A 144,179-nucleotide genomic window follows, 5' to 3' on the forward strand; every position below is an offset into this window, starting at 1 on the left:
CAGTACTTAGGAGGAGAGGCTGGGGGATCACCATGAGTTCATGATCAACCTGATCTACAAAGCAAATTCCAGGCCAGTCAGGGCAATTTAGTGAGATCCTATCTCAAAAAACAAACAAACAAAAACCAAAATAAATAATTGTTAAATGAAATAAGTTATCATTAAGCAGATTTTGGCTTGGGATTAGGACAAAAATTCCAAGTACTTCCAAAATGAGTTAAATGTACATCTGCCATTTAGTGCTTGTTTATGCAAGGTGGCACTCTCTACATTAAAACCATAACATCGAGAAAAATTATAGTCAAAATATCAAGAGATTTGGAGGGGCTGGAGAGATGACTCAGTGGTTAAGAGCATATACTTATTATTATTATATTTGAAGAGAGAAAGGGTTTCTCTATATATCTCTGGCTATCCTAGAACTTACTCTGTAGGCCAGGCTGACCTTGAACTCAGAGATCTGCCTGCCTCAGCCTCCGGGTTCTGGGATTAAAGGTGTGCATTACTACCAGTTTAAATTTTTTCAAAATAAATTTTGGAAAACACTAAAGATTTATGTCCTATGTTATTATTCTACAGAAAAGTGCAGATGCCAGGTCGTGGTGGCACATGCCTTTAACCCCAGCACGTGGGAGGCAGAGGCAGGCAGAAACTCTGTGAGCTCAAAGCCAGTTTGGTCTACAGAGTGAGTTTCCAGGAGAAGCCAGGGCTACTCAGAGACACTCTGTCTCAAAAAAAAAAAAAAACAAAAAACAAAAATCAATCAATCAAATCAATCAGTCTGGGGAGCTGTGAAGATTGCTCAGTGTGTAAAGATACCTATCACACCTACCACCAAACCTGAGTTCAGTCCCTGTGACCTAGATAGAGGAGCCTGTCCTGGAACCAGCTCTTGTGTGCTGAGACTAAAGGCATGCGCCACCACCACCCAGCTCAAGAGACCAGTTCTTACAAACTGCCTCTGACCTCTGTACAGGTACCATGGTATATGCCCTCCTCATAAACAAATACTCAGACAAGTAAATAAAGAGAGAGAGAGAGAGAGAGAGAGAGAGAGAGAGAGAGAGCGAGCACAGGACAGAAGAAGTTGGTGTCACTGGCAGAAATTGAAAAACAGATCAACCATTCCAGTAACTTTCTTTGTAAACTTTAAGTAAAACAATAGATTTGTTTATCACACTAAAGTTGGCCTGTTGGAAAAAAGCTTTTAATCCAAGTTCCCAGGAGGAAGAGACAGGAAGATCACAGCAAATTCAAGGCCAACCTGATCTCCACAGAGTTTCAGGGCAATGAGGACTACACGGTGATATCTGTGTCAGAAAGAAAGAAAGAAAGAAAGAAAGAAAGAAAGAAAGAAAAGAAAAGAAAGAGCCGGGCAGTGGAGGTGCATGCCTTTAATCCCAGCTCTCAGGAGGCAGAGGCAGGCAGATCTCTGTGAGTTCAAGACCAGCCTGGTCTACAAGAGCTAGTTCCAGGACAGGCTCCAAAACCACAGAGAAACCCTGTCTCGAAAAACAAAAAAATAAAAAAAAAGAAAGAAAGAGAAGGAAGGAAAGAGAGAAAGAAGGAAAGAAAAGCAGTATATAGATCTATGAGTCCTGAAATTAGAGACTGTACATCTGCTTTGAAGCCAGTCAGCCTGATTCTGGAATTTTCTACATAAAAGTCCCCCAAGGTGGGCAGTGATTCCCTCTAGAACAACCTTCTTGTTGAAGACTGCTTTCCTTCTGAGGCTGGGGAGACGGCACAGAGCACAGTGGCGGAGGACTGCCGCGCATGCAGGATGTGCCAAGTCCACACCTGCATGCACACCTTCGGCACTAGAGCACTCGGGAGGTGGAGGCAGAAGGACTAGACATTCAGGGTCGTCTTTGGCTACGTAGTTGAGTTGGAGGTTAGCCCTGAATACCTGAGGCTGTCTCAAAAACGAAGAAACAACAGAAATCCACTTGCGGAAAATATTTCTTTGCAATTAGGCATGGTGGTGCACACCTTTAATCCCGGCACTTGGGAGGCAGAGGCAGGTGGGTCTCTGTGAGCTGGAGGCCAGCCTGGTCTACACAATGAGTTCCAGGATAATCAGAGTTACATAGTGAGACTGGAGGGTGGGGCGGTATTCCCCATCATGATATGAACTCTTATGCCAGCATGGACTCTAACTCTCTCATGCTGTAAGCCCAATTTGTTTTTAAAAAGCTTTCTAGGGGCTGGAGAGATGGCTCAGTGGTTAAGAGCACTGGCTGCTCTCCCAGAGGTCCTGAGTTCAACTCCCAGCAACCACATGGTGGCTCACAACCATCTGTAATGAGATCTGGCGCCCTCTTTTGGCATGCGGGTATACGTGGAGGCAGAATGTTGTATACATAATAAATAAATCTTTTTTAAAAAGCTTTCTAAAAAGAAAAGACAGACAGAAAGAAAATGGTCCTTTTCTTTGCCATCTCATAGCCCAGGCTAGCCTGGAACTCCATGTACACCCCGTATACAGCTTGAAACTGCATAGCCTAGGCTGGCCTGGTGTTTGTGTTTCCCTGACTTCAGATTCCAACATGCCAGGATTACAGGTTTGCCCCACCACTCCTTCACTGTTAGAACAGGGAGCCTGCAAGAGATCTGAGAGCGTCAGAGCTTCTGAAACTCAAGCTTTCATGATTCGATCAGGTCTGGTGGTCTCAATTCACAAGCATTTTCTTTTAAAAAAAATAATTTATTTCAACCTTATTTTATGTGCATTGGTGCGAAGGTATCAGATCCTCAGGAGCTGGAGGTGCTGGGAGTTGAACCCAGGTCCTCTGGAAGAGCAGCTAGTGCTCTTAACTGCTGAGCCATCTTTCCAGCACCCTAGTGATTTTAAACGTATACTCCAGAGTTCCCTTCAGTGCCGGGGATCCCCAGAAGTCCGTGAGGGAGAGATGAGAGGTGTGAGGAGGTTATTGGGGAAGCCCATGGGCCACAGCCCCACTCAGTGCTGGGCCTCAGACAATCCGAAAGGTGATCATGGGATTCGGGATTCGGGAGGGTGTTTCTGATCGTCTCAGACAGCAACTAGTGAGCTGACTTTTACCAGTATTACTTACAGGTTTCCGTACTAAGAAAGGACTGTGGAGTTGTACTTCCTCTTTTATGAGAAATATTACCAAGATACTGCCAAACTTGGAAAACACAACAAAAACCCCAGCAGTAATGTCAGGTAGTTATAGTGTAGGTCAGCACAATACCTTCAGTTCCCCATCTTCTGCTTTTCAGTGGTTCCAAGATCAGAAGCTTCTCGTGTGCTTGCTATGAAACTGGACAAGCACTTAGGCGTGAGCTGAGTCTGCCAGTCACCGCTAGTCTGTCACAGCAAAGGAGAAAACACAGACTGGGCCTTCAAGGGAACATTAGATCTGTGGACTTGAGACCCACTGATCTAGAGGAAGAATGTTTTGAGCCAGCCTTGTAAGTGGCATATACCTGTAAATCCTCACATTCAGGAAGCTGAGGCAGGAGGATTGTGAGTTTGGGGACAGCCTGTACTACATAGTGAGACCCGGTTTAACAAAGGTAACAGAGAAACAAACAAAACAAAATGGGTTGTTGGGTTTGTTTGTTTGGTTTTTTTTTTGCTTCTATTTGCTGTTTTTTGAGACAAGAGCCCCTCGATACCTGCCTTGAACTTGATCCAGGTTATCTTTAAGTTCTTTTCTTTTGATCGCCACCTGCTGAGTGCCACTGTGACCTGTTTAGATGTTTCTGGGAATGGAACTCAAGGACTCCACCAATGGTAGACAAGCAATTTACCAATCTATATCCCGGGGTAACCTCCTTTTACACAGAACCATAAATATTTTCATAAGCAGCCCATGCTTAATTGGAACATGGGCTCACTCAGGAAGGCTACGTAGAAGATGAAATCAACTTTACCCTTCCTGGTTGTATCTATTTAAACCCTCTGTGTTGAATGGCTCCTGTTTGCCCAGGACAAATCCCTGGGCACGATCCACAATCTTTGCTGCCATTTCAGAGTGCGGGAGAATAAAATTGGCCAGGTGAGCAATCTATATTCTGAATGCTCATCATCTTCCATTCTACCCGCTCTTGAGTCCAGAAATTCTGCGTCAGGCTGTTTTGTTTTGTTTTTCGAGACAGGGTTTCTTTGTGTAGACCTGGCTGTCGTGTAACTCACTTTGTAGACCAGGCTGGTCTTGAACTCAGAGATCTGCCTGCTTCTGCCTCTTGCGTGCCGGAATCAAAGACCTGTACCACCTATTTCAGGCGTGTAAGGCTTGCTAAGGGAAAGAGATTTTTAGCTATTTTTCACCCCAACCCCACTCCTAATTTCAAGGGCATATTGCCTCCTAATGTTTCACTGGAGAGGAAGGTGCAGAGAGAGAGGGAGGGAGAGAGAAAGGAAGAGAGAGAGAGAGAAAGCGAGAACAGCGAGAAGAGACACGAAGGCACACACAGTTGTAATCTGGTTCTGGTGCCTGTCGAGAATGGACAGGTTCCTAATGCTGATTCTCTTCTGGTGAGTGTTGTCTAGATACTTTCCCATGTGGAGACTCCCTAGTCCTCATGTCCCTTTGCAGCTAATTGTGTGGTTCTGCTCAGCTGGAATCCCAACATTTGGGAGGCAAGACATATACTGGCTGGTTTTGTCTATCAACTTGACACAAGGTGCATTCATGAGAGAGGAAGGAGCCTCAACTGAGGAAATGCCTCCATGAGATCCAGCTGGAGGGCATTACAAGTAGTGATCAATCACCCATGGTGGGTGGTGTCATCCCTGGACTGGTGGTCCTGGGTTCTGTAAGAAAGCAGGCTGAGCAAGCCAGGGGAAGCAAGCCATAAGCAGCACTCCTCCATGGCCTCTGCATCAGCTCCTGCCTCCAGGATCATCCTACTTGGGTCCCTGTCCTGACTTCCTCCCCTGATGAACAGCAATGTGGATGTGTAAGCCAAATAAACCCTTTCCTTCCCAACTTACTTTTGGTCATGGTGTTTCATTGCAGCAATAGAAACCCTAAGACAAAGCAGAAATTGTTCAAGGACAAGTTAACACTCCCCACAAGGTCCTTTCTCCAAACGCCAAAACTCAGCAAGAGAGACACTCTTGCAATAGCTTTGAGAACAGCGTGCCTTCTCTTTCACTGGTCCCTGGTCCTCAGGAGTTCCAGTGTCTCACTCTATGCTGGAGTCACTACACCCTACTAGTGGTCATCTTGAGGTTAAAATAGAAACTCATTAAAAAAATTATTAATTAAAAGGAGAAATACAGCATTCATTCTCTAAATCAACTTTTTGGTGTAGGCCGAGCTCAAACCAAGTCAGTAGATCCTTGAGAATTCCAGCACTAGATTAGGTAGGTGCCTTGTATTAGAAGATCAGAAACAAATGTGGAGCTCTCTGAGTTGTTCTGCTCATGCCCTTCGCATTGGTTTGAGGATGACTCAGTGCTAATCCTTCTTAAGAAGTGATTGCCAAGGATCCGTGGGTAGAGGGGAGACAACTATTTTAATAGTTACTTTTCTATTGCTGTGATAAAAGTCTCATAACCAGAAGCAACTGAAGGAAGAAAGTTTATTTGTTGCTTATGGCTCTGAAGGGAGAGTCTGTAAGAGCTGGGAAGATATTGCAGCAGCAGGCCGGACCTGGACTCTGAGATCAGATCTCAACCCAGCTTAGGAGGCAGAGAGAAGAATTGGAAGTGGGACAAAGCCATAGACACTCAAAGCCTCATCCCAGCAACCTGCTTCCTCCAGCAAGGCTCCACACCTCGAAGGTTCCATGACACCACCCCCTCAGCAGCATCACCAACAGGAGAGCAAGGATTTGGAGATGTCAGCCTTTGGGAGACATTTCTCATTCAGGCCGTCATCAGAATACTATTGTGGATGTTTAATAGTTATCTCTCTTTTCCCCCAGAATCAGACTTTTGTTTTCATAAATATTGATGGCGATGTAAACATCTTTAGCTCCCTGTTGAATTCTCATCATTTAGGTCTGGCTGCTAGGTCAGAGTAGGGCATCAGTCCATTTAATGGGTAGATGAATGATGATACCTTCACTAAATAAGCTGTGTGGATATTAAGTTTAAGCAAAAAACAGCACAGAGAGTCTGAGTAGGATTCTAGGAAAACCCTGGTCCTCCCATTTTGACGTCCCATTCTTGCTTCTCTCTCAATCTTTAATCCACCAACTTCTTTTGCCATCAAAGCGATTGTCCTTTTCACAGATTCCTTTTCCACCTCCAGTTCAGCTGCATTTGTCCTGGGCAGCAGAGAAGGGTGTGGGGTGCAGGGAGATTTCCAGGGCTTTGGCTCAGATCCCCTCCGCTCTGCTAAGGTAAAAGACCTTGTGTCCTGAAAGACGGGAAAGCTGCGGAGGAGAGATTGTTTCTTTTTCAATTTACTTTCCACAAAAGGCATCCTGCTCTGAGGGGAAACTTCTTCACACCCAGAATAAGTGATTGGCTTTCTCCTTTCAGGTAGCCGTGCAGCTGATACCAAAAGGGAGAGAAACGCCAGCGATGTTGCACACACTTCTGTCGTCTCGGGTGACCAGACCCTTTACCAAAAGCTCAAGGTCTTCTTGGATTCCTCTGGAGGTCACAGATGGAGGAAAACATTGCACGGTGTCAGTCACCTTCACACGGAAGCTCTGTGTTCACAGGCACTCCCCGGAACGAGGGTGACAGGAACTCGGCACAAACAGCAAAGCCCTGAGCAGATTCTATTTGCTTGGATCACTGCGAAGTCCAGAGGTCACTGCTTCCGGAGGGACTCCATCCAGTTGCTCAAAAGATGTTAAGGCTCTGATTATGTCTGAGAATTGCACAAGAGCAGAAAGAAAATTCCAGGGTTTTGAGGGTTTTTTTGCTACTGGAATTTCCAGATTTTTTTTTCCTATTTTAGTGACCCTGGTAGCAAGAGAATGGCTCCTCAGTGTGCTATATGGCAAAGCAATAGAGAAGGTTTTGATTGGTGTAGCCTAAGCATGCACCTTCAAACCAACAGGGTGCTGTGGAGATGTCCTCTTTTGGTGAGGTGTTCTAATGCCCCTTTCTACACCTGGATCATGGTGGGTACGGGGGAAATGGTCAGTCAGATGCAGTAAGCCTCACTTACAACTCTCAAAATGAGTTCCTCAAGACACAAGCATGCTAGGGCCTCGAGAGATGGCTCAGTCGTTAAGAGAACCTTCTTTCGGGCCTTCCAGAGGACCTGGGGTCTATTCCTAGCACCCAGTCAGACAGCTCACAACTGCCTGTATCTCCAGCACATCTATCCATGTGTACACACACACACACACACACACACACACACACACGTATATGCTCACAGTGGAAAAATAAAAATAAATTTTTTAAAAAGCATTCTAAAGCCAGGCAGGTGGCACACACATAATCATAATACTCAAGAGGCAGAGGCTCCCTGCACATTACCTGAGGGTACAGATTAGTGGTAGAGAGCTCGCTTAACATATGTGAAAACCTGTGTTTGAAACCATTGCATAGGGAACAGGAGAAGAGAAGGAAGGAAGAGAGAGAAAAGAAGATGAGGATGGAATGAGAAAGAGAGAGAGAAGAGGAGGAAGAGAGAGAAAGAAGAGAAGAGGAGGATGGGGAGAGAGAGAGAAGAGGAGGAAGGGAGAGAGAGAGTTCGTATTTTTATTTCTATCAGAATCTCTAATGCACTTCCTTTAGCTGGAATCTCGATAGGGTTGTAGAGGCACCAGGCCTTCTACCTGCTCTGTGACACAGATATTAGACTTTGCTTTAATAATGCTCTGGCTTGGAAAGAGAAAACAAGAGAGAAAAGGGAATAAAAACAAGAAAGGAAAAACCACAAATGATTAGATATGAAATCGCTGTACAAATGAAGTGTGGTTCTGAGACACCCTCAGTTACCCCTGGGGTGACCGTTGACTTCCACGGTAACTTGGTGTCCTGTTGGAGGCAGTGCCTAACTCCTGCCTGAAACAAGCAACCAGAGCGTGAAAATCCACAGATGATGCCAGCATTTCAGTCCCCTCGTATTTCCTACTCCTTTCTCGAGCCTTTAATCAACATCGTTGATAAGTAAGAACATTATTCTGTTTGAATTCAGTTCGTGTTCTCTCAATGTCAATTTTGAAACGGAATTGCTAATAGAACTCGACATGTCTGGAAGCATTGGCGAACAAAGCCAGTAAAAGCCAAGAAGTTTGAGTCTTCATCAAATGGATCATTGCTGAAAGGAAAAAAAAAATCAATAGAGTATAAACCTACAAGAGGAAGGCCAAGTGACTTCATGAGAAGCTTTGACTAAAGTGAAATCTAATCTATACATCATATATTATATCTGACATGATTAGGTAGTACTGTTACACACAGAGCACATATAAGGACATTTGTCACAGTATTAGTTTGGGTTTTTTTTTTAACATTCTATTTTGTGTGTTTGAGAGAAAGAGTAGCAGTGTCTAGGATGTATGAACCAGGTATGTGGATCAGAGGACAACTTGTGGGCTTGGTTCTCTCCTTCCACTGTTTGGGTCCTGAGGTTGAACTCAGGTCTTCAGGCTTGGTGGCAAGCACCTTTACCCACTCTGCCATTTCACTGGCCCCTAATTAGCATTAATAAGAGAATCCAGAAGACGGTCTTGAAGTTAATAGATAGCATCACGTATTTAAGTAAAACCAAAGCACAATTGAACTACTGAACAGGTGACTGTTGTATGTAATGCCTGAAAATGCAATCATAATTGCCAATTTAAAATTTAAAAAAAAAATAGGCAGTGGGGCATGGGTAGATGACCTAAAATACTTGTCAAGACCTGAGTTTGAATCCCCAGAACCCGTGGGAATTGGTAGCATATGCAACTGCAATCCCAGCTGGGACTCAAGGACAGGGACAACCTCAGACGCTCAGGACCAGTTAGCCTGGAGTACAGAGGAAAATTACCAAGGAGACCCTGCCTCAAGCAAGGTGAAAAGTGAGGACCGATGTCATCTGACCTCCACACATGCTCATGCCTGCTAACCACACCCAGAAATGTACGTGCGTACAGAAACACACACACACACACACACACACACACACACACACACACACACACACAGGCTTATTAGACTGTCATCTCAATTTTATAAGGCATTAGCATTTAGCAAAGGATTTTCTTTATGCTTATGCTATTGATATTTTTAGCCAGGTCATTTCGCTTCTCAGATGAAAAAAAGTTTATTGTGTCCTGGCAAGAGGCTAACAGCACTTGTCGGCAAACCCACTGACCCAGTACCCACATGGTAGGAGGAGAGAACCAGTTCCTAAAAGCTGTCCTTTGCCCTTCACCATGTGCTGGGGCACGGGTGCTCATCCCAAGACTGTGTGCTCTCTGTAGTGTGGTGGTTCCATGCTTGCTTAGCACACTGCATAAATGGGTGCAGGTGGTGATTTCTTGGTAAGATTAATACAAACGAGCTTGCTATGGAGCAGAGGGCGATCTGGAGATTCTGATCTTCCTGCTCCACCTGCCAAGTTCTGGGTCTTTACAGCTCTGGGACCAACCTCAGCGCTTCTCACAGACTAGGCAAGCATTCCCTGGCTAAGCTACACCCCTGGGCCCTGACAAGTCTCTTGATCTCCTTAAAGCCATTTCTCAACTTCCAGACTCAACTTTTTTCAACTTACTCTCCTACCTATATCCAGAATACTTTAATGAAATATTAGAGTGTGATCATGGCTCTTTCCTATTTAATCTACGGAAATATCTTACCCTCCCTATGTAAATGAACTGAAGGTTCTTTCCCTCAGACGGGAACAGATCTGAGCTGCTTAAGGTCAGAGTCTCGCCCATCTGTTCTTCTTTCCCTTTCTGGATCCCCATCCACGGAGAAGCTTTCTCAGTGACTGTTTCCCTTCAGGTCTTTGTTCTTTCTTTGGAGACAGGGTCTGTGTAGTCCTGGCTGTCCTGGAACTTGCTCTGTAGAGCAGGCTGACCTCGAACTCAAAGATCCGCCTGCCTCTGCCTCCCGAGTGCTGGGATTAAAGGCGTGCGCCACCGATGCCTGGCTTCTCTTCATTTCTTGCTTCATCAACCTCTCCCTGGGCGTCTCTTCTGAAATGGGTGGTTTCTGGGACATGAATCACTTAGGGGTGACTCAACGGCATAACTTTCGTGGGCCAGTGATTGACATCAAAACAGAGGAAGATGCCAGCAGTTTCCAAAATCAATAGGTGACTGGAACCCCCTAAACTGTGAGAGCTGGACAGTGGTAAAAAGCTTTAGGAGGCTCCTAAACTGGCAGAGCTTTACTGGCACTGGGGTTTACTGTGGGACTTCAGTGGAATCTTGGTTCTCGTCCCTTTGAATCTGTATGCAAGTCAAACTCACTGCATATGCAAAACTGGACTCCTGATTTCCATATTCCACCTAACCTGTTTCAGACTCCTATCTCAGGGAATGCCACCAGCTTCCACTCAGTGACTTAAATTAGAAACCAGTTGTTAGATACTTTTTTTTTTTTTTTTTGGATTTTTGAGACAGGGTTTCTCTGTGGCTTTGGAGCCTGTCCTGGAACTATCTCTTGTAGACCAGGCTGGCCTCGAACTCACAGAGATCTGCCTGTTTCTGCCTCCCAAGTGCTGGGATTAAAGGCATGCACCACCACCGTCTGGCTGGGATTTTTTTTTTTAAATGTGTTTTAGCCGGGCGGTGGTGGCGCACGTCTTTAATCCCAGCACTCGGGAGGCAGAAACAGGCGGATCTCTGTGAGTTCGAGACCAACCTGGTCTACAAGAGCTAGTTCCAGGACAGGCTCCAAAACCACAGAGAAACCCTGTCTCGAAAAACAAAAAAAAAAAATGTGTTTTATCTTCATGAACATTTAAAGACAACATTCAGGGAATTCTACATACTATTTTTTGTGTTGGGGGTGTGTGGGGCTGGTAATCAAGGGCCTTGCAAATCTCCAGCAAGCATTCTAGCATTGATCCTCCCTCCTTTTTTTGGAGCATAATGGGTTCTTTCACTATGTAGTCCAGGCTGTCCCTGAACTCACAGAGCTCTGCCTGACTCCCATTTGTCGGGATTACAGAAGTGAGTAAATCCGCCTGGACTTTTTGCTTTAAATTTTATTTATTGATATTATGTTTGCATGTACATAGTGTGTGTATGTCTTGTGTGTCTTGTGTGTCTCTGTCTGTGTGTGCATGTGTGTACAGGTGACGTGCACAGGCGTGGGGGACAGAGGATAACTTGAGGACTCAGTGCTCTCTTTTCACCTTCACGTGTGTTCCGGGGCTCAAACTCAGGAGGGCAGGCTGGCATGACAAGTGCCTGTACCTGATAGTCTCTATAGTCCTCGCTTTTCTTTGATTTGCTTGTTTGCTTTAATACGGTGTCTCTCACTATGTAGTCCTGACAGTCAGGAATTCGTTGTATTGACCAGGCTAGCCTTCAGCTCAGAGATTACCTGCCTCTGACACCAGAAAGGTGGGATTAATGGCTGGATCACCTCACCCAGTTCTCCCCATTTCATTTTTTTTGATACCGATTTAAGCTCTCCAGGCTTGCCCTGAATTTGATTTGTAGCTGAGAATGACCTTGAACTCCTGATCCCTTCTGCGTACGCCCCCCCCAAGTGCGCCCATACCCAGCTCCTATATACTCCTTTTAATTAAGTCCATATCACTCCACCTTCCCTTGCTTTTTATTCTTTCATTAACTCAATTCCTCATGAGACCCAGAGTCCAGTCAATGAGGCAAATATCAAGTAAATATGTTTATACATAGATGTTAAAGCTATGATCAGTGTTATAAGAGAGGACAAGAGGAAGGGAGAGTCTTCAGAACCCCTACTCTCAGGACTGACTTGGAGTTTGTAAGCTGGCGGTAGAAAATGGGAGAGCACTGTGTTCCAAGGAGAAGAAATGGTTTGGAACTAATGAGATGGCTCAGTGTGGGACGGTGCTTCAGAAGCCTGGTCACCTGAGTTCCACGTCTAGGACATACATAAAGGAGGAAGACACAACCACGCAAAGTTGTCTACTGACATTCACGCTTGTGCTGTGGTTCACGCACACCTGTATAACACACGCGCACACACACACTTTTAAAAGGCAAAGGCCATATTAACCCAGCCCACATACACACAGACATCATGCCAAGCACTCACACTACAGAAATAAACTGATTAATTAGGAAAAAAAAAAAAGAAACAGTATGTATGGTGACATTCTTCAAGGAGAATTATGGTCTTTAGGAGGAATGGAGATATGGTCCCAGCTTTGGGTTGTTTTTCACCTTGTTTACTGGAAATCTCTTACATTCTTTCTCTTCCTTATCTCTTTTCAGCTGAACACAAGAAAGCCCTCCCTAAAGCAGGAATCCAAAGCCCAAGGCTAAGCAGCTAATCTCTCTGGCTTTGTCAGGACGTGGTCTCTGTCCTCCAGTCTTGGTTCTGGGAGGCCAGAAGCCTCGGTGCGGGCAATCACCGCTCTTTCCACCCGTGCAAAGCCTTTGCTCAAACTTGTTTTTATCTTTGAATCCTTCATTGTGCAACAGCCTCTATTGGGGAGGCCCTTCCTCCCGGAATTCTTTTCAAACTGCCAGCCTCAACTTTAAAGGGTTCCTCTTATAAAAACATGACAGCCTTTACCACAGTATTTTTGCAAAGCCTTCAAAGTCTTTGGCTTAGAAAATGTGGTGTTAATTGAATGGCCACTCCATGTGGGTACAGGAAGATATGGTAGTGACAAAGTAGACATTATGTCAATTCACTTCTTGGGCTCTGGTCATTTGGAAGGTGGACCTACATCTCCATCATTTCTGTACCCTTGACAACTAGCCCAGCAACAGCATCTAAATCTGAACAGATGTTAGCTAAAACTCAAGCTCAGCTTCGAATGCGTCGAAAGCCATGCTCTTTCTACAACTGTGTGCATCCAAAGCAAGCTGAGTCCACTAAAGTAAAAACTGCTAACACCCTAGTTGGGTGAAGGGGCACACACTCATAATTCATCATTAAGAACCCGGAGCAGGATTCAGGGTTCTAGGCCAGCCTCAAACACATAGTGAAGCCTTGTCCAAAACAACAAAGGGAACCCAATAGCTTGGCATGGTGGCCAACAACAGTGTTCCAGAGGTGGAGGGAGGACCAGGCGCTCAAGGCTATATTCTGCTATGCAGGCAGTTGGAGCCCAGCCTGAGATCTAAGACATACAGTCTCCCAACAAACAAACAGGCTAGCTGTGTGGCTCACAGCTGTAATCCCTGCACCAGGGAGGCAGAGAAAGGAGGCCATGAGTTGGAGGCTAACCTTGGCACATTTTTGTTTTTTTTTTTGTTTTTTTTATGATTTATTTATCTTTATTTTATGTGCATTGGTGTGAAGGTGTCAGATCCCCTGGAACTGGATTTTCAGACAGTTGTGAGCTGCCATGTGGGTGCTGGGAATTGAACCCGGGTCCTCTAGAAGAGCAGTCAGTGCTCTCAACCGCTGAGCCATTTCCCCAGCCCCCACATTTTTGTTTTTGTTTCTGGTTTTTTTTTTTTTTGAGACAGGGTTTCTCTGTAGCTTTGGAGCCTGTCCTGGAACTAGCTCTTGTAGACCAGGTTGGCCTTGAACTCACAGAGATCCGCCTGTGTCTGCTTCCCAAGTGCTGGGATTAGAGGCATATGCCACCACTGCCCGACTTGGCTACATATTGATTTCTAGCTCTGTCTGGGCTACAGAGTGGGAATCTATTTTAAAAAAATCAAATCAAAACAAAACAGGAAGACTGACAGGGAGGAAGAGACTATTACAAAAATGACAAGCCAGGTGGTGGTGTTGCACACGCGTGTGCACACACATGCCCTCCTAAAATTTGTATATGATCACAAGGATTGACTAACAAGAGTAAAAAGAACAAAGCTTACTAAGCCAATGGTACACAGTTCGAGGCCAGCCAAGGCTGTATAGAGAGACTTGGGATCAAACAAAACAAAACAAAACAAAAAGTACTGTTCTGAATGTATTAAAATAGCTTACTTCAAAGACAAATCAATAATAATAAGAAAATGTAATACCAGACTTCAAAACAAAACTACAGAACAAAACATAGGCTGGGGCAGTTTAAATTTGTGGTTGAGTATAGGTCTAACATCTGCAAGAGTCTAGGTTTAATCTCCAGCACTAAACACACACACACAGAGGTACATGCACACATACATACACACATGTACATGCATACATACATACACATTACACACATACACAAAGACAGCAAAAGGAAAGCTATAAAACTGAAATAGTGGGGCTTGGGTGATGGCACTGGGGAAACAGGAGAACAGGTGCTTGTCAGTTCAAACTGAGTTTAATGTCGGGGATCCACAAAGTAAAAGGAGAAAACTGACTCCGTAGGTTTTCCTCTGACTTCCATAGGCCATATGTGTGCCACTCAATAAGTAAACATAACAAAAATTAATACCAGAAATAGCATGGCATTGGCATAAAAAAAACATGCAGAAACGGAGGGAACAGAATAGAAAATCCCAAAATAAATCCAATTATTTATAACCAATTGTGATAGCAGCAAAACACTTTGGAGAAGAAAGACTTCTCTAATAAATGGTGTGGGGGTGGTTGGTATGTGTGGCAGATGACTCAGCTGGCAAAGGGCTTGCTGCATCAACATGAGGATCTGAGTCCCCAACACCCACACAACAAAACAGAGGCGAGGGTGGTGGCCTTTGCCTGCAGTCTGGGTACTGGGAAGTGAGGATGGGAGGGGCTTTGGGGCTCACTCACTGCACAGCTGGCAAGCTCCAGCTTCAGTGGGAGATTCCAACTCAAAAACCAACACGGAGGATGACGGAGGAAGACACGGGACGACAGTCTCTGGCTTCCTCATGCATGTACACCTGTACAACATGTGCATACGTGTGCACATGCACACAAGTGTACAGATACATACACAAGATAAGTAAAAATGGTAAATCGTGCGGAGGAGACTGGATACGAATATATAGAAGAAGCCAGATCTATCTCATCATGTTGGAGGAGGCCGCTTGTTGGTTCCCCGCTACTCAGCCCCAAAATAATCACACAGAAACTATATTATTTAAATCACTGCCTGGCCCATTAGCTTTAGCTTCTTATTGGCTAACTCTTACATATTAATTAACCCATCTCCATTAATCTGTGTATCATCATATGGCTGTGGCTTACCGGCTAAAGTTCCGGTGTCTATCTCCAGCGGGGCTACATGGCTTCTCTCTGACTCTGCCTTCTTCCTCCCAGGATTTAGTTTTCCCCACCTAGCTCTGTTCTATCCTATCAGGCCAAGGCAATTTTCTTTATTCATTAACGGTAATCACAGCATATAGAGGGAAACCCCACATCATTATCATATTAAAAAATTAACTCAACATGTATGAAAGGTGTAAATAGAATGCTAGAAACCATGAAATTATAAAAAGAAACAAAGAGAATGCTCTGGACATTAGTCTAGACAAAGGTTTGTCAGAGAAGAGTAGAAAGCACAAGTAATAAAAACAAACTCCAACAAATGGAATTATATCAATTAAAAAGTACCTGAGCACTGGGATGCATCAGCTCGTTGTCACAGTAACAAAATTCCTCACAGAACAACTAAAGGGAGGAGAGGTTTGTTGGGTTCAGGGTTTCAGAGGTGCCAGTTCATCACTGCGGGGAGAACAGGGTCGAGCAGAGCAGTTCACATCCTGGCAACTAAAAAGCAGTTTAAAAGGGGGGCTGGAGAGATGGCTCGGTGGTTAAGAACATTGACTGCTCTTCCATAGGACCCTGGTTTGATTCCCAGCACCCACATGGCACCTTACCACTGTCTGTGACTCCAGTTCCAGCGGATCTGATGCCCTCTTCTGGATTCTGCAGGCACTGCATGTACATGCTGTACAGACGCACATGCAGGCAAGACACTCATGCACCTAAAATTAATTAAAATAAGATTGATCAGTTAATTTTTTAAAAAGGAAGTAGAAAGAGGGGAATATTGAAAAGTTCCAGGCACACTTCCGTGACTTACTTCCTCCAACCTGCCTCCAGTTCCTGCCTCCAGGTCCAGTCTCCTGGTCCTGTCTCCTGCCTTGTACCATCTCCCAAGAATGGTATCACATCATGAATCCCTTGGGTAGTTCATAGGCTCCTGATCTAATGATCATCTCTGGAGATGCCTTTATAGTCACCCCAGAATTTTTTAGACTAATCTCCCAGGTGTTTTTTCATCTAATAAATGATGCTGACAATTAAGGTAAATAATAAACAGGGCAAAGGCACAACACTAGAGTGTGAGAAACATGTCATGTGGAAAAGAATTCATATCCAGGATACACAAGGCACACACACACACACACACACACACACACACACACCACAGGTGGGTATAGTGCACATACCTGTATTCTTTGCACTGAGGAGGCAGAGGCAGTAGAATCATTGTGAGTTCCAGGTCAGTCAGGGATACACAGTGAGAAATTTATCTTGAAAATGAAGGAAGGAAAGATGGAAGGAAGGCAGGCAGGCAGACCACGAGGAGACATCATCTCACTCTGGTTAAGTATCTATGACTAAACATGAGAAAACTAGGGGCTCAAGAGCTGACCCTAGTCATCTTAACCTAGGGTTAAGAACACTTTCGGCTTTTGCAGAGGATGGGAGTTCTTGCGTTCTGTTCTTAGAACCCACATAGGGCAACTCACAACTGCCTGTAATTCTAGCCTCGCTTGGCACTTGTATACACATTATGCACACACACACACACACACACACACACACACGAATGAATGAATGAATGAATAAGTTTTTGTCCGTGGGCTTTTTTTTTTTTTTTTCAGAGTCTCATTCTTGCTGCCCTGGAACTCACTAGACCAAACTGACCTTGAACCCACACAGCTCCTCCTGGCTCTGTCTCCCAAATGCTGGAATTAAAGTCGCATACCACCATATCCACCTTAATAACTCTATGAAGAAAAAGAAAGATTGATGAGAACTGGCTCATCAGTTAAGAGCACTGGCTGCTCTTCCAAAGGACTCAGTTCAATTCCCTGTACCACGTGGTGGTTCATAACCATCGGTATAATCCCAGTTCCCAGAGAACTGACATCCTGTGGTACCACACACACTTATGGTATACAGACTTACATACAGGCAAAACACTCATGCACATAAAAAATGCGGGGGGCTTAGCTCAGCAGTTAAGAGCACTGGCTGCTCTTTCAGAGGACCGGGTTTCAATTCCCAGTACCCACATGGCAGCTCATAACTGCCTGTAACTTGTTTTAGAGGATCCGGCACCTTCAGATGGACATATGTGCTAGGCGAAACGCAAATACACATGAAATGAAATAAAAATAATTTTAAAGAGACAGGTGTGTATGGTGGCTCATGCCTGTAATCCTAACCCTAGCAGTTCGGAAGCTAAAGCAGGAGCTTTAGGACTCCAAGGCTAGCCCGGGTTACACAGTGTGCCTGTCTCAAAAGAGAAATTTGTCCAGAATGCCAGCGGAGTGCAGGGCCACACTCTAGATTCTGCTGCGTCCATTTCCACAGTCAGAACTGAAAACGCAGCACTCGAAGTCGGACATTGAGTAACAGCCCGCAGGGATGAAGGGAAGAAAAACAGGAAGCAGGAAGGCCCCAGGCCCTTTGATTAGATCTCGGAGTGGTTGGGAAACCAGGCCTATTCTGCGGGAACTGAATGTGAAGTCATCTCCAAGGGGAAAAGATCCGCAGGGCATCTCGAGCTGTTTCCGAGAGTCTCTGTCCGAGGGGCACAAAGAAGAGGATGTTTTCACGGGCACGGGAGACTGTAGGATTCTGGACAATTCCCTGGAATCAGGGGAACCCCAGGAGGGAGCCCTTGTTTTGTTCTTACGGAGGCTCTGCGCAAGATCCTAGGTGCGCACCCAAGGACAGAGACTTCCCAGGTCCTCTGTCATGGTCTTGTGTACCAGACCCAGGGCTGTGGAAGCCTCATTCTCTTCGGGGAGTGGCAAAGGGCCCTGCCACTTAGGATCATCGTGGAGGATCCTCTCTCCACAGGCTACTCGACACCTGTGTCATGCTGTCTTCACTGAAGGGCCACCGACTTGTTTAATGTTGTAACTGGTGCGCCCCCCCCTCCGCCCCGCGCTATTTGAGAGCAAAATGTGAAATGAAATGAATGGCCCTGGAGAGAGGTGGGAGAGAAGAATAGGATTAGGGTTGTAGCTCAGCAATAGAGCATGACTAATTCAAACACACGAGGCCCTGGGTTCAATCCTCAGCATCAGCACCAAAAAGAAGTAAATAAATAAATTCTGCTGAAGGGAACTCTGATATTTTTTTGGTAGATTTACTGATTTGTGTGTGTGTGTATGTGTGTGTGTATGTGTGTATGTGTGTGTGTGTTTAGAGATGGTTTGCCAGCATCCATGTATATGCACTACATGTATCCCTGGAGGTCAGGACAATGTCAGATTACCCGGAACTGGAGTTATGGATGGCTGCGTGGTTGTGAGCCAATGCGTGGGTGCTGGGAACCAAACCCACATCCTCTGCAATAAGAGAGAACAATAAGTGCTTTCTCAACCGCTAAGCCAACTCCACAGCCTCTCTCGTACTCTTCTGATAATAATGCAAATTAGTACCATTATTCTGGAAAACTGTACGAAACTGAAGGAGACAAGTGGAGTCATCCGCCTAGCGCCCCAATGCTTGGGAGGTACAAAGAGGAGGATCAGGAGCACAAGGTCCTCCATCATTCTTCAGTTCAAGGCTAGGCTGGACTCCTGGAAACCTTGTCTGAAAAGCAAACCACACCAACACACAACAAAGACCTAGAAACAGAACGGCCCTCTGTCTAGTAATTCTACTTCAGGCTATACCTCCAGCCACAATGCAATCAAGCATGCTGAAGAAACACCAGCATATATGTTTACTGAAGTGTGATTCACAATGGCCAAGAAACTGAAGCCGCCTAAATGTCAATCAACCGATGAATGAATAAAGAAAACACATCACCTATACAATGAAATACAACTCAGCCAAGAGGAATGCTGTCCTGTTATTTGCTGCAGCATGGTTGGAGACCGTCAGTGAAATCAGTCCGGCATAGGAAAGACAAAGGACATCTCTCCCTCACGGGAGCTTTCGAGTTGATCTCACAGAAGTAGAAGGGCGCTCGTCAGCATTGATCAGTAGGTCCTAAGCTACAGTTTCAGGGGAATGAGAAGTTCTGGTGAGGAAGTTCACAGTGCAGTGGGTGTACGGAGCTATGTAGTGTATTTTACAAAAGGTGGAGAAAGGGTTCTAATGGTCTCAACATAAGGATATGACAGCAGCTGCTGAGATGGCTCACACTGGGAAGGCGCTTGTTGCAAAGTCTGGCAGTCTTAGCTTGTTCTCTAGAACACACATACAGGTGGTTACCCTCTGACCTTCCCACGAGCACCTTGGCTCTCTCCCCTTCATAAAAGTATGAAGTTTAAAAGAAAGAAAAAAAGGAAACAATAAAAATCTAAGGAGATATTGGCTTTCCTTGAGTAGTATAATGTATGTATTGTATGTATTGAAATGCCACTGTACAATTGCCATATGCCACTTAAAATATAAATTTTATATTTATATATAAAATATTTAAATTAATAACACAGGTGCGCATGTGCGCAGACACACACACACACACACACACACACACTGTTGGAGAAATGGCTCAGAGGTTAAGAGCACTGGCTGCTCTTCCAGAGGGTCCAAGTTCTGTAGGAGTACCCAGGTCAGGCAGTTCACAACTGCCTAGAATTCCAGCTTTAGGAAATCTTCAGGGACCCTCTCCCAGAATCTATAGAAACCTGCACAAAGTGACATACACACAAACACATGCACTTAAATTAAAATAGAAACAAACACTATAAATGTGGAAAAGACAAATTGCAGACTATTTATTGTACATACTATATCCCAATCTTGCTAAAATATACATGTATGTGGACAACATGTACCGGCTTGAGATAAAAAAAAAATCGAGAAGGGTCACAATAAACTTACAAATATTTAATTCTGAAATATACACATTACTTTCCTACACGTATTTTTGCTGTTGTTGTTTTGAGCAGAGTCTTATGTAACCTGGGCTGTCCTGGAACTCTCACTGCTCTGCATCCAAAGAGCTGGGATTATAGACATCCCTACAACACTCGACATGTTCTTAGGAACCTTTAACAAAAGCCAGTTGGTGAGCCGTGAGATGGCTCAGTGTGTAAAGGAGCTTGCCACCATCAAGCCACCGTACCTTAGTTCAGTCTCCAGGACTCACATGGGGGAAAAGAGCACACGTTGTGGCACACCACACACACACACACACACACAGATATATGCACACACAATGTAATTTTTTTAATTGGAAAAAAAAAAGCCAGTTAGTGTGACCTACGCTCACTAATGCGGAATTGACCCACAACTGTGCTAATTCTGAAACACAGAGATTGAATACTGGGCACCAAATGAGAGGTTTTAGCTTCACCGCTCTAGTTTCCTGTGATCAACTTGATTATGTCTTTTACCTTGTCAATTTCCCTACATGCTCATTAGGCAATTAGTCTTTTTTTTTGTTTGTTTGTTTGTTTTTTTGTTTTTCGAGACAGGGTTTCTCTGTGGTTTTGGAGCCTGTCCTGGAACTAGCTCTTGTAGACCAGGCTGGTCTCGAACTCACAGAGATCCGCCTGCCTCTGCCTCCCGAGTGCTGGGATTAAAGGTGTGCACCATCACCGCCCGGCTAGGCAATTAGTCTTGATCGTATAAAGAATATTAATTCATTTGAAGGGAATAATTGTGAGGGTTTCCACGTAATTGCACTGGGAGTCATTAATTCAACAAAGTTTTCAGAGCATTCTTTAGGTGATTTTAGGTCCTGTCAAGTTGACAATCTTTTATTTAAATCATTTTTAGATGGGATCTCATTCAAGACCAACCTTGAATCCTCTTGCCTCCTCTTCCCAAGAGCTAGGATTATAGGCCTGTGCCCACTTCTATGTGGTGCTGAGGACTGAATCCACCTTCCTGACTGAGTCACATCCCTAGCCCTAACTATGGGTGGTAACCAACACAGCTGAATTATTCTCAGCTGAGAGGAGCTAGGTGATGGTTGCTGAGGTAGGGAGATCCATTCTTTTCTGGGGGAGTGACCACTAGTGGTTGGCCCATACCACAGGGGATGACCCCACACCCATGCTCATGTGGGTCCCACTAATCTGATTCAGTGGATTAGTAAAAGAAAAAAAGAGGACATGGAATTGGGGGGACGTCTTGGGTGGCCTGGTAGGCATTGGAAGGAGGGATTTTGAAGCAGATATGCTAAAGGTACATCGTGTATATGTGTGAAATTTTCAAGTAATACATTTAAAAAATATTTTAAAAGGGAAAGTATAACAATTATTTAACCAAATTTCATATGATAGGAGCTTTCAGAAATGAAAATCCAAAGACCTAGGGAAGTGGTGTTTTTTTCCTTATTTTTTATGTGTTTCACCTGTGGAGGCGGGAAGACCTCCCGGGAGTTACAGAGCTGTGAGCTGCCATGTGGTTTCTGGGAAGTGAGCCTGAGTCCTCTAGTTCAGTCTTAGCCACTGAGCCATCTCTTTAGCCTCCTCACAATGAGAGCAAAAACAATAAAACTCCAAACCTCAACATTTTATTCCTGAAATCGTTCTCTTTAAAAAAATCTTATCTTGGGGGCTGGAGAGATGGCTCAGTGGTTAAGAGCATTGCCTGCTCATCCAAAGGTCCTGAGTTCAATTCCCAGCAACCACATGGTGGCTCACAACCATCTGTAATGAGGTCTGGTGCCCTTTTCTGGGCTGCCGGCATACACACAGACAGAACATTGTATACATAATAAATAAATAAATATTAAAAAAAAAAAGAAAAAAAATCTTATCTTGAGAAACCCTGTCTTGAAAAACCAAAAAAAAAAAAAAATCTTAATTTGGGTTTGGAATTCACATTAGTACCAAAGTATTTGCCTAGTATAATCAATGCCCAGAACTACTAAATAAATAATAAATATTAATAATTATTAACCTTTCACTGGTTATAGAGTATTGCCTATAAGACCAGCCCTGGGCTAGGTGCAGGGGACACTGTAGTGGACAAAGCAAGGGTTCTTCTCTTGTGAGGTCCTCTGAGGAGGATTCATTAATCAACAACGCATATCTGTGAAACTTGCCCGGAAGGAAGAGGGTGTGACCACACTAAGGAGAAACTGTGTTTCTGATTTTTCTCCAAGTAAAGCATTGGAACTTCCATTTGAATCCGTGGAAAGGCAGAACCCCAACTGGTGAAAAGTTTGGGAGATTTCTTGTACCTTGGCAATGACCTCAGAGACTGGTCTGCTAATGATAGAACAGGAGCTGTGTGGGTACCATTGCTCCTGTCACCTGACTAGTAAGATCACACTAAGGATGCGCCAAGCCTCGATAAATAATAAAACTCAACTTATTACCTAGATTTGGTCATGCTTACAACGCTGGCCTTCAGAGGACAGCAGCAGGAAGCGTGAGTTTGGGGCCAGCCTGGGTTGCCTAGTTAGATCTCAACAACTTTATTTTCTATGGAATTCTACTATGGGTTGAACCCTGGCAAGGCGGGGGAAAGGGGGGGAAGAGAACAATGTCACCGGAAGTTGGACATGATGAAGCATGCTTATGATAATCACAACACTTGGGAGGCAGAGGCAGGGTCAAAGATAGCCACAGCTGCATAGCAAGATCTTATCTCCACAAACAAAACAGGGGTGGGGGGTGGGGACAAGAGATGGAAAAAAAAGTAAAAGAATGAAAGAACAGTGTCCCAGAGACTCGTCTATCAGGAAAAGTTACAAAAGAGGACAGATAAAACAAGCCTAGCTTCAGGACAGTCCAGCTTTATCTTACAGCTGCTGGTGGCTTCAGCTGGGTCTTTGAAGATAGTAAAAATTTGAGACTGAGAGCAGGCAAAGAAAGGAAACAATTCTTGGGTAGCAAAAGGAAACAATTCTTTCAAGGATAAAAGAAATCCTGAATACGGATAGGACCAGGTTAACACAAAGGCTAAAGGTGGGCGTGATAGTTTTTGCTGTTACCAATGCTGGGCAGGAAGAAGGAACTTTTTATTCCAGCTTGCAATTCCATTACTGAAGGGAGCAGGCAAAGCACAGCAGCTCGTCGTAGTGGCCGAGAAACAAAACAGAGGAGACAGGAAAGGGCGAGGGCAAAATGCAGCCTACAGGGACGCGTCCCCACTATCCTACCTTTCACCACCTCCCAAGAACCTATTCATGAAACCATCAATGGTTAATCCATTCAGTAGGTCAGAGCCCTCTTGATCTCCCTAATTGCCCTTACAGACACCCTCGGAGGTGTGCTTCATTAATCTTGTAGGCGGTCTTCAGTTCAATCAAGTTGGCAATTAAAGTTAATCTTCACAGTGGGAAGCCACGCATTCAGCAAACATTGCTGGGGAATTTGCAGCACGGTTGAAGCTGTACGGGTTGCTGTGGAGAACACTGAGCGCTAATACAGTTTTTAGGGTCTTTGAGTCCACGTGATAAAGACAGGTAAAACTTAGCAATTAGGAACCCGAGAGATGACTCTGAGGTTAAGATCACTTACTGCTCTAGGACCGAGTTCCCAGGGCCCATTTTTTTTAACCTTTGTCTACATGTGGGGGTAGACAGGACTTTATGATAGAACACAGAAGAGATTTCAAGGATTTTTAAAAGGTTTCCCATATAAATATTTATTTCAAACACATATTTTATTCCTTTTAGTTGTACACTTTGGGACATTTTTATTACTTTAATTATTTATTGTGGTATGTGTGCATGAAGGAGAGAATTTCTGTTAGTTAGAAGACAACTTGTAGAAGGGGTTCTTTTCTTCTACAGCATGGGTTTTAGGGATTGAACTCAGCTTGACTGCCAAAGCCTTTATCTGCTAAGCCATTTCACCAGCATGGCAATTAAGTTTTAAGCATGAATTATAAAATAGTATATCCAAATATATACTATTTCAAAAATTCAGATATATACACAACAATGTATAGAGCAAAAAGTCCTGCTGTGATTACTATTCAAACTATTCTTTACTATTTGTGTGGGGTTGGGGATCATACTGACATGGTGACTACAAAGGCCCACAAGAAAATTCGCTTTTCATAGTCAAGAAGAAAGGTTCTGGGCTCGACATGGTGGCACACAAGTCTAATTCCAGCACTCTGGAGGCAGAGGGAGGAGTGTGTCTGTGAGTTCAAGGCCAGCCTGGTCTACAGAGCAAGTTCCAGGACAGCCAGGGCTACACAGAGAAACTCTGTCTCAAATAAAATAAAATAAACCCCAAGCAACAATAAAGAAAGGGTCTGGTAAAGACTCTCCAGTCTTGCTGGAGACCTTGCATTTTAAATTACCCAGAACATGCTAATCCAGCTAGGCAATCACTGAGCCAAGGTCCCACTCTCCTCAGGAAAGTGAGACAATCACTAGAATGAGCTCCATTTAAACCATGCTAAAGACATAGGTGGAATAATTATCCCTTTAATAGATAATTCCTTTTTGTTGTTTTTCGAGACACGGTTTCTCTGTAGCTTTGGCTGTCTTGGAACTCGCTCTGTAGACGAGGCTGGGTTTCAGAGATCCACCTGCCTCTGCTTTTGGAGTGCTGGGATTTAGATAATGCCTTTTTACATCCCAGAATCTTTACCCATGAGAACTCTTCCAATGAGCCATGCTTTTTCTGGTTGAGTTTTCTTCTTCCTTCTTCTTCTCCTCCTCCCTCTCCCCCCACAAGACAGGGTTTCTTTGTGTAACAGTCCTGGATGTACCTTTTTTTTTTTTTTCGAGACAGGGTTTCGCTTTAGTTTTAGAGCCTGTCCTGGAACTAGCTCTTGTAGACCAGGCTGGCCTTGAACTCACAGAGATCCCCCTGCCTCTGCTTCCCAAGTCTAGGATTAAAGGCGTGCTCCATCACTGCTCGGCTGGAACTAGCTCTTGTAGACCAAGATGGCCTCGAACTCACAGAGATCTGTCTGCCTTTGCCTTCCAAGTGCTGGGATTAAAGGTGTGTGCTACCATTGTCCAGAGAGCTTTCTTATTCTCTCTTTTTTTGCTTTTGGTTTTTCGAGACAGGGTTTCTCTGTAGTTTTGGAGCCTGTCCTGGAACTAGCTCTTGTAGACCAGGCTGGTCTTGAACTCCCAGAGATCCACTTGCCTCTGCCTCCCAAGTGCTGAGATTAAGGCATGCGACACCACCACCTGTCTATTTTACTTTATTTTTTAAAACCAGTTCTTAGTGGGTGGACATTTCAGTTTCTCAGTTTTCACTCTTACCTGTAAGTTGGGGGTAAACAGCTCAAACAGGATTGTAGATTTGACCTAATACAGTCTTGGGCTATATTAGTTGATGTAGGCAGCTAATACCTATAAAGTTACTAAAAGAACTAATTAAATTTTCTTGTACACAAAAGAAAAAAATTCTTGTAGAGAGCTTGTTTACAGAAGCGCAAGTTCTCTTCCCTCAGATGGTATAATGTTATGCTTATTTATAAACTAACCTATTATGTGATGTGCCTTGCGAAGACATCATTAAAGGTAGCAGAAAACAATGGGAGGTCTGGTGTAAGAGGGCCTTGTATTTAACTGTTTTTCCTTCTTTCTGTGATTAGACAAGTAACATGTGCTCTTAGCAGGTATAAAGAACAATTTAAAGAGCCTCTCTCAGTCTGACATCTAGAAAAGTACTTGGTTTTCCCTTAAACATTTGCAATTCTCTCAACATTTTGAAACAAAGTCTTATGGCCTTGAACTCCCGATTTTCCAGCTTTCAACACGCAGTGCTGGGACTGCTGGTGTGCAACACACACACACACACGGTGCTGGGACTGCTGGCGTGCACCATGAAACCTGGCACTTGAAAACTTGGCTCCTTTGGTTCTGTCATTGCTGCAGGGGCAAGCTGACCAAGACAGTCTGTACTGCAGCAGCCTGAGTGGCTGTTTGCAGGGACCCGTCAGGTAATGCTGGAACCTCGGCTTCTCTCCAGGGTTTCAGGACACGCCAATGGGTAGCACAGTTAATGCATACTTAGGGTTTTTATTTTATTTTTTTTAAGCATAGATTTGCTCAGAGGGGTGGGTAAAAAGTGGGGCCCAGTAAAAGAAAACCAAGCAGCAGCAAGGACATGGCCTTTTCAAAATTGGTCACAGTTCATGGTCTTTACAGGATCTCTGTGTAAGATGTTGGCATGTTCTGAGGTTAACCTTAAAGACTTGTTAAGGAATTTAAATAAGATCACAGTGTTTCTTTTTTTTTTTTTTTTTTTTTTTGGTTTTTTGAGATGGGGTTTCTCTGTGGTTTTGGAGCCTGTCCTGGAACTAGCTCTTGTAGACCAGGCTGGTCTTGAACTCACAGAGGCCTGCCTCTGCCTCCCAAGTACTGGGATTAAAGGCGTGCGCCACCACCGCCCGGCGATCACAGTGTTTCTTGAGGTGCACCCGGCAGTTAGCAGATGAAAAGTTAAACACCGAATCACCAGGGTTGTAAGGGACTTTAGGGTGCTGTCACTGTAAACAAAACAAAGCAAGCTTTGTTTCAGATTTCCAGAAATCAGGGAAAAGAGTAAGACCATGCAGTTACATGCGCTGAGTCCTTATGCAGACAGAGTTCATTGCTATTTTAACTGTCTTCTTTTAAACCTGGGGCAGGGTCTCATTTGTAGCCCTGGAATTTCACTGTGTTGACTGGGCCGGTTTGGAACTCACAGCAATCTGCTTACAAAGTGCTGGGGGGACAGGTGTGACCCACAACTCCACAATATTTTTCTTTTTTTGTTTTTTTCGAGACACAGTTTCTCTGTATAGCCCTGGCTGTCCTGGAACCCTCTGTAGACCAGATCGGCCTCTGCCTCCTGAGTGCGGGGATTACAGGCGTGTGCCACCACCACCTGGCTGCTGGCCGGGGTATTTTAACTTTCTTGGATTAACTTCCTATAAAAAGTAAATTTCAAGGCAAGTGTTGTTCGTTGCACTGAATTCTTGACTTAGAGTTAGTGAGAGGGCTCCTTTTTCTTCTCATGTACCCATAATTTCCACCTCTTTCTATTCTGCCCAGTTTGACACCAATTCTCAGAACCAGGAACATAAAACCGGGAGCTGTGACTTTGAAGGGATAATGAGAACTCCAGGCCAGCCTGGGCTTCCTAGCTGAGATTCTAGCTCAAATATCAAGAGCTAGGTGTGATGGGGCGGTCACCCCAACATTTGGGAAGCAAAGGCAGGAGGATCAGTCGTTATCCTTAGCTACCTAACTCCTCCGAGGTGAGGCAGAGCAAGAATCCTTGCCTCTCCGCACCCCGCCCTGCTCCCTATACAAATCCACCTAAAACAAACTGAAGTTTAAACCTGGTAATCAGGTTGAGCCAAAGTCCAGAGAGGAACTTGGAATAGTTTTTAATATAAAACCAGTTTCCTTATGTGAAAAAGGAAAAAAAAAACCCACACCTTAGAGACTGGTACAGGATTAAAACAGATAGCATTCAGTAAATTTTAAATCCTCTCTTCCACCCACGCCGGGTGGTGGCTGTGCACGCCTTTAATCCCAGCACTTGGAGGGCAGAGGCAGGCGGATTTCTGTGAGTTCGAGGCCAGTCTGGTCTACGATAGGACAGGCCCCAAAACCTACAGAGAAACCCCATCAAGAAAATCCAAAAAAAAAAACAACAAAAAAACCAACCCCCCAAAAAACCAAACAAAAACAAAAACCAAAAACAACACCCCCCCCCCCAAAAAAAACCAAACTTTCCCTTTGTATGCAGGGGGTCATTTATTAATTACCCAAGGTGACAATCTCCACGATGAATAAAAGTTGAGGTGTAAATTACGGTGAGTTTACATTGCAGCAGTTGGCGAACTTTTAGGAACACTGCACTAAAACTACAAACCCCACAATGCCTATAAAGGCTTAGTTTCTGCGATATGACGTTCCCGTGGCTCTGGGGAATGTAGAGGCAAATATTGATTTTTCTTCGTTATACGCCCGTTTATACTCTCGTTTCTTCCAAACACAACCTTTCTTCTCTAGGAATGCCAACTTTACCGTTTTTCAAAGTGATCCTTCAGTTACCACGTTTATGGAATCCGAACACTTATTTTTGTTTTTAAACAACAATGGTTTGCGCTATGCGGATTCCCAGGACAACTCTGCTGCAACAATCTACCCGCTGAACATTTGTTAGAAAACATGAATTACTAGCTGGATGCCATCCTGCAGCCGGTGCACGCCTGTGAAAGCCGGGCTCCCGCCAAGCCTCGCAGTCCCTAGCCCGGGTTCCGCGTGTTAACGTCCCGCACGCTCCGCGCGGCACGCGACCGCGCCGCCCAATCACTCGGGCACTAGCAGGGCCAGCTCCGCCCACGTGCCTCGGAGTGCCAGGGCCGAGCCAGCGGCCCGCGAGTCACCGCTGCGGCTTCTGGCCGAGCGAGCGAGCGAGCGAGCGATGCGGCCGTCCCGGGCTCCGCCGTCCGGCAGACGCAGGAGTGCCGCCCACCCAGCGAGATCGCGCCCACCCGCCCGCTCGCTCGCCCTCGCTCGTGCCCGCCCCACTCCACCGTCCCGAGCTCGGGAAGGGCCGGCCCGCGGCTGGAAAGGGGCGCTCCTCCGGGAACGGCCGGGAATCCCCCCCCTTCCACCGAACGTTCCGGATTGTTCACCGTCCTCACGTCAGCAGCAGGGGGTAATCCCCGGCTCCAGCTGCTCCTGACGTCATCGCGCCGAGCCTCCGCCCCCTCCACCCCCCCACCCCCGCCGCGCGGACCAGCCTCCGGGTCTTCCTCAGAGCCCCGCCCCCTGGCTAGCCACGCCCCTCCCCTCCCCCAGGCGCCCGACGTAGAGGGAGGAGCTTTGCGGACCCGGGCGTGAGCGGTTACTTAGGCCCGAAGGTTCTGTCGTGGAGGCTGTCCTCCTGCCGCCCCGCCCCGCGGGTTCGTTTGCACGGCTTCTTCCACACCCTTTCTTCCTCCTCTTCGCCCGCCTCGCCCCGCCTTCCTCCGCTCACTTCTCAACCTCGCCAGTTCCTTCCCCGCCTCGCCACCTTCCACGATCTCGCGAGACTTGGCCCAGAACATTGCGGATCGGGTCGGCGCCATTTTGGGACTGAGACTGGTTGTGGGGGAGGGAAAAGCGGCAAAAGGGGATTATTCAAAGTACCGAAAACCTCCTCCCGGGATCGAGCGCAGCGGCACCCCCAGGCCAGGGGCACCTCTGGTGGGGCAGAAGGTAACACCGTCCCCCGGGCCCCGGACGGGATTCCCGGGGGCGAGCGGGGCGGGGAGGGGGGGTTGCCCGTGTCGGCGTTGGGGCTGGAGGGGGTCGGGAGCGGCGTTGGTGGCGCGAGGCGTGAGGTTGCGGGCGGCCCGGGGGACAGCGTGGGGCGCGGGGCGGCCGCCCTCGGCGTTGACTCAGCCCGGCGGAGCGCAGGCGGAGGCGGCGGCAGTGGGGAAGAGGTGGGCGGCGGGCCTCGGGGGCCGTGGGGGGGTGCCCGGCGGAGGCCGGGAGCGGCGCCGGCGTCCGCGGCGTCGGGCTGCTTCAGGGCCCGGCACGCGCCTGCCCGGGCACCGGCCCGGGGAACCGGGGGAAGTGGCTGCCGAGCTGGGGCCTGGCCGCGCTCCGCTCGCCGGCGCTTCGCCCTCCCCGCCGCGCCCGGCGCCGTGGCAGTTGCCGCGTTTGTCGCTCGCCGAGGCGAGCGCTGCCTGCGCTCCGAAGTCGTGTGGGCTCCGGGTCGGACGGGACCTGGGTTTTTGTTTTTTTCGGGGAGAACACCGTCCCTAACGCGGTGTACGAGTGGAGCCCCGTGTCCTGTACACCTCGAGTTTTGAACGAACCTGTTTGCTTGATTCAAGAAAATAGGGATTGGCACCTTGATCCCACGGCTGCTCCCCGAGGCTGGGAAGTCGCCCCTCAGGCTAATCTTAGGGACCTCCTTGCCACGCTCCCCTCCCACCTTCCCAGCCTGCCTTAGTGGGGAGATCCAGCTGCTTCGATCTCCGAGACGTTGCTTTTTGGAAGGAGCGTCCTTCTCTTTTCGCCTCTCGTCCTCGGAGTTAGGTTCACTAACGCTCCATGGCAGCACCACCTGTCCATTTGTTTTCCTTTGGCACATGGGGTAGAATTAGGGAAGATCCATCGTGAGATGGTGTGTCCGTTTCATAGTTTTAATATTTGCTCAGAAAGTTTTGAAGTTTTGCACATAACATCCTCCGGTGTTCCTCCTGCACACAGTTCCAAGTTTATATCGGAACTTGCTCTGTGATTCCGTCACCCACTGTTTTCTGCCCCTCGACTTTGAAGTCCTTTTCATTCAGTAGGCTTTTACTGAGGGTTAGGCTCTTTTCCCACCTCTCTTTTTAGGAATGTACAGATAGGAGTTCTCGCCATGGGTTGATCCTCCCCACCGCCCCAAAGTGGTTAGTTTTTATCTGAAAAATAAAAACTGTGATTTAAGTTTTTTTTTATTACTTTTACAGGTGATTGAATTATGCAGATATGAAGATCATCATCTAGGTTTTGTTTAGGCCCCGGATATTTCAAGTGGCCATTTTGGAATTACAGTTCTGTTTTTGTTTTGGGTAATTTTGCCCCAGAAGTTTATTAGAATTGACAAGAATCATCTCTGAAGTGAATTGATATTGGTAAACAAATTCATCGTGCTACTAAAAGACCCAGTCATTTCTTCAGTATTTTGGTTCAAACGGATTATATAAGTCGTTAAAGTATTTCGTCTGGTGTTATTTTTGTCTCTTCCCCTCTCCTGTTGGTGTTCTTCAGCCAGAACTGTAAGATATGTTTGATTTGTATACTGAGTAGTTTCAAATTACTGTTTAAATATTGCTGAAGTTTCGTGGCAGTTCTTTTTACCCTTATTGAAAGTTTTAGTAATTTTTGACTTCAGCTGTTTTCATATTACAATGGGACAGCTTTTCTAAATGAAGCCATTGAAAGAATACAGAGTTTTTTTCTTTTTATCTTTTATTTCCTTGGGAATGTAAGATGTTCCACTTTGACACCAGCATGGTAGTATTGAGATAGCTATTTGTCTCTGTAGATGCTGATGTTTAGAAGTCATCTTCAGATGTGGAGTTTTCTTTTTGTTTCTGCTTTTTGCACATAAATTGGATTTTTCATCTGGAGTGGATAAGTACAGCAGTGATAAATACATGGAATAGTAAAGAAGACCTTGATCTTGAATCCGAGGAACCTGGCTAATTCTGGATATAGCCATATGAAAACTTCAGAACAAATATGGGTAGCTGACTTCAAATAACTCTATGTCAAATAGTCATAGGTTAAGTATCTTCAAAGAACTTGGATATTTCAGAGGATACAAAATAAAAAAACAAACTGGAAAACATAAAGCTTATAGAGAAAAAACCAGCACCCTCCTGTGCAGTCCTCTTGGGATTTGTAAGTACTCTCACGGTGAGCAAATTCACTTGTAATCATAATGTGAGTCATTGATCCTGTGTTACTCTGCAAGCCTTTCAGTGTCTTGAAAAAAATTTTGCTTTTGGTTCAGTTTCTGGATAGTTTGAAAGTAGTTATTAGCTGTATAGTACATTGGAATGGAGAAGATTTTAAGGCTTACAAATGTTTCAAACTTATTACAGTCTTAAGTTCAAAGTTTTTTTTTTCTTTTCCTTTTTCTTTTCTCTGGAGAGTGTTTCTCTGTGTAACAGTCCTGGCCTTCCTGGAACTCACTTTGTAGATCAGGCTGGCCTGGAACTCACTGAGATTCTTCTGCCTCCCAAATACTGGGATTAAAGGTGTGCACCACCACAACCTGGCTAGTTTTTGTATTTTTAAAGTTAAAAACAAACATATCTGGTCAGTATTCACTTTAGACTATGAATAGCAGAATAATAGAAACCTAGAAAAAAAAACTTAAACATTTCACATATCTGGTTGACTTTATGTTTTAAATGCTTTACATAAATGCTTTACGATTCCTAGTTTACTTTGTAAATGTGAGTTTAGACTGCATTACTACTATACATACAGTCTAGTGATCTAGTTTAGAGTAAGGTAGTTGTAAAACAAAATAATGCAAGTTTAGTTTCAAATCTGGTATCTTAGGAATAAGCTTGTTTAAGGTTTAGCTATTTCTAATATTTTAACCCATTACAGATATTAAGTTTTATTGAAGCTGTTTTGTGTTTCACACTCTTCATTTTTCTAAGCATTACTGAGAGAAGCAGAGGAACTGAACAAGTTGACTTAAAAACCTTTAAACTAGCATAGTAATTACATATTCCCCCTACCCTCAGGAACGTTGTGCTGGCTTAAGTTCATAGATAGTTTTATTTAAGTTGTGATATTCATTAATCTAGCAGAAATTCTTTTAATAAATGTAAGAATTTTTAGTGATAACTGAATTTTTTAGAGTTGAGTGGTTTTTATTTGCTATCACATTTAATTTTTCAGTGTGTTAGGGGATTCCAGAGGGTTCTTTTTTTAAAAAATATTTATTTATTATGTATACAATATTCTGTCTGCATGCCTGAAGACCAGAAGAGGGCGCCATACCTCTTTACAGATGATTGTGAGCCACCATGTGGTTGCTGGGAATTGAACTCAGGACCTTTGGAAGAGCAGGCAATGCTCTTAACCACTGAGCCATCTCTCCAGCTCCTAGAGGGTTCTTTTAAAATGTATTTATGTATTTGTTTTATGTACATTGGCATTTTGCCATGGGTGTCAGATCCACTGGAACTGGAGTTACAGATAGTTGTGAGCTGCCATGTGGGTGCTGGGAATTGAACTGGGTCCTCCTTAAACTGCTGAGGCATCTTTCCAGTCCCTGTGGTGTGATCTTTTTAAAAATTCACTTAAGTAGCCGGGCGGTGGTGGTGCACACGCCTTTAATCCCAGCACTTGGGAGGCAGAGGCAGGCAGATCTCTGAGTTCGAGACCAGCCTGGTCTACAAGAGCTAGTTCCAGGACAGGCTCCAAAACCACAGAGAAACCCTGTCTTGAAACTCCCCCCCCCCCCTAAAAAAAAGTGTATTTTCAGACAATTAGTAAATAGATTAATATGGCTATGTTTAATTTATTTCATCTAATACCTGTTCTGAGGTAGAAGATTATAACTTTTCAACACTCTCCCAAAGATTTGCTAACTTTAGTAGTTCATTTTTTCTAAGCAGTTTTCTCCCCTTGCTAACCTGTTGAGTTCTGTTAGTTCCTTTAAAGCAAAAGAAGCAGTAGTCTAGCTGGGTGTTGGTGACACACACCCTTAATCCCAGCACTTGGAGGCCAAGGAACTTGGATCTTGAGTTTGAGGCTAGCCTGGTCTACAGAACTAGTTCTAGGACAGCCAAGGCTACACAAAGAAACTGTGTCCCGAAAAAAAAGGAATAAGCAGTAGTCTAAATGAATGTTGGTATTTGGATATTCTGAAGTTGGGATTAGAGTTCAATTCCCTGTGTTTTACAGACTGGATTATATGTGCTTTTTGTATGAGAAGGTCTTTAGTAGTTCTTAAACATTTAAAAAAATTTGAAACAGTTAATTCATTGTGGGTGGCTGATCCTCTTGACTCTATAGAGTGCTGAAAGTTACCTGTGTGCTGTCACACCAGGCCTTTTGTGCAATATTTTAATACATTGATGAGAACATTTGTTTATCACTAGGGATCCAAGAGTCTGTATTCCCTGCATTCATTCAAAATTGACTTTTGAAATTTATTGTATAAAAGTATGTATCTTTAATGTGAAATAGAAATTGAACTTGGTTTGGCGTGGTGGTGTGAGCCTTTTTATCTCAGCATTCAAGAGACTGGTCTTCAGCATGAGTTTCAGACCAGACAAACTAAAAGTATTGGATGGTGGGGACAAACAAACAAACTCTGGAGAGAAATTGAATTGGTATCACCTTACCTTTATTCATAGAAAATATCCATATTTGTTTTCTTGTGATCTTGAAATTTCTAGTATTTCCAAGCAACAATATTAGGGTAAATTAACTTCAGAAACCAGCTTTGTATACTTGACTCCTTGGTAGTCTGTTGTGAACTTTGTCTTTAGAGTTGGTCAACAATTGATGTGTTGGGGCTGGGCTTGGTGCACTGCCTTATTCCTAGCTGAGGCTGTAATCTCTTTTGAGTTCAAGGCCAGCCTGGTCTACAGAGTTGAGTTCCAGGACAACCATGATTACAGAGAAATCTAGTCTTGAAAAACAAAAAAAAAAACAAAAATGAAACAGCCAGGATTACAGAGAAATCTAGTCTTGAAATTTGTCAAAAACAAAAATGAAACAAAATAAACCCCTCAGCAAATAAAGAAACCAGATGTACATACTTGAAAAAAATTTCTGTAAAGTGTCATAGCCTCAACAGCGAGGTGTTGGAACCTCCTGGAATTGAAGTTACAGGCAGTTGTTAGCCGCTCTAATATGGGTGCCAGAAACCAAATTGAGGTCCTCTAGAAGTGTAGCCAGTGCACTTAATCCCTGAGCCATTTCTCCAGCACCTGAATTTTTCTTTTCTCTAAGGTCGTCTCAAGTAGTCCAGGGTCAAAGTCAAACGTGACCTTAGGCTTCTGATTGCTTGCCTCTGCCTCTTCAGGGTTGGAATTAAAGGCATGCCCCTCTACTCACAGGTTTGAACCTATGGCTTTGTGCAAGCTAAAGCAAACATTTTGCTAACTGAGGTACATCTCCACCCCTTCTGATTATTTTGACAGTTTTCCAATATTTTACTTTCTGAAAATTAAACTGTATAGTATTACTAATTACTAATTACTAATTAGCGCGCTACTAGGACCAATTCTTCCCCACCCCATGTTCTCTTACTCATGTTCTAAATGAGGTGTTTTAATAATTACAGTTACAGATTATGGTGTCACGTGTTTTGCTGCTTACTTATACATGATAATCCACTCCCCCCACCCCAGGGTTCTCTACATAGCCTTGGCTGTCCTGGAACACACTGTAGTCCAGGTTGGCCTCTGCCTCCTCAGTGCTGGGAATGATATCCATTCTTAATACTATGAGGAAAGTAGTATAATTATAGTGGTGTAAATGAGAAAATTTAGGAAAGTTGAGGCTGGAACAGAGTTGCTTGCTTAGAAATAGAATCCAAGTGCTAATGTCTCTGCTCCTCATACTCTTAAAACCTCCCCCACCCCCCATGTATTGAGGATGGACCTCTTTCATGTTAGACAAGCTCTAGCCCTGAGTAGTAATCTCAGCCAAGCCTGTACTCTTAATCAGTATGCTTTAAACTCATCCAAGCTGGACAAACTGTACACCCAGCACAGTCTATACTCTCCATTGCTGTGTTTTACTTACACTGTCTTCTTGTGGATACCACTTTTAATTCATTCTGTTTGAACATTTCTCCCACTTCCTTTTGGTTAACCCTCATTGTACTAATAGAGAGGTTGGGGAAGCTAAGAGAAGCTACTATTCAGTTTTGCTATTTGTTAATAGCTATTTGGATAATGACTTTCCTTGGTAGTCTCTTACAAATGTGGATCTAAATATTTGTTGTGCCTTACTTTCTCACTGATTTTGCCCTGAGATTACTATATAGTTTTTGTTTTTAAAGCTGTTGGTGAGTTGGATGCACGGCAAAAGGAAAACAACAACAAACAAACAAAAACAAAAAACCAAACATTGAAAGATGGGACATTTTAGTTTCAAAGTAAAATAAATGAGAGATATGTGAACCCATGTCAGATGATTTTGTGTTTTGACCATATTGTCTTGATTGTGTGTGTGTATGTATGTTGGTGTATGTGTGTGTATGAGTGAAACAGCATCTCACTATTTCCTGGAATTTGCTGTGCAGTTCAGACTGGTCTTAAACTTGAGATGATCCTCCTGCTTCTGGCTCCTCAGACGAATTATGGGTCTGTGCCATCATATTTGGCCTTGTCTGTCTCACTTATATTGAAAACCTTAAAGACTGTGCGTGTGTACATGTGTTGTGTATTCATGTGGAAGTCAGGACAGCTTTCAGAAATTGGGTTTTCTCAACCATCCAGCTAAGGCTTCGCAGCAAGTGACTATATCTGGGAAGCTATTTCACTGACCCCAATGAGACTTTGAGATAATAGTTTATTTAGATGCAGGTATGATGTAAGAAAAGGATAATTTTGAGAATATCAAATACGTAGAAAAAGGAATTGTGATATTGTGTATTTACCCCAATTTTTTTTTTGGTGGAAATGATAATTGCCAAGTTGATATTTAATTATGTATAATACTTAAAGAATTTACTTAATTAAGTTTATATGTAAAACCAGTGTTTATAGTGTCTTGAGCTATTTTTTCTTTTTTCTTTTTTTTTATTTATTAAAGATTTCTGCCTCCTCCCCGCCACCACCTCCCATTTTCCTCCCCCTCCCCCAAAATAGTCCCCCTTCCTTGTCAGCCCGAAGAGCAATCAGGGTTCCTTGAGCTATTTTATCTCTTGTTTTTGCTAATGGCGTTACCCTAATCCCATGATGCCAACCTGAAATTGTATCTTTGACTTCTTAGGGCTACGTAGCTTTGCTTCCCCATTTCAAATTTTCATTTGCTAGCTTACTCTTAGGTTGTTTTTCCACTTAAGAAAGCAGCTCATTTATTTCTTTGCTTTTCACTTTACTCTCTTAAAAGTCTCAGAAACCTCCCTAAAATATATCAGGAGTAGCTTAGCTGATGTTCTAGTTCGCTTTAGGTCTTTCATGAAATCTCTGTCGATGCCAACTAGAGCCCGTAATCTGAGATGAAGGAAATGTGTAATACCTTTTACCAAGGTTCAGCCACTTTCTGCCTCTTTAAATGCATGTCTAAAAAGGTTTATGAAGTTAAGACAAAATAAAAGGAAATCCCACCCATACTTTTAATCAAAAGATTTATAGACCTTTTTGTAAAGTACATATGGGTGGAAGGCTTTCACATAAATAATCAAAATCTTTGTTCCACAAGAGTAGAGTGGGGTGTTAAATAGTTTTGGGGAGAGTATATTCTGAATTTATACGCACTCAGTAGACTTAATAACTTTCCAGGTGCTGTATGACTTGTCGTTGGTGTGAAGGTGTCAGATCTCATGGAACTACATTTTTTTTTCAGACAGTTGTGAGCTGCCATGTGGGTGCTGGGAATCGAACCCGGGTCCTCTGGAAGAGCAGTCAGCGCTCTCAACCGCTGAGCCATCTCTCCAGCCCTCTTTTTTTTTTTTTAGGGGCCATATTAAGGGATGAATCTAGAGATTCATGTTCTAGACAAGTAATTTATTGCCGAGCTATACTGCCAGTCTTGTTTATTGCTTATGCTTCCCCCACATACTGGCCTTTCAATTAGCATAGTAAATGAATTAAAAGGAAAGGTTTTATTTATTTTTTTATATGTATGAGTTTTGCTTGTATATTTTTGTGTGTACCGTGTTTATGCCTGATGAGAAGAGGGTATTGGATCCCCTGAAACTAGAGTTAAAGACACCTGTGAACAGTCATGTGGGTGCTGGGAACTTTTGAGAGCACAGGTCTTCTAGAAGAGTGTCCAGTGCTCTTAATCACATAATCTCTGTCCCCCCTTAAATTTTATTATATATATATAAATATATATTAAATATATATATTTGTGGTTTAATGGTTTGTTGCTAGAGGCCAGAGGTACCAGATCCCATGGAGCTTGAGTTAGAGGCTGCAGCTGTGAGGTGCCTCTTGCAAGTGGTTGATAACCTGTCCTTTGCAGCAGCAAGGACGCTTAACCACCAGCTAGCTGTCTCTCTAGCCCTTAGTTGTCCTATTTGTAAACATTAGTTTTGATATACTTTCTCTAGTGACTAATAGAATATTTTCTTATGCTAACTGGGCCCATTTGTATATCTTCAGAGAAATATTTAAATACTTAATGAAGATAACCACTGTTATTCCCCCCCCCTTCTTGCTTTGTAGCCTAGTCTGAATTTGAATTTATAATCGTCCAGCCTCAGCCTCCATAGTGCTGAGATTACAGGTATATTTCACCACACCTGATATATTTGCCCATTAAAACCTTGTTGTAGATAGTCATATATTTTAGATAGTAACCTTAACCATAATGAGCGAATCATTTGAGACAGGATCTTAGCACATATCTTAGGCTGTCTTGACTTCTTGTCTCAGATGGGTGAATGCTGAGATTACAGTGTGTTCTAGCACCATTTTCAGCTAATGAATCCTAATAACTAGTCAGTACTGAAGTGGTGTTCATAATGTCTTAGGCTATTCTAAACCTTTTAAGTTTTAGTTCTATAGACACCTGTGTGGGAAGGTTCGCTTACTCTCACTTTACAGTTAGAAAACGTAGGCACAGGGATTTCAGACATATTTCTTCTGAACATACGTATTTCTGTATCAAGATTTACAGTTAATTTTTCAAGTGCTAATGAGAAAAGCAAGATACTATTCTGTTTTTAGAATATATTTTTGTCTTGGGCAGCAACTAAATTTTATTTTCCCAAGTGAATATGATAATAGTTGGCAGGTTGATAATAATCATTCAGGAACGTATGTGTGAGTTCTGGGAATCAAACCCAAGTTCTCTGTAACATAATACTAAGTGCTCTTAACCTCTGGGTCATCTCAGCTATCCAACCATAGCTAATTCTTAGGGTCCTTGTGAACGTTAACCAAAATGAGGTATCTAAAATCAGTCATACATCGAAATTCAGTCCAAGATTAAGTAATTTACCTAAGGGGTTAGGTGACAAAAGCAGAATTTGAATTTTTTTTTTTTTATTTTTGAGGTGGTGCTGGGGATTTTTTATTACCAAGTATAAATTATGATCTAGTAGAAACAGTGTCCTAGTAGTGACTCTTAGCCCTTAGGTTTTCAGTTCACTAGAACTTGTGATGTGGTGGAAACCTGTTTGGAGAATGGGGGAGGGGCTTTCTCTCCCTCCTTCTCTCCTCTTTTTTTCCTCTTTGCATTTCTCTTTCTTTTTCCCTCTCCTTTTTGCCCCCTCCCCTCCCTTCTGTCCCTCTCCCCCACCCACCCCCTTCCTGTCTTTTCCCCTCCTTTCCTCTGAGACAAGTTTCCATTTTATAGCCCAGGCTAGCCCAGAACTTATGCATCAGCTTCCCAAAGTTCTAGGTGTACAAGCAAGTGTTACATGCCTGGGTGTACATCATGTATTTTGGGAACTGGAGATAGAGCCTGGGGCAAGACGAAATGGAGCACCTAGGGAAGTGTATACCACTTACCTATACCTTAGCTCTTAAGTCTTTTTAAAAATCATCTGTTATATGTTTGCTTTGATTAAAACCCTCAAACCATGTCAAATAAGGAAAGATTTTTTTAGGATTCATTCCATCATGGTGCAAGAGCAGAGCAGAATGACTCAAATTGCAGGAAGCAGAGAATATTTGCATGGTCTAACCAAGTTCATTGGCCCTTCTGTTGTTGTTCTTTTATTCCATGCTGGCACCACCTGTATTCAGGATAGAGCCTTCTGTTAAAATCTCTGGAAGTGCACACTAGACATACACAAGTCTTATATTAATCTCCTAGGCTCTTTTTAATCCACCTTAGTTGATAGAATTAACTATCTTTGTTGAAGCAAAATACCCTCTTTCATATTAGAGCAAAATATTATATACTTGTAATGAAGGTAAATAAAAGGAATTTATAATAAAGTAACACATTTAAACATTTAATGTCATAGTATGATTAGTCTAGAATATAAAGCACCCTTTACTCATTTTTTTGTGTGTCTACGCATATATGTGTTGCCATGCATCCCTGGCTGGCCTGTAACTCACTACATAGGACAGGCTGATCTTGAACTTGGAGGTGATCCTTTTTTGCTTCTTGGTTCTGTTTTGCCAGTGCTGAGATTGAAGGCATGTGTCTCTAGTCAGCTTATCTTGTCTTTTAAAAACTAATGTTTTTGATTAGTTTGCATGTTTTTCCTTTTAACAAATATTTTATTTTTTTTAAATGTTCTACAGCTAGATCTTTTTTTTTAAAAATATTTATTTATTTATTATGTTTACAATATTCTGTCTGTGTGTATGCCTGTAAGCCAGAAGAGGTCACCAGACCCCGTTACAGATGGTTGTGAGCCATCATGTGGTTGCTGGGAATTGAACTCAGGACCTTTGGAAGAGCAGGCAATGCTCTTAACCTCTGAGCCATCTCTCCAGCCCCATTAACAAATATTTTAAAAGTTTTTTTATTGTTGTTATTTTATGTGTATGAGTTTTTTGCCTGCATGTCTATGTATGTGTGAGCATGGGCATGTTGATGTTGATGGAGGCCACAAGAGGAGTATCAGATCCTTTGGAGCTAACTGGAGTTGGATACAGACAGTTGTGATCTGCCATGAAGTCCTGAGATTTGAACCTGGGTCCTCTAGAACAGCTGGGTGCTTTTAACTTCTGAGACATCTCTAGCCGTCCCATTTTTTTCCCATTCTCTTTTTTTCTATGATAGTGTCTCATTGTAGCTCAGGATGGCCAGGACCTTGACATCTTTATATTTTATCTGTGTAGTACTGGGGTTATAGATAAGTGGTCTGGGCCACCATACCAGTTTCTAATTGTTGAAACAATTTTTTTTTGAAACAATTAGTTTCTTACATATTATACATTATATTGAAGATATGGCCTTGTGCATGCTAAGCAAGTAAGTATTCTACCATTGGATTACATCCTTCTAGAGTAAATTTATACATTTTTTTTAAGTTGAAAATATTTTATTTGTACAATATATTCTGATCATGGGTTCTCTTCCCTCATCTCCTCAGGTCTTTTCCACTTTAATATCTTTCAACTACACCTTCTCTCTTTAAAAAAGAGTGAAGATCTTTTCCACCTTACCACCTTTCAACTACGCCTTCTTTCTTTAAAAAAGAGTGAAATTAAAACAACAACAAAAAAAGCAGAAGAAACACATGCATGTAGAAGGACACCCCCCCCCAAAAAAAAACCGTAAAAAAGCTAAGCTGGAACTGTTATATATAAGCAAAAGACTAGTACAGTAAAAAATGACTAAGCAAAGCAATATGATGCAAAAAATAGTCTCAAATACAATTGAGTTCCTTTTGTGTTGGCTATCTACTGGGCATGGGGCCTACCCTCAAATGTGGTTAGGAGACCTAGTGAGACTATTGGGAAACTAATTTCCTTTGTAAGTAGTTGTCAATTGAAGATAAAATTTATACATTTAAGAAAGAACATATGAGGCTGAATAATAGTCCACTGATTAGTTTGCTTTCTTTTTCCCCTAATTTTTCTGCCAGTTTAATTGTGAATTGTAATTAGTCTGCACTGTCTTGTGCCCTAGTGAAATTTTTTAAAAGAAATGATTAAAAGTGGATATCAGTTTCCCTGTACCACTAATTGAAGATAAAAATCAACATCAGGCTTGGGTTAATGGTTCTTGTAGAGGATAAAAACTAAATTGATTTTTATCTGTCTGTCTATTTTGTTTTTCAAGATAGGGTTTCTCTGTATACCCTTGACTGTCTTGGAATTTGCTCTGTATTGAATTCTTAGAGATCCTCCTGCCTCTGCCTCCGGGTGCTGGGTTTAAAGGCGTGTGCCCCACTGCCTGGCTAAAATCTAAAACTAACTTAAGGGCAAAATATTTACTAAGAAAACTTTATATCTAACTCTTTTTTTAAGTTAAATATTTTATTAATGAGTACTCTGTCTGCATGTGTGACTTTATGCCAGAAGAGAGCATCAGATCCCACTATAGATGATTGTGAGCCATCATGTGGGTGCTGGGAATTGTACCCAGACTTCTGAAAGAGCAGTTAGTGCTTTTAACTGCTAAGCCATCTCTCCAGCCCCTCAGTTTAATGCTTTTACACTAAAAAAAAATATTTTAAAAATTGGGGCTGGAGAATTGGCTCACTGGTTAAGGGTGCTTACTGTGCAATTGAGAGGACTTCTGTTCTTGTTCCAGCACACACATAAGAAGCTGGACATCAGACAAGCTCACACCTACAAAACACATGTACTTTGTGTGTGTACACTTCCATAATCTCATACTCACATAAGTTTTAAATAAAAATAAAAAGAATGTAATGATTCCACTAAAAAATTGAACTTTTAGGCCAGGTGTGTTATTTACCTGTAATTTCAGCACTTGAGGCTAAGGTAGGAGGATGAGGAGTCTATGGATATTCTCTAAGGCTAAATAGTGAGTTTGAGGACAGTGTAGATGACACGAGACCCTGTTTATGAACTTAGGTTTCTTCATGGACCCACTTTGAAGGTAGTCTTGTTGATGTATATACAATAATATACTCTTTTTTGATAATTTTTTGAGAGAGGCGTTATGTTACCAAACCTGACTTCTTAATTCACCATGTAGTCATGAAGCATCCTGATCTGTCTTCAGCTCAGCAGTGCTGAGATTACAGACATGCCTCACCATGTCTAGCTATACTTATTTATTTTTTTTATAAAAATGAAATCTTTGAATATTTGAAATTGTAGGGTGTAAAGTGTCTTCAGCATTTTTTATGTTATCGATAAAATAATCAATGCTAAGAATGTTTGTCTATTCTAAGTATGTTGCAAAACGGCAAAAATATTTTTAAGGCCATTACAGAAATAGTTGAAAAAAATTTCTTACACTTGTAAGTCAAAGTTTACTTAACAGCTTAATTTCGTCAGCACCTTGGCATGGTGGTGCAATATTGTAGTCCTGCACTTGGGAGGAGGAGGCAGGAGGAACATTCAGCTGTATAGTGAATTGTAGTCTAGAGTGTGTTGTATGTGAAACCTTAAAAATAAAACCCAACCAAAAAGCATTAAGTAAACTTCCCAGTTTAAAACAAAACCCAAAAAACTAACATCAGCAGTTCAAACTTTACTTTCTCTCTATATATATTTAAATTTATCTGTTTACTCACTCACCCACCAGTCCATTTATCCATTTATTATGTGAGTGGGTGTGAGTGCCATAGCATGCCTGTGTAGGTCAGGACAGTTTACCTGAATTGCTCTACCTTCTAGCGTGTGTCCTGGGAAATGAAGTCTTGTTTGACACCTTTTAACTTTACTGAGCTATCTCTGACCCTCAAAGAGCTTTTGATAACAGTAAAGTTTTGAATCTGAGGTGTTTGAGGCAGCATTTATTGTTCCTTTGTGTGTAGCTTGTGTGATGAGCTATTGTGAACGAGCTATTGTGAATGTGCTTGATGCAGTGTGGATCAGTATTGTCTGAACATCAGTTTATTAAATTTTTGATTATGAATTATTTTTGGTTGTCAAGTATTGAGAATCCTTTTAATCTTTTTTTACTGATGCCAGATTTTACACCACTCCCTCATTCAGTTAGGTGATACCATTTGGGGTTGTTGAGGTCCACCAAGAATTTGGGATCCTGTGTGTGGAGGCTCAGGCCTGAAATTCAGGCATTTTGGAAGTGGAGTTGAAGGTCAGCCTACTCTACAATAGCAAGTTCAGGCCAACCGGGACTACTACATAACGAAACCTTGTCTTAACAATAACCCCTCAGAAAAAACCCAAAACAGAAACTAAGCCAACCCAGAATGGGAAATTGAGGACTATGGGATCAGCCAAAAGGGATAGGGTGAATTGGAGAATGTAGGTAAATACAAAATGAAGGGACTGAAATGAGCAATATGTGTAATGTGTATAGTGTTTTACATATTTCATATATACATGGAACATTTAAAATTGTTAAGACAATGTATTATACTTTGGATAATACTTAGGTATGATTACTTGGGTAAACTATGGTATGACATCATAGCTTTAAATGGTATATTTATAAAAAAGTTGGCTTTTTTGAGACAGCATCTGGTTGGCCTGCAAACATGATGTGTTGTTCAGATTGCCCTTGAACTTGTGGCAGTCTGTCTCTGAGTTTTGGGCTTATATGTTTGGATCATCATCCCTGGTCCTGTCTAGGTAATCTTAAATGTTCAGTCCAGATTTTCATATTATGTAAACATTTTTTCTTGAATTCTCTACATGTTAATACTGTACTCTTATTTACTCCATAAGTACAAGGGAACTTCGAGTCAGTCTTTGTCCTATCCCCCACCCGCTTTAGTACTTGAGGTTTAACCTGGGGTCAGTTGTCTCAAACATGCTAGGCAAGCACGCTACCACTGAGCTTCAGCTTCAGCCTTAGCCTTTTGAGTGAAGTGATTGAATTTAGTCTTATGCATGCAAGGCAAGTGGTCTGCCCCTACCTGTTATTTTCCCCCACTCCCCCCCCACCCCGTTTCATTTTTATTTTAGTAAATAGCTTCCTGATCTACCTTATCAAAATGAAACACTTGGAAATCATCTTTGGCTTCCATTCCCCCATGGACGCATTCTATTTGTTCCACCTCTTATCTCATATGTCCTTTTCTATCCTATTGCTTCTACACTTGTCCAGGATACATCTTGTTTTCATTTGAATGACTGCGTTAGCCTCCTTTCTTTACCATTTGTACTGTATAGCTTATTCACAGAACAAAATGATCCTTTAAAAGTACTAATAATTGGGACTGTAGAGATGGCTTAGGGGTAAGAAGCGTAAACTTTTGTAGAGGACTTAAGTTTGGTTGCAGCTATCTTGGGAACCTCTATCTTCTGGGCACTTGTGGTGAACATGGTGGTGGACACACATAATTAAAAACAAAGAAAAGTTAAATTTTTGTTCTTAGAAGCCTTCCAAGTTGTTTTCTTTGGAATTAAGCATACTATTGTATAAGTCTTTACATTGTTTATTTTTCTCTGCAACTTTGTGATCTTAGTTCCCATTGGCCCCGGCCACTTTTTTTCTTTGAAAATACCAGTTTTCCTTGTTTAAAGTCTTTATGTTGTTTCTTCAGTTTTTTTTTCACTAGCCCATCCATCCACTTCCTTCTGTTTTTTTTCTCTTCCGCATTTTCCTTTCAGGGAGAGGGCTGATTTGGAACTCTTAGGCTCCAGGGATCTTCCTGCTTTAGTCTTTCAGCAAGTTGGACTGTTTCTGTGTAGTACTGCCCCTGGCTAGTTCACTTTTAACTCAGCTGTGACAGACTTTCTCTGACTGTTCTTTGTTTGAACAACTCTTTTTATACTCTTTTCATTTCTTTTAGTCCATAATACCCTTCCTAGTTCTTCAAAGCCTGAAATGACCTCTTAATTTCGAACTATCCCCATCTTTATATCTTCTCATTTTTATTGTTTCTGCAGTATTATTATTGAAAGAATTATTCACATTATAGGTAATTTATTCTTTTTTGAGGTTTAAATTTGGTATATGTAGTTAGTATTTTTTATTATAATTTGGTGCTTAACTGCATGGTGATTAGTTAAATTTGTTTTTACAAGATTATTTATAGCCAAATCGATTTGTTATCACATCATTTAAAAGCTGTTTTATTTTCTTAGATTTACATCATTTGTTGCATGAACTTCTAAATCTGTTTACCTGATAAACACTTAATTACTATTATGCTTTTATGATTTTTTTCTCTAATTTTAAATTGAACCACAGGGATCAAATTCAGGTATTTTGCCATTTGTCTCAAATTTAAAACACCAGAATCCACTATTTCTAAGTCTTTGAAATAGAATGATAAGCACAATTTCTGACTCAGAATTTTTGAGACTCAGGGAGGCTGACATTTATTTTTTTGTGTGTACATAATATGTGTGTATAGAGGTAAGAGGACAAGAATGCTCTCTCCACATTTTTGTGGCTTCTGGAAAATGAACTTGAGTTTGAACAGCAAGCATTTTTTTTTTTTTTTACCTGTTTTGTCGCCTGGCTGACCCAGCTATGACTATTTACACCAAATAATGTCTATTATGTATTGTATTATTTAAGAGGAGGGAATGGAAGAAGGTAATGCAGATTTGTGGCTTCAGGCTCTTATGTGGGACCCCCCCCCCCCCAAACATGGTGTCTCTGTAGCCTGGCTGTTCTGGAACTATAGACCAGGCTGGCCTTGAACTCTTGAGATTTCCTTGCTCTGCCTCCCGACTGCTGGGATTAAAGGCCTGTGCTACCATGCTTGACAGTGACTGAAATTTTAATCATTTGCTAGTTTGAAGTTTCTTAGTGTGATCTTTGGTTCTGTGTAAGAAAGAGTATTATAGAACTTTAATTAAAATTTATTATAGGGCTTTACTTACTAGGCAGCTCTGGAAAACTGCTAAGGTGAGGCTCTAACCATATTAGGAGGCAAGTGCTGAAAGATTTTGGAACCTAAATTAGGTTGAAAACTACTTGAATGGTAAGATGCTTCAAAGACTTTTCCTGTGTAAACTAGATGTCTCATCCTCCTCAAAGTGTGTGGGGTGATAAAGTGACTGCAAATGTTTTGATCTTAGTTCTATGAAGGTAGAACCTTCCAAATACCAGTTTGCTAAAAAGACAGACAGTAGTCTATTTGAAGCCTAAGAGGCCTGAGTTGACAGGGAACAAATTTTGACTATATTACTGATTTTCCCTATAAAGTTTATTAAGACCTGTATTATGGTTTGATATATAACTAGACCTCTGAGTCGGAAGATTTTGTGATTCTAGAAAGTTGAATGTACTGTTGTGGGACCTGTTACTTTGTTGTAAATAGTTAGGAAAATTACTTTTAAAACATTTATTTAGGGCTGGTGAGATGGTTCAGTGCAGAAATAGTTCAAATTTGGCAGCTTGAGTTTGATCCCTAGAACATGTATAGAGTGTGAAGGAGAGAACCAAAGTCCTAATTTCCATACATTTGCTGTTGCAAACTTGTCTCCTGCCCCTCCCATCATATATGTGTTTTTCAGACAGGAAGGAATAGTGAAAAATTTCATTATCTTTCTGCGTTAGACTTTGAAGAAAGTTTTATTTTCTTCTTAGTTAAAAGTATCTTGAGGTCTTTGTGTCTTGGACTATGAAAGTTTGAAAACATTAAATTAACGGTAGCTTCTACTCTTTTATTTTAAAGGATAGTTTAAACCCTGTTCTAAAAAGTGAAATTCTACATGATAAGGTAATTTCAAGCTTTCCAAGAACGTTGTTTTTGGTTATACTATTGCCATAAAGACATTTAATTTTGTTCATGTTACATAGAACTAAATCATCTGTAGGATTTACATAGCCTAGTACTGTTATGTGTAAAAAACACAAATTAAGGATAAACAAAGCACCTAAGAGGTTCTACAGTTACATTTGGGTAAACACTTAAGTTTTTTTAAAACCAGTATTAAAACTATGGCTATGTTTTGTAATTCAGAAATTTTGTACATCTGTGAACTGAAAGAGAACTCAAGGAGAAGTTACTTGAGGGTAGGCAATAGATTGTTTACATATTTTAGTAAATTCTTTGGGAAAGTTTGAGAGAGATTGGTGTTCTTTTTCTTTTTTAAAGGTGTGTGTTTCGGGGAGAAATTGAGAGTGTGTGTGCTTGAGATAGGCTGTTGCCAGCTTTAAGCTTGTGATCCTCCTCCCTGGTCAGTGCTAAGAGTATACATGTGCGTCACTCTCTTACCTTTAGCAGTGTGTAAAGACACGGAGTCCTATTTTCCAGATTCTGTCATTTATTGACTGGTTTTGGGATAGACTATTTATTATTGGCTTTTTGAAAACTTGCTCTATGGACTATGCTGACCGCGAACTCAGATCTGCCTGCCTCTGCCTCCTGAGTTTTGGGACTAAATGTGTGTCCACCACCACCCAACTACTTGTTATAATTTTAATTCTGCCCCTTTTGTCCTTCCTTTTATCTGATCCTGTACAATGTTGACGATTTGGTTTTTTTCTTTTTCTTTTTGATACAGGTACAGGATCTTACATAGTTATCTAAGGTTGGCCTGTAGTAATTCTCAATGTAGCAGTGATTGACCTTGAATTTGTAATTCTTTGCTTAGATTACAGATAGGGTGACACCATTCCTGACTGCTTTTTGACTTTCTCATTTTTGCTGTGTATCCCAAGTGGGCCATGAACTTGTAACTCTTGCCTTAGCATCCTGAGTACTGAAATTACAGAACATGTGGCCACTCTACCCGACTGGCACTTTTTTAAAAAATAGTAAATACTTCTGAGAAAAAAATTATACTTAAAAGTTTATTGAAAGGGGCTGGCTCAAGGGTTAAGAGTTCAATTCCCAGCAACCACATGGTGGCTCACAACCATCTATAATGAGATATATAATGGTATTCTCTTCTGGTATTTATGTATATATAAAATAGATCTTTTTTAAAAAAAAGTTTTTTTTTTAAGGATCTGTGGCTACGGCCTAGTTTTACAATTATTTATTAGCTTTTTTGAAGTCAGGGCTGACTGCTCTCTTGTGCCTTATATCTTCTACTGCTTAGCACAAACTGTTTATGTTGGTCATTCAGTAAATTAGTTGATTTGAATTAAATTTTGTTGCAGTTAATCCACACTGTTTGCAGTACAATTCTAGTTTAAAATTTACGTTTACAAACACAAAAAGTCCCGGTATACCGATTTGTGGAAGATTTAGTCTGCTTCATTTTTGTGAGAAAACTCAATAAGTATAAATGTGTACTTAATTTTTTTTGAGATTAAAATATGATTAAGTCATTGCTCTTCTTCTTTCCTCTCTCTAAACCCTCCCATGTACACACACACACACCCTTGTCCCTTCAAGTTCCTAGCCTCCTTTTCTTTGTTATGAAAGTACACATGTAAGCACGTGTGTTTATGTGTGTATATACTTGGAAGGTCAGAAGCTCACGATGCTTCAACTTTAAATTTGTGTGCATTAAATAGGACCAGGGGACGGAGCTCATTTGGTAGTTTGTTTGCCTAGTGTACATTTGATCCTGAGATGATCTCCAGCACCAAATAACCTGGCCTTGGTGGTCAGTACCTGATGAATGTAATTGCAGTACTTGGGACGAAGAGGGAATTTCTCAAGGTCATCTCGCTTAGTTTGAGGCCAGCCTGTGGTAAATGAGACCTTGCCTCAGCAGCAAAGCAGGAGTAATGCTATTTTTTTAGTACTGAATTAATTGCAAGTGAATAGTCAGTTCTTTTTTTTAAAAAATCATTATTTATGTGTATGTGTGTGCATTTTTGAATGTTCCTGGAAGCCAGAAGAAGGCTTTGGATATCTTCCAGCTGTGAATGCAGACAGTTGTCAGCTGCCCAGTGTAGGTGCTAGGTCCTCTGTAAGAGTACTAAGTGCTCTTAACCATCAAGATATCATCTCTTTAGCTTCATATCAGTTCTTTATAAGATTTTGGCTGTGTGTGTGTGTGTGTGTGTGTGTGTGTGTGTGAGAGAGAGAGAGAGAGAGAGAGAGAGAGAGAATCTCATGGCATGTATGCATAGTATAAGTACTATGCTAAGGTTAAATGTTAGCTCATCTTGAGCTGTATTCCCAGCTTAAGCTATATTTTCAGCCCTGTAAAGTTTTTTAGGTTTGTGTTTCTATTGTATATCTATTTTGCATATTGCCCATTAGTAATTGTAAAAATTGAGGATTAAAAACATTCTGTTTTCAGAATATAATGTTTTTTGGAGGGGAGAACATTTATTCAACCCTTAAATAACAATTTTATAATTTTCTTTTATGACTTTTTCATGTGAATAAAGCACAGAAAGAATCTGGTAAGAGGTAAACTGAGAAGGATAAGTCTGTCTATCTCTCCTCCCATTTTTCTTTTCCTTTTTTAAAGATTCTTCTTCCTCCCTTCCTTCACTTCTTTTCTCCTTCCCTCTCTTCTTTCATTTTTTTTTTTTTGAAGATGTATAGCCATGGCTGGCCTGCAACTCAGATCCACCTGCCTCTGCCTCCTGAGTGCTGGGATTTAAGGCTTGAATCACCCTACTCTTAAAAATCTCTTAATTATAACCACCCATAGCTTTAAAACTCTTAATAGGATCCCAGTTACTTGCCTGTTTTTTTTTTTTGAGATCAGTTTATCTTTATCCATTCTACTTACTTCCAAAACCAATCTTAGTAAACTCTTTACTAAGATTGCCCTGAGCATACATGCACATATGTTAAAAAATAAACATGCTTTAACAGCTTGATCAGTTCATAAAAACACTTTTTTTTGACTGATAACTTCTTTGAAATTTTAAATTACATTTTATTCATTTATCTTGCTTATACCACATGTGTACCATGGTGAATGTGAGGTCAGAGCTCAACTGGAGGCCTCTGTTCTCGGCTTTAATTATTGTGGGCTCTGGGGATTGGGCTCATTTCATCAGATCAGGCAGCCCACAACTTTACCTTCTGAGCTCTCTTCAGTGTTTTAACATCATATTCTTGAAAAAAAAAATGTTTTTGGAGCTATTTTGTCTTACTTTTTTTTTTTTGTGTGGTTTTTCGAGATAGGGTTTCTCTGTGGCTTTGGAGCCTGTCCTGGAACTAGCTCTGTAGACCAGGCTGGTCTCGAACTCACAGAGATCCGCCTATCTCTGCCTCCCGAGTGCTTTAAAGGCGTGCGCCACCATCGCCCGGCTTGTCTTACTCTTAAAACAATATATACCTCCCCCATATGGATTGATTTGGTTGGTTGATTGCCTTTTCATGGGTTTGGTGGGGGTGAGACTTCATGCCATGTTGATAGTCTGACAAGAGTTTGAGAGTTGACTCTTCCCTTATATGGGTTCTAGAATTTGAACTTGGGTGACAGGGTTGGCAATAAGTGCGCTTAACCATTGAGCCATCTCACCTGCCTAAGTTAGTTTTTCTTGTGTTTTCATAGAAGCTAGGGGCTTCCTTGGTGTAGATTAAGGAGAGAAGCATGGCTTTGTTTATTGTGTTCTGCCTAGTGGCACACATTGTCAAATTGTTCATTACTAGTGATGTTCACTTTGATCTGTTTATTAAGGTACTCTTTGTGAGGCTCTTTTGTTACATAACTATAATTAATTTTTAGGTTGGAGGTACTTAAGAATTACATAGGTAAACTATTCTCATACATATGTATATATTTGTATCTAGATATATGGTTTGTTGAGTGCTTATAAAATGCAGTATTTATGTCACTTCATTGAGGTAAAAATCATACTTAACATTTCTGGTGTATGGTCTTTTTTGACATTTAGTTGCACATTCATGATACACTTACATGAAATTATGCAATGTGTTTATCTTTCTAAAAGAAAAAATTGGGCGGCTGGAGAGATGACTCAGTGGTTAAGAGTTCTGATTGCTCTTCCAGAAGACCTGGATTCAATTCTCAGCACCCATAAGACAGCTCACAACTGTGTGTAACTCCAGTTTCAGAGCATCTGACACCCTCACAAAGACATAACATACGTGTAGGAGAAACACATACACATAAAATAAGAGACATAAAACATTTTGAAAAGTTCAGCCAAAAATGTTGTATGCCGTATTTTGCTTATTCTTTCGTCTTTTTATTGGACATTTGGGATGATTCTGTTTTGATGTTGGATAAGTGCTGATGCAAACATTGGTATACACATTTTTAAGTATGATTTTCAATTCTTTGAGCATACTGAATACAGATATTATGGATAATAGGGTAATTATATGTTTTAACTTTTTGAAAGATTGCCAAATTGTAGGTTTTAGTTGTTGTACAATTTTATCTTCATAACAGAAACAAGCAAGGGTTCTAATTTCTTCCTATCTTCAATACCACTTTTTTTTCTATTAAAAAAGATTATATAGCTATCCTAGTGGGTGTGAATTAGTATCTGATCATGGTGGCTTTGACTTATATTTCTCTAATGACCACCAGAAAGTGCTGCTGAGGGTATTTTTATTTGTGGCATCATTTTGTTTTGCTTTGTTTTGTTTTTGAGACAGTGGTTTCTCTGTGTATCTCTGACCATCCTGGAATTCACTCTGTAGACTAGGCTGGCCTCTAATGCACAGAGATTTCGTTCTGCCTCCGTGAATGCTAGGATTAAAGGTGTGCACCACCACTCAGCAACTATGGGTATGTTATGTGTGTATTGAGTATTTATAGATCTTAGGGGAAATATCTACTTGTATTCGCTTCTCTTTAAAAGAGTGTCTCCCCCTCCCCCACAATCTTCCTTGCTTTTTTGAGGCAAGGTCTCTGTATCCTCTGCTATCCTGGAATTACCTAGCCTCAGATTTCTTCCTGCCTCTGCCTCAAGAACTGGGATTAAAGACATATGCCCTTCTTCGCAGCTTTTTATTGAATTTTAAGAGTTTCTTACATATTCTGGATACTAGACATTATCAGACATGATATGCACTATTTTTGATTAGCAGCATACTCAGGGCTCTGATTATTTATTCAGGTGAGGGGGTGAGGGTTCTTTATGAGTCCATACCCTTGAATAATGTTTTTTACTTATAACCTTTTTCTTTCCATTGTTAATCCTGGTTTTGTTGTCATATTTTAAGAATATTGCTAAAGGTAGGGCCAGGAAGCTTTATCTCCTTGTTTTCTTTAAAGAGTTTGAAAATTTTAGCATTAAAAATTATTTGTGTGTGTGTATGTGTGTATGTATGTAGGTTAGAGGTTATCTTGGAGTGGACCCTGTCTTCCACCATGTGGGTCCTATAGAGCTGAAGTCATCAGGCCTTCTGTGCTATCCCTATTTATTTATTTATTTATTTATTTATTTATTTATTTATTTTGGTAAGACTTGACTTGTTGAGTAGTTTGTACAGTGTCTGTATATTGTATTTGCATTGTTTGTTATGTTGAATGTTTATAATCTCAACATTAGGAAAGCTGAGGCAAGAGAATCAGATGTGGGAGGCCTGCCTGTGCTACAAAAAAATCAAATAAAACACAAAACAAACATTTTTAATAATAATTAATAAAATTATTTGTCAAAACCGTATTATTTACTTTTTACTGAACTAAGCCTCCTTTTTTGCTGTGTATTAAAATAATTTTTGTACAGGGGTGTTATTTACAAGGTAGCCTAACATGACCGATATAAGTATCAAATTTGACGCTCTGGGATGAAGGAACTCTGGGTGATTTGAGGTGTAGAGAAAGGTGATTGGTGATAAAGTAGTGGCTATCTTTAGGAGCAAGTACAGAAAGTAGAGATTGTTCTTTCCACTGTAAAAAACAGTCAGCAGTCATTCAGGCACTTTTGTAGGCCAGAGTGGAAGGTTGGTGGTATTAATATTTTTTAAGCTACCTTCAAGTTGCTAAAAAACTGATTTAGCTATAAAAAGCAAGTGACCAAAAGAAAGCGGAACTAGAGGGATTAATCAGTTTTTTTTTTTGTTTTTAAGTTTCATGACTCATACAATGTTCTGTCACCTGTAGTTCTTGTGTTCCTTCCTACATGCATCCCTTGTCTGTCTGATCTATTATCCATCTATCCATCCATTTTTGAGACAGGGTTTCTTTCTACCCCTGGCTGTTCTGGAACTTGCTCTGTAGACTAGGCTGAAGAATTTAAACCCAGAGATCATCCTGCCTTCTGAGTGCTGGAATCAAAGCTGTGCACCACCACTGCCCAGCTATTCTCATTCTTGTTTTGAGTTTTCTAAAAATTGGCAGTTAATTATATTTAGAATTCTTTCTGGGGTGTGGATAAGAATATATCATGAAGCTGGAGAGATGTCTTAGTTACTACTAAGAGCACTTGCTGCACTTCCAGAGGTCCCAAGTTCTATTCCCAGCAGTAGCCTACAACCATCTTTACAGTTCCAGTCCCAACGTATCCATTTGTCCTTCCTGAGCAGCAGGTACATGTGTGGTGCACAGATGTACATGTAGTACCCTCCCCCTGCCTTATAGATAATACCACGTAATTCATAGCTTAGGTTAGAAATAATTCTTTTTTTTTGGTTAGAAATAATTCTGATCGTTATTAAAAATAAGTTTCATTGAGGTATACTTTAAGAAATTTGCCCTGATTTTTTTTTTCTGATTTTTTTTTAAGTATATGGTTTGAATCATACATAGTTTTGTAATTACCATTAATTACCTTAACTGCTCAATAAATTCTTCTTATAGCCATCTATTCCACACTGCAAACTGGTCTTTTTAATAACAATTTTATTATGTGAAAAGAGAAATTTATAAATTTAAAGATCTTACTGAGCCTTATTTGCTCTCCTAGAAATTGGGAAACCTTTTCCTGTAAAATAGAGACCATGTTCTAATGAACTGAATGTAAATGGTCTTTGTAGATATAAAGAGCTGAAGAAGAGGAGACAGGGAAACAGTAGTAGATAACCAATTGGTTAATACGAAGTTACTTCAGCTTACTTTTGGGGCAAGGATGAAAGTGGTGCAACAACATTAATAAGGTGTTCTAAAACTGGTCTGTTTAGAAAAGTTAGCTATTGCCTCTCTTCCTTGATTTTTTTTTTTAATATGGACAATAAGTAACTTTGAGATTGTTGATATGGAATTTTAGTATGGGAAACTTCATTTTTATTTTAGTTTGGTCTATTGGGGGTCTACTTCAGGAACTTAGTTCAAAACATTAGTCTCCTATAATTATTTAATAATTGCAAATGGAATCTTACAGTTTGATCACTGTAATTGAGGGTTTTTTTTCCCCTCTCTTTTGAGACAATCTTTCTGTGTAGCCACAGCTGTTCTGGAACTTGGTATGTCCATCAAGCTGAGAGGCATGTACCACCATACCTGCCCAGCAAATTTTAATTGAAAGGGGATTCAATATAAGGTTATAATTTTGGCCCGAAACTGCAAGTCTAATTTTTTCCATTTTTATGACAGGGACTTGCCATGAGGTGTTGAAGCCTTGTTTTACTGAGTTGGAGAGACTGGACCTAAATGGCGCAGCATGACTTTGCTCCAGCCTGGCTTAATTTTCCTACTCCGCCATCATCAACAAAGGTACTTTCCCTCTGCATCTCTGCCTTTCTTTCTGCCTTGATTTTTCATGTTGTACACATATTTAACCAAACATGTGAAGACTTGACTGTGGTTGGGTATGGCTCCCTGGTAGAGTGCTTCTCTAACCTGCCAAGGCCCTGGGTTTAAGCCATAGTATAAGGAAAAAAAGTGAAGACAGTTTTTGTTGTCTTTGTTCAAGGGGATTTTTGTAGTGTTGATTCAGATCAGTCAAATACTTGGAACTTATCTTTGCTTTTTACAATAATTTTTATTACTTTACTAATAATTAGTAATGATACCATAGCATACATGAGGTATTTAAAGTTTGCAGAGTACTTTGCCAAATATTTAATTTGATCATAATTTCATGAATGTTGTGTTTTAGATTTATTCCTACTCTTGTTCCATGAATTTCAATTACTGACCTCTTGTTTTTGACAGAGGGAAAGTGAAATGATTGTATTCCCGAGTAAAGGACATGGGCATTGGTTACTCTGTAAAACTGTTTGCCTCATTTGATATCACAACTCTCTGCTAGGCTCCATTTGTTGCTGGTTAGTTGCTGTGCTGTTTTCAACAATGCCCTGTGGCATAAATTGCTTCTTGTTCTGACTCAATTTAATTAGATAACTGGTGGTTTTTGAGGCCAGTCTTTGAGGTTTATTCTGACCTCCAGAAAGAAGTCTCTTAGTTGTTTTCCTAGTTCTCTCTGTGCTAGCTGCCTTATTGGTTTAGCTTATTGCTATTTGTTGAGAGTAGCTATCACCCTACTGTGTTGTGCCCCCTACAACCCACTAAAAATCTCCATTGTTTGAGGGTCCTTTAATCATAAACTTTCTCATGTTGTGTTTTGAAGAGTTCTTTGAGCACTGCTTCTTACTATTATATATATATATATATATAAAATCTTTTTATTAGGTAGCTGGATCAAGTGAAATTAGGGCCTCAATATTCTTGGTCTGGAAAACCTGAAATAGATGTTCAGTTGTGAATGGAGGTTATGCAAAGAGAAAGAACCCTGGTTTCCGGACTGTTGCTTGGAATATAACCTCTTCAGTTGGTGTTGGACAGAATGCTTGTACAGAGGGAGTAGAGAGTAGGTGGTGGTGGCTCAAGTGCTGCAGATTGTCACAACACAATTAGTGGAGAGAGTGGTTAAAAACCTTCAGAAAAACAAACACGCAGTCTCTAAAATTTGTCCTAAAGGCATATAGCAAACAAAGAGAGAGGCATTGACTCAACTTAATTCATAATAAAAACGCCTGTATCCTTCTGATTAATGGCTTTACTTTTCTGTCTGTTTTTCCAGTCACTTGGAAGACTTTTTAACTAAGCAAGATTTTGAGTTGGAACTAACATTTCAGGAATATAATTTACATAACTCAGTAACATTCACTTATTTAATAAAATGTGAGTCTTGGTTATTTGCTTGCCTGTTAATCTGAATGTTTATCATGATTAGGTTGCCATCTAGTACTTTTATGTGTACAGGTAGTTTTTATAAAAGTTTATTAAAAGTAACTCTCATGAGAATAATTTTAGTTTAGAAGTTTCTTCCCTTAAAATGCATTGAGCTATTTCCCTAGGCAATAAAAATAGAATTTGATTTGAAGATGAATCTTAGTGATCATATCTTGCACAGGTTTTTGGGAAGGTTAACTGCTTGCTTATTTTTTACGTAGTAATTAATGTGAAAGCATACATAGAATAAATCTAGACTTTATTCTATGTTCTTGGCATACAATTAATTTTGGAATGAGAGAAAATGATTAAAAATTACATTTTGTAGACTATAAGACTAATAACAAAACCTTGAAATTGTTAATTTTTGAAAATTTCAAATTTTTCCTTTTTTTCCCTTTTGAGACAGGTTTCTTTGTGTAATTTTGGCTTCTCTAGAGATAGCTTAGTAGACTGAGTTGGCCTCAAACTCAAGAGAAATCCATCCTGCTGCCTCTGCCTCTTGAGTGATGGAATGGTCTGGGCCACCACCAGTTACACCAACTTCCTCTGTTCAGCTCCTTGGAACGCCCTCTTTCTCCTTGGAAAGCTCTCTCTCTGTCTCTTTCTCTCTCTCTCTCTCTCTCTCTCTCTCTCTCACACACACACACACACACACATTTATTTTATGTTCATTGGTGTTTTGCCTGCATGTATATCTGGTATGAGGGTATCAGAAACCCGGTAACTGGAGTTAGAGGTGTGAACTGCGGGTACTGGAAATTAAACCCAGGTCCTCTAGAAGAGCAGGCAGTGCTCTTAACTGTCAAACAGTCTCTCTAGCCTCCACATTTTTTAAGTCAAATTCTCGTGTATATTTTTTTTTTCTTTTTAACCTTTCTTCCCAAGTCCTGGGCTTATGGGTGTGTTCTATCATATCCAACTTAGATTGCTTTTTTTTACTCTTTTCCTGCTTATTGCTCTATGCATAGTTATTAAAATTTGTGCCAGCTTTTCTCAAATCCCTAGTTGTGCTAACCTGTTCCGTTTATAGGCAGCCTCCCATATCCCCCAAGGCCAACTTTGCAGTCTATATGCATATGGGTTTCTTGCTTACCCTTCTATTTCCTTTTGCCATTTTGTGTTTAGTAATATACGACTTGTTTTATTCCTAAAAGACTAACATAAGCAAAAGCTATTTGGAAAGTGAAATTCCCATAACAATAGTTTGCAAGCTTATCATTATTTAAACATTAATAGCCCAGGATAAGGGTTAAGGACTGTTATAGTACAGTAAACTCTAGTGCTCTTCTAGAATGGGGAGTATCGTATGTATATAGTATATAGTCCGTCATGTTGATAGATTTTGATTCTGTTGAAGTATAGATTGCTCTTCACCCCAGACTTTAGGCCTAGCAAACACTAAGCTGTTTTTTGGCTTTTTTTTTAAATTTTTTTTTTTTTTTTTTTTAAAGATGGAAAGGGTCTTTTATAGCCCAGAGTGACCTTCAAATCTCTGTGGTGGAGTATGACCTTTGAACTTTTGAACCTCCTTCCAACTACAAGTTCTGGGACATCAGGTGTGTGGTGTTGCACTGTGCTCTTCACTTTGGGACAGAACCTCACCAAGTTGCCCAGGCTAGATTCCCTGAATTTGTGTGATCCTCCTGTTTCAGTTCTCTAGTAGCTGATCTTACAGGCTCTTGACACCTAAGCCCAGCTCCAAACATGTTACTTCTTGAGTGGTCATCAATCTGAGTGGTTATTAATCTGAATTCTTAAGATTTGAGTTTTTGTTTTGTTTTTTGTTTTTTGTCTTATGGTAATGCAGTGGTTCTCAACCTTCCTAATACAGTTCCTTGTGTTGTGGTGACCCCCAACCATGATTCTTTTTCCATTACTACCTCATAACTGTAATTGTGCTACTGTTAAGAACTGTAATGTAAATATTTTTTGAGAACCAGTACCCTAAAGAGACAACTTCAAGCTCGTGCTTTTTGGGATGTGAGATATATACATACATACATACATACAATACAATATAGTAATTTATTATAATAATAATTATTACTTTTGGAGACAGGGTCTTTATGTAGCCCTGTCTGTTTTAGAACTCATTGTGTAAACCAAGCTGACTTCGGACCTTGAACTCACAGAGATCTGCCTGCCTCTACCTGTGCCACTACTCCTGGCTCTAATGATTTCTCTCTCTTTTCTTAACTTTTTTTTTTTTTAAATATAACCTTGCAGCTTAGTTTTTCATCCTAAAAATCACCAGTCTTCTGTTTGTAATTAACTGCTTGTTCTCTACTGAGACTTTGTATCATGCATGTCTCTGCCTTGAATCTTGTCTTAAATAAATGGAACAAACATTTGTTTAGTATAAAGCCTTCTTGTGTTCAGTTTTTGTTTGGAATGATGTACAGATAGATGAATTCAGGGTGATAATGTTATAACTGCAGTTATACCTTTCTGAGACATGTAGAATTTTAGCCCCATCATGTGGTCAAAATATAAACTACATGCATTTTACTCGCCTGTACCTTAGGGCAGTTTACATAGTGTTTTTGCATATGTATAGATCTAAATAAATTTTAATTTGCCTTTGTGTACTAGTACAGGACTTCTGTAGTTCCTTTGTTCTCTCTCTCTCTTTTTTTTTTCTTTTGGGTTTTTAAGATGGGGGTTTCTTCGTGTAGCTTTGGAGCCTGTCCTGGAACCTGCCCAGCTTCTCTTCTTGTTTTAACCCATTGCTTTAATTTTTTTTCTGAATTAATCCAGTAAAATTTTTAAAACAATTTTTGTTTATGAGTATTTAGGTTTCATTTAAGTTCCTGTACCTTGTGCATGCATGATATCCAGAGGCCAGTAGAGGGGTGTCTATCCCCTAGAACTGGAGTTACTGATGATTGTGAGCTACTATGTGGCTCTTCTGGAAGAGCAGCAGGTACTCTTAACTATCAAGCGCTGTCTCCTCCCCGCCCCTGTTTGTGTGTGTGTTTCTTTTCTCAGCATTGTGCACCTGGAGGTCAGGACAATTTGTGTTTTCTCTCTCTCTAAGATTTATTTATTTATTATGTATGTAGTGTCTGTAGTGTTCTGCCTGCATGTATGCTGCAGGCTAGAAGAGGGCACCAGATCTCATTGTGAGCCACCATGTGGTTGCTGGGAATTGAACTCAGGACCTCTAGAAGAGTAGCCATCTTTTCAGCCTGGATTTGTTTTCTCTTACCATGTAGATTCCAAGGACTCACTCAGATTTTCAGTATTGACAAGCAAGCATCTTCACCCATTTGACTGAGCTGGATGTGGTTTGCAGTAAAAGTAGCATTTTGGATAAGGTGTAGTGGTACATGCTTTTAATTTCAGCATTTAAGAAGTAGAGGCAGATGTGAATCTATGAGTTTGAGGCCAGTGTGGTCTACATACCCCAAGTTGTACTCCAGTTCAGTTTGGGGATTAGTGAGACTTTGATGGGGTGGTTCTGGAGTCTGAAATCATATGCATGCTAAGAAAGTCCTCTTCAGTAATTGAGACACAGTCTTGTTTTTATGTTCTGAAAAATATTATACAAAAGGTGTAATAGGAAGGCTGTTAGTTCATTCCTGGCTGCTCAGCTTCGAAATAATCACACAGAAACAATATTATTTGCAATACTGTTTGGCCAGTGGCTTAAGCGTATTTCTGGCTAACTTGTATCTTAAATTAGCCCACCTCTATTAATCTGTGTATCACCATGAGATTGTGGCTTACTGGATAAAGTTCCGGTGTCTGTCTCCAGTGGGGATATATGGCTTCTCACTGACTCTGCCTTCTTTGTCCCAGCATTCAGTTTAGTTTTCCCCTCATAGCTAGGTTCTGCCTTACTATAGGCCAAAGCAGTTCTTTATTCATTAACCAATAAAAGCAACACAAAGACAGAAGGACCTCCTACACCAAAAATGTTTTAATGAAATTTGTAAGCTTACAGTCACTATATGGTCATGTCCTAAACATTTTGCCTTATTTTGGAAATAGAACGTTACCTATACAGCCACCATGTCCTTAATATTTACTTATTCACAGTTCATTTTCCATTTTGTGTTTTAGACATTGGGTTTATGTATCTGACCTATTGTTTATAGGCTTTTTTTTTTCCTGAGTTACTTTTCTTAGTATGGGTTGGAGAAAAGTACAGAGACATATGATCTTGTATGTTATCTTTAGTGTTTTTAAAGTTAAATTACTTTTTCATTCTTGTATGTATTTCCCTTAGTACAATTTTAAATAGTTTGTTTTTAAATTATGGCTTTAGTAATAATATATCTCATGTTAGTCTTCTGAGTATGTATTAATCCATACTTTGTTTTGGGTATTACTTTTCTCATTTATTGTGACTGGTATTGAATCCTGGGCCTATCAGAAGCGAATAAGCAGGTGTTCTATTACACTAACCTATGCTTCAGTTCATCTTGAATTTTTATAATATGTATAATCATTCTTGAATACCAACCTTGTCTCTCTTTTCAGTCTTATGTTTCTTACTTAGATATTGTACTGGCAACTTTTCAGGAGGCTTAGAAAGGTTTTTCTATCTTTCTTGCAATTAGATAAACATGCCTTCTTCTTTGGGATGTTAGGAGAAGACATAAAGACCCTTCAAGACAAATATATGACTGATTGACTGATGACTTAGCAAACAGTAAAAACGAGTGTTAGAGGCACTGGTTCATCATGCTTCCTAAGGCTTTTGGAGATTAACAGCTAGAGGGGCTTAGGTAGATGTTTCCTTTGCACTGAGTTTAGGGAATCAGCTACATTTTTAATAAACCTGTTCTTGCCAGGCAATGGTGTGCACACGTTTAGTTCTAGCACTTGGGTACAGAGGCAGTTAGAACTCTTAGAGTTTGAGGCCAGCCTGCTCTACAAAACGAGTTCCAGGACAGCCAGGGCTACACAGAGAAATCCTGTGCTGGAAAACCAAAACTAACAAAATCCCTAAAACAAAACAAAAAACCCCACCATTCTTTGTTTCAGAAGAGGTTGCTACTCCTAGTTAATGTTCATTCTCCAAATGACTCCTGTGAGAAATGGTCCATGCAAAAAGCAGTAGTGGCATTGCAATTCTGGCGCATAAAATTTTTTGTATAGGGATGCAGGGGGTGGGCATATCTTTCTCAATCACTACTCTTCAGCCCTTACATAATCTTGGCTGTACTTGAATTTTAGAATGATGTTCCACTTTTGTCAAATGCTGATTGATTGATAAATGTTGAAACCAAATTCATTTGATTTGTCTTGTACGGCATATAATTAAGGCTGCTGTCAATATTCCTAGGAGCAGCAGCAGGAGGTCAGAATTCACCCAATTCAGAAAAGTGTTGGATTGTGGAGATGTAATAGGTGATATACTCTTTCTTCTTCTGGACAGACAAGATAGGCTTAGAGTCATATATTACCAATTCAGGGATACTTAAAGTAACCAAATATTCTGTGTTGTTTTGCACATTATAGGCCTAGTACTAAGATTGAAAAGAGCCTTTGGGAAGGAAAGGGAAGTTGGAGGGAGGAGGATTGATTCCATGGAAAGCCTAGTGGTGGCGGAGCATACATTCAATCTCAGCACTCAGGAGGCAGAAGCAGGTGTATCTCTCTGTGAGTTCGAGGCCAGCCTTGATCTAGTTCTAGGACAAGCTCCAAAATAACACAGAAAAACCCTGTCTCAAAAAACCAAACCAAACCAGACCAAAAGAAACAAACACAAAAATTAAAGATTGATTCCATGATTCCCATACGCAGCTATCTTATTTAATGGACATCTCTCACTTCGGTTTTGAGGACTTTCTTTGGGTGAGGGGTTGTTAATGGTAATAGGGTAGGTGTCCAATAGGTTTTTTGTTCCATTCTTTGTGAAACTCTGTTTTTTATTCTTTAAGAAAGTTACAGCATAAACATAAGTCAGAAAGGGCTTGGTTATAAAATGATTAAAACTTTGTGCTTTGCGTGTGCTTTTCAGGGAATATGCACTCATTGGTCCCATGGTAGATTGTCCCTCACAGTAGCTGTGACTTATAAGCACATAGCTAAATGTAACTGGTGATGGTGAATATATTATTTTTTAAAGTGGTTGTCCTTAATAGATAGATCAGTACCTTTTCATCCTAGCATGCCAGGTACTTTTGTTCTGTTTACAATCACAAATAGATAAACTTCTCCTTTCCCTGAGATACATCCCTCCTTTCCACCTTATCCCCAATCAGGAATTATTTGACAGTTACAAGGCAGTGAATGTAAGGACCAGCACGGTAGACCTCAAGTTTGATCTCAACATTTCAAAGGCAGAGGCAGAGGCAGGTAAACCTCTTTGAAACCAGCCTGGTTGAGTTTCTGGACAGCCAGAGCTACAGATTGTCTCAACAGAAACAAGCAAACTAAAATGTTGAATGTAGCTGAGTCTGGTGGCTTACACCTATAATTAGAAGGATCAGGCAAGAAGATTTCCAGGAGATTCAGGACAGCTTAGGCTATAGCATGACCCTGGGCTAGAAGAGCCAAGTCTCAAATAAAAAAGCTGTTGAGTGAAAATCTTAAAAAGATATTTATTCCCACTCTGGACCTACGTGATACATTATATCACCCTTCCAGGCTCAGGGAATATCTTGCCGGAGAAGAGGACTGAAAGCATATGAGAATTAGAGAAAGAAGGGGAGCTTTTCTGAATGTTGCCTTCCAGGCATGGCATGGCTGCTGTACTCTTGAATTCATAACATTTGTGAAACACAGATTTTGCCTTACCTCAATGGTGTTAGGATACGTTGAAACTGGTGGTTGCTGGGAGTTGGACCATGGTCCTCTATTAAAGCATCTAGTGCTCTACTTGTTACTTGGAAATGCCTTCACTCTTTGGGTGTTAGTAGGTGCTGGGTAATCCATTTAGCAAAGATAATCCTTCGTTCTTGCCTTTTTACTTTAAATTTTTTTTCCCTGTTGGAAGTCTTAGAAATCTGTGTGTTCTTGTCAGTCTGTCTATATGTGTATGTGTGCACATGAGTGCAGGTACTGACAGACACCAGAAGCATTGGATCCCTTGAAGCTTACACAAGTAGACACTTAGAGTGCGGAATCAAACTCATTCATGTCTTTTGGAAAAGCAGTTTATGCTCTTAACCACTGAGCCAGCTTTCAACTTAATTTTTTAAAGTTAGCATACAAAGTGTCATTACTTTTAATTATCTTTCTGATTGTAGGCTTTGGTCACTCAAACATGAATGTGATGGTACAGATATGGTTTAGACATGTCTAAATTTAAAAGTACTCAGTGGATAGATAGAAATATTTGCTGTGCTTGAGTTTGATCTCAGGAACCATCATGAAAGTGTGAGGAGAGAATCTTCCCTTAGGAGGTTGTGTGTCTGCCTTCCCCCCAATAATGAATAAAAATGGAAAAAAAGTAAAACCAAACTCAGAAACATATATATTTTATCAGTAGAGAATGCAGATCAGGAGTGAGAGCGGAAGTGGTAAAATAATCTGAATTATTCATGTTGTTAGATGTGAGGTATAAATGAATGCATATAGAATTGCCCAACAAAAGAAGATGACATTTGACAGTTGTTTTGCTCCTTTTTATGTATAGCAGAACACCACATGTCCAGAAACAAGCACAAGGAAGACTTTTTTATTCCTGTTTGAATGATTGAGGTAGGGTCTTCTAATCCCTGGTTGACTTTGAACTCTTGGTCATCCTGCTTTCACCTCTCAAGTGTTGGTACTCACTTTAAGACAAAGTACTTTATTTTTGGTTTTTCGAGACAGGGTTTCAGTAAAGCCTGGCTGTCCTGTAATTCATTCTGTAGACCAGGCTGGCCTTGAACTTAGAGAGATCCCACCTGCCTCTCCTTGAAGGCCTACACCACCACCACCCAGCAAGACAAGCATTTTTAAAAGAAGGGGACTTTTGGCAATTTTGAATATCATAGAAAGGACAATAGATTAAGGACTAATAGAGGGACACAGTTTAGTATACAAGATCAATTTCGCTTTGACAAAGCCATTGTGAATTGATTATGGAGTAAGGACAAATATTAAACTGGAATTTGTAATCTGTTAAAAAGGGTAAAAGAGGCAGAGGCAGGCAAATTTCTTCAGTTTGAGGTCAGCCTGATCTACAGAGTGAGTTCTAAGTCAGCTAGGGATTGCTACACAAAGAAAACCTGTCTGAGAGGGGAAGAAGGAGGTAGGAGGTGGTGGAGAGGGAGAGTAAGAAAATGAGGGGAAGGGGAGCAATAAAAGGGGGGGGGACAGAAGCAACAGCAAGTCATAGAGTCTGGACGATGAAAATCATACTAAAGTGGATGACATTGGAGTTTGCTACTATGTTGGGCATAAAAGTTCCAGAGATTGGAGGGCTCCATTGATTACTGTCTCCCCCACCCCCCAAGACATGAGTTATTTTCATGATTATAGCTTTATAATAGCCAAAATCCATTAATTGCTTAATTGTGTATTTAAGATTGAGAAACAGCAAGGTTGAATTAGTATATTAATGTATATTAATGCCTCTGATTTGGTTTATCTTCTGCCTAAAGTGCAGTTACTCTAACAAAGCTTCCCTTTTGTTCAGATATGTGTGAATAATAACTGATGATAACAATTTGCTTTTAGAGTCTTAGTGAATATTGAAGTCACAAAAAGTCATGATAATGTTGGAATTTAGAAATTCCAAATGCAGAAAAAGAATTTCTCTGAAAGTAGGTAGAGGGTAATGTTATTTTAAATTCTTTCAGATTTTTAGTTCTGTAATATTTCCATATGAGTCCATGTTTTCAAATTTGGAATGATATGAATATTTATTTGTATTTTTTATACACTAATAATTAGAAATTGACCATGTTACTTTTCCTAACTAGTTTGCTATGCTAAAGCATTGTTAAATTGCATGGAACCTGTTACCAACTAATTTTGTCATGTTTGCAAGTAACTTTAGTCTGTAAAAATGTTGCTGTGAAGTAACAGAATGGATAGAATTGTATACCTGGTTCCAGATTACCACTTTTACTTTATGATAAAGCATGAACAGATTTTAGACCTTGTCTGTAACCGGTAAAATACTGGTTCTTTTGTCACTTACACCTTTGAGTATTTAACCCAGTTCTTTAATGGAAGTAGGAGTTCAGAAGTAAGAACACTAAAAGATGAGAGAGAGAGAGAGAGAGAGAGAGAGAGAGAGAGAGAGAGAGATTGTCAGAATTTTCTGGTTCCCTTCTTATTACCTGATGTCAAGAAAATTTGGTTGGTCATGCAGTTAATACCTCCTCTCTGTAAACTGTGTTTTCTTATAGGTTAGGCTCTTGTTTGCATTAATTGTAAAAATAATGTATTATTTGAATATGGCAACTGGCCAATTCGTCATAATTTTGTGGGCATATCTTATCTGTGTATACTTTTACCAGCCATATATAGAATGCCATCTTTATCACTGAATTTTGTCTTTTTTAGTTTCACTCAATGTACAAAAATACTTTTCTGTTCTTGCCTTTTTGTTGCATTTCTCTCCTTTATTTTGGTTTATAGTTTGTGAGAGACGTTCCCTCATGGCAGTAGGAGTTGGAGATAGGCTGATAATATATTCCATGGGCAGACAGAAAGCAGAGAGTGAGTGGAATTCTGCTTTGAAATCTAAAGTGGGTTTTGTCCTCTCCATTCTCTAGGCTTACCTCTTTAAGGTTCCACAACTTTCCAAACAGTGCCACCAACTGGCGACTTAAGTGACCAAACACATTAACGCTCAGCATTCCTGCACAGGCCGTAGCCATTTCATAATGCAAAATGCATTTGTTTTCACTTTGCAGAGTTCCCACAATCTTTAACAGGCCCAACACTATTCAGAAACTCACTGTCTCTTCTGAGACTCTAGGCAGTCTCCCTTTAAAATAATCAAGCTTAATATTTCAGTATGTAATAGCACAGAGAAGCATCGGAGATATTAGGCCTACCAGCCAAAAATCAGATCAAAGCCAGCTCCAAATCACAAGGACAATCCTGCAACTCTTGTGTTCAGCATCTGGGTCTTAGGGCACATCTGGACTCTAAAGGGAGTAGGTAGTTGCTCCAGCTTTCCCCCATTCCTTTTAGTTCTTTATATTTCTAAGAGTAGCTTTTTGTAACCTTTACTTACTTTTCCACATAAGAATAGCCTTATTTGTGTTGTTTCATATACCTCTTTGCTCATGGATTTTTTTCTGATGACACATAAAGTAAAAATTTTTGTGATTGATGAGAATTTTGATGATGATTATCATTCATGTATATATATATTAAATAAACATTATAAATAACCTTGCACTGTATAGTTATGATTTTTGAAATAGTTACTCTGTAAACTTTCCTTTTTTTCTTTTTGCACTTAACTACATTATGAAGGGCCTAGGAAACTTAAATGTTTCACACTTAACAATTATTAAATAGAAGAAAACAGAATTAAAATGTTAACATCAAATAGAGTGTGGTATACAGAATTTTATACCTTGTTAAAGTGAGTCACATTTTAACTTGGTTTTCTTGGTGTTTTATTGCTACTTTTGCTGTTACTATTATTGGAGAAATAGGTGTAGTTCATGAATTCTTTCAGAAGAGTATGCTTTTTCTTTTTTTAAGCAGAAGAAAAGAGACTAACAGTGGTTAATTTCATGCATATATCAAAAGCTTGGAAATAACTCCACGTATTCTTAACCATTTAAACTCCTAGAAATATGTTGGTGTGCTGCTGGTTTTAAAGTTAAATTTAGACGTAATAAGTGTATATGTATTTATTTCAGTCATCACTGAATTTTGAGAAGCATTCTGAAAATTTTTCATGGACAGAAAATCGTTACGATGTGAGTCGTCGACGACACAACTCTTCAGATGGCTTTGATTCTGGTATTGGACGTCCTAACGGAGGTAATATTTGCTAAGGAACGGGAGAATTTGTGATAGTTTTTTAAATGATCTTTTAGGATGTTTTGATTGCTATTCAGTCACTAAGTATAACTATCTTTGAATTTATATTACTTTACTGTTATCAAATAAAGGTAATTTTGGGAGGAAAGAAAAAAATGGATGGCGTACGCATGGCAGAAATGGTACAGAAAACATAAATCATCGAGGGGGATACCATGGTGGAAATTCCCGTTCTCGTAGCAGTATTTTCCATTCTGGAAAAAGCCAAGGACTACATGAAAACAACATCCCTGACAATGAAACTGGGAGGAAAGAAGACAAAAGAGAACGCAGACAGTTTGAGGCTGAGGATTTTGTAAGTTTCTCATCATTTTAATACAAACGATGTTTGTGCAAGTGCCATTTCAGCATCAGGGCACTTCTAGGTTTTTGTTGTTGTTGTTTTTATATTAGTACAGGTAATTTTCATTTGATCTTTATTTTTTATTTTATTTTATTTTTTTTTCGAGACAAGGTTTCTCTGTGGCTTTGGTTCCTGTCCTGGAACTAGCTCTTGTAGACCAGGCTGGCCTCCAACTCACAGAGATCCACCTGCCTCTGCCTCCCAAGTGCTGGGATTAAAAGCGTGTGCCACTTACAGGTAATTTTCTGTAGGATCATCCTAACAGGTGCTTTTCCAGTTGTGGGTGTTTTATATTGAGTCAGGGTTTCATGCTTCAGCCCAGGCTAAGTTGAACTACTTTATTTTAAAGTTGTCTACTCTATTTTAAAACTCGTATTTTGTACGGAATCACACCTTTTTTAAATTACCTTTTAGTTTTGTTTGTGTGCTTTTATGTGTGTTGGTGTAGGCCACAGTGTGTTGTGGAGGTTAAGATATATTGGCTTTTTGTTTTATTGAGACTGGGTCTCATTTTGTAGCCCTGGAACTTACTATGTTGACCAGGGTGCCAATTTCAGAGAATTAAAAGGGTCAAGACTCATACTGAATTTGGACATTGTGGCTTGGGGTTCAAATGGAATAAAAGGAGTTACCCCCTTTTTTTTTGTTTCCTGCTTCCATGATCTTAATTTCTCTTTTGTACAGTGACTTTCCTACTCTAGTGAGCTGGGCTTTCTGAAAACGTGCACTAAACTAAACATTTCCTCCTCTATGCTAATTTTCTAGGATATTTAGTCATGGCTACTAATATAATAAAAAAGGCAAATATAATACCTTGACTGTGGAATTAATGAAAGAACGTATACAGTGTGCTAAACATTATTCTTACTAATGTATTGAGATATGGTTTCACCATCTAACTCTTAACTGCCCTAGAACTCACAGAATAGACCAGACTGGCCTTGAACTCACTGCCTGTCTGTACCTACTTTCCACGTGCAGACATTAAAAGCATAAGTTACCTCCAGAGAATAGCTTTAGGGAGTTGGTTCTTTTTCTATAATACGTGTCCAGGTAATAGAACTCAGGTTTTTGAGTTTGAACTCAGGCACCTTTGCCTCCTGAGCCATCTCCCCTTGCCACTTTAAAGGGATATTTTTGGTGGCCAGTTTTGTCCGTAAAACAATTCTCTTCCTCCTCCGTTCCCACCCTTTTCAGAATCTTTTGGCATATTTATGTGGTTTTCATTCCTTAAGAAAATTGAATACTTTCCCTTAGAACTAGTAGCCTCGTGAGTTCAGTGGCTTATTTACAAGTGCCTCATAATCTCTCATTTTCTCATGTGTGCACACACACACACAGAGACACAGACACACAGTCTTAAAAAGGTATTTTGCTAAGATGGGGTTTTACTATGCTGCCCAGGCTTGTCTGGAACTTAGGGCTCATGTGATTCTCCTGAGTTAATGAAAACGAGATTTCATTTATTTTCTTGCTCCTTAATCTCAGTATGTGTCTTTAAACACTAAACCATTAAAGAAAAATGACCCAGTAACAGTCTTACTTTGGGTTTTGTTGTTGTGTTGTTTTGAGTTAAGGTTTGTGTAGCCAAGCTGGCCCCACACTTACTATGTAGCTGAGGATAACTTTGTCTTCATTTCCCAAGTGTGCTTGGCTCTGATTCATTCCTGACAATTGAAAATTTATTGGTTGTGTAAGTAGAGAATCAGCACTTTTCTTTTTATATATTATTACTACTATTTCTTAGTATGTATTTGAGTTGCTGTATTTAGCCTTATTGCTGTTCATGGCATGCAGAATATATAGTTTAACATAACAGGCAGAATCTGTGTTCTCATTGAGCTATTCCTAGTGGGAAGACAATATCAAATGAAAAAAATAGCTTGTATTTTGCAGAGAATTTGAATAGGAAGTGACTGAGTAGTTACTTACCTTAGGGAAGTCTAAAGAAGTTTCTTTGTAACACTGAATCTGGGACTTAATTGATCAGAAGGAACAAGCATTACCTAAAAACTGGGAGTGGGTGTAGCTCAGGGCTGGAACATGTGCTTTGTATGTTTAAGACCCTGGGTGGGATTCCCAGCACCACAAATACTAAGACAACCTGGGAGGAAGAAAGGATTAATTTAGTGTAAAACATTTTAGTTCTTAAATTATTCCAGTGGAAGACTAGTGACAATTAAGTAATGCTTTGTTTGAGTACTTTGATAAGCAAAGACAAAGTATTTGGACATTTTTGGTCACATTTCCCGTAGCTCAAGGGAAAGAATTGGATGGATTGGGTTTAGGGCAAGGGAGTGGTTAGGGAAAATGAAGAGGAAATGATTTGTTTTAGGTGTTTGTATCAAGTAACATTGACCATTGCTGCATCTTAACCATTTGAATTGTTTATTTTTTCTACTTGATGATCACCAGGTAATTTAACTTACATCATCAAACTGGGATAATAGTGTACTCTTATGGTGCATTAAACAGTGTAGTGAGGGCCTGAGAGACAGCTCAGTAGTTAAGAGCACTGACTGCTCTTCTAGAGGACTCGGGTTCAATTCCCAGAACCCACATGTCATCTCACAACTGTAACACCAAGATTTGGAATATATGCAAGCAAAATACCAGTGCACATAAAAATGATTAGAAAATGAAACTCTAGTGAATTAAACACATCACATATTATAAGCTCCTTTAAAATTTATTTCTTAATTTAGTATTATAATAAAATTATATCATTTTCCCCTTCTCATCCTCCCATGTAAACCACCTTCTCTTTTTTTAAATTCATGGCTGTTTGTTATTCATGTATGAGAGAGAGGGAGGGAGAGAGGAGGTTCCCTAGTATATAAATGCATCCTGCTCTATCCATGTATTGTTACCTGTACCATTAGTTTATCTAGTACTAAATGGCTAGCTCTGAACACACACACACACACACACACACACACACACACACACACACACACACTAAGCTCTTAATAAAACTAATGGCTGACAGGCATGGTGGCAGAAACAGACTGATTTCTGAGTTTGTGGCCAGCCAGGAATGCAGAGTGAGACAGTGTTTCACCCCTCCCTCCAAAAAAAAAAAAAAAAAAAAAACCCCACGCTACCCTAATTGCTGCTATTTTATTATCTCTCACTTCGAGTTCTAGATAGTGGTTATCAGTTATTGTAACTTTAGGTCTGGAGTATAGACATAGTTTATAGTTAATATATAAACTATACAGATTATAGTAGTATATTTAATATTAGCATGTAATTGAGAAAAGATATCTAGCCATTAAATAAGCTTATTTCTCTTTCTTTAGTTGTTTTCTGTGAAGGAATTAGGTGTACGGGTTTGCATATATATTATGGGGTTTTATAGTAATGTTAGTCCCATGCCAATAATTTATTTCTGTGCTTAATTATAAAGTATTTGTACTTGGATTCATTTTGTTCATTATAAATGTTAAGTGTCTTCCTTAAGGAAATCAGGCTGTGTTAGCAGGTAATATGAAAAATAACCTGGTATACTGTAAAGTTACTCTAAAGAAACTGTAAGTCTTAGAATTCTAGAGTAAACATCTACCAAGATTAGCTTTAGAGTATCATTAATGCTCTTAATTCTTTTGAATAATCTTTAGCACCCTTTGAAATAAATTTCATACTTTGCTTTGGTAATGTGTGTTTGCTTTGTTTCTTTTTTGACATGCAAGTTACGGAAAAAGTAGCATACAGTTGTATTTAGTTACTTCTGTTGTTTCTTTGAGACAGGCTATCATGTAGCCCAGGCTATCCTCAGTCTCATTATATATTCGGGATGACGTTGTGGATTTTCTTGCCTCATCCTCCCATTGATAAAAACACCTAATAGAATTGGTGAAGAGTATAATTTTCATCTCTTTTGTCATAATTGTATATTGCAGAAAGCATTCTATTTCTGACTGGGGCTTTTCATTTGCTGCTGTCTTGCTCGACTTTGAACTAAAGCCGTTGTTCCCTATCCTTTCTAAGAAGCAGCTACTCTAGGGGCCAGTAGATAGATCCTTGGCTCCGTGTTTTTTGTCTTTTGGTATAGATAGTGTTATTATTTAACTAGGCCTGGCATGTATTAGACCAGCACTTTACCAGTATGCTACATTTCTATCCTGTGTCTTTGTTGTTCACTTTATTTCAGATGCTCTCCTAATAGTTAGGTGAAGGTAAAGATTCTCTTTGTCTTCAACTAGCAGTGAGAATAAACAGTAGACATTTTGATGGTTAGCAGAGAAAATAGAAAGAAAGTTTATGGAGAATTAGTTACTATAACTAAAGCTGATCATATATAAGATGTGTAACCATGCGTTTTCTTTAAAGGATCACACTTAGATATGCCTTGGTACATTTTTAAATTTAATTTTCTTTCAGCCATCTTTAAATCCTGAATATGAGAGAGAACCAAATCAGAATAAATCTTTAGCTGCGGGTGTATGGGGTAAGTACCTATTTTATTTTTTTTTGAGGTACCAAATATATTGTATTTGTAGGTTACCTCTTTACAAAAAGTATAAAATAGGGTACAGTAAAACTATTTAATAATAATTACATTTAATTTGCTAAGTTGCTGAAGTAGTAATACCTTTAAAAGGAAGGAATTTGGGGTATAAGTTTGAATTGAAATATTTAATTTGCACATGCTAGTGTCATTAAGTATGCTTTTTAAGAATGATTCTAGGTTAATGTAGTTTTGAGAGCAGCCTTGATAATCTCAAATAACTCAGTATATAGTTTAAATTTTTAGTTTTTTATAATTGAAATTTAACTGGGAAAGTAAGTTTCTAGTAACACGAAGTTAATCTTTTTATGTATGAAAACGGTTTTGTGTAGACTGTTAAACTAATTGTATAGATTTTCCTTTGATTAGTCTATATTAGAAATTATTTGATACGATTTTTAAAGCTTAATGAGAGTTTCTGGTAAATAACTCCCTTTAAAACTGCTGAATTTAATTTGATAATATCTTACAGAAGAAATTGCACTCATAGTAAAAATTAGAAAGTTTTAAAAGATTTAAGTGAAGTTTAAAATAATGGAAATTTTGTAAGATTTCTGAAAAATAAACTTGAATTTGATACCAAATTAAAAGTGCTATCCATTTTAAAACTTGTACACATGTTCAGTTGTAATTTTCTAATTGAAAACCAACAGCCTACTAAACAAGGATTGTGGCTTATGATTGCATGCTAGTCCTAATGATAATGGCATTATTTTAAACTTTGCCACTTCCTGTGCTAGTCTTAATTGTATTTATGGGTTAAAACTGGAAAATTATTTTGCTTTCTTTTGATCTCCCTTTTTATTTAATGGCTTTTGAGGGTGGGGGAGGGGGTGGTCAGACATTTTTGTTAGAACCATGTGAATGGCATTGTTTTTTCTGTATTGCAAATTAGTATTTCTACCACTCTCCCCAGGCCTACACGCCCAGACACACACATACCCAACCAAAAAAATCTCCCAAGCTCCTCTCTTAGGTATGTTTCCTTATTATTCAGTTTTTCTGGGAACAACTGATTGCATAAGAATATAGAATCTCCTGAAAAGTGTTAAATAGAATTTCTAAGAAATTAGGAATAATTTGGATTTTAGTGGAATGAAAGTAAATTTTAAAAGTCAAGAATATCAGCATTTGTCATATAAACTATTAGATACTAATGTGGTACTGTCCTTGATTGACTTATTCTTAGTAATGATTTAAAGACAAAGACAGTTTTGAAAACTAGGCTAAAATGTATAAAGATTTTGGTTCTGCTGTTTCATAGTTGATTTAAGGATTTTGAATACTAGTGGAAAAGATTTAAAATGGGAGGTAAACTCTTTGATTTGTTTAGGTAAACTAAGATGTGTCTGCATTAAAACAAAACAAAAGGTTAATTGTGGAATGGTTAATTATTAAATTTCTAGTACTTCTTGTAGGAATACAATGAAACGCTTCATTGTATCACACTGCATTATTCCGTTCTCATTTTACACCCTGGGTTCCCAAGTATGCTTTTCCTCATAGCAACATTTAGAATAGCTATGTTCCTGAGGAAGATGAGAGGATTTTAGCAAAGACTTCAATAGAACTTTTCTAGTGATACTTCCAGGTAAGCAAAAATTTACTAACAAAACTTCAGTATACATAAAAAGAAAAAAAGGTTTGTTTCCCAAACTATGTATGACTTTGTCAATCATACTTGGGGCCTATTCTTAACATAATACTCCTATTTAAAAAAATGACTTGAGGGAAATTAATTAAGCCATTTAAAATAAAGTTATTACTTAAGTTTATTTTTATTTGGGATTTAGCTGGCCTTATTGGGAACACCTTCATCCAAGCTTTCTATACCCAGAACTTCCATACTTTTTTTTGTTTTAACCAGTTTACAGCTACTTGGTAGAAAAGATTAATAACTATTAAGTAATCTCTGTGTTCTTAATTACATAATGCCAAAATAGCAATTCAGGATACTTGGCAGTGTGTTACTAAGAATTTTTAAATTATTACGTTACTTTTCTATTTGGAGGTTGAGGAACAAGGAAAAAGATGAGTGTTTATGTTTGTACCAGAAATCTAGGACACTGTCGATACACTTGTGATGTTTCAGAAGTACTAATGGACTGTGCTTTGTGCATATCACCAGGACTGTTTTAACTGTCAGTCCTTAAGATACGAAGTCATACAATAATAATGTTTTATGTTATGTAGTCATCTTGTCAGCGTTCATATTTGTGTGTATTTGATAAAATGAAGACCTTCTAGGTTTTGCTCATAGCTGATATAGATAGTACTTTTTAAGTATAAGATACATTATTATTAAAATGTTTTTGTTTAGCATTCTAAACCTAAGCTTAACCCCCCCCCCCCCCGTTGTATTGTTAGCTAGTGAACTGTAACATAGCTAGCTTGAACCATACAGATTGAGAAATGAAAGTGCACTAAACAGAGTATAATGCTTTGACAACCAGTGAAGTCTTTTTTTTTTTTTTGAGAAACTGGATTAAGGGAGTATTAGCAGTAGATTTTGCTTGAATATTGAAATACATTCCTTTACTATCTGCCTTGTGAAAAAACTGACCATTTTGCCATTGTAGGAAAGGGGAAGGCAACAGTTTTAATACTGAGTGGGAGAAATTAATGCAATATGAGTAGAGAGTTTGAGGAAAATAAATCTTCAGTCAGAAACATGACTTACTTTGGTGGGTATGATGGTATAGACTTAATACTAATAGTTTGGAAGCACAAACAGAAAGAAGGGTAAAATTTAAAAAGGAAAAACATTTCAATTACTTACCATAGGAGTTGTTTATATTTGCAAAGCTTTGCCACCCATCTACCTTGAGGCAGGGTCTTAATGAGCTTGACTTCTGATCTTCCTGCCTGTGTTTGCCAAGCTCTGGAATTGCATGGCTTGTAAGATATCTTTAAGCCTGTTCTTTATATGCCTGAAGCAGGAGATATAAAGGAAAGACACTGTGACTGTTGATAGTAATGTAAGGTTAACAGTGTTAACTTGATTAAAACAACTGTAGATTAAAACAGATTTGTTAAAGAACATTCAAACAGCAAAAATCAGTGTCTTATGTTTTTTTTAAATAATGTTTAGCAGATTGTTTTTCTCTGTAAAAATAAGTGTTACAATAGGAAATTGAGTAATTGAAAACTATAGTGAAAGACGGTGAAAAAAGAGATTGAATCAGTGAATTGAATTGTTCAGGCTCTCTAGCCAGGTCATCCTCAAATATTCAGTTTTCCTGTCTCATCTACCTGAGTTCTTTTTATTAGCTTTAGCGATATTCTAATTTTTTTCCTGAAAAATTTAAGCCAATTTCATCCTACCAGTGACTTTGATTTAAGAAATTTAAAAACTGATTCTTGTGGAATGGAGAGATGGCTCACCAGTTAAGAGTACTCACTGCCAGCCTCGGCCTCTTCCAAAGGTCCTGAGTTCAGTCCCCAGTTGGTGGCTCACAATCATCTATAATGAGATCTGGTGCCCTCTTCTGGCCTGCAGGCATACATGGAGGCAGAACACTGTATATAATTCTTTTTTCGGTAGGTAGAAGAAAGGGCGTACATGATAAGACAGCAATAAAAAGTTACTTTATTGTAAGATGAGTTATTTAGGATACTAGAAGGAAATAATAATATGAATTTTAAAACACATTACCTTTATAGTTTTAGAATAGAATTCATTAACAGTTATTATTAACAAAGATCTGAGATAGTATTTGAATCTAAAAACTTACGTACTTACGAAGATGTAAAAATTGAGAAATAGTCTAAAGAGATAAATAATAAAATAATATTAAATGAATATGTTAAGTGTACATATTAGTTTGTCACTCCTTCCATTACTTGCAGGGGGACTATTTGACACAGGGTCTTCTTTTGTAGCCCAGGTTTGGCCCAAACATGGCCACTGAGGCCAGAAGAGAATATTGAGTTTTCTGCTTTGTCATTCTCCACATTATTTGTTTGAAATGAACACCCGAACCTGGAGCAAAGCTGACAGTCATTGGTCCTCCTATCTCTACTCCCTCAATGCTGGGATTACAGGCACACTTGGGGCCACAACAGCCTTTACATAGATAGGTGTTAGAGGTTTGAACTTTGGTCTTTATGGTTGTACAGTGAGCACTCTGACTGACCCACTGAGCCACCTCTCCAATTCCTAAGAAAACTTCCTTTAAAAATTGTATTTGTTTATTATTTTGTGGTTGCTTGCTTAGAAATGGCAGTGGCATGTGTGTAGAGGTCAGGGCAACTTGTGGAGGTCAACTTCTCTCTTTCCAACATGTTGATCCTTGGGGATCGAAGTCAGTTTTTTCAGGTGTGATAACGTGTTCTTACCTGCTGAGCCATCACGCTGGCCTCAAGAAAATTTTAATTGGGCAACTTTTGTATATTTTATCCAGAATAGCTTTATAGGATGTAGATATCTTTGCATGTTTCTCTTGTAATTTTTTTCTTCTCTTACATGTTAAGTTCTAGGAAAAGCATACCTTTTGAGTTTTGTTACAGTATTGAAAATAGCTTATGCCCTTTGTATATATTTTGTATTCTTTAAATATAAAAATTATAATAATTATAAAACAATGCTGTATCTTATAAATGAAAGGCAACTTCTATAAAGTTAAATAATAAGGTTAGAGCTACTTGGAAGTTAGTATTAGAGTTTGACAGTCATGTACAAAATCCTATTTTCTTGCATCACGATACTTCAGATACTTAAAACATAACACGATATAGGCTTCTCTTCACTCTAATTCCCTATCATCTTTCTTCTGGTACGGTTGTCATCTCTTACTATTGCTGCTTATTCTTCTGAGAGCGACATCTTAGGCTTCACCTTTCTTCTTTATAGGGCATTCCATCATTCTTTGCACTGAGGACTTCATTGAAGAAACATCCTGAATATTTCTTGCTTCAAGGAATCCAATTTTAGGAAAGGTGAAATTTGTCAGAATCAACTTGAGGATCAAAGAAACAATTATATCTATGCTTTGTCTTCTCTGTCTCTTAGTATTCTTATCCTACACCCCTTTTCCAGTTAGGGTCTTATTTAGCATGTAATACATACTGATGTGCACCTTCTCAAATCCTAGGTTTTCAGGCATGCACCACAATACATACCTTGTTTCTACTTTTAAAATTCAGTGCCTAATGCATAAAAAAATTATATTTCTTCATGTCTTCAACCCTTGTCAAACCCATTTTCTTGCAATTTAAACACATAGAATAGGTTGTGAATTACATAATTTTGCCTGGAAAAAGTCTTTTTTCCTATCATATCTTGATATTTTCATTTAATTTCATTGCTTCTGAGAGTCCACAGGGCAGATTATTCTCAGCTGTTGTATTTCTCTCTGCACATTCTAAACCAAAACTTTTGCCTTCACATCTCCATCTAGCAATGTGTATTGATCATTCCTTTGCTACTACACAGTTTATTTGGTTTCCTTGCCCATTGCACTAACTGAATATAGAAGAATCTATGAGGGAAGGAAGATGAAGTTAATTGCTTAGCCATCCATATTGAACCAGAGGTCATCAGTCATATACTGATTGAAATGTTCTTGTTTCAAAGCCTGATATCTGCAGTGATACCTTTTAAAAATAAGTTATGCCTCAGATTCCTTGGTGTTATTTAAAGGCTAAGATATTGTCTTATATTTAATTTTAGTTCCCCCCTCCAAAACACCGACTCCTAATCACTGGACTACCAAACACCCCATCCCCACCCACATTGTAAGATGAGATAATACTATGTTCCTAAAGCCATTTTGGTCCTCCTGGGCACAAGCAATCAATCTCCCATCTCCTTTTTTAAAAGTGCTGGACCTGTATGTAAGTCATGATTGTTTTCAAGAACCTTTTTATTCGGAGGAATCAAGCAGGGTCTCAGTTTTAGCACAAGCAGGCCTCATACTCATCATCTTTTTGCCAAGTGCTTATTTTTTTAAAATTATTTCTATTATATTTTTACTAAAAATCATTGAAACAGTAGAATGTCTAGTGTTCTTCATTGTTCTCTATTTGAGATCTTCATTCCCATTTTTGGTTTCTTTGACTTCATTGTGTAATAATATCAGTAAAACTACTTTGTTGTCATAACTTTTCTTGTGTGCTTGATGTTTCTTAAGCTATTAAATCTTTTTAGGTACCAAAACATGGGATATTTTCCTTAGTAATTGAACATATATTTAATTTTTAGTACAGTAACCCTCTTTTCATTTTGTTCTAAGTCTTCATTCTTTATCAGTCAGTATGGCAGTAGCAGATAAATCAGTTTTATCTTTTGGAGAGTTTGATCTCTTCAGGTTTCCTAGGAGTACTTTCAGTTTTGTTAAGAGGATTCAGTAGGAAGTTGATAGTTTGGAGCTAGTGTACCAGCACAAACATTTACCCAGCTCATTAATTCATAAAGTATGCCATCTAATTTAAATTTAGATTTTTTCAGAGATTTTGATATGAGTTTACTATTGTAAATCTAATTATGAAACTGATACTTTCAGAATTTTTTTTGTAAGGGATGAGAGACTGTTTAGTATCTCTTTGATTATATATACAAATTGATTAAATTCCAGGAAAAATGTTTCATGTTTTTAGCAAGTACATAGTCTTGAAAATATCTTCTTTTAGCAGTTATTCTCTGGACTGACTTTAGAAAACTGACCTCACATAGTACCTTAAGTTAATATTATATGGACTGTAAATATTGTAATGAATTGGTATTATGAATTATTTCTAGCTAATAGCTGATCAATTAGACATTTAGAAGTGTTGAGATTGTGGGTCCTCGCTCATTGTTTAAAAATTTGTTAGTATAATGAAGGAATTGAAGAATAGGAAAGTTTGAATTTTTAAGACTGGCTTAAGGGGAAATTAGAAATGAAAAAATTTTAAAGTTCTTTAAAAAATAATTGAAAATTTATAGATTTTTATTTTATTACATCTTTCAGCCTGCAGTATTAGTAGGCATTGCCTAAACTCTTATGTTTATTAAGATAATGTTTTAGCTTTATTTCTTAAGCTGGAATTTGACTTTACTCACTTAGATCATTTTACCTCAGACCAACTGAACTATATTTTAAAATGCAGTTAGGGTTTTGTTGGGATCATTTATTCTAAAATTTAAAATTGTATATAACACATATTTGTACTTTATTTATGCAGAATATCCCCCGAATCCTAAATCTAGAGCTCCAAGAATGCTGGTCATTAAGAAAGGTAATACAAAAGACTTACAGCTATCTGGATTCCCGGTAGCAGGAAACCTTCAATCACAGCCAGTTAAGAATGGAACTGGTCCGAGTGTTTATAAAGGCTTAGTCCCCAAACCTGCTGTTCCACCTACAAAAGTAAGTCCTTGCATTTAAAACCAATTTGTTGTACATGTTCCATTTGTGAAGTGGCACCCCACACTCAGTTACTCTCTGCACTTAGACCAGTTGCTCTTTTTTTGTGGCAGTCTCCCATCTGCTGTAAAAAGAAGCTACACACACACACACAGGTTTTTGTTTTTAGTTTCTTTGTATTTTGCTTAGTAGAGAATTAAATTTTTATAGTTTCTGTTGGATGGACTAGAGTTTATTTGCTTGGTATGTGTATAATACTGGTTTACTTGGTGCTCAGTTTTAAGTTTTTGAAAGGTTCATGAGTTTTATTATAAGACAAACCCCTCTTACAGAATTTTGAAAATAACTGATTTAGATGAAAAAATTTGTTGTTACTTTAAAAATCACATGTTTTGTGTGTAGTTGTATGTGTACCTGTTAAAGTGCACAGGTAGACTCATGTTTGGAGGCAGGTGCCTTTATTCACCGAGCCATCTTTTTTGCCATCATCATCGTTGTCATTGTTTTGTGGTTTTGAGACAGTCTATGAAACCCAGACTCAACTTAGAGTCACTGTTTAGAGGAGCCTCCAATTTACAGAGATCTACTTGTTTCTGCCTCCAGAGTGCTGGGATTAAAGGCATGTGCCAGCACACCTGGGTTCATGTGTTTAAGCATATCTGTGTGTGGTATGTGCGGGTGCCTGAAGAGGCCAGATGTTTTATCAGCAATTGTGAGCTGAGCTTGGATTGTCTACAAGAGCTGCTGAGCCATTTCTTCATCCCCAGATTTAGATGTTTTTATTACATATTAAACCTCTATTTTATTTGTAGAAAAACATACAGAGAGCCATACCTATAATCCTAACACTGAAAGGCCTGATAAGGAGAATAGTGAGTTCTAGGCCAGTTCCCGGGCTTTATAGATAAATGCTGTCTCTACAGAGCAGCAGCAGTAGCAGCAGCAACAACAAAACTAGTAATAAAACAAAAGTTATGAAAGTCAAAGTCCATGGAGAGGTGGTGAAAGTAGTGTAAAATTACTTAAGAGCTATATGCGATCATTATTTTTACTATGTTCACCTTTTCTGTTTTCATAAAGTTCTTTTTGGTAACTTGATTCTTTTGTTTTTGTTTAGCCTACACAATGGAAAAGTCAAACTAAAGAAAACAAAGTTGGGACTTCTTTTCCTCATGAATCTACGTACGGTGTTGGCAACTTTAATACCTTTAAGTCAACAGCCAAGAGTATTAGTCCATCAGCAAATTCAGTGAAAGAGGTATACCACTGAACATTTCTTGAGGAGTGTAAACCCCCTCTCTCCCCATGGTTTCACTGTGTAACCCTGGCCATTCTGGAACTCGTGGACACCTCCCTTCCTCTGCTTCCCGAGTGTTGGGATTAAAGGTGTGTGTTACCACCACCTGGCTGAGGAATGTATTGTATTTAAAAGTAAAGTATTGCTCTGTGACCCAGGTTAGTCTGGAGCTCCTGTTCATAAATGAGTATTCTTCCCAACTTCCTGATGTAGGTTGTGCTGTGATGCCACTTGCTAAATCTTGATAATTTAACAATTTATTAAATGTATAGATTCATTAAAGATGAGATGCTTTAAATTTTTCAGTGAATTTAGTTCAGACACATGTTAAAATAATTGCGGTTTATTTGGTGCTTGTGGGAGTTTCACTGTACTATTAAACCTTGGCTATGAATAGGATTTGTTCAGTCTTGTTTTGGGAGTGTGGACATTTTATTAGTAATAACAATAAATTAGAAAAGAGGAAAGAAAGTTATATGGGAGTATGTGGTAGCTCAAATAATTTCGTTTTTTTGAAACTCACAGTAGGGAGTTCTGAACTAATCTAGGATCAAAGACACCTATTCTAAAAATTGCTTTAGGTCCCATATTAGAACATCAAAACCGTATATAATTTTGCCCTCATCTGCAGAATTTTTTGAGTTAAGATATGACCAATTTTTCTAAGTGGTTTATTGTTCTTTAGTTAATTCTAGTATATACTTTATTGTCAAGCATTAAACTTGATGATATATTTCTGTGGACTAAAAATTGCTATCGTACAGTTCTAACATTCAGATTTTGTTTGTGTTTTACTGCTTAAAACATCAAGAGAAATGAAAAGTCAATATCATTTTCCTTTTCTCTTTCTCTCACACTAATCTCTGGGGAAATCCAATGCAGTGACAAATCCTATTTCCATAAATGATAATAAAGTCTTACTGGAGATGTTTCAGATCCCCAGCACTCTGTAGCATGGCCAGGAAAGTTGTTTTTTTATGTGCTGTGTAAATAAGGCCAAGTTTTGTATTTTAAGTTCTGTTGGTTATCTGACCTTCATTACCTCTGGAATAAGAAAGTTCTTGAGGTAAGCCGTTTAATGGCAAAGAAAAATATATATTGTTATAAGTTTATTATTAGTATACTTTAAAATCAATTTCACCTTATAAATAAGTGTAAGATAAAAAGCTGTGGTAATAGTGAACTTTATTTTGATATTGATTATCTAGTTACATATTGACCAGTATTTCTGAATTCCCCATTAGTGTAATCGTTCAAATTCGTCTTCGCCTGTTGACAAGCTTAATCAGCAGCCTCGCTTAACAAAACTGACACGAATGCGCAGTGATAAGAAGAGTGAATTTTTGAAAGCGCTGAAAAGGGACAGAGTAGAAGAGGAACATGAAGATGAAAGTCATGCTGGCTCAGAGAAGGTAATTGAAATCACAGTGATACTTGATTTCTAAACTACATGGGTAAATATTTAGAACCTTGATAAACTCTAAAACTTTATCTTTGGTTTCCCTCCGCTAAGCCCATGCCAGCAGGTTCTTGTCTTCTTCGGGTGAATATTTGAGGGTTTATATAACCCAGGCTGATCTTTAACTCTGCACTTGAGGTACCTTTGAACTTCTTAACTCTCTTGCTTCTACCTCATGAAAGCTGGTTATGTCACACTTGGTTTGGGCAGAAGTATTTGTGAGGGTGTAACACTGATGTTAGAGTACAGGTCAGCTCTGTACATTGTCTCTGATGTGCTTGATTTGTCATTGTTCTGTGTAATCACTGAATATTAGAAAGGAGCTCTGCTTTCTAGTTTACTTCAGTTTTGAGGAGCCCCAGCAGGAAATTGAAAAGGCAATAGTTAGATCAGAGCCTCTAATCCCATGGTTCCTTCCTGTGTGCATCTTCAACAGGCTACCTCCTTGATTCCCTTCCTATTGATGATCTCATGGTTTCTCTGTTTTTTTTCTTCAGACCTCTTGGTGGCAACAGCTTTATAGATACTTAACCAATCTGGCCTCCATCCTTTGGGTTCCTCTTAACCCACACAGTTGTAAATAAGTCCTTGATGAGCCTATTTTGAAATTGCAGTTTTAAAAAATATCATCTCTCTATAAAGAAAACTAGCCAGCTTTTTTTTCCCCCCTCAAATAATTTCTCATGTCCAGGTCGACATGGAATTTATAATCCTTTGCCTTAGACTCCCAATCAGATGCTGAAATGACAGGTGTGCATGGCTATGCCTGGACACAAATTTATACTTTTTTTTTTTAAATCTTTTGGCTGAGCACCATGGTACATGTCTATAATTCCAATACTCTGTAGACTGGAGCAGGAGGTTTGATCCAAGAATGAGTCCAGCAGGGACTATATATATAGCAAGTACCAGCTGTATAATTATATACTTTTTCTTTTCCTTCATCTTTATCTTTTTGGCCTTATATATTTTTGTAAAAAATGCCTTTGAAATTTAGTGATTAATAATTGAAATTAATGTATTTTTCATGAGAATCTAGATAGGTTCTGTTAATTGTCAGTAACTTCTTTAGAACTCACTCTTTATTTTTTAAACTCCCTAAAAATCAGGATGACGACTCATTTAATTTGCATAACAGCAATAGTACTCATCAAGAAAGAGATATAAACAGAAACTTTGATGAAAACGAAATTCCACAAGAGAACGGCAATGCTTCAGTGATTTCTCAGCAGATCATTCGTTCTTCAACTTTCCCACAAACTGATGTTCTTTCCAGTTCACTTGAGGCAGAACACAGGTTAGTAATTATTTTTACTTTTTAACTGGCATTATCCCTCTTCAAGATTTTTTTTAAATCAAGTATAAGTGATTGATAGGCTGATGCTGTGTATTGGATCTAGGTTCTTACTTGTTGTATACATGTGCTATAGTGTGAACCCTTTGTTTTCTCTCTCTCTCTCTCTCTCTCTCTCTCTCTCTCTCTCCCCCTCTCCCTCTCTCGCCCTCCCCCTCCCCTCCCCCTCTCTGATGTGATATCATATGTGAAAAAAGATTTCATACCTTTAATATTGACTTGACTTTCGTTATAATTCATAAGAACATATACCCTTATAGTGGATACATTTATCAGTAATGAACAATAGTTTCTAAAGATAATTCTTTTGATCAGCTGCAGAGTTAAGAATATTGGTTCCCTTCTCCATTTTCTTTTAGTGTTGTTGATTGAACATAGGCCATCACAAATGTTTTGTCAGTTCTTATAAATAGGAAAACTGGTCATAGCAAACACAGTCAATTCTATTAGTCTTAGTTTATAACATTTGAATTAGGTGATATTGAATGATTGAAGTAGAAATCCCATTTCTAAGGGCAGCCATCTACCTTGTAATCAAGACTGTATCAGTAAAGCCAGTGAATAGGCATCAAAGAAATAATGCCGACTCGACTTTATTGGTCTTGAGGCAACAGTTGAGTGTGTAACATCCTAATTCTGATGGCAGAATACTGAAATTCTTTTTTTTTTTTTGCTGTAGAGTAAGCAAATTGTTTTACTTAAATGACCCTAATTCTTCCTCTGTAAAATATGAATAGCATGTTAGATACTATTTAAATCTCTTGAGTACTAATATATCCTTTGAGACTTTGAAAAATTTTTCTGAAATCAATGACACAAGTTGAAAGATGTGCAAATAGAAATAACAGAAATATTTAAGGAGTACAATTTCAAAAACGTTTATTACAAAATAAGTGGCCTTAAAAAACACAGAAACTTAAAAGTTACTACTTTTTTATGTGCTTGTCCAACAATCAAAATGGTTTCTCTGTAAATCTTTTCTTAGCTCTGTTTTCTTAAAAATGGAAGTTTTTTTAATTGGAAAGAGTAAATAAACTTATTAATCATTTCTCATATAACTTTAGGTTGAGAACTCTGAAAAATCTTTTTCTGTTATTGCATTATGCCTCTTTTCAGATTGAATTGTGCACTGAGGATAGTAAATGCCATATATCCAAGACATTAGAAGAATAAATTGTAAAATTTAAGATAGGGAAGCTTCTGCAGCCTTTCCTTTCAAAGTACAGCTAATGAGCAGTTGAAACTATGTTGGATTGTGGTATTGAAGAAAAAGCAAAAGTGACATTATTACTACTCTTTTAGTACAAGGATTTGCCAGTTTTTATTTTTGACTCTTCTATTGCAAGTTTCCAGCATAGAGAACTTTGACCCTGAAGATTAAGTAATCAGGCTGTAACACAAATAATAAAATCCCAGAGACAAATAAAGGGTTAAAACTGAAGATCAGAGAAGCAGAGCAGTAAGCCACTAATGAGGGTGGGGGGGACCTTTTACTTCTACCAAATCTCAGACCAAAGGGTGATCCTCAGATCCACACTCTTCCTCTTTATGTTCCTCTCTCCTCCCTGCCATATCAGTCCTGTTCTTACCTCCTCAGTGCTGGTATTAAAGGTGTGTGACTCCCAAATACTGGGATTAGAGTTGCGTGCTACCACCTCCTGGATCTGTGTCTGATTCCATCTTGTGTAGCCCAGGGTAGTCTTGAACTCACAGAGGTCTGTCTACCTCTGTCTCTAGAGTTTTGGGATTAAAGGTGTGTGCCTCGCCTCTAGTGGCTAAACTTTGCACTCTGACCTTAAGGTAAGCTTTGTTTATTAAGATACAAATAAAATATCACCTCACAGGCAGTTTATTTTTACTTACTATCAAATATAGTCTACTTGGTTTATAACTCATTTTTAAGAAAATAAACTCAGAAGTCCTTTTATATTTTAGGGACTATGTAATCAGACTATGGATTATGTTTTCTTGAACCAAGTTTAAGTTGCATTACCCAGGTGAAGCTCTAAATTAAACTTACTTTCCTCCTTTTCAGATTATTAAAGGAGATGGGCTGGCAGGAAGACAGTGAAAATGATGAAACATGTGCTCCCTTAACTGAGGATGAAATGAGAGAATTCCAAGTTATTAGTGAACAGGTAAGGAAACCTAAACCTTTTAGATTCACTCTTAAAACAGCCCTTCCTTGAGTAGAACAGCCAAATTACAGGTAAACCCTGGTGATAGGGAAATCCTACTAGTTTTATTTGTTTAGGAGTTTACTAACCATCATACCACAGGCCAGAATTCCCCTTCAGACAAGTCTGCAGTGACTATTGTGTGTACAGTGTCTAGGTAAATAAAATGCTTATAATATTTTGTTATCTAGATCTTTAATTTGGTTCTTGATTTGACATGGGTGACAAGTTTTAATTAACTTTGCCTTTGATCCTTTCCAACAAGAATAATTAATAATCTAAACCTTCTTATTTTAGGTCTATATACATTCCTTTCTGAAAAAGTATTAGGAAAAATTTGATATAGAGCATCAAAAAGTTATTTTTCTAAATCTGTTATAGATATAAAAATATTAGTTATGGTTAAAATGAATCTAGTATTTTCCTCATTGTATTTCTAAAATTTTCTTAAAAATATCACATATAATTTACTAATTTAACCCTCTATCATACCTCCACGTTCAGCACAGTGGCTTAAATGCATTCATATTGTTTGATAGCCTTTACCACTATCTGCCTTCATTTTTTTTTTATTCTCTCTGTGTGTGTTCCCAAACATTAACTCAATAGCACTAAGTGATAATTTTCTGTTCCTTTAGTCCTGAAACTACTCTTCTGCTTTCTGTTTGTATGAACATGGTAGTTTTCCATGCCTCATGTACATATAATCATATACTATTTGTCTTATTTCTTCTGGCATTATAACCTCAAGGTTTGTATATGTAGCACTTTTTGGGATAAGACTGAGTAGTATTCCACTATTTGCATGTATTTGTATATTATTGATCTGTTAGTAGACACTTGGATTGCTTTTACCTTCTGGCTACTATGAATAATGCTGTATTATAATAAGTGTAGACGTTCTTGATTTCAATGTGTGTGTCTGTGTGTGTCTACAGTAGAATTGCTACTGAAGGAAATGTTGGGACCAGGTGACGATAGCTCAGCAGTTCAATGCATTTAACACCAAATCTGACAATCTGACTTTGATCCTGGAAATCCACATGATGCAGCACTGGAGATGACTCAGCAGTTAAGAGCACTGACTGCTTCCAGAGGACCTGGGTTCAATTCCCAGCACCCATATGGCAGCTAGAAACTGTAACTTCAGTTCCAGGGGATTTGGCACCCTTACACAGACTAACATGCAGGCAACATACCACATAAAAACAAATCTTGCACAAACTGAATAAATGTTTAAAAGAAAAAGTTTTTTATGTGGTTGAGCAAGTGTCCTTGTGGTATGACAGAGCATCTTTTGGGTGTATGCCCTCAATTCTTCCTCTGTAAAACATGAATAGCATGTTAGATACTATTCAGGGCTTGTGAGTATCTTTGAAACTTTGAAACAAAGTATGAAATTGACAGCACCTTGATATGTAATAGATACAAGTTGAAAGGTGTGGAAATAGACAAATCAGAAGTATTTATGGAGTGCAACTTAAAAAAAAGTTTATCACAAGTGGGGTTTTTTTAATAAATTAATTTATTATGTATACACATGCCAGAAGAGGACACCAGATCTAATTATAGATGGTTGTGAGCCACCATGTGCTTGCTGGGAATTGAACTCAGGACTTCTGGAAGAACAGCCTCTTACCCTCTGAGTCATCTCTCCAGTCCAAGATAAGTGTTCTTAAAAGAAACAGAAACTTTAAAGTTACTGCTTCTGGTGTAGTATACTTGCCCAACAAATGAAAATGGTTATTTCTCTGGCAGTCTTTTTTTAGCTGTCTTAAAATGAAAGTATTTTCATTAAAATAAAATTGAAGAATAAACTGTTATTAATCATTTTTCATATAGGTAGATGATTCCCCATTTTTTTGAGAAATCGCCATAATGATTTTCAAAGTGGTTGTACAAGTTTGCACTTCTACCAACAGTGGAAGAATGTTCCTCTTGTTCCCCTTGTTCCACTTCCAGGATAGCATGAGCTGTGTTTTTGATCTTCGTTATTCTGACAGGTGTAAGGTAGAGTCGATGTCTTTTTGATTTGTTTTTCTGTAGTGGGAGCTGTGGGGCCGCATTCCTGCCGCCCCAGCTCCTGGCCGCCTGCTAGCTTATGCCCCGAAATAATTACACGGACACTGTATTCTTTTAAACACTGCTTGGCCCAGTAACTCTAGCCCTTACAGGCTAATTCTCATATCCCGATCAACCCATCTCTAATAATCTGTGTAGCATCAGTCTTACCGGGAAGATTCTAGCCTACGTCCATGCTGGGTTGGAGTTCATTGCATCTGCCTCAGAGAGCAGAGCTATCGTATCTGCCCGGGAGAGGGGAGCATGGCATCTCTGCTACTGAGAGCAGAGCTGTCAAGTCTGAGCTCACTTCCTCTGCCTCCCAGCATTCTGTTCTGTTTACTCCACCCACCTATGTTCTAACCTATGAGGGCCAGCCAAGCAGTTTCTTTATTTTTTTAACCAATGACCTTCCTCCATCATATTTTCCCTGATGTCTAAGGTTGTTTAAAATTCCTTTTAAGTGTCTCTTGGCCATTTGAGATTTCTCTATTGAGAATTCCATTTAGATCTTTACCCCATTTTAAAAATTGGATTATTATTTTTTTGATATCAAATTTCTTGAGTTTTTTTTTTTTACATATTTTAGAAATTAGTCCTCTGTCAGATGTAGGGTTGGTGAAGATCTTTTCCCATTTTGTAGACTGATGTTTTGTCCTATCAATGGTGTTCTTTGCCTTGTAGAAGCTTTTCATGAGGTCCCATTTATTAATTGTTGATCTTAGTGCTGTGTTATTGGTGTTCGGTTCAGGAAGTGGTCTCCTATCCCAATATATTCAAAACTATTTCTCACTTTCTTATCAGGTTTAGTGCATCTTGGTTTATGCTGAGAAGAATCTACTTGTACTTGAGCTTTGTGCAGGGTGATAGATATGGGTCAGTTTGCATTCTTCTACATGCAGGTATAGGTATCCAGTTAGACCAGCACCTTTTGTTGAAGATGTTTTCTTTTTTCTTTAAGACCCCATTATTTCTACTGGGTTGCCTTGCCTGGCCTTAATACTGCGAATCTAAATGCCATGTTTGGTTGATATCCATGGGAACCTTGGCCTCTTCTGTAGAAGTGAAGGAGGAGTGGATGTATGGGTGGTGGGCAGGGAGGCAGTGAGCGGGAGGGACTGGGAGAAGAGGAGTGGGGGAAAGGAAGCTGTGATTAGGATATTAAAAATAATGATAAATCATTTTGAGAACAAAAAAACTGAAAACAAAGTTTCTTTTTCTTTTTTTTTTCTTTTCTGGTTTGTCAAGACAGAGTTTTAATCTGGTCTGTGGGGGTGCACGGCTTTAATCCCAGCACTTGGGAGGCAGAGGTAGACAGATCTCGATGAATTTGAGGCCAGTCTGGTCTACAGAGTGATCCAGGACAGGCTCCAAAGATATACAGAGAAATCCTGTCTTGAAAAACAAAAAAACAAAACCCCCCACAAAGTTGTAGGGGTGGTGAGATGACTCAGTGGTTAAAGCCTGACGACCTGAGTTGGATTCTCAGGCCCCCAGGGTAGAAGAGAACTGAATCTATGTATTGTCCTCTAGCGCATGTGTTTCCCCACATACTCTATGATGAATGTAGGTGGGGGCTGGAGACACAGTTCAGTGTTAAGAGCTTCTAGCAGAAGACCCACGTTCAGTTCCCAATACTCACATTGGCCATCTAGCAATTGGATCCTGTTGCTTCTTTTGGCCTTGGTACTAGGCATGCACACAGTGCATAAACATACATGAAGGTACTCACACGTGCACATATGAAAATAAGTCTTGTATATATGTAATAAAAAGAAAGTTTTAGCAAGACCCTCATGTTTTCAGGGAACGTGCCATTTTACATTTTCTACCAACTGTGTACATACAAGAAGAGCTCCAGTTTCCCTACATCACTGCTGATCCTCATTATATTTCTATGACTTATCTCTTTAAAGTATATAGTATAAGTTGATAATTCAGTGGTTTTGATTTGCATTTCTCTGATTAGTATCTTAGTTACTTTTCTATTGCTGTGATGAGACACCATGACCAAGAGCATTTATAGAAGGGAGAGTTTCAGGGGTTAGAGTCCATGGTGGTGGGGAATTGTCTGCATAAAAACTGTCCAGCTTAAATCCTAAAGTAGGAGGCCGGAAGAGGGTGGGGGAGGAGAGGAATGGAGAAAGAACTGGGAATGGTATAGGCTTTTATGAGCATATGGGTTTTATTCAGTCCACCGCAGTGAAGTTTGATCATCTTTTTATAGGCTTATTAGCTGTTTGTATAACTTCTTTGGGGGTAAATATCTGTTCAAATCCTTTGTGCTCACTCTTTTCACTTCATGCTGGAGATCATATCTATGGCCAACCCATGTTAATACACGTATTATGTCACTGAGACATCCCCCACTCCCTTTCATCTTTGTGTACACACACACACCTTCTCTAATACATTACTGCACATTACATGCCTGCTGCAGTTTCTCCTCCCTCTACTCCTTTTAGTCCCTCTTCCCTAGATCAACTCTTCGTGTGTGTGTGAGAGAGAGCGGGGGGGGGGGGGGGGGGGAGCGCGCACACAGAGGTAGGCCTCCCACTAAACATGGCCTAACAAACAATAAGACTGGGCACCTCATTACAGCTAGACGAGGCAACCCAGTTGGAGGAAAAGTGTCCCACATACAGGTAAAAGAGTCAGTATAACAACTATAATGTATATACAATCCTTTCTCTTCTGCAAGTCTCACCTGGCTCTACCAGTTTTTTTGTGGATCTCTGCATCTGACACCCCTTGGTTGTTCACAGTTGGGCTAGTATGAATATTGCAGAGTATCTAGGAATGATTTCAGTGACTTTTTTTTTTCTTCTTTTTTTTGTGCCAGTTGTGTGTGGTTCTATCCTGGGTCTCTGGGCTGTTGTACCTCTGGTTCCTGGTCATCTAGGTAGTGTCAGGCATAGGCTCCCTCTTGTGTAATGGGCTTGAAGTTGGAGGAGTCATGAGTTAACCACTCCCACCATTCTCCCAGTACTTCTTGCAGGCAGGACAGATTGTAGGTTTAAGTAAGGTCTTCATGTTCAGACCTTTCTGTCTATAATAGTGTGGAGTAAAGGTGAATATTAAATTACTTTTTTTGGGCTAATGTGATCAGTACACAATAGGAAGAAACTTAAGGATAACTTGAATTTGATCCCCAGGACCATTTGGTTGAAAGTGAGGACCAAACCAGCTCCTGCAGGTTGTCTCTGACCTATGCATGCACACCTCACACTCTTACTCTAAGTAATAAAACACTTAAAATAGACAGATAAATAACATGATAACCAGTACCCAAACTGAGTGCGTACACACACGCGCGCGCGCCCACACACACGCACCCCCCCCCACACACACACACCTTTCTAGGCTTTCTATTTCTTTTGTCTGTGTCAGTTGAAGAGTCATTTTCTTTTAAGACAGTCTTTAGCACCGGCCACTCTTCCCTCTAGCCAGGTTCCTTGGATGTGCTGCTCTACCATACCTAGTTCATTCGGTGCTGGGGATCGCTAGGCATTGCTGGCTACCATACTCTACATCCCTGCACTGTTTTCATTACTGTATTTTTGTGGTAAGTTTTGAGAGTCAGGAAGTATGGTCCCCCAACTTTGTTCTACAAGACTGTTTTGTAACCATGTATATATTAATAGGGAATTTTCTTTTGTCTTTTAAAGCCTTTTATATTAATATGTATTAGTTGTGCAAACTAATGGTTTCATTGTGAGATTTTATACATGTATGTAGTGAATTTGGTAATATTAGCATCTTAGCAGTATTAAATCTTCCAAAACATGAGCATGAAATGGATGTTTTTTCATTGGTGTGGGTTTGAAATGTTTCAGACCTTAAAACTTCTTGTGAACTTTATTCATTATGTAAATGGAATTGTTTTCTTTCTTTGAGGGTGAAGGGTTTCAAGACAGGATTTGTCTGTGTAACAGCTATGGCTGTCCTGAAACTCACTCTGTAGACCAGAGTGGCCTCAAACTACCTGCCTCTGCCTCTCTTGGAATCAAAGGCATGGACCACCACAGTCCAGCAATGGCATTGTTTTCTAAACAATTCTTTTCGAGTTGTTTATTATCAGTGTTCATTGTCTTAGAAACAGCTGGCCTTTCTTGTTTTTATATACTGTAACCTTTGTGTATATTCACAATATTTTTTGGTGACTTTAGGCAGGGGAAGCATTGGTGTTGGGATATTTGTTTTCTTCAAATAGATAATTTTACTGTCCCTTCCCAATTAACTAATTTTTTATTCAAAAGTTATTAATGAACTATTTTTTTTAACATGATTGTAAAGTTGACGATTATATATAATAGTCTTTTGAAAGACTTAAAATTTTTGTTGGGAACATGCATAGTTTATATATAGAATTTCTTTTTAAATGATTGAGTCTTTTTTTTTTTCCTAGTTGTATAAGCTGTATATGTTGGGAACAGTTCCATCTCCATCCAAATTTTTTCATTCGATCTTTATTCCCAATTCTGACCCCTAGCATCCATTTACCAGTCTGCTTTCTGTCCTTAGGAATTGGCTTTTCTATAGTACATGCTACTAGGCAAGTCCTCTACCAGTGAGCTGTCCCCAGCTTGATTTATTTTGAGTGTAAAAAACGGTATCATTCAAAATGTACTGAGCATGATTGCTATGAATAGAATTCCAAGGAAAACAATTTTATATTAGATGATTGACTTTAAAACCATGTGATGACTGAGGCATGTAGCTAAAACCTTATTGATAATAAAATACCTAACTGCCATAAAGGAATTATTTCTGTACACTGTGATTTGGAAACCAGTGACATACATAAAGCTGTAATTTCTGAACTAATGATAAAGGCATGGATATATTTATATTAAGTTGTTATAAAACATTTGATATTTAGGTACCAAAAAATCGTTAAAGATGGTATCTGAATTTTCAGGGTAAGAAACCATGAAAACTTGATTATGATTATGCTTATTATGGTATTAATTCTTGGGGCAAAATTAACTTCCTTTTTTTTTTTTTTTGACATTTTAGTTACAGAAGAATGGGCTGAGGAAAAATGGTATTTTGAAAAACGGCCTGATCTGTGACTTCAAGTTTGGACCCTGGAAAAACAGCACTTTCAAACCCACAATTGAGAACGACGACACAGAGACAAGTAGCAGTGACACATCAGATGACGACGATGTGTGAAGGATTCCTAACAGCTTTAGAAATTTAGTGTGATACATCTCTCATGCAGTTTGGGGTGAATTGTAAAAACGAAGAACTATAATTTATGTAGTGAACTACCCCATTAGAAGATGATTTTTTTGGGGGACTTCAATATGAAGAAAACCAAGAATGTTGTGTTGGGCTGTGTTGAACATTATTTCTTTGTAAATGAATGTTGTAGAAATGAGGACTTTGGTTGATCCAACATTGACTTTCTTCATCACTGCAGCATTTCTCTGACTAGCAATGTGACGATGTAACAAATGAGATTTTCTCATTTAATAATAAAAAATTGTGTAATGTTTTGCAAAGCTTCTGTCTTAAAATGTTCAGATCTTAAGGTAAAAGGCAGCTTACAGTTTTGCTTGCAAAGTCATATCTTTTTTGAACAGTGGAAATCTTCAATTCTACTTTGTGCACCTCCTCACCCCACTTTCCCCTAAAACAAAACGAAACAACAAAAAGGAAAAATGTAGCATGTTGGCTAAAACTGGAGCAAAGTGCACTAAAACATTAACTTCTTGAACTGAAGTCTTGTACTAAGTCACCTTTCAAAACAAATTGCTCTTTAGTCCTTCATAGTGCAGTGGATGTGAGAGGAGACGCGCCAGGTGTTCTTCCAAGTTTTTAGGAGGTGCTTGTCAAGAGCTTTATTTGGTGTATTGTCAGGTCAGGATTTTCAGAACTGATTGGAGGAGCTATGGGAAAACTTATTTTGATAAATTATTACACATGCAGAAAACCTGATCACACTGACTGGATCTGTCCATGACATGGAAAATAAACTGGATTTTCAGAATGTTGGTGTTCTCTGTAGTGTTCAAGGTATCGGTCTCCAAGTACAACATGCTATATTAATTTTTAAACTTTATTCTTTTCTTCATTAAAAATGCAGTTCCTTTGAGGTTAGAAAAAGAAAGCTTAAAATTTTATCAAATTTGTAGTTATTGGATGAATGTTGACTTTTCATTTGCAAGGAAAATTAGAATAATTTGTTTTGATGGTGTATTAGACTATTTTGATTTTGTATATTTGTAACCAGTTTTCAAGCCTTGTTTTACCCCAGTCGCTTTTATTGCTCCATCACATCCGTCTTCATATCAGTATATTCTATTTTAAAAAATACTTTATTCATTTTTGTGTATGTGTGTATGTCTGCATATGAGGAGGACAGGAGATGTCAGGTCTGCTGGAGCAGAAGTCCAGGCAGTTGTAAACTACCCGACATTGGGTCTGGATATTGAACTTGCGTCATCTGTAAGAGCAGTAAGTGCTCTTAATCACTAAGCCATCCCTCCAGCCCCAGTATATTCTTACTGTAAAGAGAATAGTTGCCTTAGACCAGAAGTATTAATTCTCATAACTTTTATTCATTTTTGTGTATGTGTGTATGTCTGCATATGAGGAGGACAGGAGATGTCAGGTCTGCTGGAGCAGAAGTCCAGGCAGTTGTAAACTACCCGACATTGGGTCTGGATATTGAACTTGCGTCGTCTGTAAGAGCAGTAAGTGCTCTTAATCACTAAGCCATCCCTCCAGCCCCAGTATATTCTTACTGTAAAGAGAATAGTTGCCTTAGACCAGAAGTATTAATTCTCATAAGGCTGCAATGTTTTATCTATTTCTGTATCAGTCCCCAGCTTTCGCTAGAATCTAGGTTTTAAATTCTTGTTTTGTTTCCCCTCAGGATTGGGGTAATGGAAAAATTAAACCAAAAAAACTCCCATTTTTTTACCTCCATAAAATTTTGAGGCTAAGTATTAACAAATTATTAAATATGCTTTAAATAAAGAGTTTCTTTTTTAATTTTGAAATTTGCCACAGGTCAGTCTAAACGGGAGAAGTTAAATGTGTCAGCCACAAGAATACCTAAGGGGTAGTTTGACAAAGCTGGCAGTGTAGCGTTCAGTGTCTTTGGATTGCACTATTTGCATAATAGGGTAATGAAAAATTGTTTGGGGGCATCTTTATATTCAGGCAGTTCTTTTGCCTTAATTCCAGTCTAGATAGTATTTAGCTAATGTTTATTATACTTTAATAGAATTAGTATATAGAATACGGTGAGTTACAGTAATATAGTTCTACCCATTAAGTGATGCCGTAAACACATTTGGTTATTAAGGGATGGAGACACATACATGTTTAAAGATAACCGCTTTAACTAAAGAATGGGCTCTTAATAAAAGTTTGGATCATATTACAAGAAGAGTCTACAAATGCCGATGGGTTACATTGCATATCTAGTGTGCTCATGGTTGTTGGGGGTGGGCACAGTTTGAATACTTGAAACTCAATTCATTTTCTGCATAGCAAGTATTTAAACAAGTATTTTATTGAGGTATACATTGCCACAACAGCATACAGTCACCCCAAACCAAGGGAATGAGCAATAATGTTCTGCCCCACATTTCTTTGTGAACTCTTTGACTCCTCACTCCCACACGTCTTGTTGAAGTTTAATTAGTGAGCAGTAATTTAAAGTAGCTTCTCAGATGTATGCTGTTTGAATTTAAAATGAGGATTTAGAATGAATATAATTTCCATAAGTATATTAAATTCACCCCAAACTAATTTTACTTGAAAGTAATACAGATCTTGCTTTAAGAAAGTTAATTGTCTTTTAGTTTAGTTTTCTAATTTCTGACTAAATTAAACTGCTTTTACAAAGTTTTGAAGAAATTATGGAACATCTGAAGAAATCCTTATGCTGGAAGCCCTTTTTTAAGTCATAAACAGTCATTTGGCACTAAATCTTAAGTGAATGTGTATGTAATAGTCTAACAATAATATTAGTCAAAAGAATTAAAGTTTAAAGACCACCACCTCCCAGTGGCTTAAGTTTTAACATAAAACTGGTGTCAAACCAATCTGGTCATGTTTGGTTTGGTTGAGTTTGGTATATTTATGGACACTAAAAGTATCTGCAGTTGGAAACTGGATGCTTGACTTTTTGGAAGTTACAAATTCCTGAATTCATAATGGTAGCTGGGAAAAGCGATGGACGGAGGGCTTTTCAAGCAGCAGTAAAATCCGCAGAATATCCAAGGATGCAGAGGCTTCGTTTCTGTTTCCTAGGTTTCCATAGGTGAGGCTCAATACTGGATTTAACCGTAGCAGTGGTTTCCAGGCATAGCTCTGATTGTTTTAACCTAGAATTCTTGTTCAGTACTTGGGAATGTGTAGTGTTCAGTACTTAGCCTAGTTTAGCAGTTTTTATAATTATTTTATTTATTGCATACGACATACACAAATATTGTGAAATTCAATATCTTTTATTGGACTGTATTATACATAATTGGTTTTATGACACTTTCATGAACATAAAGATTTTAGTCATATTCCTTTGCCCTCCCATTTTTCCCTCCTAGTCTTTTTAGTCTTACTTCCCAAGTAACACTCCCACATCTATCGACTTTCTTCTAGTTTTGTTTTTTTGGAATTTGTGTTGAATTTTGTGGTTTGGATGTGTTTTTTAGTGACCCAGTGAATTTGTTATTGTTCACTGAAGCATTGTTTACTGTAGCCACCTTAACAGTGGCTGCTACAAACACTGAAGAAATGTCTCTTGCTCCCCTGTTAACCCTTAATTTAGAGTATGTGTGTACCTCAGGGAAGGGTAGGGGGGCCTTATAAGCCCCCTCCCCCACCATTACTAGGTATCGATGGACCAATTCTTTGTAGCTCTTAAAGTAGGTAACCACAGTGGCTGTGATCCACTGTGGGGTTGTGTTGTGTAGAAACATGGTAGGATGGTTGATACGCTGAAGCAGTAGGTCCATTAGGACACTGCTGTATGTTCTGTACATCAGGTCCCTGGCTGCTGTGATGTGTAAGAGTAGTTTAGTAGTGGCTCTCACAATTGTCTGCATGTTGGTGGTGCACTGACTGGCTTACACTAACAGTTAATGGTTGTGTTACCTCTAAGAATATTAGATGGTTGTGGCCTAGGCTGTTGATTTTAAGCTCTTGCTAGGACTTCTAAATTATGGACACAAAAAGTGTCAGAAGTTTGCCTAGTTCAAAGCTTTGCCCTTTAAGAGTTGTGACTTTAATCCACATACCTAACTCTAGACATGGGTCTCTGTTCCCCCTGGGGTTATTGTAAGAATAAGAATCATTTCATACACTTGATTTGACTCCTAAGCCTAGTAAGCACTCAAGTTCTAGCTGTTTGGAGACAGGGTTTCTCTTGTATCTCTGGCTGTCCTGGAACTCACTCTGTAGACCAGACTGGCCTTGAACTCAGAAATCCACCTGCTTCTGCCTCCAGGGTGCTGGGATTAAAGCCAGGCACCACTAAAGCTGTTCTGCATTTAAAGTTACCCTTTGAACAGCCACTGTTGCAATGCTATGAAAGCATCTGAGTTCTCAGTTAAAATCACTGTTATTTTTACTTTGTTTGGCATGTTCAGTTATAAGTTGGCAGTTTGATTTTATTCAGCCTTTAAAAAGATTGACCCTTTGACAAATTGTGATCATTAGTGAAACCCACTGTGTGCATGTGTGTGTGAGTGTGTGTGTGTGTGTGTGTGTGTGAGTGAAATAGTTGGAAGGGTAGACTTCCATACTTGTAGATACTTGAAAGTGAAGCTTTCTGCTAGTCATACCACTTCAAACTTTGTCAAAATAAGTTTGGTTTGACCTGTCAACTCGTTTTTTGAAGGTTTATTGCTTTCTGGAATGCTAAAGGTAAAAGGATAATGGGCTGGAGAATACATTTGTATCTTATGCTTACCAGGTCCAGGCAACATGTATGTTTTGAGACAATTAAGTTGTAGGTGTCATCTCTTGAGACTTACTCTGTAATTTTTAAAAAACAAACATAGATTCTAGTGTGCTGTTTCTTAGTAGGCAGCATGTGCTGCTTGTTTTTTTAAGTGTGTGTGTGTATGTGTGAAGTATGCATGCTTATATCGTGGGTGTCTGCAGGAGACTTTCAGATCCCCTGGAGCTTTAGCTGCTGGTGGTTGTGAGCTGCCTGTGGTGGTTGCTGGGAACCCAGCTCAAGTTCTCTGCAGGGACAGCAAGAACTCTTAACTGTAGTTACTTCTTCAGTCCCCAGGATTTTTAGATTTTTAAATTTTTACTTAATTATTTTTAGCACAGTAACTCAAAACTGGCTTTGAACTCATTCTGTAGGTTCCATGGCTACCTTTCTGCTTGGTATCTAAAGTGTTGAGATTACAGGCTGTATGTCACTGTGACCAGCCCCGTAACTCCATGTTAATAGTTTCTCCAGTGTCTAAAGAGAAGGGTAAACTCACCAGTGAGTAAGTAGAGAGTTCTTTTAATGAGTTAACATGGTGAGGTAAAAGGTATTTCTTTGGATTTAGTAGATTCCTTAGGTTTGTGGATCTCTGTTGCAATGCATTCCACTGTGCCATTGTGTCACCAAAGCAACTGGAACTATCTGTCAGTTCCAGTGCAGTGTAATTGTGGGCAGTGAGCTGCCGGCCCCTCCCTGTGTGTCAGTTCCAGTGCAGTGTAATTGTGAGCAGTGAGCTGCCGGCCCCTCCCTGTGTGTCAGTTCCAGTGCAGTGTAATTGTGAGCAGTGAGCTGCCGGCCCCTCCCTGTGTGTCAGTTCCAGTGCAGTGTAATTGTGAGCAGTGAGCTGCCGGCCCCTCCCTGTGTGTCAGTTCCAGTGCAGTGTAATTGTGGGTAGGGAGCTGCCGGCCCCTCCTGTGTGTCAGTTCCAGTGCAGTGTAATTGTGGGCAGTGAGCTGCCGGCCCCTCCCTGTTGTAAATCTTACAATTTAGGACTCTAGAAACTTGAAAATGAAAGCTTGTGTGTGTTACATACCATTAGTTGTGCTTTTATAGTCTTAAGCTTTTAAGGAAGCTTTTTTTTGTTGCTTATAAAGTATCTAATGCTATATCTACCAAAGATAAAACATTCCATTCTAAATTAGTGAAATTTAGCATAACATAAATGAAGATATACTGAGAAAATGGGAAAACTGGTGGGATGTGGGAGACAGTTTTAAAGGACAGACATTTGCAAAGGGAGACATTCATCTATACAAGGGTTCTCTGTAGCTTTGAAGCTTTTCCTGTAACTTGCTCTGTAGATCAGGCTAGCCTCGAACTCACAGAGATCTTCCTTTCTTTGCTGGGATTAAGAGTGTGCCACCACCACCCAGCCTATTATTTATTTTGCTTTAAGGCAAGAGTCTAACCTTGCACCTTTGGTTAGCCTGAACTCTATGTGGCCTTGAGCTCACAGAAATCTGCCTCTCTGCTAGAGTACTGGGATTTAAGGGCATAAGGCCCCACACCCTGCTTTGATATAATTTCTTGGCTTCTCTGCAGTAGATGTTTTTATAGAAAATAAGATAATAGAGAGTATTTATGACCTGGGGAAACAAAAGCATAGGTTACATGTTCTACCCTGAAACTTGTTTGAATTTTTATAGTCAAGGAAAGTCATAGATAAATATTCTCAGTCATAGCATCATTTAGATAATGCAAAGCAGTGGGAAGTTGTTTGCTATGTTATGGCATCCTGGGGCTTAATGAATAATGTTTTATTAAGGGCATGCAAGAGTGGAAGAAATGGTAAGCAAAAGAAGTGTTTGCAAAGGCACCTTACATAGAGAATTCCTGGTGTTCAGAAAAGGTCTAAGGGAACGAGGCTGGTGAAACTAGACAGGTGTGGTGGTGTACTCTAATCCTAGCATTGGGAGGTAGAGGCCAGCCTTGGTTACATGAGAATCCATAGGAAAAGGGAAGAACAAGGCCGGTGAGCCACATACAGCAAGGAGTCATCTGATGTTAAAACTGGAACACCAGACTTAATGTACCTTCCATTTATCTTCGAGCACCTTCATTTATTTCAACGTCTGTGTTCTTGCTTAGTGAATAAGGCAGGAAAACTTGAAATTGCTTCCTTTGCATGTGACTAAAGTCATCTAGAGGAGTTAACCATGAAAAGCTTCCTGAGCACTGGGCTGGAGGAAAGTGCTCAAGGAGTTGATCTAACTGTTGTGTAAAGCCCTGGGATCGGCCATCGAACAGTGCCAGCTTTTGAGGTAAAGCAGGAGACTCAAATTCCATGGTCATCCTTGGCTATATAGTGAGTTTATGCTAACCAGTAATAAATACCCTTAGGCAGTGATGCTGATAGCAATGCCTTTGGTGTGCACACCTTCAGTCTCGGCACTTGAGAGCAGAGACACATTGAGGCCAGCCTGGTCTGCACAATGAGTTCCAGGATAGGTAGAATTACATAGTGGGACCCTGTCTTGAAAAACTAACAAAAAATTTCTTTTTGTCGGTAAGATAACAGTGCTCACTGAAAGGGTGTGAACTCTCACGAACGAACTCTTCTGTTTTTGTTTTGGTGTGTGTGTCGACTAACCGACACACACACACATATACACATACACTTGAACTGTCTTGGCTTCCATCTGCCAAGTGTCAGGGTTACATATGTGCATGCCCAGCAGAATTTGACAAAACTAATTTAGGTTGGCAGAAAGCATGGATCTCTGGTGCCCTCAAGTGGCATAATGTTGCAAAATATCCCAGAAAGACTATTGTATGGGTTATTAAAGTTTGGACTCACTGTAGACTTAGGTTGCTCTTTCTATGCATTAATCAGACTTTTCTAGACTTTTCTACACTATATGATAAACCTATATGAATTCCATCCCCACCTCTTTCATTTGGATACAAGTAAAAATGGCTCTATTCATTATGAGATAGTTTCACAATAAACTTCTTAGCAAGTGTACCGTATTTGCTCATTTCTTATTTCTCAGGAAAAGTTAGTGACTTGCACTGTAGCAGTTACTGTCCTGGCTACGAGGAGTGAGTTCTATACTTGGCAGGGTTCTTGAGCCACCTCAGGCTCTTCATCCTGCCCGTTTGCTAGTTTGCTCCTCTGACTGCCTTTCCTTGGAGAGTAGATACTTATTTAGAATGGTAAGGACATGTTTGCAGGTTTTATTTATTAGTTTACTTTTTGTTATGCCTTTTACAAAATTCATAAACTTTCACGTCGATCTGTGGATTTCAAGCTGAAAGAGGGAAGGAGACTATTTACATTCTACTCACAGGATAATGTGGGTCCTTATTCCTGTTCCTGTTTGGAATTTGACAAATTTGAGAACGTGCTACAGGTATACTGAGTTTTCAAATCACTCGGTTACCCTCATGGTCAGTATAGTCAGCCCTCTCTATCTGCATGTTTTACATGTATAGATTCAACCAACCATGAATTGAAAATATCTGGTAAAAATGTGACTATCAGAGCACAATCTTCTTACCACTATTTCAATATTAAATATGATTCACGCTGTATTGGTATAATAAGTATTTAGAGTGTATTATTTATTTGGGAGGATGTGTGTAGGTTATACAATTATATAAGGGACTTGAAGATCTGGATTTTGGCATCTTCAGGATGACTGTACGTAGAGAATTGCTTGTCCTAGGAATGGCCAGTTTAGGGCAGCGTGGCCCTGGGGTTCACCAGAGCCATTGAAAGGAAAGGGTGGAAGGAAGGACTGCAGTTCTGAGACTTTTCCATCAGGTACATCTGTGAGATGGCCACTTTTCTGTTGTATGTTTTGCTTCTTGAGAGAGCCCATATTGGCCTCCGGCTTGCTATGTAGCTGAACCAGCCTTGTTCCTGCACCCCTCAAACACTGAAATTGCAGGCATGTGCCTCCACACACAGTCTTTAGTTCTCAGTTAGTGGAAAGATGCTTATGCCCAGGAGTTGAAGACCAGCCTGTGCAATATTGTGACATATTGTCTCAAAGACAATTACAATTTTTGTTTGTTTGGTAGACATGGTTTTGATTACCCTTAATCTCAGTACTCTAGAGGGGAAGGTGGATCTCTGAGTTCAAAATCATCCAGGGCTACATATACCCGAGAAGGGAAAAATGTTTATTTAAAAGACATTATTATGGTACAGGTGTACAGTATATGCATTGTGTGTGTGTGTGTGGTGGGGGTTATGCAGCCACAGTAGGTGTGTGAAGGCCTGAGGGCAGTTTGTGGAATCAGTTCTCTTCCTCCCCTATACATGGATCCTGGTGGGCAGACTAGGCTTTCAGCTTCTGTTTTAACTGCTAAGTCATTTCACTTACCCTGTTAAACAGTTTCCCTCTCTTGCCCCCCTCTCCCTCTTCCCAGGGTCTCTTTAGGTAGCCTTGACTGTCTTAGATGCCTGGAACTTGCCATACAGATTAGGTTGGCATTGAACTTGAGATCCTTTGCCTCTTCTGTGCTGGGAAGTAAAAGTGCGCTGCCACACCTGACTTCTATCTTTTTAAAAAGGATACTTTTTATTTGTTCTTTGATGTTACACATGGATGCAATGTATCTTGATCATACCCACCCTATCTCCTCTCTCACTCTTCCCCTATCCCCTCAACACATCTCCTTCTCCCCTTCACTATTTCTGCTCCTCTGCCTCTGCCCCTCCTCTCTCTCCTCCTCCTGCCGTGTCTGATGAGTGCTGCCTGCTGACCTGTTGACCTGGCACGCTCGGTCTTGTGCAGGTAACCGTGGCTTCTCTGAGTTCCTGAGTGTCCACAAGACAACATTTCACAGCATCTTCATATTTCCCTTTTTATATACGTGGATGAGCCTTTCGCTTGCATGCATGTATGTGTACCTCATTCAGGCCTTGTAGACACAGAAGCCAGAAGAGTGTTAGATCCCTTTGAACTGGAGTTACAGGTGAGTTGTGAACTTCCATGTGGGTTCTGGGACCCAAACCCGGATCTTCTGTAAGATCATCAAACTGTTCTTAAGCACTGAACCATTTATCCCTCTTATTTTTATTTATTTTTAATTAATATTTTTGAGTGGGCCTGTTGGCTCAGGCCTGTAATCCCAGCTATTAGGGAGACTGGATGGACTATATTTCAAGACAGTGTCTCCCTACCTTCCCAAGCCCCCCAAAAGACAGTTAATTTACCTCATATTGTAATTTGTCTTTTTTATTACCATTCGTTTATAAGAGTATCTTCCAGGTTTAATTTTTTTTTTTTGGCCATTTAAAGGCCTTTTATTGATATGCATCACAGAGGCTATCTCCTGGTAACCTTTTTAAAATCCCCAGGCTGGATATGACAATCCCTTTGGGTCCCCGTGAGTGTTTTCCAGACTAGGTGGCCCAGGTAATCTGTCCTTGGCCTTGGGCACACTCACAAAAAAGTGCTCGGGGGAAGTGCTCTGTTTCTTTAGATATAGCTGTGCTGGAATGGGGAGTGGGAGGCCTCCTTGATGCCTTGCTGGCTGCTTCAACACCCTCAAGACTCAGATTGGCCATCTGCTATTGCAGGTTCCTAGTGTAGCTGCCAGGGCTCTTCAAAGTCGTCGTTGTCACAGATGTCAAGGTACACGCCAAAGGCCTCTCGGTTGCAGTCTCCACCAGGAGTGAAGATGCATTTGTGAAAGATCCCGTCTATGCAGATGGCAGTCACCGAGTTGACATTCTTGGAAGTGTTTCAACCAAAGGTGCAGATGCATCCTGACTCAGCAGCCACAGTAAAGCTGGCCAGGCTCCACTGAGAATCCACGTACAGCCCAATCAGAGACCCGACCTTGCCCGCATGAGCCAACGCAGAGCAGCGAAGATATGCACAGAGCCCTTGTCACCAGAAGCACAGAGGAAGGAGTCGTGGCTGAAGTTAATGCTGTACAAGGTGGCAGGGTCAGTGCCTCTTCGAAGCTCTGCCAGTTTTTCCTTGGACTGGGTGTCAAATAGAGGCTGAGGCCACCACAGTGCCTGTCTGGTTCAGGGACACACAGGCTACATCACTCTGCTGTGCACTAATGGCGACAGGAGCGAAAGAAGAGCCAGGCTGTGTGCTTGCCAGATCCACAAGCTGCAGACTTCCACACTTGGGTCCAGGAAACAAAAGCAGTTGCTTTTCCAGGCTTGGGCAGAGGTCACACAGCCCCTTGAGGTTGTCCCGAGTGTCAAAATCAAACAGCTTTCGAGGATTGTCCGGGAAGGAGTACACATAGATGCGGTTCCTCAGCATGAGCACAATCTTGTCATGGCGCATGCGCACAGCCAGCACTGACTTGGGAAAGGTGAACTCCAGCACCAGTTTGTCTTTGGAGTCCTTGCCTTCTCGGGAATCGTCCCAGATCAGCACTGAGATATCCGAGAACTTGGGGCTGCTACCACCACCGCCCACCAGGGGCCAGCAGGATGGATCGGTGCACATCATCTCTACAAGGCCCACGCTGCCTACTTGCTTGTGGTCCAGATGCCCCTTCTCCATCAGTGGCTCCACATTATAGATACGGATGCCTGTCTCCATGGCACAGCACAAGCAGCTTTGGTCTTGATTGAAATGTAGGCTGGTCACACCTCGAATTGGCTGCTGGGCCATGGTCCAGAACAGCCGTCCCGTGGATAGTGCTCCAACTGCACATCACTTTTGCTGACTGGATTTTCAACCCTCCCCGACCCTTGCCCTAGCTGTCGCCATGAAGTTCTGACCTCCCTAATATTTTTATATGTGTTTTTAGGTATAGGTGCTCTGTCCATATGTATGCCTGCATGCCAGAAGAGGGTATCAAATTCTATTATAGATGGTTGTGAGCCACTATGTGGTTGCTGGGCATTCAATTCAGGATCTCTGAAGAGCAGCCAGTGCTCTTAACCGCTGAGCCATCTTTCCAGCACAGAGTATCTTCTAGCTTTATAGCTTATAAATTTCTAAAATTCTTAAATTTCAGAAAAAAACTTCTACCAAATGTGTTCTACATACAAATGAGCTTCTGATTTTAGGCAATTCCATTTTTGTTTTTCTAGTCCAGTGGCTGTTGTGAGACAACCTTTGAAGTATGATGTTTGTGGTTTGGGTAACAATGGCTCCCAAAGGCTCATGCATTTGAATGCTTTGTGTCCAAGGACTAGCACCATTTGAGAAGGATTGGAAGGATTAGGAGGTGTGACTTTGTTGCAATAAGTGTGACCTTATTTGAGGACGTGTGTCACTGGGAATGGGTTTAAAGGTTTCCAGGCCATGTTTCTCTGTCTGCTTGTGGATCAGGATGTAACTCTCATCTACTGTTTCCGCCCTTGCCTGCAGGCTGCCATGTTCCCTGCCACGATGGTAATGCACCAAATCTCTGAAACTGTAAACAAATCCTAGTTTAAAAGGAAATTAAAAAACAAAATAAAGAGGTGTATGTGCATGCATGTGCATCTGAGTGTAGGAAAAGTTAAAATACCTCATTAGGAGTAATTGTTTCTGGGGAAGGGAGTTGGATGGGAAAGGAGAGAAAATTGTGTATTAAGCTTTAATTACTCAAGTAATCAATACATCCATTATGTTTGTAAATAATTAAAGTTTAGAGGCTGTGGTGGTTTGAATAGGAATGGCCACCGTAGGCTCATATTTGAAGGGGTTAGGAGGTGTAGCCTTGATGAAAGGAAGCCCCCTGTGGGTGGGCTTTGAGGTTTCAAAAACTCAAGCCAGTCCCACGTCTCTGTCTTCCTGCTGCCTGCAGATCAGGTGTAGGATTCTCAGCTACTTTGCTAGCACCATGCCTGCCTGTGTGCTGCCGTCTCCCCACCATGATAATGGACTAAAGTGTAAGAAAGTTCCAATTAGATGCTTTCTTTCATAAGAGCTTTCTTCACAACAACAGAACACCGACTAAGACAGGCAATGCTGATCTCTTTGAAATTCCTAGTCTTAGTCCTATGTCTGTCTTGTTCTCATGTAACATGCAGCCTTCATGTTTTCTATTCATTTATATGGATATGTATGTTCATTGAGAGAATTTTTCAATGTATGAAGCTACGTTATATGGATCCTCCTATGACATACTTTTCTACTCCAAAGCTTTACAATGTTAAAAACGATATTTGTCTACTTATTCATGTGTTTGTGTGTAGGTGTGGGTCTGTGTGATGTGTGCAACATTGTGAGCTTGTGGATGTCAGAGGACGACTTGCAGGAGTTAGTGCTCTCTTTTTAACACGAAGGTGGGGAGACTCCTTTACCCTCCGAACGATCTTCACAGTCTGTTCTTTATAAAAGAGTCACGGTCATAAAACATATGAATTCTGGGTAACAGCGAATACAAACTTAAAAGTGATTTTAAAAATAGATTCCATAGACATGCTTTATTTAATTTTGTGGAATCGCATTTAAAAGAGGCTGCACCAACTTACATTTCATAATCCAAAGGATGTTGGATTTTGTTTCCCTTGTGGTCTCTTACTGAACCAGAAACTCAGTGATTGGCTAGAGTAGCTGCCCAGCAAACCCTGGGATCCTCTAGCCTCCATCCCCTAGTACTGGGCTTACAAATTTGTGCTGCCATTCCTGGCTTTTTATGGGGATGGTGGGATCAGAACTGGCTGCTTGCACAGTCAGAATATTTTGGGGAAGGAGGGACTTTTCAGACAAGGTTTATCTGTGTAACAGCCCCAGCTCTCCTGGAACTCACTCTGTAGACTAGGCTGGTCTCGAACTCACAGAGATATGCTTGCCTCTGCCTCCTCAGTACTGGGATTAAAGGGCACAGCCAGAATTTTACCCACTGAGTTAGTCTCATTGTATCCAGGTTGTCTGTAAACTCATGATTGTTTTATTAGGGTGAGAGGGATGTTTGTCTGTGTAGCCCTGGCTGTGCTGGAACTCGCTCTGTAGACAAGGCTGGCCTTGAACTCAAAGATCCATTTGCCTCTGCATCCCAAGTGCTGTGCTACCACTGCCTGGCCCTCGATGTCTTTAGATTGTAAATACTTGTGAATCCCTAAAGGTTTCTGTCTGTATAGCTCCTTGAATGTCCCTGAAAAGCAAGTAAATGTCATGAGCAAATTTCTATTCAGTATTCTGTCTACAGATAAAGCATCTAGAGAAACAGATCTTGGAGCTTTGTGAAATTATTGACTGAGGAAAAAAAGAGACCTTTTGGATTCACAGAAATGGAAAGAAACAATTCCTTTTTTGACATGGCAACAAATGCCAACTATCTGAAGAGTTAATGGGATCTATCTATCTATCTATCTATCTATCATCTATCTATCTCTATGTTCTCTTAGAAATTTCAACTAATAAATTTGCTAGCTTCAAATTAGTTTCTTAGAATTGAGTATTTTTGAAAACAAAAACAAAACAAAAAATCCCAAACAGAACATATATACCAGTGACCAGCAGAGGGTGCCAAAAAGCTACTGGCACAGCACACAATGATTAAACTTTGTATCCAAAAAGTATCACAGATTGCATTTTTCTGAAGGAAGCGAGGTTGATTTATGCATATAATTATTGCACAGGTGTCTTGTTGCAGCAATCCCAAGAGTTAAGAAGGAAAAGCCAAGTGCATATAAAACTGCAAAATGCTTCAGAATACAGCATCCCTCCTCCACACTTCCACATTCTCTCCAATTTCACACCCCAGAAACAGCCTTTTTGGGAAAACACCATGTATGGACCAGTCATTTTGACCACTGACAGGAAAAATATTATGTGTTTTTTAAGTAATTTGACAACAAAGCGCACATTTGAAAAGGTACTGAATGGCCTTAGTGAGTTTTCTCTCCCTCTGGATCTTCAGCTTTTAGCTAATGTCCACCTCTGTAAAGATTTTTTTTTAAAGTCCTGCCACAGAAATTTCACGTGACAATTTTTGAAAAAATATAATAATGCTAAAAGAAAATGGTACGTACCTCTATATGCCTGAAAACCCAAAAACCTTTCCAAATAGGAATTCAGGAGTCCCATCTTTGTTCCTCAGAGGTGGTATATTAATCATTTATTGTGTTTCTCAACAGGAGGCACTGGCTCCTGGTGGCCTACAGTGAGAGTAAGTACAGGGACAGGCAGGTATATGTTTGCATTATGACTTGAGCGCTCTACCCTCACTCCCTTCTCTAACTTTCCTCTACTGATCTCTCGGCTATTCATGGGTCAGGCTTCATGTTTCTGCTCGGCTGGGAGAGCAAAGAAAGGTGAGCATCATGACCTTGGGCATGTGAGTGACGTGCACCCCCTTTCCTCGGTGCTCCTGACCTTAGCATCATCCTCTCGTTGCGGATTCCTCTTCCAAATCCAAGTATCACCCTGCGTGGTGTACCAGGCATGATGGTGTGTGCTTGTTCCAGCATTTGGGAGGCTGAGAGAGGAAAACTGGGAGTTCAAGCCAGGCTGAGCTACGCAGTAAGTTCCTGTCCCTATCAACAGTGACAAAACTTATCTCTAACTGAACATAGTTTGTGATTTATTCTAGTGATTGTAATGACAGGAAATTATTAACTTCTGGGAGATTGGAAGGGACAGAAAAGCCAAACTAGTTGAGACCTGTTAAACTTCTTTTCTAAAAGTAAAAACTGAACACCAGAGGGCAGCAAAACACTGTCGGCAAAAAAATTCATCCCAACTCCAAGACTGTTTTCCTGAAAAGAATGGTGGTTGTTAACTAGCTCCTAAGAAGGGCTGCTGTAATATCAGAAATGCATCTCTCTCCACAGCCTCACTCAGCTCTTCCTTCTTGCTTTGTGTTCCTCCACATGATTCCTCCCGGCGCCATGATTTTCCCATGAAGTACACTCACTTGCTCTAGTCAGTGTTTCTGAACACTGATCCCTGCATTCCCAGTGACCCTCCAAAGACTTTGGTCCTCTGGGGGAAGGCAGCCTCTCCACCTTCTGTGTCTCTCTGTTAATGCAGATTCTACCAAGACCCTTCCTTCCCTCAGGCGACAGAGCCTGGGAGGTCAAGTGAGCATGCTCATAGGGATGACCCTGTAATGTCCTGAAGAACGCTCTGTACAGTCAAAGAGCTAGGCTTTATTTTTTTGCATGCTTTATTCTAACCCTCTTTCCTCTGCATAAGATGGGGCCGGTAACCCAGGATGTCTTCTTACTTGGCTGTCACCTCCAATCCCCCATCCAGGTTGTGGCTGTGGGAAGGACCAAATGTAGTCATTGCTGGCAGGGAGTGGCGCTTTCTCTTTGAGACTCCCATGGCTTTGGGGTTGGGTGATGGTCTCTGGTGAGGACTTCTAATGGAGGTGCCAAGAGAGCCTGGAGTTGTACGACTATGAGTGAGTCCCATCACCTCTTTTGCCTCATTTATAAAATGAGGTCACCCTAGATATTGGCTTTTAAGCAAAATTGTGCCCCCGAATCTGATTTGAAGTAGATCTCAAACTTTGCCTTCTCCTACAGAATCACACATTTGGTAGTGTAGGTCTGTGGTGTTTATTTGTGGAGGAGGAGGAGTGTAATTTGGTTTGCTCCATAGAACATGCTTATCTGTGCTAGATCAGTGACAGCAATTGTCTGTATCTATATCTAATGGGACCCACCCATTCACCAATCAAAAATGCTGGAAGTCTTTGAATTCTGGAACAGTAGTGAATGCTCAAGGTTATCTAAACTAGGCTGGACACACACACACAGACACACACACATAGAGACACAGACACACACACAATCTCAGCTAGGATAGCAACCGGAACTTGGTTAGGTTATACTGACATCACTATTTATTTTCTAAATATCAGGGACTTGACCCTATCTGACAAAACGGACCCCACCTGCAGGATCTGAGAGCTGAGAAATGGGTGAAATTTATCCAAGTGACTGGGTGGTAGGTGTCTTGGAAAGAATAGATGTCCCGGCGCCAGCAACTGTCACCTACTGGCAGGCTGATCTTGGTAGGGAGAGTTGGCAAGGTGTTTCATTTCCTGTCTCTAGTAATTGCTACTCTTCAAAGGGACTTATAAAAACCCACGGCTTGTTGCCTGGGTTGAAGGTTAGGATTCGATGAGGTGGTAGCTGTATAAAGCACTGGGTATGTTAGGAAGAGCAATGTCGCTTGCCACAGCCTCGTTGCCACCCGACTACCAGATCAAGTGGGCGGCTCTCTTAGGCAGCCACCGGTCGAGTTAATGAGAGTCTGCGCCCCTTGAATGAGTTCTTTGGATTCTGAGGACCGCAGCTGCCCGGCACTTTTGTTCTCCACCTCACCCAAAGCTGTGGAAGCTTCTCTCATGGAGTGTTCATCTTAGTCACTAAACATTGTACCCTGTGGTCCAAAGAGCCTCATCAAAGCCTGCCCCCTTTCGGTTGTTTACTTTCCCTGCGAATGAAAGGTTTTGTGTTAAACTGGGCTTCAGAGATAAAGAATTTCCAATGTGGTTCGCTTGGGACTGGCCTTCTGGGGAGAAGAGGGGGAGGAGGGAGGGAAGGAGATGGAGAGAGAGAGATGCAGAAATGCCTACTTCACTCCGTCCTTGTCTCCAAGTCCTTTCCTCCATGCCAGGAGACTTCATAGCTCTGTCTTGGGCCTCAGATGAAACTTTAAAAGTTCTTTGTATGTCTAGATTCTTTTCCCATATTATTTTCTTTCTTTCTTGAGCAAAAACAGGGGTGGGTGTTTTATAAGGGACAGCACTAACAACTTAACAACTTACTGAGGCATTTTGAGATCAGACTGACCCAAGAAATGAGTCTTGCCCCCCCCCCCCCCCCACACTGGATGGCTCCTGAGAGGAGTCTGGCATCTTGACTCAAAGGAAACAGGTGGCATAGAGAAGCTCGTCAGGGTCACTTGTAGTGCTGACATTTTAAGGAAAGTAAAAATCTACAGTACAAAGGCTAAGAATGATGTTCTCACTCTGTTCTATCCACTTGGCCTTATGTTAACATTGGGCTGTTCCTGAAAGACAGCAGCAGCAAGGTGAGAAGCGTCTGTTCGCATTGCAAATCCTGTTCCTTCACTGGCTTCTGCATCAAGAGTTGTTTCTGAGGGTGGCTTGATTTGAGCATGACATAAGGTTTTGTGCGGGGTTGCGTTTCATCGTCAGGCTCAGCTACTCATTGTCTCTCTGTGCACCTAAGGAATAAACAAGCCACTGTAAGGAAAGAGGAGTTAACAACAGTGTCAAGATCTTCTGGGTGGGAATCCATGAGTATCTTACTTGAATGTTGCTGGGTTCCATCTGCGATTGGCTTAGGTGTAGTAAGGAGGCCGCTAGTTTGTCCTGGCCACCCAGAACTGAAATAATCACACAGAAACTATATTATTTAAACCACTGCTTGTTCCATTAGCTCTAGCTTCTCATGTGCTTACAACTTAATTTAACCCATCTTCACTATCTATGCGTTACCACGAGGTAATGGCCTACCAGCAAGTTTCAGCATGTCTGTCTCCAGTGACAGTTCCATAGCGTCTCCCTAACTCCGCCTCCTTTCTCCCAGCAATCAGCTTAGCTTTCCCTGCTTACCTAAGTTCTGCCTTGCTATAGGTCCAAAGCAGTTTCTTTATTAATCAATGGTACAGAGGGAAATCCCACATCACCTAGGAAGCTATACAAGGAATAGGAAGTCAGTCATCAGAGTGTTCCATCAGAGTCAGCCATCAGAGTTGGGTGTTCACTGCAAACGCTGAGGAATGCTTGTTTCACCATGGCCCCTGCCCCAGCCAAGGCTCTCCCTTCCTAAGTCTCTGGTTGACTCCTCCCTTTCTTGGAGTCCTGACTGAGCAATTGAAAGGTTTGATCCTGCCACAGGGCCAACTCTGGGGAGTTTTAGGTCTCATGCATATCAGAACACTCTACAGTTTCTTTCCCTTCTGTCAAAATGTTAGCACAGGGCTCAGACCTAATCCTTATTGTGAGGACAGCGGGCAAAAGGTACTGCTATTGCCTGTTCTGTCCCTCTCTAAGATGCCTTAACTGTGTTGTGTAATTGATGGGACCTAGTCCTACAAAACCCAGTTATTTAGAGTTTCTTAGAGTTACTATATGGAAATAGATGGTGCTTAATTAGTTTTTCTTTTTTCCCCCTTGAGACAGGGTTCCTCTGTCTAATAGGCCTGGCCTTCTGAGAACTCATGTTGTAGACCAGGCTGGCCTCCAGCTCACAGAGATCCACCTGCTTCTGACTGCTGAGTCCTGGCGTTAGCACCTAGCAAGTTTTTCTGTTTGAATAATGCAGTAACTATCCACTGGTGTTGAATTTGTGTTTAGACATAGGCAAAAGGGAAGGATTTAAATATTGGATCGCTTCAGCTGGACTGGTTGAAAAGTCCTTATTTGAAGTGGGTCAATGTTCCTTTTTAATGTCCTTTAGGCATGCTGTGTGTCCCAAGGTCTGTTGTGCTGTGTAGGGTCACTTGAAGACCGTCATGGAATGATCACCTTGCCTGACTGGGAAGCGAAGCCTGAGGATGGGCCTGAGTCTGGGTTACTCTTTTCCTATTTTCTGGGTGTCCAGCCAAATACGTTTGGTGTTTTCACTGTGTCCTTGATATATTTATATATTCTTTCTCTACTGCACCTTTTCATTCCTTTGTTTCATTCTGTCTCTTCTGCCTGATCGTCCAGCCCACGGTGTCTTTCTTCATTCTGACGGTCACCCAGTAGCTTGTGTTTTGATTATTCTCCAGTTCCAAATTTCACCGTTCCCTTTCCAAAGCTGTATTGTTATTAGTCTGCTTTTTCTAACTCCTGGGTGAGTTGTTCAATTTTGTTTAGATCTCTTTGAATATGGTAATTATAATCACTTCAAAGTTTTGCCTGGAAAGTCATCATCTGGACTATGCAAGTAGGTAATTTTATCATTTTTTATGCTGTTCACATTCCCCTGTCTCCTTGATGCCTGTTTGTATCCTATTATTTTGTATAATTTTCTAAAAAGCTCTTACTTAACCCAGGCTAATCTAGAATGTGTTGTGTAGACTAGGTTGACCTTGAGCTCATTATTCTCCTGCTTCTGCTTCCCAAGGGCTGGAATATAAGCAGGTGCTGCCACACTTCCTGAGGTCTGATTTTACCGCATGCCCATGTGCTGGACACCAGATTTGAAAAATTTGCAAACATAATTCGAGACTTAATCTGATATCTTTCTTTGCAGAGGATTTTATTTGGCTTTTACTAGGTGCCCAGAGGTGTTTGGGCATAGAATCCAGTACCATGTTAATTGAATTGAGAAACTGAGACTTGCAGCCAAGCTGCACGTGAGAGCAGATTGAGACGCAGTCTGGGCTCGTTTCCAGGACGCGGCCCTCAGGGAGCCAGCCCTGAGCACTGCCCCCTCCCTGGAGGCCCTGGACTCGAGACTACCTTTTCTTTCTGTTATTCTCATAACATGTCAAAAGTACAGCTCTGCTTTGTATCTGCCTCTTAGGGGCAGCAGCTCCAGATGTGGATCCGGCGTCTCCGAATTTCCAATTTTCACTACATCCCTGCCAACTAATTCCTCACTCACTTGCTAGCTATTTGATCCTTTCATGAAAATATTTTTGTTCGTTTCATCTGACTTTAAAGGTTGTCTTCAGAATTCTCTAGTCTGCCGTAAATGGAAATAGAGCTTGGGAGAAGATCTGTGGAGGTTGGCTTGCGTTTGTTTCCACAGGGAAATGTTTCTGGTTGCTTTCTCTGCTCCTAAGCCCATCAAAAGCCAGCTCTGAGTTCACCAGAAGCCCCCTAATTGCACCGAGCCTTACAGCAACACAGGAAGCCTGTCACCGAGGACCTGTGACCCTGCGGTTCTGTATTGCACAGGCAAAGTAAAAGTCAGTTGAGACCAGTGCACCTTAGCAGTTCACTATGATGGTCTCACCATGGTGTCCAAACTGTCACCCTGAGAGAGAGATGGGAGAAAGGACCTGCTGGCTAAGAGAAAGCAGTGAAACCTCACTCTTCAGAGGTGAGCTGGGCCTTACACAGCAAGCACACTCTCACACTGCCTCATGTTATAGACATGGGTGGTTAGTTTTGGATGCTTGTGAGTGTTTCTTCCACTGGCTTCCACTTTCAAGTTTCAGCATGCCGTTCGTTCAGAACGGAGCACATTACAGGGTGGACTGTCGATCCCACCTGGGCTGAATGCATCTGAGCTGGAGCCTGGAATTTGCATTTCATACAAGTTCCCAGGGTGGGGCAGCTGAGTTGAGGACCACACTTAGACAATCTTCAGTCTACTGTAGTCTCTTGAGGGCGGGAAACTGTAATACACCCACCCACCTTGGTTTTTCACATTAACCAGATGCTCAGTAGAGTGAACCACACTTATGTAATATTCATGGTTTTAATAATATAGGTTTTGTTGTTCTCCCCCCCCCCATTCCTCTAGTGTTGGGGATTGAACCCAGGGCTTCGCACACACCAGGCAAGAGCTCTGTCTCTGAGCTACATTCCTGGCCCTTTATCACTTTGTTTATAGTATTTACTTGTTTTTGACAATTTCATCTATGTATTTAGTGTGTTTTGATCCTGCTCACCCCACTGTTGCTCTCTCTTATCCCTCCCACTCTTGCTACGTTGTTGTCTTGGATATTGGCAGTTCCCAGCCTGTCCCGGGTGCTTCACGGCAGCTCTGCGGCTCCCAGTCAGAATCACAGAACCCTTGGTCTGTAGTTTCCTCTTGTCCCAGATATAAAAGAGGGGGCTTCTGGGTCCTGGAACTGCTGTTGAGACATTCTCTCTTGAGGATGATTCTTCACTTTGGCCTTGAGAAGTGAGCACAGTCTCTCTGAGCAACAAGCAGAGTGGTAGTGTCCAGCCCTTAACTGAAGACTACAAGAACGTAGAGTGGTATATTTAGTCTAATCACAGAGGTGAAACATGGTGTCTTAGTTAGGGTTACTGTTGTTGTGATGAAAACATCACGGCTAAAGGCTACTTGGGGAAGAGTTTACTTCCCTCACAGTTTCATATTGCAGTTCATTATCAAAATCAGTAAAGGAGAGAACATAAGCAGGGCAGGAACCTAGAGGCAAGAGCTGATGCAGAGCCCATGGAGGGGTGCTGCTTACTGGCTTGCTCCCCATGGCTTGCTCAGTCTGCTTTCTTATAGATCCCAGGATCTCCTGGCCAGCGGTGATTCCATCCCCCGTTGATCCTAATTAAGAAAATCAAGGTTTCTCCACAGCCTGATTTCTCAGTAGAGGCTCCCTCCTCTCTAGTAGCTCTATCTTGTGTCAAGTTGACATAAAACTAAACCAGCACACATGGAGCCAAGATGCTATACAAAATGATCAGGAAGATAAATAAAAACAAAATAAAAAATAAGAGGAGAAAGAGCCTTCAGAGTTTGAAGCAAGTGGTCACATATGACCTACCCCAGGCTCTGGTTGAGTGTGTTTGAATAAATGCCCACAGGAGATCTGCTGTTCACTGATTGCATCTGGTAGAAGGGAAAGGACTTCCACATGGGTAGGATGGGGAATAGGCAAAGCCTTTCTATGGCACTTGCTGGCTGGTCTTCTGTGTGGGACCTGCATTCATAATCCTTTATTCTCCTGGTGCAGAGAGGGGCCTTTCTGTTTGGTGAGATGCTAGATTAGAAATTAGAGTGTTTGATGTCTGCCACATGCCTGGCATCTCTAGTGAAAGTGAAGAAAGGAATGAAATACAGTTTGTGTGCTATATTCTGCTGGGAGACGCAAGGTTGTGGCAGGCGTGGGCAGAGGGCAAGGATGAATAAAAGGAAATGGAATGCGAACTTTTAAATACACATTAGGACTCTTTAGTCAGTCAAAGAAGATGCTAAACGACTACGGTGGAGGAGTGGAAGAAGGGCCATTCTATTTTATGAAGGGCTTTGAGGGCATTGGAAAACAACTCTTCCATGTATCCCAACCTGGTCAGTAAGTTACGACTAGGGGCTTGGAGCAGAACTCTACCGGATGCTATTGGTAGAGGATTGCTTGGTCTAATATTTTTGTTGTTGTTCATTTTTTTTTCAAGACTACACAGGTTTCTCTGTGTAGTCATGACTGCCCTGAAACTTGCTTGTGGACCTGGTTGGCCTCAAACCCAGAGATCGGTTTGCCTCTGCCTCCCGAGTGCTGGGATCAAAGGCGTTCACTACCAGATTGCTTGGTTGAATCTTGAAGTCTTCATTGTTAATTATCCCCGTTAATAAAACAAATCAGGATTCTGTAACAAAACGAAACAAACAAAACAGCATTCTTCTCAATGGAATGTAGACGCCCTCACCTCCAGGTGTGTCCACAGACTCCCAGTCAGCATCGTATTGGAACCCCTTGTGGCTTCCGTAATAGCCATTATGGGTTGAGTGCTGTTGTTAGTTTCTGTCAGCCTGATGTGAATCTAGACATACCCGGAAAGAGGGAATCTTAGTGAGGAATTGTTTCCATCAGATTAGTTTGTGGGCATAACTTTGGGGGCTGTTTCTCAACTGTTGATTGATGTGGGAGAGATGAACCCATCGTGGGCAGTGCCATCCCTGGGTAGGTGGTCATGGGCTATAGAAGAAAGCAGGGTAAGGGAGCCATGGACGGCAACCACATTCCTTCATGCTCTCTGCTTTGGCTTCGGCCTCCAGATTTCTGTGTGGCTCTGGTTTTCCCTGATGATGGACTGGAGCCCGGGAGATGAAATAAACCCCTTTCTCTCCAAGTTGCTTATAGTCAGTGTTTTATTGCAGCAACAGAGCGAGCATCACAGCAATGGAGCGAGCTAAGTAGGACACAGAGGTAACAAAAACTCACCCGGAAGTTCAGAATTCTTTGTATCAGGAGAATAAAAGGTCAGTTGATTCTATCAGAACTCTTAGAGTCTCCTGAGCCAAGTTCATAACTAATTCAATTCCAGGCTAGAGGGCAGCTGATTTCCTTGCATACCTCTAAATATTTAGACAAAATTAAGTTAATACCACTGGAGCTAAATGTGGTCGACATGGAGTTGGCCTTCCCTTACCCCGCCTTTGCCTCGAGTTCCCTCTTTATTGCTTGCTTTCCTTCCTAATTGCCGTGTCTGTGTTTACTTCCTCACCTGTGGAGAGCGTATCCTCCTGGTAGCTGAGCTGCACAGCTATGGCTTATATTTTGCTACCATCTTGGGTACAGTTTGCTGCAAATAAGGACATTTACAATCTTTGGGAGATGTTGAAATAGTCCCCAAATAGCAGGCACACAAACTCTTTGCCTGATTAGCTGAAAACTGATTAAAACATATGGTTTACGGACGGAGTTGCCAATTTTATGTCTCCATTAAAGTGCTGTATGGTCTTGTATAATGAGGCAGATTGTAGAATCTGATGTTTATGGAACATTGAAAACTGTGGGGTTCAGAGGCATAGATCACATGGCGGTTCAGATGAATACAAGCTTTTTTGCATTAGGAGGGCTCAATATCTTTAGCTCCCATAAGCAGTGAGCTACACTTGCTTTCCATTTTAGACTATGCTTCCCATCTACTGCCTTTGACTTTATCGTGGGCAAGGTCGCTGGGTGGTGTGGGACAATTCTGTATTCTGTCAATTACATTTTAGATAAACTCTGATTGGCCAGTAGCCAGGCAGGAAGTATAGGTGGGACAACCACACAGGAAGTAGAGGCAGGTCAATGAGAACAGGAAAATTCTGAGAAGGAGGAAGCCCATTCCTCCCTAGTCCTGCCCAGACATGGAAGAAGGAAGATGTGACCTACCCTACTGAAAAAGGTATCAAGCCATGTGGCTAACATAGATAAGAGTAATGGGCTAATATACATTATAAGACCTAATATGAAGCCTGAGTTAATGGGCCAATCAGTTTATAACTTATGGAGACCTCTGTGTGATTTTCTTTGGGACCTAAACAGCTGTGGGAACTGGGCAGGACAGAAACTCCAACAAGCAGGCCTATGAGGAGGAATGTTTCCTTTCACCGTTTATACTACAAGCTCAGTGCTGAGGTTAAATTGTATCCTTGGGAAGACACATTGAATGTCTAATTCCTGGCACCTCAGAATGGAAATTTACTGATGGTGAATATAATTTTTAAGGGATGAAGTTATACTGGTGGGGGTGGGGGGCCCTAATCCAGTGTAACTGTTGTTCTTATATAAACGTGTTGTGAAGACACAGCCGCACACAGAGAGTCCCCTGTGCAGACAGCCTGTTGGAATGACACATCTACATGCCAAGGAATGCCAATGGTTGCCAACAAGCCAGGATGAATTGCCCCACGCCTTCTAGAGGAACCATGGCCCTGCTGACACCTTCTAAGACTTGCCATCTTCAGAACCCAGATAGTACATTTCTGTCATTAAAGGTTTGCCATGGTATCCATGTAGGACAAACAACTAGTCTGTCTGTCCAGTGATCTCCTCTGGCTGCTTCACTCACACAAATGGTTGAAGACGACCCGGATGGCATAATACAGTATGATGGAAAGAGGGGTGGCTGGGAAGGCAGACCAGCTGTTCGCCACACTTGCTGGTTCTTTTGCCTGGAATGTTCCAGGTTGTCTTTTGCAGTGACTACTGCTCCGTGGCTTTCTTGCCACTCCCTCCTCTTAGTTTTAGCCCACTTGAAGGTGGATGGAGGGATGGGCAAGGCACTTAAAATTCTGAAGTTAGCCAGTGATAGCCCACATTTGATCTCTCTTGAGCAACAACACATTATCCAACGCTTCACTCCAATAGCTCCCATCCCCCAAACTGCCTTTTTTTTTTTTTTTTTGGCTCTTGGTGCTGCTAAGCTTGGGAAAGCGGCAGCTGTCAATGTATTGTTTCTGCATCAAGCAAATATGGCATCTCTGACGTCGTCATCAGAAACTCATGTTCTGGTGTCATTCAGCCAGCTCTTTGTTCTGGCAGGTCTGGCCTCCACCTTGACTATCTTCCAGCACCAGGTTGCACTGTAGCTCACACCTGCATGAAGCAGCTAGCATTCCTTCCTGCCATTTCCAACAGCCCACACCCACTGCAAATCTTCCTGGAGCCAAGAGTTTGTTTTGCTTCAATTTCATCTTATAGATCCCTTTAGAATACAGGCCGGTAATTTTTTCCTTTGCATTTTGTTGGATCCATTATAATGTAAGTTTCTCGAGCCAGGAGATTCATTCTGTTTCTTCATTATCTTAGTCTTATGACTGGGTGGCATTTGAGACTCCAGGTTTTGGAGTGGGGATCAATTGCTGAACTGATAGAAGACTGCACCAGCTGTGTGTAGGGGTAACCAGAACATTCCATAGCTTCAGAACTCTTAGCGGGAAGCCTGTGGGAGAGGCTCCTGGAAGTGGAGCTGGTCTGGGCAAAGTGAGTCCGGAGTACTACCTTCTCAGGTCTCCTCTGGTGAAACCACAATATAGCCTCTGTAGAACTGTAGAGCTTTTATGGGTTTGATGGATCCCTCTTTGGTGACCATCTCATGTGGCCTTAATAGTCTTGATATTCTCACACCCAGCTTCCTTCCATACAAAACAGCTATGAGAAACCACACACGAACGCTACTAAAGCATAAACCTTTCTTCCATCACACACCTCGAGGACCCTGGTGAAAGTAATGAAGAAGATGATGCATATGGCTCGAAGCCTTCTAGTATGGTCCATGGATTTCATAACAGATGTTGCTCTTTTAGGAGTAGGACCAATTTAAAGCACTCAGATTTGACCAAGGTTTATATTGAGAACCTCCATTACAAACTATAATAGCTTTTCCAAACCCTTCTTGGCTGTACTCTCCAGCCTCCCATATGCCATCATCGGGACACTGACGATCTTGTACAAACCACTGCCCTGTCATGACAGGATGCAAAGCAGTGTGGTGATCTGACCTTACTACACTTAAAACAAAATCAAGAATTTCAATTTACCTCATTTAAAGAAGCATTACTGACGTCTGGTGTCATAAATCTCCTAGCTGTTTGCAATAGAAAACTCCTCAAGGACACATAGGTATTTCCGTGTCTTGTCACCGAGTTAACCCTTTGCTATGCTTTATGTCAGCAAATAAGCTTGCCTTGAGTCTGCCAGATCTGTCAACAGGAAGATTGCAGAGCTCACTGGGGGGGGGGGGGAGGCTGTGGACTAATGTGACATCGTTATAGCAAGTCCAAAAGCACCAAAGGAAACTTACGCAATAGCATGAGCACACAATGACAGCAGACGGCAAATGTGGTATCAATTATTATAAGAAAAATATCATATTTTATCGCAGCATTTTAGAATGTAATGATAAAAATTAACATAAAAGGAAATTTTGTTAAGACTTAAAAAATGGCTGGGCAGAGGACCCTTACAACTTTAATCCTAGCAATCAGGAGAAAGAGGCAGGTGGATCTCTATGAGTCTGAGGCCAGACTCTCTCTATATCTCTATGAGTTCCCAGCTAGCCGAGATTACATAGTGAGATCCATCTACAAACAAACAAAAACAAACAAATCAACCCAGGCAACCCCCACTTCCAGAAAAATGTAAACGCAAAACAAATATGTATTCCTACTAGCAAGAATATTAGTACATGTTCGTAATCCCTCCGTACAGGAGGATGAGGCAGGAGGGGAGGGATTCCAAGATAATATAGAGGAGGTTTTCACTCACGTTTCATGTTGTCTAAAGTCACACTATTCCTGCTACTGACTCTTACATCAAGGGCGATTCAGTTGGGCTCAGTGGTTAAGTACTTATATTGCTCTTGCAAAGGATTTGAGTTTGAATCTCAGCATTCACATTAGGCCACTAAAAACCATCTGTAACCCCAGCTCCTAGGGTTCCAGTGCTTCTGGTTTCCATGGGTACCTGCATTTATGTGCACATAGCCATGGCTTAGTGGTTAAGAGCACTGACTACTCTTCCAAAGGTCCTGAGTTCAATTCCCAGCAACCACATGGTGGCTCACAACCATCTGTAATGAGGTCTGGTGCCCTCTTTTGGAAGACATCTGGTCAGTTGTCCTCATCAACTTAGACCATAAAGCCCAACATGGACAAGTTCAACAGAACCACCAAATACTGGCTGCCCATGCATGTTTAGCATTGCCAGGGCATAAATTTCATTTTTTTTTTCAATTTCACCCATACAAGTATATAGATAATTAAAACTAAAAATAAATCTTTTAAAACCAACAGTGCATATTTTAAAATTTGCAGACAAATGTGAAAGTCTAGCTTTGCATTGAGATTACTGTGGTAAAAGAAGACAAGTGTCAGGGATATGTCTTAGAATATCTAGTTTAACACAGATAGCCTACTTTGAAATTACAAATTATTTTCTACTGGATATCTACTTTTTAATTTCTTAGAAAGCAAAAGTAGAATTTAAACATTTTTTTTTGAGACAGGGTCTCTCCACACAGCTTTGGCTGTCCTGGAATTTATAATGTAGACTGATCTTGAATTTACAGAGCTCTGCCTGCCTCTGCTGCCCGAGGGCTGGATTCGAGGCATGTGCTATCATACCTGGCAAGACAGAAATTTTTTGTTTTTACTTTGGAGGATTCTGATTCTTTTCATATTTGGTTTAGATAGACTTTGAGATTCAGTGATCTATGCTTTTAATGCAAACTGTTCTTCAGATATTGGAACATGGAAATAAGTGAGTAAAATATACATGTTTTAGTAAAAAAATATCTATGGCTTTTCGGATCACTCTATATACTTAAGCCGTCATTAAGTTAGAGACAGTTGTTGGTGGGACAGTCTGTCTTGCCCTCGATCACCAGGAAGAGTCCTACCTGCTCATGGTTTGCACAAATGCTTTGGAGCATCCTGTCTTATTATGGGAATATCCTAGGGTCAGACGACCTCTCAGATGATTGTGGAACAGTGTATACCTGATTTGAGGTAACCAGGGTTGTACTGTTGATTTAATAATAGTGTTTCAAGCTGGGTGTGGTGGTGCACGCCTTTAATTTCAGCACCGGGGAGGCAGAGGCAAGCAGATCTCTGTGAGTTCAAGGCCAACCTTGTCTACATAGTAAATGCCAGGCAGCTAGGGCCACACAAAGAAACTCAGTCTCAACCCTTCCCACCCCTGCCAAACAGTGGTTCAGGTAAAGCAAGAATCATCATACTTAACTGATAAGGTCGTGTTGATTTCATTAATGTTGAAAAGCATTAAAAACTACATTGTTTTCAAGAGAAATAGACTATTCTGATATCTTTAGCATTTTTCTTGTATGTGTATGTACGTATATTACTCCGTGTTGTAGATTATGCATGCTATCCTATATCATATGCATGCCATTAACCTACATGATATCCATTGTTTGAACTTTTTTATTTTCAAGCTTTCACACACACACACAGACACACACAAACACACAACATACATACACAAACACACACATACACACAGACAAACACACACACATACACACACATACACACACAAACACACACACTGTATGTGGAGCATACTTCTTCCTTGTACTCCCGAATCCTCTCTTTTTTTCTTCTTTCCCTTCTTCTGTTTGTCCCCTCTGTCCTCCTACATAGTTCTACTTGCATGTCATATATGATTTTATATATTTATAGAATCTAGGAAGCACAAATGAGAGAAAACACACATATTTGTCTTTCTGTGATTAGCTCAATGTTATTACTTTTGGTTGTATCTGTTTTCTGCAAATGATAAACTTCATTCTTTTTTATTTTTTATTTGAACTTCATTCTTTATAGTTTAAAAAGCCTTCATTGTGCGTGTGCGCGTGCGCTTGCACACACACACACACACACACACACACACCTTATTTGGAAGTGCAGTTTGAACATACTACTACAGATTAGAAAAAGCACAGGCTGGCGTTGGGTAGAAACAGGAAAGAATCCCTAGGCAGTGGGGAAACCAGGCACCACACTCTCTACTCCCATGTGGTGTCCTCACCAGAGGAAATGAGCCTACAACCTGTGTGACTATTTTGGAAGTCACAAAAGAGCATATGACTCGAATGTGATTGTCCACATTGGTTTCGACTTAGCCAAGAACAGAACGCTGCAGGTGGATCATTAGTCACCAAACTGTAAGGTGTGGGAGTTGTTTCCTGGTCGTCATGGATACTTCTGGAAAGACCCAGACTCTTAATGGCCTCAGCTCAGTTTCCAACTTCTTTCTATGACCTCACTCTGTTTCACCCACGCCACGATGCTATTTGATGTTGTTCTGTGGACAGGGGTGAGGAGGCCGTGTGAGGGAATTTCTCAGCATGTCACTTTAAATATTTAGGGTCCGATTATCAACTTGAAAAAGTCAAAACTTCAGAAATTTGGCTAAAATAGGTATAGAAGATGGTTTTAGATGTACGTATTTTAAAACACCCTAGAAGGAGTCAGTGGAGAGACATGGGATCCTTGCTGAGGAAAGGCTGCTTGTTTCTCAGTGAGAGCACTAGGTGGATTCTGCTCACTGTTAGAATACAGCCTGGGAGGTTGGGAAAGAAAGAGAGGGCCCAGGCCTATGCCTCAGTGACCCCTTAGGCCTATCATCTGTCCCCTGTGGACCACTGGGATAGTCGTGCCCCCCCCTTCCTAGCTTTCTTTATTAGTAGTAATTTTGTTGCAATAAAAAACAACATAAACTTACCATTTTAACCTTTTCTTTGTGCACACTTTAGCAATGCCGTGAACATCACCCCCCATCTGCTCTCCAGTTGTGCGTATTGCACAACCGAGAGTCTACATCCAGTGAACAACAATTCCACATTAGCCCCGCTCCCACCTCCTGGGATACAGCACTCCATCTTCTGTATCCGTGATTTGGCTAACTCGAGGCACCGTGCCAAAGTGGAATCATGCCGTGTTTGTCTTTTGCAGCTGGCTTGCTGAGCTTAGTGTGATGTCTTTACATCTCATCTGTAACCCAGCACACCAAATCTCTTTCCTTTTTAAAGCTAATGGGATGGGCATTTTAAAAAGGCCCTAGGGAGCAGACGACATGGAGGGAGGGTGACTCCTCATCCTTCTTGGCTGCTTTTGATTCTTCTGGAAATGATCCTTAAGGTCTTTTAGATATCCATGCCTCCAGGTTTCAACCGGCAGGGCCAGTATGGACTTTCCGAGGATACAGATAAAGAAATGAACCAGACCTCCCTGCACAAGGTCTATTTATATCTTTTCTGCCCTTTAGAAGAATCACGCTCTTTTAACTTTGAGTAGCGGTTCTTAGTGCTGGTAGGTGGTGAGTGTGTGACTGTCTGCTCCTCCAGAGGACATTTAGCAGTAGTTAATATTTGCTATAATATGGAATATGGAGAGGGTACCCTTAGCACCTAGTTGGTGGAGGGTCAGGATGCTGCAGAAGGCTGAACAGCTTCCACAATTATCCAGTGCTGATGTCAAGACGAGCTGATGCGGAGAAACTCATGAAGGCCCACTGTGTGTGGAATGTGACCTATGGGGAACTTCTAGTCTTTCTCCATACTGATGAGTCTCCTCTTTCAGGCCTGGCTTATCCTGAAATAGAACAACGTCCATCTACGTCACATGCTTGGAGTTGATAGAAAGATCACATCAACAGTGGCTTCTTACATAAACATCATTTGTCAAAACACAAAGCTCTTCAAACAGCTGACATTTGGGGAGCGCAGCCTCTGCTCTGCTCTGGGAGCCCCAAACTAGAACATGTTATGCTAATGTAAACAGGACAAGCCCCTTGAGCCTCTGCACTGTTTACCAGGAACCTGCTAGAGTAAACAAAGTTGTTAAGTTTAATTTAGCGAGCAGCTGGCCTCACTTCCATCTCTGCGTTTGCAGACCAGTAGCAACAACTATGGGGGTGGGAATCTGACAGACACCGGTGTCCACATTTGTCAAGGAGGGGAGGGTTTCTGAGAGCTTGCCAACGGTGGTGGGGGGTGGGAGGTGATGGTCAATTTCTTTCCCCAGAGGGAAGAACCAACTTAAAAGCCAAAGAAGCCATTCTGAGCATCCTCCATGCTCTGAGCCCCCGAGGCTGTCTATCAGGGTCTGTGCCAGCCAAGCACGAAGGTATGGGAGGTTCAGAAAGCATGCTTCTCCCCATGGGTGGAAATCAACGTCTTAAAAGTTGTGCAGGGTTTCCGTTTGTTCGTCATTTAGAATTCCCATCAACAGAAGGGCAGGCAGAGAGTGAAGGTTCTTAGGGGACATTACAGCCCCGCCGGCATCTCCAGAGGTTCCATGCTGTCCTGAGAGGAACAGGCACATCATTTCTTGACAACCTGCAGGACTAGCGTGGAGCGCATCTTTGTTTATTCTCTGGCTAGGCTTGTTGAGCGGGAAGAAGCTCACGTTTAAATGCTGGGACTGGTTCACAGGGAAACACAGGTTAGTTTTGTCCTCTGGGTCCCCAGCTCAGTTGCAGCTTCCCATTATTTCCGTCTACTTTTTTGCCCTATCAACCTGATAAAAGTTACAGGTGGCCCTCCAGGCAGCAGTCCAGCATCCAGACAACAACCTCAAAAGTTAACACTTTGGCTCTGGCATCACAAGTTGGGTGTGCTTGGGCAATTTTCTTGACCTTTTGCGCAGCATGTTCGCAGGTGAAAAGAGGAGGAAAATACGTGCACCTGCTTCAGATGGCTGTGTGGATCTGAATGGCTTAATTCTTGCAAAGAGCTCATAGGGCAGGTTCAGGTGGATGGTGGATACTTGATTTGCCAATAAACATCTGACCCCTTAAATGGGAAGCTGAAAATTCATGAGTTAGGTTGTGAATTTTGCAGCCTTTGCTGTGGGAAGCAGATTCCCTAGAGCCAGAGTGTCTGCATCGAAGTCCCAGTGACCCCGAGCTGATTTTCAGTTTCAGTTACAGAGGGTTTTGTCCTTCCAAGGCCTTCACTTTTTGAGGATCCCATGTGTCCTGGAAAGTGCCCACTGGATTTCACTAGGCCGCCCTGGAGCTGACTGACCACAAGTCTGTCCTTCCATTGGGTAAATATGATCTTGGGATAGCTAGTCCAAATTGGGTAACAGGAATCTTCTGGAGCAGGGAACTGGAGTGTCTGAAGACAAACCTTGTAGTTCAGGGGTTTTTAACCTTTCTAACCCTTTAATATAGTTCCTCATGTTGTGCTGACCCTCCAACCACAAAATTTTTACCACTACTTCATAACTATAGTTTTACTACTGTCATGAATTATAACATGTGTTTTCTAATAGCCTTAGGTAAACCTCATGAAAGGGTCATTTGATCCACAAGGGGTCTCAACCACTACTGTGGTTCCTCTGACATGAAAGTGGGTTGAAGCGATTTTGGACAGAGCTGTGAAGAGCGTGGGTCAAGGGTACAGCTAATGTCAGGAGCCGTTCCTCCTAGGATTATTGCAGGAACCATCACCCTGGGGAGTCTGCAGAGAACCCCACACCCCTAATTGTGTTAGGAATCGTTCTATTGACAGAGCCTACCCCACACCAAAATTGGCTGTTAATGGAGAGCTATCTGTTAGCGGAACCCGCCCCACATTCCAAACTATCTAGAGAACTAGGTGTGTCATCTTCTAGTTGTGACTTCCTGGCCTACGTGACCTGACCGAAGGTAACCTCCTGGACCACGTGACCAACGTGAACCACGTGGCAAGAGCCCAGGCCCCTGTGCCCACCCCCAACTCCTTACCCTATTTAAGCTGTACCCCATCTCTAATAAACGGAGGCTTTGACAAGAACCCCCGATTAGCCTCCTTCTTCTCTCCTAGCCCATTATCTTCCAGATAGCACTTCTCCGGGACCCTGGAATAACTGAACTGCCAGACAGGTTACAAACCCTAGACTAAGTAATCTGCCAAGTCAATCAACAAGCTAGGATGGCATGGGAGTCGGGGGGACTGGGATGGGATAAGTTAGGCCCTGAAGCTCTGGCTCGCTTTCACTTTCTGACTTGTGGAACCCCCGTTTAGAGGGTCAGGTAAAGGACTGGCTGATCTCTCAGGAACCTGGCTAGAGAGATGTCCCAACACTGACTGCTTCCATCTAATTGAGTGAGGTTTTGCCATTGAATGCCCAAGAGAAGGGGCCAGAAAGGTGGGACCTGTAGTGCTTAGGAGTGGCATCTCTTGAATGCCCTCCTTCCTCACCTTTATAGAGGTGTTTCCAGGCCATGGTCTTCCCCTGGGGGCATAGTTAATTAATTTTATTTTCTGTTTATATTTTGATTTATTTACTGCATTGTGTGGGGGCATGTACATCAGAGGGCCTGTGTGGAGATTGGGGACAACTTGTGGGAGCTGGTTCTCTCCTTCCACCACATAACTCCCAGGGATCAAATTCAGGTCATCTGGCTTGGTGGCAAGTAGCTTCGCCTGTTGAGACATCCTACTGGTCTATTTGCTAATCTTCAAGGCGGGGTCTCGTGTGCAAAGTTACCAGTGCTCTTGTAAGAATATGATGTTCACTTATTAGTGTGCGTGCATGCGTGCTGTGTGTGTGTGTGTGTGTGTGCTCATGTGTATGTGTATGGCAGCATGTATGGGGAGACCAGAGAACCAACTTACGGTTGGTTTCCCCTTTTAACTGGAATGTGGGGATCAAACTGAGTTCACCCGGCTTGGTAGCAAGCATGTTTACCCACTGAAGCATTTTGTTGGCCCCTGTTAGGCAGTTTTTACTGGACAATGACGGGTCTCCTTTGGCTCTCCCCGCTGACCCACAGGCTCATGTCCTAATCTCCAGGACTGGTAAGTAGGGGCTTATTTGGAAATAAGGGCTCTGCCTCCACCATGTATTATGGTTAGGCTCTCGGTTTTGGCCCTCGTCTGATACACAGTGAGCTGATGAAAAGGGAAAACTTGGAGACAGGCCCATATCCTTGGGGAGGATGTTGTATGAACACAAAGGTGCATTTCAGGGTGACGGTGCAGGGACAACAATGACGCCCCCCAAACCTCCAGACTCCAGAAGACAGAATGGATTCTTTCTCAAAGTCCTCAGAAGGAATTAACCTTGCCATGATCTCGACCCTGGACCTTTAGTCTCAAAACTGTGAGGCTACCTGTCTGCTGTTTAAGCCATTCAGTCTAAGGTGCTTTCTTGTGTCAACCCTAGCAAAGGAACACTAACGTGAATGTTAGGGCTTTCTGGGAACAAGCAGTGAGCTTCCTCCCAAGCTGCGCCGTCGGCCCAACACCATCCAGACAGTCCTGCTGTTATTGCCAATCATGTTTTATACAGTGACCCGTGCTCTCATTCTGCCCCAGATTCCTCTATATCTCTCCAGTGGAACATTGCCTTGCTCTTCCAGGCTGTGCATGTGGGGGCCGAGAGCAGAGCTCTTTGTTTAGAATTTGCGTGGTATACATAAATAACAGCTATGAGCATATGGAGAACTTTCAAGCCAGAGGCATTTCAGAATTAGGCAAGGGAGAGAGGTTTCATTTGTCAAAGACATTTCCTGCTCAAATTCATCACAAGCTTCCCCGCAGCCTCCCTTCCTGAGGCCCCCCTCTCCCAGCCCCAAATATGTAAGAGGCTTTCTTAGCAGTGTAGGCCCAAAAGGATGTTAGGAGAAATGGACTAAGAAAATAATACACCAGATGAATGGGGAAAAAAACCCTGTTTCTTCTGTGTATAACTTCAGAATTAGGGAAAAGAAAAAGGTAAGGCTTTTATTTTTCAGGTGGACATGCTGTTAGGTGCACATGAATTGTATAGCAAAAGCTACCCTTAATGAGAACAATCCCGGTTGTTTCCACTTAGGAAGCACAGGCACGAAGATCCACCTGCAGGCTTTTCGTGCAGATTGCTAGGTTGTTAGTAGTCTGTGTGCTCACATCCCAACTCTAAGCAGGGTGAGACAAATTCAATGTCCACTCCAGCTGACTCCGAAGATGAGGTCGGGCTGGCTCAGGGAGGTGATTTCCAGTTCAGGGTCCCCGATGTTGGGATGTCGCCTGCTCAGTTCCTGCTGCTTCCCGTCTTTTGGGGGATGCTCTGCAGCATCAGCATCTTAGCTACTGTCCCGGGAGAAGCCCTCTGGGATGAAAAGATTTCAGGAGCTGCTAGGGGAATGGTGAGGGAGGCAACGTGTGGGAAGGCAGATGCGCTTGCTCGTGTGCGTGAAGGAGGCGATTCCTGGTTAGTGGGGATCCTGGTTTCACACCCCATTTACAAGGTGCCCTACAGATTTCTCCCTTTCCACCCAAGCCACAGCCCTGGGCAAGTTGCTCCTGGCACAGAGAGTCATGGCTTCATGGTTGGTCTTAGTGAAAGGGAGATTTTAAAATAAAAATATCAGGTTAGCATATAAAGTAATAAGTTTATTATGGCATTTTTTTGTATCTGATATTATGCTTTGCTCTCTTTCGTTCATCTCTCCCACTTCCCTGCCCCCTCGCCCTGGCTCCATGCCTCTCCCACCTCCAGCTCATGCCCTTTCTTTCCATAGTGTGTTTTATTATCTATTGTTTATTTCTATCTCCAGCCTTTCCAAAGATCTCTTCCTCTCCTTTTGTCACCTCTTTTCTAGTTTTATGACCTACACACACACACATGCACTTTTAAAATTTTGTTCTGCATATAGGAGTAAACTCTCAGGGTTTGCCTTCCTGCGTCTATTTTTTTTTCCTACTGACAAAAAGATTAGCAGTTGCATCTGTTTTCCTGAAAATGCCACGCTTTCATTTTGCTGTTGCAGCACCGTGTACGCAACAAGTTTTCTTTGTCCATTCATTTGTTCATGGACATCTAATCTGATCTTTATCATAGCTGTTGTGAATGCTATCCCTGTCATCATGGATGTGCAAGTATGAGCTGAGGTGGTTTCTTACAACACCTTTCATGTCCATATGTAACTGCAGATGCATGGCAGGATAAATGTACATAAGGATGTATAAAGAATTGTCACTATGTATAAGGATGTACAGGGATGTAAAAGGATATAGAACTATGTAAAAGGATGTACAAGGATGTATAATGATGTATAGGATGTACAAGGATGTAAAAGGATGTACAAGGATGTATAACAATGTATAATGATATATAAGGCTGTACAAGGATGTATAACTATGTATAAGGATGTACAAGGATGTATAACAATGTGTAACAATGCACAAGGATGTACAAGGATATATAACAATGTATAATGATGTATAAGGATGTACAAGGATGCATAGGATGTACAAGGATGTATAACAATGTATAAGGATGTATAACTATGTATAAGGATGTACAAGGATGTATAACTATGTATAACAATGTATAAGGATGTACAAGGATGTATAACAATGTATAACAATGCACAAGGATGTACAAAGATGTATAACAATGTATAATGATGTATAAGGATGTACAAGGTTGTATAACAATGTATAACAATGCACAAGGTTGTACAAGGATGTATAACAATGTATAATGATGTATAAGGATGTACAAGGATGCATAGGATGTACAAGGATGTATAACAATGTATAAGGATGTACAAGGATGTATAACTATGTATAAGGATGTACAAGGATGTATAACTATGTATAAGGATGCACAAGGATGTATAACTATGTATAAGGATGTACAAGGATGTATAACTATGTATAACAATGTATAAGGATGTACAAGGATGTATAACTATGTATAACAATGTATAAGGATGCACAAAGATGTATAACAATGTATAAGGATGTACAAGGATGTATAACTATGTATAACAATGTATAAGGATGTACAAGGATGTATAACTATGTATAACAATGTATAAGGATGCACAAAGATGTACAAGGATGTATAACAATGTATAATGATGTACAAGGATGTACAAGGATGCATAGGATGTACAAGGATGCATAGGATGTACAAGGATGTATAAAGATGTAAAAGAATGTATAACGATATACACATCTTTGAATAAGGATGACCTTGTGCTTCCAAGGAGGGAAACTTTTGGACAAACTTTCTGACAACTCTCTTTATAACTGCTAATTTGTAGCACAATTTAGAACATAAAAATAATAGTCATAATTCCTAATGCTCGATTTAGAATGTGTCCCCCCCAAATCATGTGTTGGAACTGTGTCTTCTAGAGCAACAGCACTAACAAGGGGACCTTTGTGAGGTGCTTGGGCCTTAAGAGCTGTGCCTCCATGAATGGACTGGTGTAGATTTTAGAGGGACTAGAGGATGAGAGCTCACATTTGAACCCTCCCTTTCTCTCGCATGTCCTCGTGACCATCTGCCTCCTGCCATGGGCTGGTGCATAAGAGTCCACTGACCTTGGTCCTCCCAACTTACAGTGCTCCAAAAATTTTAGATTTGTGTAGCTTGGTTCTCTTGTGGGACTCCTAACAGTGGGAGCAGAGGCTGCCTCTGATTCTTTCACTGACTTTTGGGAACTCATTCCTCATACTGGGTTGCCTTGTCCAGCCTTAATTCAAGGGGAGGTGCTTAGTCTTACAGCAACATGATACCCCATGTTGTGTTGCACCCTTGGGAGGCCTGCCCTTTTCTGAACAGAAACAGAGGAGCAGTGGATGGGGGAGGTGAGGGAGAGGACTGGGAGGAGAGGAGAAAGGGGAAATTGTGGCCAGGATGTAAAATAAATAGATAAATATTAAACATTTGTAAATTACATTTGCTTACTTAGCCTATGCACACACAACACATGCTTGCACAAATACACACAACATGTATACCATAGCGCATGTTTAGAGGTCAGAGGACAACTTTAGGAGTCTTTTTCTACCATGTAGGTTGTGGGGATTGAACTCATGTCACCAGGCTTGGTGACAGGTGCCTTTAGCTGTTGAGTTCAAGGTTTTTTTTTGTTTGTTTGTTTTTTGTTTTGTTTTGAGTCACTGTCTCATTGTGTAGCCCTAGCTGACCTGGTACACTATGTAGAACAGACTGGCCTGGAACTTACAGAGATCCACCTGCCTCTCAGATACGGAGATTAAAGGTGTGGGCCATCTTGTCTTTCACTACCGAGTGTTTTATTAGTGACCTAGTTTTGAACTTTCAGTTATTGAAGCTCAAGACTGGTGTGCCACCAACTAGTGCAAATTCTTGTTTAGTGGCGTGGTGCGTGTGAGAGAATGGAAACGTAAGGCATAAAACTAAAGAAATCATTTCTAGGTAAAATTTATTTGAGATCTACAGTGTGCCAGGAAACACTCTATTCTTTATTATGTATTTGTGTGTTGGCCATGGAATGGGGGAACGAATTAGAATCAGTTTCAGAATTTATCCTGAGTCACCAAAGAAGGATCATTTACATGTATGTGATGAAAAGCTGTGTTGGAGTTTGAAGGGTAGCTGGAGAAAGGTAGGTAGTTATCCAAAAGAAATAAATGAAATAGAAGAAACCCCAAATCCAGCCAAAACATTTCTTTTTTCTGATTCACTGAATAGTCTAATCCCTGAATGCTTTCAAGGTCAGGGCTCAACCTTGCTTAGAAATAATTGGCTTCTTGCCTCAAGTCAGGGGTTTGGCTTTGAAACCAAACACACTAATCGGAAACAGCTTTTGGGAGCTTTACTGTCCCAAGTCCACCATGGTGACTTACAGTACAGTATGAACTCAGTAAGTTTGTGTCACAGATGACTGGGGAGTTGACACTGGATGAGTAAGGGATTGAGCAGTGGCTAACAAGGGAGTTGAGTGATGTCTGGGGCAAGTGGTTCTGAGTTTCCTTTTCCCATTCAGGATGGCGAACTGAGACTCCCTTCTTTAAGATGCAATAAGAAAAATACAAGTTAGGACTCTTGGCTATAAGCACAAATGAACCTCCGTCAGAGCTTCAGTGAACTTCTTTCTGAGTTATCTATGGCAACAGAAAGGTCCCATGGTTCCCTGGAGAAGAAAATTTGTTCTTGTGTCTCCTTATATGCCCATCTATTTATTACCCGCCTGGAGACAGTCACGGCGGGAATGGTACCCTGGCTCCTTTTCTTGTGATCAAAGCGCTCAACCTTTTTGAGTCACTCAGATAGTGGTTCCTGAAGCATGTTGGAGGATAAAAGGGATAAATGTCAGCTAGCAATTGGTAAAAGAAACCCAGAGAGTAACTGCATGAACAAAATAGAACTTTAAGATGTTCTGAGAGAGATATCATGACACTGTCAGGGGCTGATGTTCTCAGCAAATGTCACTTACTTCATGGTCCATTATGGAGGCTACATTTTAACAAGGAGGAAAGAAAGGCTGGGAATATATATGGCATGAAAGCAGAAGGAAGAACTATTCAGGGAAGAAGGGGGAAACAGCAAGAGAGGGAGACAGAGCTGGTAAGATGGCTCAAGTGTCCATGGTTGGATTCCCTCTTGGTGAAGGCTCCAGTAGGAATCGTTTTACACCCCACGTGCCTTTTCTCTGGGTTTCTCCAAGGAGTTTGATTTGATTTTGAAGTCTCAACCATAGTCACACTTTCACAGATGCTACAGACATTCACTAGAGTTTTGGGGGTGGCCTGAGTTCATAGGGGCACAGTGTGTTACTTCCAGACAGCAGATTGATGGACAAATACACTTGGAGATGATGGGGCTGCATCTAGAAAGTTTAGATGGAATGGGATGCAGTGGGGGACAGGCCATTCTCTGAGTGCAAAGGGCTTAGAATGGTTCTATGTGGCCATCCAAGCCGTAGCCTGTAGTAGGCATCAAGGAAGAGATGGGCAGGGAGAGCCAGAGTGTCAGTCGGTTGTTCTCCCAATTATTGCCCCGGGGAGTCTGTGAAGATACAGGTTTGGGGAATCCCAACAGTGGATTTCCATGTGGCAGGCTTACGGTGGTGGGCAGAAATCTGATTTCCCTAGCAAGCTCCCTGGGTGATTTATGATGATTGGTCAACTTCACTTGGGGAACAGGTGTCTGGGCAGTGTGAGATCATGGCCATTTGGATTGTAAGCCTATGGATATGGTGTTCTGGGAATTACAGAATTTCAGCTATTTGAATTCATTATGGGAAGACAAGTTGCTAAATCTCTGTGTCTCATGAAAATTACATTGGAGCCCCTCTCCTATTTTGGAACTGAGAGTTTTGCTTTCTAGCTCTTGTAGACCAGGCTGGCCTCGAACTCACAGAGATCCACCTGCCTCTGCCTCCCCAGTGCTGGGATTAAAGGTGTGTGCCACCACTGCCCGGCCATGGAAAATATTTTTTTTTTGTGGAAAATATTTTTAATTTACTTTTAATTAAGTCTATCTATCTATCTATCTATCTATCTATCTATCTATCTATCTATCTACCTATCTGTAGGAGGGAGGCCACTTGTTTGTCCAGGCTGCCCAGAACCAAAATCATCACACAGAAACCATATTAATTAAATCACTGCTTGACCTATTAGCTCTAGCTTATTATTGGCTGACTCTTACATATTAATTTAACCCATTTCTATTAATCTGTGTATTGCCACATGGCTGTGCCTTACCTGCTAAAGTTCCATCTGGCTCTGGTGGGGCTATATGGCTTCTCTATGACTCTGCCTCCTTTTTCCCAGCATTCCATTTAGTTTTCCCCCCTACTTAAGTTTTTCCCTGCTATAGGTCCAAAGCAGTTTCTTTATTCATTAATAATAATCACAGCAAATAGAGGGGAACCCTCTATCTATCTATCTATCTATCTATCTATCTATCTATCATTTACCTACCTATGGAGAACTTTAGCAGAAGATATCGAATTACATGGTTTTTGAAGTTAGAAAATATTTTTATCTGCCATAAAATGAAAGTCAAAGTCCAGAATATTGTAGATGGAAGTTTCTGTCCCACCAGGTCCCACAGCCATTTAGTCCCAAATAAACACACAGAGGCTTATGTTAATTATAAACTGGCCTGTTGTTCAGGCTTATTACTAACTACCTCTTACAACTTAAGTTAATCCATAATTCTTATCTATGTTTAGCCATTTGTGGCTTGGTACCTTTTCTCAGTAAGGCATTCTCATCTTGCTTTCTCTGCTTCTGGATGATGACTGTGTCTCTGCTTTTCCTTTTCCAAGAATTCTCCTAGTCTGGTTGCCCCGCCTATACTTCCTGCCTGGCTACTGGTCAATCAGTGTTTTATTATACCAACACGAGTGACACATTTTACAGTGTGCAGGAGCATTTCCCACAGTGGAATATCACTGGTATAGCTCTAAAGCCTGAGACCCAACGGTGGGTGGTGTAGATGTGGGCCTGAAAAAAGTGCTAGAAAGTCGACACCTCTGCTCAAGCAGTTCAGTAGCCAGAAATCCAGTCTTCTTCTTCCTCTATTCATTTTATTATTTTTCTTAATATATACATGGTGAGGCGTGTGTGTGTGTGTGTGTGTGTGTGTGTGTGTGTGTAAAATCCAGAGAATAATTTAAGAGTCAATTCTTTCTTACTGTAGGTTCTGAAACTTTAACACAGCATGAAAAACACTCTTTCTGGCTTACCAGCTAAGCAATCCAAGGGTCCCCCAGTCTTCTTTCTTTTTTATTCTTTTTTTGAGACAGGGTCTCATTTTGTAGACCAAGCTGCCATTAAACTCAAAAACTCCCCCCTGTCTCTTCTTTCTGAGTGCTTGGATCAAAGTTGTACACCACCATATTTGGCATATTTCTTCTTTTCTTGTTTCCAATCCCTCAGAAGATTGGATGAGCATATTGTTGAGGGCCATCTGATTTATTCAGCTCACCGATTTAAGTGCCTATCTCTCTTGGCAGTATACCCAGACACAGATAGAAATATGCTTAAATAGTTTTCTGGCCTAGTGAAGTTGACACAGAAAAGTAACCATCACTTGTGCTGTAGGTATTTAATATTTTTCTATCCATTCTCACCCTTGGATGTCTTAAAAGCCCTTCCAGGCTGAGGAGAAACTGCCCCTCCGAGGGCTACTGATTCTTGGAGGTATCTAAGAGCCCAGCAGAGAGTATGTCTTTGATCTACAAATTATCAGCCCACAGCTCAATTTCATCTATGTAACCCATCTTCTTCAAGATGCAAGATCCCTCTGTCTTACTCAACAACCATGAACCGGGCAACTAGATACTGTCTGCACAAACACAAAACTTACCGGACATTTCTAAATTACTTCCTCTCCTCTACTTTTTCTTTGTTAGGGAGCACCCCAAGAAGCCTCTGACTTAAATTTACCTGTTCTGGCTTCGGCCTCTTGATCACGCTAAAGTCTTCTTGCATAGGCCCATGTGACCTGCTGCGCCTCTTGTAGTCCTCTTAAAGGACTGTACTGGCTGGTTTGGTGTGTCCACTTGACATAAGCTACAGTCATCGGAGAGAGGAGCCTCAGTTGAAGACATGTCTCTAAGCGATCCAGCTGTCAGGCATTTTCTCAATTACTCGTCAATGGGTCAGGGCCCAGCACATTACGGGTGGTGCTACTCCTGGGCTGGTGGTGCTGAGTTCTGTAAGAAAGCAGGCTGAACAAGGTCATGTGAAGCAAGTCAGTGAGCAGCATCCTTCCATTTGCAGCCACGCACCAGTTCATCTCCCAGCTTCCTGCCCTGTCTGAGTGCCTGTCCTGACTCCCTTCAGGGGTGAACAGCAATATAGAAGTGAGAACCAAATAAACGTTTCCATGCAACTTGCTTTTTGGTCATGGTATTTTGTTGCAGCAATAGAAACCCTAAGACAAGGATTTAGGAGTGTAAAGGGCTTTGTAGTTCTGTATTGCTCCTGTGACTACACTTGACTGATTATCACACAAAGAATAACAGTTGATCATGGACTTGGGATTCTGTATGTATAACTGGAGCTCTTGGGGACATGAGAACTCAGGAGATTGTGTACCTGTTGTTATTTCTCTGCCTGTCACCACCCCAGATTTCAAACACCTTATTATTATTATTTTTTATCTGGTCCATGTAGCATAAATGTTTTTGAAAAAAATTGCTTCCAAAAAAAATAAAAGAAAAATTGCTTTCAAACTTTTGTGATTAAGTACTCTTGTCTTTGAGGATAGGTAACTCCCTCATGGCAGATCACAAAGTAATAACAAATGATGGAACCATTGTTTTCTTCCCACTTAATAAATATCATATGAATAATTGAAGCTTGGGGAATTAGTTTGGCCACAAAAGCTTCTTCCTCCTTTGCTGGGAATACAGCCAAAGCTGTGTATTAAAAGACGTGCACATATGCTCATGTGGAACGAACTCCCTGGCAGAAAGCAAGTAGTGGAGGAGTTAGGAAGGTACAGAAAAGCAGGAAGCAGAACCAGCGAAAGAGCATACAGGAAGGCTCCAGCAGACTATATAAAATGAAGGCAGCATCTTTCCTAGGAGGAGGGGATGCTGTCTGTGTTCACCCTTATGAACCTTTTTCTGGTTCAGATAAAAGGAACAGGGGAAGGTGATACAGGACTTGAGTGTTGACTTGGGGTGGCAATGCTCCCTTTGTGCACATCTCTCCAGTGTTGGTAGGAGTTACCTTTCCTGCTTACACAAAAACAGGACTAGATTCTGTGTAGCTGGACTGGGATTGGAGATAAAGTGCAGAGGCATGTTTTTGCAGTCAATTCAGCTGACTTGAGTGGGGGACACTGGAGACAGAAGGGTGACTGTCCACCTACAAAGGCACACTGCGACATTTGGGTTCTGCTTCTATGAGAGATCAGGTGACTTCTTGGAGGAAGTCCTGAGGAATGGAGGAGAGGGAAGCCATGAAGAAAGATAGATGAGTCATAAATCCTACATATTCAGTGACCCCAAAACTTTGGGCTAGTTCTATTGTCAACTTATCAAAAGAACAAAGGAACTTTGATTTTTGTGGGAAGATAGTACAGTAATAGACAAAGGAATAGAAAATCGTTAACAAAAATGACAAAGGACATCTAGGGGCTAGAAGGGTGATGTTGGGGGAGGTAAGTCAGACACGGTTTTCATGAGTCTTGTAAGAGTCAGCCATACACACATAGACATACATATAGACATAGACGTACACTTAGATATACGCATATACACATACACATGGACATACATAGACCTAGACCAATATACATAGATATACACATACACATAGACATACATAGACCTTGACCAATATACATAGATATACACATACACATAGACATACATAGACCTAGACCAATATACATAGATATACACATACACATAGACATACATAGACCTAGACCAATATACATAGATATACACATACACATAGACATACATAGACCTAGGCCAATATACATAGATATACACATACACATAGACATACATAGACCTAGACCAACATACATAGACATAAACATACAGACACAGACACATTGACATACACACACACAGATACCTCCATTTCCACCCTTATCTCCTCAATATCTTCCTCAACATGCCCTTTCTAACTTCATCTCTCCCACTTTGATAACTCATTAAATCTGGTTCATGCTGTGCAAGCACATGCGTGTGAACACACACACACACACACACACACACACACACACACACACGAGTATGGGGCTATGCACTGGAGAATGGGAAACCTACCAGTAGTCACATTCTAAAAAAAAGAAGATTTTTTTTTTTTTTGTTCATGCAGAAACCAACCAGTTCTTACAAGCACCTCATGAACGGGTGAGGTCTAGATGCTGTCTATCCCGTCTATGCTGGAAGTTTGACTACCGTGGTCTTGTGAAGGTAACTACAGTTGCCATGAGGGGATGATCATATAAGCTATGTCCTGGCTAGAAGACAGCATTTCACAGTTCTTATCTTCTTTCTGTCTTCTCTTCCACAATATTCCCTGAGCCTTGGTGGTGGTGGACTTAACATAGGTATCCCACTGAGGGCCCAGCACCCCGTCAATAGTTCTCTACATTTCTTCACGTCCTGCTTTCTGTCCTGAGGATCTCACCTCCAGGGACCACAGCTTCTGTGAATGCTGAGCGGAAGATCGGAGGCAGGAGATTGACGCCAGGCTGTCAGGGCAGCCTTGACACTTACGCTTTCTGCCCTCTGTCTTTCCATCTCCTGGGAGGTGGCTGTCTTGCCCCACCACAGCCTGTAGCAGCACCCCGGATGACTCTCCTCTGCATTGCAGGGTTCTTTGAGTCCCCACAACCTTCTCTCCTCTGATTTTTTCAGGATAGAGCTTTGCAGGAGTTTTCTATTGTTACTACCAGAAGTGCTTGCGGGGTTCCCTTAATTGCCTACGTCTTGATAAATGGTTTCTTCATTTTTTCACTTAGTCACAATAGTCATTTTTGGAGTGTACGTACGATGTATTTCCTGGAGGACCTTTCCCATATACTATGACAAAGCTGTTTAAAAATGTATCCTTGCTATAGGGTCCTAGGAAGTTAACTCTAAGAGCATGTCAAAATGCATCATTGCTATGGCTTGCATGTGAAATGCCTCTCGTGGGCTCATGCTCTTGAATGCTTGGTCCCCAGCTGGTAGCTCTGTTTTAGGAAGCCCTGGAACCTCTGGAACGAGGGCCTAGCTGGTGAACAGAGGCCAGTGTTGGAGAGACTTAGGTGTGGTTGACTGGCTCTGCTTTGTTTCCTGACCTGTGAGGATATCAGGAGCCTTGGCCATGTCTTCCTGCTACTGGAGCGCCCATGCTTCCCCTACATGATGGACTGATATCTCCTGAGACAGGAGTCCAAATAAATTCTTCCTCACTTCTTTCAGGCAAATATTTTGTCGTAGTTATGAGAAAAGTAATTCACATGATCATATTGCAATGCTTAGAGGTGACCCATGCACACCACACACATACTTAAGCAGTTCTGAAGTTATGATGAGATTTTTTTCAAATGGTGATATTTCATTTTTATCAATGAGGTTATCTGTATGCACGAACTCGGTCATTGCTGGTCAATGTTTTAAATCCCGCATTTTAATAATGTTCATTGTCCTAATCACTGTTTATAGTATTTTCAGAGCGTTTACATAATGCTTCAGCTCTGGGGTGAAGCAATTATGTGCACAGAGGCACGGAACCGAGCAATGATTTGATGTCAGTGAAGCAAATATTCATCTTGGCAGACTGGAGACAGCCCCACAGTTATAAAGGGCTTTTTGGGAATGGGAGACGCCCTTGTGAGGCTGGTACAGGCCAATAGGTATTACTAAGGATGTGGCAAAGGTATGCCCCCAATAGGACAAGCAATGTAACCAACTACAACAGGAATCCTCAGATGTCGTAAACTAAATCACAGAAATCTCAGAGAAGCAAGGAGTTGTGCCACCAGCAGGCTGTGTCTTCTAGTTGTTAGCAGTACTTAGAAGATGGGCACAGCCTTTAACTTGTGAACATCTTAGAGTCTTTGAAAATATGGAATTTCCCCAGTGAATTTACTGACTCCTGTCCCCCCTCTCTGGCAAGTTGGCAGAGAATCAAGCATGACCTTAGCACTCCCCTCTGTATGGAGGAGGACACGCTTCTCAGCTCTCCTCCTATGATCCCACGGTTCATAGAAAAACTCTCACGGTTTTTCCCTGGAGGGTTCTCAGACTCCCGCCAGCCTGCAGCTCCTGAGTGAGTGGCGGGCATAGTGGAGAGCACACTGCTGCCCACAGAAGGCTCTCCTTGGTGTGGTTCCTCCAGTTCTGGAGGATTAGCTGAGCACAGGCCATAAAGTGTGTTTCCAGAAAGAAATTGGGACACAGGCCAATAGTTTTCGGAAGGAGGTCCACATGGTTTATGGTGCTGTTTCTTCTTCAAGCTCTCCATGGCCAGTACCACTTGTGACTCTTCCTCTCAGTTGTTGGCTATGGCTGCTTGCTCTCTATTTAAAAGGAGTTGAAAACCTCTACATACTTTCCCAAGTGAAAAAATGATCTTTTGGGGTGTGTCTGTATTCCAAAGGAAAATTTGCCTTTCAAATATGTTCTTTCCTGGATCCCATGTGTTGAAGGAGTTTCAGTGCGGACTACATTTTTAGATCCCTGTCTTTAAGACTGAAACAAAAAAGAAAAAGAAGAATAAACTTGAATAAGATCTAAAGGTCCACTAACAGGCCATGTACCCAAAGACGGAAATAGTTCAGGCAGATGAAGAGACTCTTAAGATGCAGATATTGCTTTCTGGATGGACACTATAGTTCTGCAGGTGTTGCCCTGGATTCTCTTTTGTCAACTGGTCCTTAATACCTCCCTTGCTCCATCTTCCCCAGACCACCTGGTTCTCTCCTCACTGCACCACACGAAACATGTTCATGCCTGGTACCTCAGCTGAACTTGCCCAGTGAAGAGGAGGCCCCAGGTAAGGATCAGAGGGAGGAAGAATCGGTGAGGTGAAGTGTTGTCCCTCAGCTCCTTCCTGGTGGGCGGCCTGCAGGGCTGCACCCTTCTGTTGAAGTTCACCAAGCTTCCCAGGTGTTTCTCTGCACTCTCCCTTAGGCTATGGCAACTCCTCCCCATTCTGATTTGGCCCACTTCATGGTGGTTCCTCTGCTATTAAGTCACCATTGCTGGGCTCTCCTGATGGCTCCCCATATTTACAGCTTTACAAAAAAAATCCTCTTACAGTCCCCCTCTCTTTTAAAAAGTAGTCTTTTAAATTTAATATTTAAAAGGTGTGCTGGTATTTTGCCTGCATGTATGTCTGTGTGAGGGTGTTGGATCCTCTGGGACCTGAGTTACAGAGTTGTGAGCTGCCGTGTTGGTACAAGTCCTTTGGAAGAGCAGTAAGTGATCTTAACCGCTGAGCCATCTCTTCAGCCCAGTCTTTTATTTTTTGATATTATAATATAATTACATATTTTTCCCATTTTCTTTCCTCTGACCAAATCTTCCCATGTGCCTTTCTCCCCTTGCCCTCTTTAAATTTATAGCCTCTTTTTCTTTATTTGTTATTACTACAGACACAAGACAGACAAACACATATACAAACACACACACACACTCCTAAAAACAACCTGCTTAGTCTGTATAATGTTTCTTGTATGTGTTTGCTTTCTGGGCTGACCATGTGGTATTGGATAACTAATTGGTATGTTTTTCCCTTGGGGAGACTTTTTTTCTGCTCTCAGCATTCCTTAATTGCCTGTATTTCTTTGTCTAGGATGGAGGTCTCCTGAGCTTTCTCCTTTCATGTTATCATGTCTATTGGTGTTGTCTGTGTTTGGGTCATGCTTAGACAGCCATGTTGGTGAGACTTCATGGATGTGCCTCTGGCATTTCTAGGAGACACAATCTCACAGCTAACTCCTTGTTCTTCTGGCTTTTTAAAGTCTTTCTGCTCCCTCTTCCACAGGGATCCCTGAGCCTTAGTTATAGGAATAGAGATTGTACATATATCAGTTGGGATTTGGTTTCATAACTCTGTATTTTGATTGGTTATAGCTTTATGTAATTGTCCTTGGTCTGCTGCAAAGAGGAGTTCCTTTGATGAGGGGCAAGAACTACATTCATCTGTGGGTATAAGGACAAATATTTAGAATGGAGTTAGGGATTATATTGGTTTAGTAAATGGTTGTAGGTTCTCCTCCAAAATCCACAGCTTCGCTGGCCCTGGACAGTTAGGTTTCCAGGACCAGGCACGAGTTCTTTCTTGTTGAATGGGTCTGAAGTCCAATTAGAGAATTATTGGTTACAGCCAAAATGAACTCAGGCAATAAGAATTACAAGCTATGAACGCCACTACTGCCCTTAGAGTTATTGTTCCTGCTGGTGGTTGCTGTGGCTCATAGACATCATAGCTGGGTCGGAGAGCTGGTTACTTCTCTCTTTCAGAAGTTTGTCTGGACCTTCTGCTACCATGAAAGCTGGTTCTCAGGGGGGAGGCTTTCGGGTCAGATCCAGTTTGGGGCCTCTGGGCTCTGTGTCTAAAATGCATGGTGTCTTTAGCCATAGGGACCTACCTAGCACTTCTGGGAGGCAGCCAATGGCAATGATAAGATAACATACATTACATATACTGACCTGTGAATATTATATATATTTTAGGTAGATTGTTAGTAGTATGATTTCTTATTACTTTTTCAGACATCTACTGTTATTTTATCCTCCTCCTTCCTTCTGTATACAACTCCCACTCCCCTCCCTAATTAGAGCCCTCTTCTTTTCCCCCCCTCAGATCACTTGTGCCCTGCTATTCCCTCATCTCTTGTGCCTCCCTCCTACCCCTGCAGTGGTCCCTTTGAACTTGTCTGGTTTCTGCTGTTACTCCAGGTCAAGTGTTCATATATGAAAAGTTGGAGGAAGAGCTCAGATGAGACAGAACATGTGACATTTGTCTTTCTGAGTCTGGGCCACCTCACTGAATATGATCTTTTCTAGTCCCACGCACTCACCCATTTACCTGCAAAGTCCATGATTTCATAGGTTTTTATTTTTTGTTGACAGCTGAAAAGTATCCCGAGTGCATATACACCACATTTATTTCCGTTATCCATTTGACAATTAGGCTGTTTCTGTTTTCTAGTTGTTGTGACCACAGCAGCAGTGACCATGGCTGAATTAGTACCTGTGGGATGGGACGTCGGGTCCTTTGGGCATATGCCAAGGAGCGGTATAGCTGGGCCATTCCATAGATTTGTTTTTACATTCTTGAGGATTCTCCACACTGATTTCCAGAAGGTTGGGACCAGTTTGCAACTGTTTCAATGAGGGTTCCCTTTCCTCCACATCCCCTCCAGCATTTGCTGATCTTTGCCGTTCTGACTGAGGTAAGATGAAAACTCAAAGTTGTTTTGATTTGCGTTTCCCTGAATTTCTGAATTTCCCTGATTTGCTAAGGATGATGAACTTTTTTTTTTTGTTGAGATTTTTTTAGGCTCCCCCCCGCCCCCCCCCCCCCCCCCCCCCCGCTTCTTCTGAGAACCTCCAGTTCAGATCCCAGGTCCATTTTCTCAGTGGGTCGTTTATTTAAGTCTTTGTTTTTGGAGTTCTTTACATATTCTTTTATTTCAAGTGTGTCATTTATTTCCCCTAGAACCTGATTGGTTACGGGCATCAGGTGTCTCTACCTCCCTGAGATGCCATTCTTTCCCTCGTGTGAAAGCGCTGGCTGGCTCCGCTCTTGTTCTGCCTCTTCTGTGAGGAGGCCTGGTTTTTGGGAGCTCAGCACACACATTTGACAATGATGATCTAGTTCGTTCTATGTGAGTGGTGATTTTTCCCTAGCTCTCATTTTTGAGACATGGTCTAGTCTAGGCTGGCCTTAAATTTACTATATAGCCTAGGCTGGCCTTGAACTTCTGATCCTCCTGTCTCCCCTACCCGAGTACTGAGATTATAAGCATGTGCCACCATGCCTGTCTCAACAGGTTTTTTATTCAGCAGAAATTGTTTGGGGGTATTAAGAGAGGTGTTTATTTGGAGCAAGCCAACTGCTTGAGGCATTCAGCTGTGGGGCTGAAGTATCAAGGGTTGCATAGTCCAAAATTGTTCCTGGTTTTTGTTTTTCCTTCCCACATCTTGACCTTCCCTATCTCTAGAGAGAGCCTGCTGGCAGAGAGGCTTTCCTTCTGACCTTGAAAAGTTTTCCCAGATGACTGTTTGTGTTTAGAAAGAAAAATCTTTCACCCTTATACTAAGCGGTACATAGCACATGCCTGCATCTGGAACCTATCTCATCTGGTGTCAGGAATAGGAGAAACGACATTAAATTTTTGTTATTCATGGCAAGATGGGTACTTCAGTTCTGGCCACTTCTCAAAGACATGGTTCTCTGTGGCGGTGGGGTGGGGACACTAGAAGGGTAGTGTAGAGAAGGGTCTGACTTGAAGCAGGGACATCATCTGCTGTTCCCTTTGTCTCGAAGTTAAGCTTTCAGTGTTCTTTT

At 40.8% G+C, this 144,179-nt stretch overlaps 1 protein-coding gene and 1 pseudogene across 3 annotated transcripts; one reads left to right on the top strand and one right to left on the bottom strand.

Annotated features, from left to right (window-relative positions):
- Positions 1-29,006: 29,006 nt before the first annotated feature.
- Positions 29,007-93,201, top strand: Gpbp1 (GC-rich promoter binding protein 1). Of its 3 annotated transcripts, none has more exons than XM_041663402.1 (13): positions 29,007-29,261; positions 30,509-31,460; positions 54,611-54,730; positions 66,967-67,090; positions 67,222-67,445; positions 71,877-71,943; positions 72,920-72,979; positions 79,168-79,352; positions 80,467-80,607; positions 81,891-82,058; positions 83,215-83,402; positions 85,495-85,597; positions 92,717-93,201. In XM_041663402.1, the coding sequence occupies exons 3-13, from the start codon at positions 54,668-54,670 to the stop codon at positions 92,873-92,875; spliced, it is 1,482 nt and encodes a 493-aa protein (XP_041519336.1). In that variant the 5' UTR covers positions 29,007-29,261; positions 30,509-31,460; positions 54,611-54,667; the 3' UTR covers positions 92,876-93,201. The 3 variants fall into 3 exon arrangements, with proteins under 3 accessions (XP_041519336.1, XP_041519337.1, XP_041519335.1); XM_041663401.1 differs by having other exon boundaries at positions 29,008-29,261; positions 30,509-31,445; XM_041663403.1 differs by lacking the exon at positions 72,920-72,979 and having other exon boundaries at positions 30,509-31,445.
- Positions 93,202-103,201: 10,000 nt separating this feature from the next.
- LOC121455602 lies at positions 103,202-104,260 on the bottom strand (annotated as a pseudogene).
- Between the last annotated feature and the right edge of the window lie 39,919 nt (positions 104,261-144,179).

The sequence above is a fragment of the Microtus oregoni genome, unplaced genomic scaffold (genome assembly GCF_018167655.1).
Source record: "Microtus oregoni isolate MIOR12 unplaced genomic scaffold, Mior012 000014F_ref0000157, whole genome shotgun sequence".
Lineage (NCBI taxonomy): Eukaryota > Metazoa > Chordata > Mammalia > Rodentia > Cricetidae > Microtus > Microtus oregoni.

Bases quoted from the DNA above. Each gene is read 5' to 3' on its own strand.
- Gpbp1 (XM_041663402.1), top strand. From the start codon at position 54,668: ATGGCGCAGCATGACTTTGCTCCAGCCTGGCTTAATTTTCCTACTCCG. The intron at 82,059-83,214 runs GTAATTGAAATC...CCTAAAAATCAG, and splicing joins GTCATGCTGGCTCAGAGAAG to GATGACGACTCATTTAATTT. The intron at 83,403-85,494 runs GTTAGTAATTAT...CCTCCTTTTCAG, and splicing joins TCACTTGAGGCAGAACACAG to ATTATTAAAGGAGATGGGCT.